Source organism: Cryptomeria japonica, chromosome 3 (assembly GCF_030272615.1).
Source record: "Cryptomeria japonica chromosome 3, Sugi_1.0, whole genome shotgun sequence".
Lineage (NCBI taxonomy): Eukaryota > Viridiplantae > Streptophyta > Pinopsida > Cupressales > Cupressaceae > Cryptomeria > Cryptomeria japonica.
Window position 1 is genome coordinate 487,878,767 of NC_081407.1, and position 144,179 is coordinate 488,022,945.

The window sequence follows — 144,179 nt, forward strand, 5'->3', positions numbered from 1 at the left end:
CATTCTTATGACTAATATTTATGTCAATTTTAGTTTCATATTCACTAGTTTTCTGTAATGTCCCTTATTGAGATTTACCATAATTTAGTCCTGACACAATAATTCTAACTTAAGTGAGAGTTGTGATATGTTATTAAATATAACTTTATCAAAAATGAATACATTTCATTATAACATTTAATTTAAACCTGAATTAGATTAGCAGATGTCTTTGAAGAGCAGATGGACTATACAAACAAAGGATTATTGCATATAAAGGTGATTAAAGACTTCTATAATATTCCACGATTTATAATGACTTGAATGTTAAAGAGCAAATCTCCTAAAATGGGCAACAGATTAATAATAAAAAAATTCTTTAGTTGTAATAATGCCAAATATGATCAGCTGCAAATGCTTATATTATGGACTTAATAGATGAAATAATGAAAAATTTTGTTGTTATAATAGGCGCTTTGTCTGGCTGTAACTCTCTTCCATGCGCGGTAAAGTATGTTAAGTTTATCGATTGACTACTGTCAACCTTGGCTGCCTTACTTGAATCCTTCTTATTCTAAGATGCCTTGTAATAAATGGATTGTTTCCTCAAATCTGATTTCGATGTCATATATACCAGAAAATATGGATTATTATGCCTGATTGGATTTGTCTGAATGTATTCCTTATATACGTGAATTTACCTTGATGCTGTCCCTGTTTACTATACTGTATGCTTATGCATCCATGGTCCCTGTATCGCAATGACTCTTCTAAGCACTACCGTTGGAATCAAAAATCAAGAATGCATGTTCTTTTTTTGTTCCTTTTCCTATCCTCCCTCTCGATGCTTTATAAGAGTAAGGGAGGGTAGCGACTCAAGGAAGAGTCACCGCTATTCAAAGGGGGCTGACTTATCCAAGGAGTTGCTGCCTTTAGGATTATGTGGGACCCTTTGGAGATAAGTGACCCATGCTTTTTTTTTTATAATATTAATTTATTTCATCAAAACATTTCATGAATATCATTAGTTAATAAATATTAATTAATTAATAGTAATTGCTATATTTATTTCATTTGCACACAATGAATATAAAAATCAAACATTAAATTAATAAATAAACAATTAACAATATTTTAATTACTATATTTAGATTATATTCCTTGATTAGGAAAAAATATGATGATCAAAGAAGGGGCATGACATTTTCCTAGTACTAACAATTTGATGGGTGTTGTAAAACACTGTGGAGGACTAAGAACAACCAATAGAATGCTACAGAGTAAACATCAAACAAGCATTAACAACATTGAAATGGAAAGTTTTCCAACACAAGATAGGAACAGAAAGTTTTCCAGAAACAAAATCAGTTCTCGAAGGGTAGTCACAAAAATTTGCTTAAAATATATAAGGTTTTACATCATCTACAACCCAGACATCCCCAAGGTTTGTCTGCATAAATCTTCTATCTATGGACCAAAGTTGGACCAGAAGTATCCAGCAGATAAGGGAGCCTAAAGGTTTAACAATAACATAAATCTGCCTCAAAATAGGGGTGATTTTCATGCAAAATTAGAAGTGTTTGATATTAGTGTGACAATGGTCATAAATTAGACTGCAATACATTATGCTACTCATCATGATTACCTAATACTGCTACTTCAAATTCGAAAATACAGAAATGATGATATTTTTTTCATTTAAGAATGTTATAGAAAAAATCAACATATCAGTCAACCTGAGTTGTATAAGACATAACCCCAAGGATGACAATGGTATTACATTTCAACCAATGGCTTGGATAAGCATTCCCAAGCCACTCCATGAATTATATCATATACCTGATAACAAGTTTGAATCTTCTATGCTACTCAAAGATTTTCACCAGGTGGTAATTCAGGAAGCTTCGCTGGCATTCCAAGGACACGCTCCATGTCAAATCGAACTTCAATATTTCGAATGCTGTAACCAACCACCATCAGCCAATAAAGCAACCTAGCAAGCTCTGGGGCAGTTGTCTCTGTTGGTGTTCTCTGCACAAAATTAAATGTGTGAGAAAAAAAAAGTTAAACTGATAACCTACAGGTGAAGTTCCCTGTGCTATCAAAGCTCTAATGCAATACCACTTGGGTATACACATTGGGAAAATAGGACAACCTCAAGTTCTTTTCTCCACTATCGAATCTATCAGCTATTGATCTTAAGAATACCAGAGAGCAACAGTCGTTTAAACTCTGTTTAGCTGGTACATCTAAAGGTATGTACACTAGTTTTACTCCACATATTCTTCCAATTGGCCTTCGTACTACTTTGGACTTGGGAAGCCCCACCCAGATACCCCACCCAGCACTTACACAGCGAGGTGGCCCAAGGTTCACACCAGAAACCCCACTTGGCACCTAGACTGCAGCCCAAGGGGGGCACCAGAAGCCCTACCCGGGAAACCCCACCCAGCACTAAGACAACAAGGCGGTCCAAGGTTCACACCAGAAACCTCACTTAGCACCTGGACAAAATGAGAATGCGGCCTAAGGGGCACACTGGAAACACCACTTCAGACTTGAGAGAACACATCGGGGCAAAGGGAAACCCCAACCCCACTCAGCACTTGGTCAAAAAGAACGCGGCCCAATATCGAAATCGTGAAGATTGACACTAAAATTGATTAAACACAACAAAATAATTTCTATTTGAAAATATTAATTCATTTTTATTCTTCTCAATAAATTTGTATTAAGATTTGAATTTGTAATTACACTGAAAGGTTGAGTTTATTTATATTATTAGGGCCATCCATATGCATTTTATATAAACCCTCTCAGGTTAATTTGGGGTTAAGAGTAGTAAGGAAAAGTTCTCCAGTGATGGTGTAATGTACAGTACAATGGAAACAACAAAATAGTGGAGCTTTAATATTCCACCATCTACTTTAGACTTCTATACAACAATAAAATTGGCCTTCCAAACATCTCTTAACCTTCAGGCAACATTTCTACAACAATAAAGAATATTGTTTTTTTTGTGTTTAAAATTGGTTCCACTACTTTTCAAGACTGTCAAATATTTTATTTTTGTTTTTTGTTTTTGCCCCAGTTCAGCACTTCATCATTCAATAATATGGTTACCTTTACCTTCTTTCCTGGTACGTCCCATTGTTCATGACCTAGTTATGTATTCATCAGCCTTCAAAAATACCCAACCAATCATATTTGTTTCCTTCATTTGTTGTCCATATAATTTGAATTTTGAACCATTCAATGCGTATGCATTCCATCCAACTTCCTGCTCCATTTCCAAAACATAAAAAAGTTATTGTATCCTGAATGGTCCAAGGCTTAAGCCACAATACCAAAAATATATCAAGCTTTATTTCTCTTTTTCAACTATGTTTTGAACCCGGTTCTGCAGGCTTAAAAATTCATTCTTAGATGCTTGTCATGTGAATATTTACTCCTCTACATGACTTCGGTTGCCCATCATGCCATTATATGACTGTACTTGGAAGGCTTGGACTTGCTGCAGACTTGGCAAATACAAAAAAACATGAAATATAGAAATTTTTAAGTATTTAAAATTTGTATCATGCACCCTTCAATAAATAAACTTTAAAGACACATTTTACCTAATCAGATATAAGCTACTTTGATCACATATGCAAGTATACATCAATCACGAGCATAAAAAGTGAATTTTAGTTTAAGGAAACAACATTTTTAGATAGATAAACAGTGTCAAGTGTTTAAGGTGTACAAAACACATGGATTAAGATATTGATGGCATCAAAAACAAAAATCACAAAATTTAGTAATGAACTGTGGTAGAAAGGAGCTTGCATCACTCAGCCTAAAATTACTAGCTCTATGTGGAGTCGTGCTCGTATCTCAGACAAATCTGCAATTGCTGCTACAGCCTTAGGAGCATTACTTGGGATAGGGTTTGATTTGGAAAACTAGAAGTATATATGCAATTTAATTTCTAAGAAATTAATTCAGAAAAAGTGGGAAAAAAAAGTTGCTATTCCATCCAACATGGCCTACAAAGATTCAGTTTTATTTTCAAAAAACTAAAGCAGGGATTTAGGAGTATCGCTCCCAGTAGGGTAAAGAGGTAGTATCCTTTGTGGGGTTTTAGGGGCAACCAATGAGGTTGAGCAGCGTCAAATCCTGCAAATGTTGTGAAAGTAAATTTGAGTTTGATTCACAATTGAAATTGTATTTGGATTTTTCCATAGCACCACATTTGAGGAATTGCATATTTTATATTTATTTATCATAATTTTATGAATTAGTGCATAGCTGATATTAACATCTGCAGGATCTGATCTAGGTGCCACCAAAAGAATCAATCCTATCACTGGTTTTTATAGCACCTCCTTCTAAGGTTTACAGACCTTATTTGCTGGGATTTTATGAAATATTGTAGAGTTGCCATTGCTGTAGAGTGTGCAGTTACAATGGTTTTATGAAATATTTTATTGTAGAGTGTGCAGGCTATCTAGAGCTGCTGGAAGGAGAATCATCCAGACATTGCTGTTGAAAACCCAAGTTCATTGCTAATACCTGATACATACTCATCGCTGATCCATATTTGCAACAGCAACGCAGAACGTTGTGGTTGTAGGTTTGCTGCACCCCATCCACACCTACTTGGAGGCAAAGGAGATCCAATCACAACAACACAGCTCAAAATTGCATAATATCCAATCCCTTGTTTAAAATACTGTTAAGTGCAGATTCAGATTTGTCATAAGGACAGCAGCCTATATTGGTAACAAGAAAGCATTAAATCAGAATTTTTTTAGGGATATCAAATTGGTATTAAAGCAGTGTTTTTCTGTCATTCTGTGGGTCAGTTGTAATGCAGATTCATGCAAGGGAGTGATAGGAAAATCAGATATCAGTGAAACAAAAAAACAGAGGAATGGGTGACTGAAGTGAAGAAATAAACATTCAGGAAATCATAAAAAATCAAAACAAGGAGCTGGCCAGGGAATTTCAGTCTTCCATGAGTGATTCCATGGCAAAAATAGCTCAGAGTTTGAAAGGAAAAAATCAAGAACGGAATGCTGACAGACCCAGTCAAAATTTTGCAGAAGGTAAGCTACTCAGCTAATGATAGAACTTGAATTAATCCTCCTGTGAAGACATTTCAAGCTATTTTTTTGCAAAGAGAAGAAGAGGATCAATTTGCAGAAGAGCAGCAATTACCACCAAAACAGAAGGCTGAGGTGGCAAGGTATCATGCTAAGTATAATGCTCTAAGTCTAGCAATCCTTTGTGGCATGCCTTTCATTGAATACTATGAAATGAAAACAAAGAATGGGCAAAAAAGGGGAAGGAGAAATCATCAAGATCCATCCTGAAGAGACATACAACAGTGATTGGGGAAGATCACTATACCTACTTATGATGGATCAAATAGTGGTACAGCTAGAGCATGACTACAGGAGTTTGATACCTACTTCTCATTGAACCCCGAGTATGAGGAGGAAGCAATTAATTTTGTCACCTTACACCTAGAAGTTGTAGCTCATGAATGGCGGTATCATGGCATACTGTCTCACAGGCATGGTCCTATGACTACTCTAGAAGAGTTTAACCAAAAATTGATAGATTGGCTTGATATGAAGGATCCGAAGATTCATTTCAGAGAGTTAGCATAGTTGAGGCAGGAGGGCGGTTGAGCAATATGTAGCAGAGTTTAAAAGGCTATTAGTGATGGTTCCAGACATAGTTGCACCACTCGCCGAGTTTTTTTGCCTAGCGAGTAAATACCACTTTTACTCGCAGGCAAAACTCGCCGAGTTTTTCACAAAAACTCGGCAAGTCTGAGTTAAAAACTCGGCCGCCTGTGCATAAAGGGGAAAAACAGGCAGAATTGAAGTTTATATGTCATTTTTCGTGTTCTATTTTGTTGAGAGGGGGAAAAAAACTCTTCCAAACACTTGACTACTGATTTCCATCGATTTGAAGCAGATTTGAGGCAGATTTCAAGCTGATTTGAAGTGGTTTTTGAAGAAAAATCAGATTCCCAGGTAGGTTTTCTGATTTTTTTCTATGCTTTTTTAAAACATTTTATTTATTTTTTGTTATATCTAGATGAATAGAAAACCATTCCTAAGTAGTCAAAAATGTTTTTGAGTCATTGGAACAAGATTTAACACTATTTTTGACAAGTTTTGTTGAATTTTTCACTTATTTTTTGAAGAATCTCTAGTTTTTCAAAAAAATCAAACCCTAATAGTTTTTTGTTTTTTTCAACTTTGAATGATGTCTAAAATTATTTAACTAATTTAGATAGTTTGCTAAATTGTTTAACTAAAATATTAACTTTGCCTTTTCACTTTGTATGTGTAGGTTAACTGTTAACCATTAATTTAGTATGGCAAATTCTGATTGGCCACTAGAAGCATGCCCATCTGGATATGTAGGCACCCGTCCTAAAGGTGCTAGAGATAGGACTTGGAGGTATGCCTATGAAGGACCAGAACCTGGGACAGTGATTTGCATAAAATGTGAAAATATAATTCATGGAGCCATAAATTGCCTCAAATACCACTTTGCAAGCATCGAGAAGCATGATGCTAGAGTATGTCTTGGGGCCATCGAAGAAATAAAAAGAGACATTAATGCCTTACTTTCAGCTAAGGAAGAGAAGAAATTGCAAAGGGAGAGGGCAAAACTAGCCATGAGAGTAGCCATAGCCGAATCTCAAGGTGCTTCAGTTAACATTGAAGAAGAAGAAGAAGAAGAAGCACTTCCAAGGCATAGTGGGCTCTCGTCGTGGCCCACGTATCCACAAACCCAACACCACCTCGGCCACCACTTCTACTTCCTCTAGTAGAGTACCTGGCACTGCTGCATCACCATCAAGGACATAGTCTATAGGTAGTTATTTGGTGCCCAGGAACATACCTGGAGCACAACCATCATTAGAGGCCACTGGATGGAATAGGGAGGCACATGAGAAAACTAACATTGCAGCTATTGATTTTTGGTACTTCAACATCTCGTTCAATGTGGCAGACAGTCCTTATTGGCTGAATTTGGTGACTGCAATGACAATTTCAGGAAAAGGGTACAAGGCCCCTTCTCGCAGGAATTTGAGTAGGCGGTTAGTAAATAGTCCACTTGATTTCATTTTTAATTGTTTTTCTTGTTTATTAAATCAAAATTGAGTACTAAGACCTAATTTCACTTTGTTCTTGTAGGTTGCTCACAAATGCAATTGATAGGGCAAAAGAAGTGGTGGACGACCAAAGAAATGAATGGAGAAAATATGGCTGCACCATTCTTTCTGATGGGTGGACAGATGCCTAAAACTGCACCATTATTAATTTTTTGGTTGCTTGCAAGGACAATGTGGTGTTCTTGAAATCGGCTGATGTCTCCAATAAGGTGAAAAATGCAGAAACATTGCTTGGAATGTTGAAGCACGTTGTCATGGAGGTGGGAGTAGAGAATGTGGAGCAAGTAATCATAGATAATGCAGTAGGTAGAATCCTTTTGAATTATCACCTTTACCAATATTTTCATTTGTTGTGGCTTTGTTTTCCTTGGTTGTATTTTTCTTAAGAATAACTTCTTCTTTTGCAGGTAGAATCCTCCAAGATAGGCAACCCACTCTTTTTTGGACACCTTGTGCAACACATGTCCTTGACCTTCTTTTGGAGGACATAGGAAAACTTGATTGGGTGACTCCAATTGTAGAAGATGCAAGGAGGATCACGAAATATATTTACAATCACCCTTGGGTTCTACATTTGATGAGAGAGCACACCCAAGGGAGAGATTTGGTGAGAGCCGATGTCACAAGGTTTACAACGATTTTCTTGGCGTTGCAAAGCATTCTTGGTGCATTGACTTCTTTGAAACAAATGTTTGTGAGTCAAGCATGGCTAGACTCGCCTTATTCAAGAAGGTTGAAGGAGAGGGTGTTGCATGCATAGTCTTCGACAACCAATTTGCACAAAAGGTTGCAGAGATTGTGAAGGTAACTTCAAAACTTGAATTTTTAATTATTATTGATTCAAGTCTCTCATTATTAATTTGTAACTTCATTAATTAATCTGTTTGTAATTTGTATTTTTCAATTGTAGGTGTTAGATCCCTTGGTTATAGTTCTTCGCTTGGTAGATGTGGAAAAAACCCCAATGGGATATATTTATGAGGCCATGGATAGGGCCAAGGAGTCTATCAAAAATTACTGCAAGGGAAATAGACTCAAATTTGCTCCCATTTGGGAAATTATTGATAAGAGGTGGAACAATCAGCTCCACCAACCCATTCATGTAGCAAGATACTTCCTCAACCCTCGTTTTAAGTTTGGGGGTTCTTACTCTGATCCTAATGGAGAGGTCATGGAGAGTCTCACTACATGCATTTAGAGGATGATACCCAAGGTTGAGGTGAGAGACCTCATTGTGGCCGAACTCCAAAATTATGAGGAAGCAAGGGGTAAGTTGTTCTCTTCAAAGCTGGCCAAGAGAGGAAGAACCACTCAAACCCCAAGTATAACATTTGCCATTTGGATTTTGGGGTCTAAAGTGATTGATAAATTATGTTTTCGCTTTTCTCTTTGCTTTCTAACTTTTCAATATTTTTTTATTTTGCAGATGCTTGGTGGCAAAGTTGGGGTGGAAATGCCCCAAATCTCAAAAAATTTGCCCTCAGAATCTTATGTCAGCCTTCTAATTCATCCAGTTGTGAACGCAATTGGAGCTTGTTTGAAGCCATCCACACGAAGAAGAGGAGCAAGTTAGCGCAAAAATGCCTCAATGATCTTGTCTTTGTGCAATATAATCTTCGGTTGCGCATAAGGAAGGTAGAGGAAGCACCAGCTGGACCAATTGATTTGGATGATATAGATCCTTACAATGATTGGACATCACAAGAGCAGCCTCCATTGTTTACAGAGGATGACATCACTGATTTGGAGAGGCAGGCTATGGAGGAGGGGGGTGGATTTGGTTTCACGCTGGATGACATTGAGGAGGATGAGGATGAGGAGTCATTGCCAATGCCAAGAGTAGGTAGAGACATAGCTTCATCCAGGATGGAGGACAAGCCACGGCCTGAGCCAGACATACCGAGTGAGGACGCACAGTCACACTCATGAGTCATGCCACGCCCACAGCAGACTTCTAGGACTAGACCCTCTAGTTCTACCTCTCCCCCAATTTATACTAGAGCTAGGAAGAGGAAGATGTAATTGTAATGATGTATTTACTTTTAGTTTTACAAAAGCTATTTACTATTTTGCTTCCACCCATCAGTATTCCTCATGAGGATGCGATTTTGTACCCACTTTGCATTTAAATATATCTAGACTCAACTTGTTTCTTTTGTGTTCTCATTTATTGACTCATTGGATGCATCTTCTCATTGAATTTTGCAAAAAAAAAAAAGGCATTTCTAATTAAATTTAACAATTTTTTAAGTTGTTGAGTTTTTGCTGAGTACTGGCCTAGTTTTTCCCGAGTTTTTTTTTCAGGCCTTGGCGAGTTTTAACTAATGGTGAGTAGTTCAACTATGGTTTTGTTGTGACGTTTTCACACATCGCCCCATTGCAAATGGGGACCCACTACTTTTTAGGCCCACTTGGTCTTTTGTTTTGGTTTTTGGGGTCTTTTGGTAGCATTCTCGTCAGTCTCTCTGCTTTGCAAGTGTTTGGGGGTCATATTGATTAAGTTTGCTTGTCGTTTGAGTGAATTTGGTGAAGTCTAGGGCCTATTTCGTCAATTTTAGGGTTTCTGTCTTTAGTCCTAGATTTTAGGGGTTTTTGTTAGGGTTTTGGAAAAACTGAACATATCACTGGAATCGGGACCCCTCAAGGAACCTCCCAGTAAAATTTGAGCGAAAACGGATTTACAAAATTCCTATTTTTTAGGGATTTTACTGAGCCCTGGAATGTCTTCATTTTACCAAAAATCAAACTTACTATTTTTAGTAAGTTTCTATTTATAGTAAGCCATTCATGTGTCTTGTTTTGGGGTCTAACGCTGACGTTCTAAAAGTTTCTATTTTTGGAAAATTTTATTTCTGACAAGACCATTCAAGCAGGCAATGAAGATCAAACATTCACAACTATTTCTAAATCCGGAAGAGTCAGAAGGCAAGTGTGATCAAAGTTTGGCTAAGTATGGGAGCCAATCCAAGAATGGAAAGCTCAAAAAATCATCTAAGTACGGGAAATCACCTCAAATCCATATACAGTAGCCTGATCCGAAAGAAGCTCAGAAATTCAGCTAAGCCGGGAAGAAGAAAGGAAATCATGAATTCCTCCACACATGGAAAAATCCGCCCTATTCCTCAAGAGGGCGCCAAAGTGGAGTGGTCAGGGAAGGATAGAAAAGTTGTAAATTCCTTGGCTTAGGTAGATTTGCGCCCTACCAACTAGGAGGGCGCCAAAACAAGGGAGACAAGGAAAAGATTGCAAAACAAGTGAATTCCTTCCCCAGTCACAAATGTCGCCTAGGAATGATGGAGGGCGCCAAACAGGAGTGGTCAGAGAAGAATTGAAAGAATCATGAATTCCTCCACCTATGTAAAAATCTGCCCATGAGTGAGTTAAGGCGCCCAAATGAAGAATGCATGGAAAGTGTGAAAGATGGTGAATTCCTCCACCTATGCAAAATTCCGCCCTAGCATTGTGGAAGGCGCCAAATCCAAGGGGTGAAGGAAAGTCCAACAAATCATGAATTCCTTCCTCCTAGCAAAATTCCGCCCTAAGACAAGGGAGGGCGCTAAAATCAGTAAGTCATGGAGAATCCAAAAACCAGTGAAATTCCTTCCTCGTGTGAAAATTCCGCCCTAAGACAAGGAAGGGCACTAAACTCACATCCCCATGGAGAAATGGAAGAAGTACAAGATTCCAAGACTAAGGCAAAATTCCGCCCTAGGCCTAGGAGAGGCGCCAAAATGAAGAATGCATGGAGAGATGAAAAATCATGAATTCCTCCTTGTCAAAATCTGCCCCAAGCCAAGGTAAGGCGCCCAAATGGAATGCTCTTGGAATGATGAAGAAAAGGAGAAATTTCTCCTTCCTTGGAAAATAGCGCCCATGAAGTAGAAGGGGCACCAAAATGTAGTATGCATGGAGGGATAGAAAAAATGTGAATTCCTTGGCCTAGGTAAAATTCCACCCTAGCACTGTGGAGGGCGCCAAAATTCAAGTAGCAAGGAAAATTTGGAAGTAATTGAATTCCTTGACCAAAGGAAAATAGCACCCTAGGGAAGGAGGCGCCAAAAGGGAGGTAATGAAGGAGAGTTACAAAATCATGAATTCCTCCCTTAATGCAAAATACCGCCCAAAGTGTCAAAAGGGCATGAAAATCCAAAAGTCAAGGATAGAGAAGAAAGAAAAATCCCCTCAAGAAAGAAAATCAAAAACATTCCTTCATCGCATGAATTCTACGCCCAGGATGAATTGAAGATGAAAATTCCAAGGCACGGAAGGAATCAAAGATGAATAGAACGAGAAAATTCCCCTCGAGAAAAATTTTGAAAAATCCCATTTCAGGCATCAAAATTCATCCAAATTTCTTTTTTTTTTCAAATTTGGATTTGTGAGATAATTTTCTCTCCTCGACCGTGGAACCCTAATTTGAAAATTTTCCTAAAAATAGGAAATGTGCAAAATTGATGAAAAATCTTCTCCAAGGCAAGGAAAATTCAAAATCTTAAGAAAATTCTTCCCAGATAAAGTTTTCTCTCTCCAAGGGTTTCTCGCCATGTGACAGCCAGTCAATGCATGATGAATTAATGGAGCATCTTTTCCATGCAGCTGTCACATTTAAGGCATTATGGCAGATTCCTTTTGCATGCAACTGCCGCATGTGGAGGTGATGGTGCATTTATGACATGATGGGGCAATTTTTGCATGGAGGAATATTTAATGCATGTGGGCAAATTTAGTGAGTGGCGCATTTAATGCATTCTGGTTACCAATTGTAATGGGTTGGAATTAATTGTATATGGGCATAATGGGTTATTAATTGTTGATTCCCACCTTGTTGCATCATGTGTGGGGAATCTTTTAGGGAAAACCCTAATTAGAGTTTGCATGTAGCCAAGGCCAAAAGCCTATATAAAGGGGTGACCCCCCTCATTTGTAAAGGGGGGAAACTTGAATGAAATTGTTGCGATAAGTTTTGAGATAATAACAGTGAAACATTGTTCTTTCATGGTGTCCACTTAAGTTATTTTTTCAAAGCTTGCATGGTTTCACCTTCCTCAATTAGAGTAGAATTTTATTTTCTCAATTGTTAGATTAAGCGCTTGATTTCAATGGAGAATGTAATGGTGTTTGATGAATTTCCATGGTTCATACTTGTTGCATCTTGCTGATTGTAAGTTGCAGTGTAAAGTTAGCCTGAGCCACTAAACTTGTGCTAAGTTCAATTGTGGACAGTTGTTTGGATTGCATCGTTTTGGGTATTCATATGCACTTTCTCGATTTGAAAATCCTTCAACATCCTCAAAAGATTGCACTAGTTCTTGCGGAGTTGTAGTTAAACTTGGCAAAGCAGAGCTGGGTCTATTTGGACTTTGTCCACCAAAGCATTAACTATTGATATCACTGCCCTTTGGAGTAGATTTAGATCCTTCTAAACCCTTTCCCCTTTTAATTTCAGTTCACTTTAGTTCATTCGAAGCAGAAGCATCACAAAATCGCTATATCCAATGATGGAGTTCCAGCCACAGTAAAGAAGTGAAAGAACAATCCAAACGTAAGGCCCCTTGGATTACCAGCAATCACATCCACCAACTGAGTCACGTTCATTGCATGAAGGAACCTAGCAGTTAGCCGTTTGAACTTTCCGCAATCTTAGCATACGGTTAAACTTTGATCAAGAGAGAGTGAAGTGACCATTGATAACTTTATTCTGTGTTCAACCCTGTCATAAAAACACGTCAACAGGTTCCAGATGTGACAAAGAGGAGGCTCATAGTACTACTCGTAGAGGGTCTAACCAAATCACTCAAGGGTTGCTAAGGGCATTTGATCCAAGTTCCTTGTAGGAGGCCATAAGAAAGGTTGAAGAATCCAAGAACAAAATTGAAAGGAAAAAATTATGCTTTTCTTCCAAGAGTATAGGGTAAGGATTGCATTTTTGTGTAGTGGATAGACTCGCTAAGTAGTAAGTGCACTCATTTTTATACTATAACTTCGTAATATAAGGCTCCACAAGTGACTCACTAAGTTCATTAGTTTGTTTTGGCAAGAAATTTTTTGATTGATAAGTACAGGACTCCAAGCACTAGTTATCACCCTCAAGCAAATAGACAAACCAAAATTGTGAATAAATCGATCAAAGGGTACTTGAGGAACTATGTCATAGGGAAGCAAACAATATAGACTAAGTTGGGGAGCATTGCTACAACTCCACTTATCATATGTCTATGACTATAGGTATGACTCCTTTCAAGTCGCTATATGGTTTTAACTTATGACGCATTATCATTCATGGATTTTGATTCTTTCAGATAGCAGAGTTCCTAGAGAGATTTGGTACAACAAAGTCAAGATGTTTTGAATACACTCAAAGAGAACCTCCAACAGACCTAAAATCAGCAAAAGATGTATGCAGATTGCCACAGTTTGAAGAGAAATTTCAAGGTAGGACACATGGTTTTCCTGAGGTTACAACCATATAAGTAATCTCCCCTCAAGAGTAGTGATGTGAAAAAGTTTAAGCCATGATTTTGTGAGCCCCATAAGATCGTATGGAGGATAGAAGAGGTTGCATACGAGTTGGGACTACTGGAGTACAACAGAATTCACATTTTTTTCATGTTTCATGGCTTGAGAATGCTCTTGGACGATATGTTACACTTTCCTTGGAGCTGCCACCAGTTATGATGAAAGAAAACTGACACTGGGGCTGGAGGCTACGTTGATATGAAAGAGAACACTAAGAAACAAGATCATTTCAAAGTACTTGGTGAAATGGAGAATCTTCCACTCAAAGACACATGGGAAGGAGTGGTGATTTTTTATCATCCAAATTTGAAATCACTTAAGTGCAAGCAATTTTGAGAAGGGATAACTCTCACGTTCCCTTTCTCCCACTAATGATTTGCTATTATTAATCAACAAAAGTAATTCTTTACACTAATAGTATATTATATAATATAAAATAATAGAAATGTAATAATTAAATATAATATAATAAAGTTTTTAAAAAAAGCAAATGCAATTATGGCACCAAAATTAGAGTCATGGTTTCTAAACAAAAAGGGTATAAATACAAAGTTTCACTAACTCATTTGGAGGATCCAAATTTTCATTTTTGCAATTTGATTTTTCTGACTTGACCATCCAATCTTTCAACAATGCTACCCTTGATAGCTAGTTTAGAGGGACATATGTGCGCTAGGTAAAGGAAAAACCAAACCACATCAATCAGCACTCAAGATTAAAGTCTTAGCACTAGCCATCATTGGAGTGTTATGCCCTAAATTTAGGGATATCTCATTGCAAAGCAACCACCATTTTTTGAGTAGTGCCATTAAATTTGGGCACCTCTCACTCCAGATCAGTCATCCAACAAAGTGTGCAGGTCATCTGGAGCTGCTGGAAGGAGAATCATTTAGACATTGCTGTTGAAAAGTAAAGTTCATTGCTCTTACCTAGTACATACTCATCACTGATCCATATTTGCAACAGCAATCAAGATCAATGTGGTTGTAGGTCTGCTACACCCCATCCACGCCTATTTGGAGGCAAACGAGATCCAGATCACTACTACATGGCCCAATTTGCCTATTCAATCTCTTGTTTTATATATTGTAACTGCATATTCATATTTGCCATAATGACAACAGCCTAGATTGGTAACCAAAAAGCATTAAATCACAAATTGTTTAGAGCTATCAGAATAAACCAAGTGTATTATAAGCTATAAATATGTTGTGATAATTCTAACATCATTGGCAAGCTGATGATGTTTTGTGACACTTTTGTCCATATACTCAGTGTAAACCAACTAGTTTTTTTCCCAATCTTCTCCACTAGTATTTGTCGAAACTTGGTGATTTAATGCAAAAAACTCAACATTGGGTCATGACATGATTTTGATGCAGGTCAAACACAATTTTGACATGGGTCAGACGTGATTTTGACTCAGATATGATGCAATTTTTTACTTTTAAAAAAAAATGATTTTTGCTCTATAAAACCTTCATTTGCCCTTCCACACCACACACAACAGCAAGCAAGCATTCTGTAGTGAATTGGGAAGATTTTTTAGGCGATTCTCAAGTTAGTTAAATTTCTTTTATTCCATTTTTTTTCTTTAATTTCAAAAAACAATTCCTAAGCCTAAACACGCATCATACAAACACAATTAGCTGCTTTATCAGAGCTGGAAGAAATAAATGTGAGGTCACATACCAACACTGAATTGATTCAATTTGCTAAATTTGTGAATTGATTAAAAATTTAATTGATTTACACTAATTTCAATCAACTTATTTGAATTTTTTTAATTTATTTTGAAAATAAGAAATAAGGTTTACGTTTTAGGGTCAAAAAATTATTTAGCTAGAGTTTGATGCCATTCACATGATGAAGTGAACTAAAATGACTCAACACACCTTAAAGATCTCATATTTGTGCAATACAACCTTTGGCTTCACACAAGAAAGGTGGACGAATTAGAGTAGCATATTGATTTGGGTGAGATTGATCGCTATAGTGACTGAACCGTGCAAGATTATGAGACCTCCTTGTTTACAAAGGATGAGATTGTTGATTTTGAGAGGCAAGCTATAGAGGATGCAGTTACAGTAAAAGCCGGGTAAATTGGATGACATTGATATGGCAAAGGAGTCTTTTCCATCTAGCAGCAGGGTGGAGCAAAGCAGAGAGCCACAACCAAGTGCAAGGGCCATACCCTTATCGCCTAATTTTTCACTAGAACAAGGAATGGGAAATTGTAAAAACTAGTAAATTTTTTACTTTCCTAGATATGCAACTTATGAAAATGATTTTTAGAAACAATCATCACAAATTCATATTGGTTATCAATTACTAGCTACCTTGTCTCTGGCTTTGCATGCTGATGCAATTTTGTAATTCATATATATTTAAGAACTAAATCTAATATAAAATACTTTCTCATGGGTTTTTAGACTCATTTGATACATTTATAATTTTATTTTACAAAAAAAAATGTGTTTTTTAAGAGATTTAAGAATTTTCTTAGTTGTCGAGTTGGAAATTTTGGGCTTGCCAACTACTCTTTGAGTCCCAAGGACCCAAACTATGGTCTGTGTCTTCCCAAACTATGGTCTGTGTCTTCCTCGCCTATTTAATATCATCAATCAAGCAAACAATGTCATTTTTTCCCCCTTTCATAACCAAACATTACCAGCCAATCTGGTGATGTCTATTTATAGATATCCATTTCCAAACATCACCAGCCAAGTTTTTTGGACCCATATTTATAGATTACTATTCCATTTCCAAAGTAGATATCCATGATATGCCATGTCTGTGTGAGTTTCTACCCTTCAGATATTAGGGAAAGAAATACTCGTTGTTCAACAAATCATGCTCAGAATTGAAGGTTTTAATAGTCGTACATACCTACAGCATACCCATATTTATAGATTACTATTCCATTTCCAAAGTAGATATCCATGATATGCTATGCCTATGTGAGATTCTACCCTTCGAGGATTAGGGGAAGAAATACTAATTGTTGATGTTCAACAAATCATAGTCAGAATTGAAGGTTTTCTTGGATGTGCAGCATACTGTATAGCCTAAGAAGGGTGATGTGTAGCTTCCAAAGGCTACAGCACCTCAGCAACGCTTGGCACCATAAACCAAAGCTGATCTACAACAACCATACCACTTTTTTCTACTACACTTAACCTGCAGGCAGTCCCATAATTGCTGCAGCTAGGATATTGGACTTATCAGTATCATACAACACCTTTATCAGCTGTCATTTGACATAATGATTGCCAACCACCATCATTTCATTCATACTGCAGTTCATATAATCTAACAGCAGTCTGATTTTGTTCCAACCATAGAAACGAGACTCGAACTCGGCACGGACTCAGCAAGGCTGACCTGAATCAGGACTCGGCAAAAAACCAGTTTCTAGTGAGTCTCACCTAGAGCGAGTTCCTGAAGAGTCCCGAATCACTGAGACTCATCTAGGATCACTTGGCTCGGGACTCGCCAGGACTCTCAGTTTCTAGTGAGTCTCACCTAGAGCGAGTTCCTGGAGAGTCCCGAATCCCAAGACTCGGCTAGGGTCACTCGGCTTGGGACTCGGAGAGTCCTGGCAAGTCCTGGAACTATGGTTCCAACAGCCACCAATCTTCCAAATATGCACAACATACAGCAGTACGACAGCCTGTAGATAGGCATTTATCATTACAAATTCTAAAAATTGCTTTCCAATTCAGTATATTAGATTATTGTAATTTTTCAGCAGTTACAATTAATGTAAAATAGATCTAAGGGTTTCATCATTCAATCTCAAGTTGGTATTTGATATCTTGTTTATACCCTATTATGCACGAATTGGATTTATAAAAATTGCATGTTTGAAAGTGAAAGTTTGAAAAGACATTATAATGGCATCAGAGATTTGATATTGCCAGCCTGCAAGGTTAGATCTAACATTTAAATACAGTCCAGTAAAAAGGAAATTAGATTTTATCAAAGGGAATGAAGAAATTCACAGACCAAGTGAAGAAACAGAAAAAGTTACAGAGGGCAAAGAAAGGAGAATACATATAGATAAAGTGAATTTTTTGCATGAAACCATCATATCAAGGGCACAGAGAATTGACAAGGGCAATGAGAGAGTCCATGGCAAAGTTAGTGCAAGCCTTGCAGAATGTGAATCGAGCAATATGTGATGAAATGACTTTTCGAGAGCTTTGTGATCTAAGGATGAAAAATGGATCAAGGAGTGGAAGGAGATTCCAACAACATCAGCAGCACCACAAAGACATACAGCACTAGTTGGGTAGATTACAATTCCTACATATAATGAATCCAACAAATATTCTGCCAAATCTTGGTGCAAAAGCTAGACACCTACTTTATGAAGAAGAGGCAATAAAGTTCACTAACCTCCACTTAGAAGGATTAGCACACAAGTGGTGGTATAACGGTATGATCACCCAAGGACAACTTCATTTTCACATTGGAAAAATTTAACCAAAGACTAACAGAAAGGTTTGACAGAAAAGATCCAAAGATTCAATTCAAGGAGTTGGCTTAGCTTAAGGAATATGGAACAAGGGACAGCTATGTTGCAGAATTTCAAAGATTATCAATAACAGTTCCTAATGTTTTGTAAAAAAGATTCAATGTTCTACTTGTGGAAGGATTAACTGACCCTCTCAAAAGTTTGGAAAAATCCTTTGATCCTCCATCTTTACAGAAAGCCATCGAGAGAGCTTTAAATTTTGTGAACTTAAATATCCAAGAACAAATTTTACTCAAAAACACTACCTTTGGATCAGCCAAAGAAAACTTTCTAGAAAGATCTCACAAACAGATTCAAAAGAGCAGGATACTAAGAACGAGCACAAGAGGAAGAAATTGTTTCTCTTGCCTAGTCACAAATGTATTGGAAAGGGTCAAATGCACTAAATTATGATAGTTTCTAATGAGGAAGAACCAGATAAACCTGGGCCAAAGAGGGTGGTAAAGGAACAAGAGCCCCTACATATCATCCTTACAAATTTCAGGGAATGCCATTCACAATACTCAATAATAGTAGAGTTACTCACAACTTCATTGATGAGGACTTGGTAATCAAGAGGGGACTCAATGCCAAAGAATTTGAAGGATTCATTGTCATAAAAGCCGAGAAATTCACCATCCCCCATACCAAGAAAACTAGGCAATTCAACATAATCGTGGGAGAACATAAGGTATGTGATGATTTTTATGTTGTGATCTTAGAAGAAACAAACATAGTTTTGGGTGATCTTACACTTCCTTGGAGAATTTCAACAACAAGAAGAAGCTTACAGCCAAGGACAAATCAAGGTACAGTTATGTATTGATCAGATTTTACATCTTCAGCTGAAATTCCAGTATAAGTTGGTACAAAATGATGAAGGTTTCAAAGCAAAACTAGATGATTTTTGAAATATTGCTGAGCAAGAAAGTTTGGCAGAAGTTCAAGATCTTTTGGTAGCTTTCCAACAACGGTGATAACATATTTATCTGTTGATAATATCAGATCTTGATGATATACATAAAAGAAATTATAGTAAATCCCTGCTTGTTGCGTGGAGAATTCAAGAAGATTATTTGAAGGTCTCAGAAATTGTTCTTCCCGTGTCTATTCATTCAATATCAAATTGTAGCCTTCAAGTAAATTAGAGCTTTATAAGAAAAAAAGTCTAACAAAAAAATTCATAGTTGCAAGCGTATCATCTAGTGCATATTTTTCAACTTCCTATTAAATCAAATGCATCATAGAGACATGTACCCCCCCAACCCCTTGTTTCTAGGACGGGACATCCCAAGGATATGGGGACTTTGAGAGGGTATCACCTTTTTAGCCCCACAACTACCACCCAAGACTCGAGGATATTACTAGGACATCCTACTCATTTGGAGATGGATTGGAAAATCCAAGACAAACTGAACACATCTAGGGGACTTATGGGAGTCTCTTAACCATACTAAGGAATTTTAGGTATCCTTGCGACAAAACGAAGGAAAGTTTTCTAAATCAACAAAAAATGCCCTATGGGCCCCACCCAAACCCTAAATACTCACAAAAGGCTTATAAATAGGTATCTAAACCTCAATTCCAAATCACTCCCAAGTTTCAAAAACAAAGTTGGAAATTGCAACAGTAAGTTGCAAAAGCGAGAAAGATTGCAAGTAAGGACATTAGGATTGAGGAATAGTGGGAGGAAGAGCAAGTGTGAAGAGTGACATCAATCCACCATTGAATAAAAAACATCGAAGTATCATTCAAGCCTCAAGGTAAGCTTTCTTCATGTCTTTTTCTTTCATCGTTCAATTTAGTAATTAATCACTAGTTTTAGCTAACAAATTTAGTAGTTATTTTAGGAAAAATTAAATTTATAACAGCAATATTTTATTATTTAGGTGTTCATATTTATTTGTCAAATTATTTATAAATGTTTCCTTTACAAATTTACATAAATTTTTTATTAGAAATCTAAAAATTAAAATTTACAAGTCAAATTCAGATTTCATCTTGTGTATCCTTTGTTTTTGTGCTCGATGGACCCTAAAGCAAGAAAAACACAAGCCGAATCCTTGTTCGATGAAGGCTGAAAAACAAGGATTCATATTTTTTATAAAAAAATCCTTGTGTCTCGGGCCTATGCATAATTTATAATATATATTTATTACATTATGACATGTATTGTAACCAAAAATATTGTTTCTTGCAATGTCATTATGAGTTGTTCTTACAGGATGAGTGATCAAATGGAACACAATGTGCGTTTGGGAGTTGAATTAGACTCCAAATATAGATGTGGGGCACGAGGGTAGTCATGGGCAAGGAAAATAGTTCTATTAACAATACACATTTTAAGTGTCCTTCCAAATTATTAGAGGATTTTGCCAAGGGCTCTCTAGATAGGAAATCACCTTTAAAACAATAATCCACTAAATCGCAAGCAAAACCTAGTTCATTGATGGGGGAGCACTAGGCTATGGAAATGCCATTTTTTATTGACTTGAATTTCAAAGCAGCATCACAAGAGTTAATACACCTTTATATCACCCAAAGGTGTAGGAAAAAAAATCAAGTAAATAATTTGTAAGCTTATGCCAATGACCAAAGTCTTGTACCTACCAATTTGCCATTGAGGGCAAATTGAGGGCTCCTACTCCTCCTCCTAGTAGTACTAGGAGTACCCCAAATCCATAAGTTTGAACTCGTTCTACTTTTTCTATTCCATCTAGTTCAAGGATAGCCACATTGGAGCCTAAGAGAAAAGGTAGAATAACCACTAGTGATGTTGCAAACACAATATTTAATGTGTTGCGTACCATGTGGCTTGCTCTCCTTATTATATAGAGGTTGTGGAAAAAGTAATACAGAAACTGAAAGCCACTTGGGTCGCTAGTGGACTTAACATAATCATGGATAGGTAGATGTCATCGAGCATCATCAACTTGTCAATATCATAGTCACATGAACAAAGGGCCCTTATTTCCTTAGGACTATTAATTGTTGAGGGTATCTCAAGAATGTTAATTTTTAATTCCAAATCTTTAGATATGCTATTGAGGAGATTGGGCTAGAGAATGTGGTGCAAGTAGTGACAGATGTAGCATATGTGTGCAAAGATCTAAGTTACTGGTTTAGGTTCGAGAGCAGGTTCGACGACGCGAACATGGTTCATGGGCTCAGGTGAAAAAAAAATTGCCTTTAGGTTCGTGGTTGGGTTTGTCCGTCCATATATATAGAAAGGCAAAAAAAACTAAATTTTTAATGTTTTAAAGTCACTTTGATGTGACTTAACCCAGCTGATCACTTGGGTTCGCCCGGGTTCGCACCTGGGTTCACCCAGGTTCGGCCAAGGTTCACCCCAGGGTCCCTGGGGCGAACCCAACACAGACACGATCCGTTTTAGGAGGCCAAAAGCCACGAACCCGACAACTTAGGCAAAGATATATGGAATAGATTGAGGTAGCCTACATGCATAATTAGTGGATTCCTCATTGTGTGCATACCATGAATAATGCACTTAAGGATATGGGAAAAATTAGATGGACAAAGATGTGATTAATGATACCAAAAGTGTGCAATTGTTTATTTGCAACCACCATACTAACATGCACTCTTTAGGACCTTCTTTAAGAAATAATTTTTGAAACCTATGGAGACTAGATAGGCATCATACTTCATTCTCTTGAAGAGGATGTTTGAGTTGCAAGAGGAATTGCAACTAATGATCAAGATAGTAGGAGTAGAATTGGTGGCCCGAATCTAAGTTTGAACAAAGGGAGGAGGGAGAAGGAGGTGGTGAAGAGAGATACTTTTTGGGCTGATGCAAAATACATTCTTACCATCATTACTCCAATTTTCAGAGTTATACGATATGGGTTTGCAAATGCACCTAACCTTGGAGAGTTGTGTGAATGTATTGACACCATGCTTGGCCAAATGAAAGCCATTGTAAAAGAGAAATACCCCACGTTAGCATTCTATATGAGCACATTCAGCCAATCATTCATCACCAATAAGAGAAGCTCAACACTGCACATGGTTACAAAGGTCGAGCAAAATACTTCTATACAAGATGTTGCAATGAAAGCATGGTGAATTCATGAGGACCATTCAGAAAATGTATGATTCTACATAGGCCAGTTCGTACTAAGTGGAAATTTGTCTCTTAAAGGATATTTAGAAGAAGCCAAGATTCAAAAAAGACTAGCATAGGAGGATCCAATTCTATGGTGGACTATTTATGGACCTAATTCTTTGACTACCACACTAGCCATTTTTCTATAGTCGTAGGTTTCTAGCTATTTTGCTATTGAAAAGAATCGGTCTACTTAAAGTTTCAACTTTCACCCACTCTATTAAGAGGAACCGACTTACCTTGAGGAGAGTAGAAAAGCTTCTAGTTGTACATAGCACCTTTTGTCTCACTGACCACGACATGCTTGTGTACAAGGATAGTCCAATAGCCTGATAAGATGTAGAGCCAAAGGTGCCAACACAGATTGATGAAGATGTAGCACAATCTTGAGCTTGAGGAACCTAGCATTTCAAGTGATGGGCAGTTCAACAAAAACTTTGTTTATTTGTGATGATTTGAAGCATCGAGGAATTGTATTTTTGAATGTAATCATAATATTGATTGTAGTATAAATAAATGGATATTCCAGATTTTCATCATTCATTCAATGCGATATCAAATATGTTTTGATTATTTCAAAGATTTATATGTTATTCCTTGTATTTTTTTTATACCATTTTTTTAAGTACTATTTATATTTGCCTCACCATTCCCCTATCATTCCTACACTATCCCCAAATCTAGGTCTTTGGTCCCTGAAACCCATTCCCCCATCCCAAGGCTCCATGGAACTATGGTTATATTAGTGTAGTGCAAGGAAAACATCTGATATAAATCTGGAGATAGTCTATTACTGCTAAATAAAGATTAGATCGGTTAGTTATGGGAACTCAATTCTGATGTATAATCTTTATGTTCATTCCTATGCTCTATATTGTTTCAAATCTGTGTGAAGCATTGAACAAACAAATTATATCAGATAGTTTGAACAGCAGGATTGAAAACTTGTTTATGTTGAGAGAGGTGGTAGTTTCAGGTTGGGGTCTTGCTAATGTGTTTTTTCATGAACCTCAAACACAGAATAAAATACCAAAGTATCTTATACTCTCTTGAACAAAATCTTCCCAAATGCTAAACTACGTGATCAATTGGAAACCTCCAAGGTTCCGAAATGTCAGGTCTTGACGTGTGGATAAGCTCAATGGTTTGATGCGATATTGTTGGAATCACAAAGGGGACTTATGTTGCATACAAATGCTTGAATGTTTGAACATTCTTGGAACTTAATCATCTGATATTGCAATCTTGTGATACTTTCTCTCCTAAACTAACTTGAATTGGAAAAAAAGGACAAAAGGGGAAGGGTTTAGGAAGACTAATCTACTCCTAGTAATGTAGGATTTAGTGAATGACTTGATGAAACTCTACTAGACTTCGCTTTGACATCAATGAACAACTCCACAAAGCTAGTGCGCTCTTCTAAGGTAAATATATGATGTTCAAATTACCACCAACAACATAGACACCATAAGGCAATGCATATCAATGTGTGAATAGCAACTGGAGTTAAGCTTGAATATGGATTTCAGTTGACCATGCAACCATTACATTGGCCAATAAGAGATGAGAATAGGTAAGATAAATAATATTTGACGTGGCGCCATGTGTCACTTATTCCATCCTTGAATGAATGCTGACTTGGAACCCTTTGATTGTACGAATGGCGACTGGGATGCCACCTCAACTTGCCTTATAGATTTAATCAATTTTCCTTGAACATTCTTCATAATGTTTAAATTCCTTGAACTATTTCCTCCTTAACATTCTTTGACTTTAAGATCCCTCTATGATGTAGTTCCTACTTCATAATGTGGAATCCCTAGCACTCATGTCTTCGATTTGTCTTTCCTTCACTTGTTCACCATCATGGTGAAGTTTTCTTCATGTTTGAGCTAGTCCACACCTTTGCTTTTTGAAATCCTCTTCCCATCCTTGAAATGTTGATCTTTCTCATTCGTATTTGTGATGTTGTCCCTACAATATGCTTGTAGAGTTATCTTGGAGCTGATCCTTCGTCATTTGTTGCTTCGAAGTGTTGAGCCCATGGTATCCTTGTAAGTTGCATCCTCTTTCACCTCAAGCCTTGATCATCATGCTTCCCTTCCTTGTAGCAGACCTGCAAAACAAACAAATATTGAATCAAACACTATGGGATAAACTTTGTTTCAACCTTGGTGGGAAATCGATCCTTGTAGGGACTAATTCAGTCCTTGAAATTTATCACTGTCTTCATAATCATTTTCTCATGACGGAAATTCAAAGGTCATAGGGACTCCTTGCTCTTAGCAAATTTTACTTAATTTTGCTGCCTTACCCTTGGAGTGGAGATTTGATCTCCATAGGGACTCCTCATTCCTCATGACTTATGCTCTTCCTTTGTAATTCTGCCCTCAAGTAGAAATCCGACCTCATCAAGACTCATTGTCCTTGAAAATTTTGTGTTAATTTGATCACCATTTGATTGGATTGGAAATTTGAACTCCATCAGGACACCTCAATGTTCCTTACTTTGCCCTCCTCATTCCTAAGGGAAAAAGTTGAATGTCATTCCTGAGTGGAAAATCGAACCTCATAGGGACCTTTTGTTCCCAACTTGTGATAGGTAATTTGAACAATTAATTTTCCAAAATTAACTTAGGTTCTGATTTCAATTGATTTTCAGAGTTATTAGCTCTCTAAAATCAGAAATTCGAAATTATGTAACATAATTCTGGAAAATGCAAATGATTTGATCAAAACCTGGAAATTTCGCCTTAAGGAAACCTGATTTTTAGACTTAAGAAAGGTCTGATTTTAATTAGTAAGTCTGAAAATATCCTTCAAACTCAGAAAATTGAATCATGTTGCAACCTAGTTCACCGTCCAAGTCTGATTTTTTAGTATAAAAGTCTGAAAATGTCTCAGAAATCTGAAATTACTTCCTTAGCTCTAAAAGTGGAATGATAAATCTGCAAAGCTCAGTTACCGGGGTCTAATTTCTGAGTGTAGAGGTCTGAAAATCGTATTTCATCAGCTGAAAGTCATCTTTTTCATGGTGCAATTCATGTGGTTGACATAATATGTGTTTATTGTGGCTGGAAACAATATGTTACCTTGAAATGATGGCTGGTAATGCTGTTCTCAGCCAGCAATGGCGTCTTCAACTGGGCTCAAAACATCTTCAATGGTGGCGCTATTAATGCCTTAGGCAAAAATCACACCTCTTCCTCCTTAGGTGATCTTCAATCCTCCTCTCTTCCAGCTCACTTGGAGTCAAATCATCAACTTAATGATATAATATTGCTTGCTGGCCTGTGTTCTTATTTAGCATTTCACCTTTCACTTTCACCACACAGCAAATGTGGGATAAAAAAAATGTTACCTTCAGCAAGGTGGAAAATCAATATGCATTAGGACACTTTAACTTGGCTTGATTTCCCCTTTATTTCATCCACCAAATGGAATGGTGGAGAACTGCTCCTCATCAGGACAGATTTGTCCTTAAAATTCTCATGTTATGTTGATTTCCAGCCCCTTGGTGGAAAATCAATGTCCATTGAGAGTTTTGAGACACTTCAGTCCTTATAAAAAAAATTGCTTGATTTGTCCTTGAGTGGAGATTCGGTGGTCATAGGGACTAATCAATACTTGTATTACCTTCACTCATTCACCCACGTGCAGCTTTATTCACTTTTCTTCCGCTTCCTACAACATCATGATGCATGTGGGACAAAATATTGCTTGAAGTGGAAAATTGAAGTCCATAGGGACTTTTTGCATTAAAGGTGGAAATTCCCTGGTCATCAAGACTCTCCACATTCCATTCACTTTACCTCCTTGCAAGCTAAGTCCCTAGAGTGGAAATCCGACCTCCATCAAGACTCTTGTCCTTATAAACTTGTTGCTCTGGAGACTGTCTTGAGTGGAAAATCCAAGGTCATCGGGACTTTCCATCCGGACATCTTCATTCCTTTATTAACTAAGTCCCAGGAGTGGAAAAACATGGGTCATCGGAACTAATGTATTTTTTGCCTTGTAAACTTTCTTTCCAAGTGGAAAATGACCCTCATTAAGACTAAACATTCCAAACATATGTCCCAAACTCAAAATAGGTAATTTGATGCTCAAAATGAAGGGGAAAAACGACCTCCATCGGGACTGATTGATTTTACCTTAACTTCTCAGTGGAAATATGTCTCCCATCAGGACAAAACAAATTTTCATGACTTCCATTGCCCAAACTTGATTTTGTTCATTCATTTGTGTAGTGGAAAATCCCATTCCATCAGGACTAATGGATTTTAACTCTTCGCACAGTGGAAAAATGATCTCCATCGGGACTAATGGATTTTTAACTTTGTTTTGCATTGTTTTGAGTCCCCAAGAGTGGAAAATCATAGTCCATGTGGACTTTCACAAAAATCACATCAATTTGCAATAATTTTATCATTTTTGCTCAAAATTTCTAAAGGCAAAGTGGAAAATTGACCTCAGGAGGGCAAACTGACACATTAAAGTGACTTGACACTTAGGATCATTTTCTTACAATTTAACAACCTTTCAACCCTCTCATAAGCAAAGGCTAAAACTAAGAGACTACTGCTACACCAAGACAACCAAAGCAAAACAACTGCCCTAAAAAGAAAAAAAGTGGGGGTCCCCATTTGCAATGGGGCGATGTGTGAAAACGTCACAATAGGTCTTCACAGTTTTCCTGGCCGTACACACCTACATTCTATCATACGACCTAAGAAGAGTGTCGTGTGACTTCCAAAAGCGAATGCACCTCAACAAATCCCAATGTCATCAGCCAAAACTAATCTACAGCAGTCATACCATTTCTAGAGGCCGCCATACCACTTTCTTCTGCCGCACTCAATCTTCAAACAATCTCATTTCTGCTGCAATCACCATATCAAACAAGCTGCTTCCGTACAACATTTTTTACAGCAGTCCTACAGTCTGATCACTGTCCAACTGCCATCATTTGATTCATATTGCAATCCATTGGTCTAACAGCATTCTGATTTTGTTCCAACAATTGCCAATCTTCCAGAACTGAAAACTGTATAACAATACGGCAGCTTGTGAATTGGTAATTTGTCATTATGAATTCTGAAAATTGTTTTCTAGTATAGCATATCAGTTATGAGATTAATGAAATTTTCCAGCAGTTATAATTAATGAAAAATTAAATCTGAGGGTTTCATCATTCAATTTCATGTTGTTGCTATCCGATATTTTGCTATCATGCATGAATTAAAAACAACATCAAAATTGCATGTCTGAAAATAAAAATTTGAAAAGAGACCTTACATCTTAGCATTAAATCATGAATCCACCTATCCTGAATTTTGTTTCAAATGCAAAGTCAGTAAACACAAGCTTTCAAGCCTGAAAGGGCTCTTTGATCAGCTAATCAGTTAGTAATCTGAAGGAGTTAGAGTTTTAACTTTAACCATAGCATTTGACATGATTCTCTGATTGGAGAGAGGGATCCTATCCTCTTTTTCACTGAATGTTTATACTCTTTTGTTCTATTTGTGTATGTGTGGAGACCTTCAGAATAGTCTAGAGTTAGACTGGTCATATTGGTTTCTTCAATGAGCTCTATCAAAAGAATCTGCTGTTCTCTTATTGAATCTGTCTGCAGAGGTTGTGGATAGTAAAGAGGCAAGAAAGTTGTTAAATAGTTGTGCCCACTTAGTGGTTCATACTTCAAGTTCATATAGTGCAAGCTTGATGAAGCCTCTAAGAGCAATTTAAGTAGTGCAGTGGTACAGATAACAAAAGCATCTCCATTAGCACCTTCTCTTCTGACCTTGGGTTGAACACTAACAATTATACAGAAAAGGTGAGTCTTGCAAAAGGCCTATATATAACCTGATCTTTGGTTTTGAAAAGGTTTTGAAAAAGCTCTCTTTTTTAAAGACTAGAAAATTAATATTCAGCTTATACAATCAGTGCTGGGGGATTGGGTTATCCAGGTTCACGAGATTGTCAAAGTAAATGCATACTTTCTCACATATTATTTTCCTAGACTCCCACAAAATGATTTCTCCAGACTCTCACTGAAGAATGTTAACTGTAAGGAAGCAAGTTCATTGTCGTTGCAAATCTTTTCTTAGGATGTGACAATAAATATAAAGTTCTTAGAGAGATTACCCTGCCAAAATTGCATACCATGGAAAACATAATGAGGTTTTAAAAAAAGAATTTTGAGTTCTTAGAAAGAAACAATGGCAGGTCACAGTGAATACATAAAGAATCTCCAAATATTTTCAGATGGATTCATGAATCACATTCAGTTATGGTGATCTCCTAGAAACTACCTAGTGATCTCTGCATCCCATTACGCATGTCATCAGCCAAATAAAGATCAAATGCTCAATATTGGAATGCTAGCACAAAGGCCCAAGTGGAAGCTGATTGGATGGATCTAGATCACCCCATGTAAGAACAAGAGATCAAAAAACATAGCAAAAGGATGCTGAACCAGCAGTAATTAGAGTCAACTACATAGTGTCCAATCAACCTGTTTGTCAGCATTCAAGTTTGATATGTTGTCCTCTTAGTTTTGCAAGTAGCAATACTATTACTGATTGCTTTTAGCCATAGCCTTTCTACAAATTTAGGCCTATAGCCGATAAGAAATGTTACACCCCATTTTATGAAATTGACAATATTTTTCACTTTCATGTTATGGTGTGGTAGATATGCATGTGAAAATTAGATTACATCAGATGGATGTTTGAAATTTGGATATCTGATGTTTAACATTAATGCATAACGATATATGACTGCCGCTTTTCTTTCAATATTTATGATGAAATAAATGAAATGGGCTGACTACTGTTGTGGTTGCTAGAAAGGATGCAGGACGATCCATCCTGGCCCAGAAGGTGGGCATCACTGGAGAGAGGGATATAGACCTGGTGAACAAGCAAGCCATGCCATCTGAATTTCCACACACACGTAGGTTCAAGTTGTTATTGTTTTGTGATCAAGTTATTGATTGGAGCACCTTGCGTCTCTTCAAGTATAGTGTCAGTTTGAAACTATGTCGACACTATGTTGTCAAGACCTAGCTCTATGCATTGGTTGGTTAAAACCTAGATGTAGTTTGTTGTTTTCTTGGTTTATTATTTATCTATTATTGATGTTTATATTACTATAGTCTCATCATATATAAATATATGTATAGTTACGTGTAAAAATATATATGCGTATGAAAATATACATATAAGTACATGTATATAAATGTATACGAATTTATACATATAAATACATATGTAAAGATGAGTAATAAAGACGAAGATTTATTTATACAAACATATTGTATTGTGGGATTAAATTCCATGTGGCTACATTGCCAGACTTAATAGCCTATGAAGTTGTGATATCATGTCAAAGATAAGCCGATTATATACAGCTTCATAAAGCCTTGCATCGAATCACATATGTGTTTTTGAAATGTGTTTTCCTTGGCCGATATTGGCACCTTGGTATTGATATGTTAATGATTATATCGAAGTGTGTAACCGAGTGGATAATGATCCAGAGTGGCTTAAAGAAATGAGCTTATTATTGTTGCATTCTAAATATGTTTAGAGAGTTTTTGTTGCAATATATACATTATGGAAGACGCAATATATGGCACAAAGAGAAGGAATATCAGGCTCTTAACCATTTCTTATAGCATTTTGGCCTTTGCTTATGAAAGCTCGATAGGATTGCTATTGGCTTATTCTTCTTGATATGAGAACTGTTTCCTTGTCACAAGGTCAAGGGAAATAAATAAAATTTGGAGTTTGATTCAAAGTAAGGAAGCATCTTCTTGAAACCGTTTTCATTATTCACTTTGGATACTTTTATTTTCATCGTGGGAAAAGACAGGTTTATTATTGAGGAAAGTAATTTGGGAGCTTGAAAAAGGAGAAAAGAGGAGAGATTGTTTACTTTCTCTGTTAGCCATACGGCTGTGAGAGACTTGTTATCTTCATGCTAGACGGAGAGTAGTTAGTGTGCAAGATTTCTGTAGATTTCAAAAGCTGATATTCCTTTCTTATGTTGGGAGAGCGAATAAGTTAGAAGTGATTACAAATGTTTTCTCCAAGATTAATCTGGCTGAGTCGAGGATTAAGTTGAAGTGTTCTTTTCTTGAGCCTTTATTAGCAGCTGTGTAAGGGTTAGTTTGACTCTTAGAGCTTAAGTATAAAAAGAAGAAGAGAGTATTGTTCGAGGGAGGGAAATTCCACTCTAAAGGGAACTCGCAGCTTCAAATCTCTTATCAACTCTGCATCCTAATCTCCAGGCATGTGTTCTTTCTTATTCTTAGGCTTTTCTTTAAGCGAATTGTAAAGTTCGAAAGACTCCTACTGCACTCAATAGTATGAAACTAGAAGTGAAATGAGCTACAATATTATTATTAAATTCCAATTTATGGAACATAGTTTGAATTGCTTATGCATACGTATTGAGTTAAGCAAGGGTTTGTCAATTGTTGTGTATATAAGCATTATCTTTATTTGAAAGAAGAATACAGTTTAATTGTTCTCGGAAGATGATACTAAGAGTATATACTCATGCTTGCATATACAGGTAATGTACATGCATGCATGAGTATATGAACTCTTCCATATATGCTATTTTATTGTGAGATAGACCTGTCTGGTTTGTGAGTAAGTTCTATTAAGAACAACAGTATAGTCTTTATTGTTTTATCACTCAGTCTTTTGAAGATGAGAAATGAATATATCCTACCATGCTATGAGAATAGAAAACACATAGTTTCTCATAAGCCCATATGTATACATATAAGTGCAAGGAATGTACTTTATGTACACATTCGAGTATATGGAATTCTATGAATTCTTACTAGTGTAATTATGAATGGAGAAACAATGAAAACTGAATTAAGAACCATTAGGGCAGCAAGTAAGTTGTACCTTATTCAAGACTCTTTCTTAACAAAGAACTATAAACGTAGTAAATGTAATGTCCCCTTCCTAAGATAGTTGAGTTCTTGCCGGATTAGCCTATTGATAGGAGTCCCTGTAGGCTAATACAGTGGACGAGGGGGGACTTATATAGTGAGACAGGTGCCTTTCGGGAAGTGTTTGAGGCATTTTGGGAGCTTCAGGCCAGTTTCCTATTTTTTAGGAAGGGCCCCTATTTTTTAGGGAATGACTGTCAGTTCACCCAGAATGTGGGGAAAGATAGCAGGAGTCACTACGAGCCTCCTCAGTTGTTTTGGAGGTGCCTCCAAAATTTTAGGGAGGTTCCTATTTTTTAGGAGCAAACTGGCAGTGACTAGTGGACCCACCAAGATGTCGGGAGGATTGACAGGAGGCCAGTGGTGTGAGTTTCTGTGTTCAGGCATGATTCCTTAGCCTTGGAGGAGGATTCCTAGATTTTAGGGGAAACCGGCAGTTAGAGTTCTATGCCCAGTCATCATTCTGGGGACCAGTGGCACCCTCAGTTTCAGTTTGGAGGTGATTGGATGTGTTTTCAAGGAATAAATCGGATTTTTGAATAAGGACTTAAATATGTCCATTTATTTAAATAAGTTATTAAATAAGCTTACTTTAATATTAATAATAAAAGGGAAGTGGACCCCCTTGCAAGTAATGATGCCTAGAGACATAACTTTGTCTCCTAAAAACAACTTAATCATTAATCACAAAGGCTTTCCTAAGAGGTTTGATTTCCTTCATGAGAGGGAATATGCCATAGAATCAACCTAAGAATATGCCAAAAGATGCCTTTTGGAGGGAATTTGATCCAAGAGGAGAATAAAGTGACTTTTGGGAGGGAAATTTGCTAGCTTACCGGGTTTGCCTCCCCCCCTCCCTGGTTTGGGCCCGGTACAGTCCGGGTCCCTGGTTCGGGTCTGGTCCAGCCTTGGTTCGACCAGGGTTCGAATTTCCCAAAGGGGGTTCGACCTGGTACGAACTCGGGTGGACCAAGATCGAACCAAGTCAAACCCGAGCGGACCCAAGTCGAATCCAAACGGCTAGGCGGCCCAAAACGCATTTTTTTATGCAAAATTTTAGTTTTTTTTAAAATCCGCCATGTAAAAAGTGAAACTTATACCCTAAAAGTGACTTCTAAACATTATATTCACTCATTTCACCTCATTTGTGTTGCAAACAAAAGTTTTATGAGAGCAAGTTGAAGAAAGGGTGAACAAAATTTGGCTTCCAAGATCAAATAGGAGTTGAAGACTGATTTTTGAAGCTTCAACAAGTGCTGCAGCATCATTTTCATACATTTGCAAGCTCCCATTGCCTACAAGAGGTAGATTTTTTAACATTTTTTTCCAACTATTTTTGTTTCCCAAATTTTCAAACATCAAACATTAATTGTTTTTCATTATTTTGTTTTTGTTTTTGAATATGTTTATGTTATTTCTTTCCATAGGAACTAAAATGACATCTACCTCTTCCTCCGTTGGCAATGAACAAACAATTACAAAACAAAGAAATGATCCGAATTCTCTCTTATGGAAGTATGTTGACATTTTAAACCCACTTCCAGGAGGTGGGGGATTCCGTTGGAGATGCCAAGGATGTGGTATTGAACGTAATAGTTCATATTATCGGGTAGTAGGCCATTTGTGTGGAATAAAAGGAAGAGGCATCAAAAAATGCCCTGGAAAAGATGGTAACCCTATACCAAATGAGATAGTGATGAAATATTTTAAGGAGCATGAGGAGGCAGAAGAGAGAGAAGCCCATAGATTGACTCAAACCTCTGCAAAGAAAACAAGGGGAATGCAAGCACCATCTCATCCCGATGTTGTAGTACAAGACCACCCCTTCTTTTCCACAAATGAACCTGAAAATGAACTACCCTTGACACGCAAAAGAACAAAGGGGCCTTTAGAAACCGCATTTCAAAATGAGAGTAGAGACATTGCTGACCAAGATATAGAAAGGTGCATTTCTGCAAATGGGTTGGCTTTCAATGCAGTTCGCTCCCCATATTGGAAGCAAATGATAAAAAGTGTTAATGAAGCTCCAAGAGGGTATAAGGGCCCCGGTTATGAGAAGGTGCATGGAACATTATTGGACAAAGAGGTGAAGAGGGTTGAAGATGCATTGAAACCCATAAGGGATTCATGGGCATAGACAGGTGTAACAATTGTTTCAGATGGGTGCAAAGATGCTAAAAATTGTCCCTTGATCAATGTCATAGCGGTGTCCCCTAAAGGGGCAATGTTTTTGAAAGCTGTGGATTGTGAGGGCCAAGTAAAAGATGGCCAATTTATTGCAGAAATTCTCATCTCCGCCATTGAGTCAGTGGGACCCCGCAATGTTGTCCAAGTCATAACGGACAATGCAAGAAATTGTAGAGCTGCTGGTTTGTTGGTTAAGGAACGCTATGATCACATCTTTTGGACACCTTGTGTGGTCCATTCACTCAATCTTATGCTACAAAGGATTGGGACAAAAATAAAATGGATCAGAGATGTGTATGCAGAGGCTAAGGACATCCAGATGTTCATCACAAACCACCACATGTCTCAAGGGATTTTTAGATACTTTTCGAATTTGGAGCTATTGAAGGTAAGTGAAATAGTAATTTAATTTTACATTTTCTGATTTTTTTAATTTCAATGTTCATAATATCATTGTGTAAGCTATATTGTGTATTCTTCTTTAAAGTTTGGCTTTATTTTTTAATCATTTTGGCATTAATTTGTGTTATAGGTTGCTGAGACCCGTTTTGCATCAAACACAATCGTCTTAAGACGACTTGTGAAAGTTAGAGTGGCACTATACAATATGGTGATCAGCAACAATTGGACTGTATGGAAGCAGAGTAGCAGTGAGAGGGCAGAAAAAATTAGGGAGAGAATATTGAATGAGAAATGGTGGGATCTTGTTACAATCTCCTAAGTATCACTGAGCCCATTATGAGTATGATTCGCTATACCGACATGGATAGGCCTTGCATTGGTGAGATTTATGATGGCATTGACTCAATACTTGAAAAAATAAAGTTCACTATAAATGCAAAAGAGAATGACCCCGAGGAGCAATTCTTCAAAGAAGTGAAAGCAATTATTGTAGAAAGGTGGAATAAGATGACCACTCCTTTGCATCTTCTTGCCTATGCATTGACACCAAAGTACTATAGCAATCAGTTTCTTGATAAACCAGGAAGGATTCCACCATGGAGAGATCTAGAAGTATCTGATGGGTACAAGGCAGCATTTCTTAGACTATATCCTGATGATGATTTGCGAGATATTGTTTCAAATGAGTTCATTGAATTCGCAAATGGGAATGGTCTAAGTGTTGAGGCACTTCGTCATAGATCCAAGAAGGATGCTCATAACTGGTGGTACTTCCATGGTGCATGCTTCCAACACCTACAACCCCTCGCTGTAAAAGTTTTATCACAAGTAAGTTTAATTAATTAAAATTATCACAAGTTTATTTATAGTTTACTTTGTCTTCATAGGTTGCTAGTAATTTTTAATTTTAATTTTATTAATGTATAACTTCAATTGTTTACTTTGTCTTCATAGGTTGCTAGTTCATCTGCTTCAGAAAGAAATTGGAGCACATACTCTTTCATCCACTCAGTAAAGCGCAATAGGTTGCTATCAAAAAGAGCGGAGAATTTAGTATATGTGCATTCCAACCTACGTCTTCTTTCACACAAACAACGTGACTACACACAAGGGGAAACGAAGATGTGGGATATAGAGCTAGAGCATACTGATTTGGATGCTCCCGCTTCTCAGCTTCTTGCATTGACACTTGATGACTTGGAGGGTGAGCAAACTTATAGTGCAAGTGCAAGTGGCGTTGGCTCATCTAATGTCAATGTCAATGATGAGGAGGATGAGGAGGAGGAGGAGGATGAATTAGCTGATCCATTTGATGATTAAACTTTATATTGTTGAAAGTTGAAACAATGATACTTGAATATTTTGTCATTTTGATATTAAACTTGATGTATATGATGCTATTATGGTATGATCATGATGCTATGATTACAAGTTTATGTTTGTTATGTTGTTTATAATATATATGATGCTATGTGACATACTAATCTTAATTCATGCTTATAGGCTGCACAAATATTAAAATATATATATATATAAAAATAATTTACATGTTTTTCAGTTTTTGTAATAACGAACCCAAACCCCTTTTCAAAATTTTGCCGTACCGGCGTACCGGTTCTTCGAACCCAAACCGGTGCCCGAACCCGAACCGGCAAGCTAGGAAATTTGGCACTCTTTAACTCATTTTTACAGCAGCATTTGGGTTTTGAGCTCTGAGCAGGAGTTTGTGCAGCAGATCAGGCCTTTTGAGAACGAAATCTCTCAGAAGAGTTGATGCCTACAGGTGTGTAAGATCATCCAAGGGTATCTTAGCAAAGAAATTCATCATTTCCAGCATTTGTGAGGGAAAGAAATAGTGGATCAGACTGATAGGAGGGCAGTTTTAGGGTAGTTAATTGCAGATCTAAGTAAATTGGAAGCCCCACAGTAGCCTACAGCAGTCTACAACAACAAATCAACCCAGCCATATCATTTATGACTATTATTGAGCCATTCAGCTGGAGTTGGGGTTTTGAGGATACATTTCAGTTCAAAAAGCAGTGAATTTAAGTGCTGATGTAAAAATCAGACTGTGTATGTGTAGTTGTGTGTATGTGACTGTGCATGTGTAAAAATCAGATTTCGAGAATTTGAGCAGCTGTGCACGGGTATGTTTTAGAAGATTGAAGTTAATAAAAATCAGCCAATTAATTTTAATAGTACTTTCCTTAAATTCTGAATTCTATGTAGTTGTAAAGTTTCATGAATTTTCATATTCTATTGCAAGCATCAGCAAAATCCCAAAAACTTCTTTATTGCATTCATTTCTTTGCAAAACATCAAAAAACCAAAAAAATTAGAAAAAAACAGAAACCAAAGACTTTTTCCAAAAATCAGAGTTTGCAAATCAGCAGTTGGGGTGGTGTATTACAGTAAACCCTTGGTTTCTAAATGATTATGAACTTTGTATGAGTCATATGGGTCATTAAGCTGAAATTAAGCCATAGACTAGTTGAATATCAGTCAAAGAGAACATTAGAGAAATTGTTTGGTATAAACCGTAAGTCTTCTATCCTCATTGAGTGCATTACAACTCACGAAGTCACGAGTATGTGAAGGGTGCTAGTTCTTTCACGTTCTTGACCAGATTGCAAGTTAAGTTGAATTGACTTGAGACTCTCTCTTTTAAAATATTTGTTTTCTTTTTGTTCATGAGAACTAGTGGCAATTCCCAAAGTCAATGGATGTGAGTACGCTTCACTAGAGGTCCCATGTCAACTCTTGATTGTTTTGAGTCATATGAGTTTGAACTGTAGGTAGAAGGACATCTATAGTTGTATGGTCAATTGGAACTATGTAGGACACCACGCTAGCCTCAAATGGCATACCTTGACCAATTCCCTTGTCTATACCCTCGTGAAGGATAGGACCACTTCCAATCTGTGGTTGAAGGAAAAGCACTTGGATGATGCTCTCCCTCTTGCATATACATGCCGAGGCTTGAGATACAGATCACGTCTTGCGATAATTTGTTTTCAATGAAACGTAAGTTCCTGGCTTGTAACGCCTCTGCCATATCTTCTCGCCTTCGCAAATATCTATTACTGCGGCCTCTATTGCCAGAAGTTAATCTAGTCTGTACGTTTTCAATTTGTTTCAGTTACTTTCTCTAAAACCCTGCGATTTCTGCATTATTCTTTTCAAAATATATATCTCCACGTGATTATCTTTCACTGCTCTTTGTTTCAGCTTTCAACATTGAACTTTAGTTTCCTAACCTGAGTTAAAAAATTCTAAAAATCTTTGTTCTGCAACAGACGTTTTAATTAAAGTTTTCAAAAAAAGAGATCTCTCTTGTTTTAAATATCACATTCCAACTTGCATGAGTTTTTTTTGTTTTTTTTAAACAAATTTTGTTAAATTTTTTTAACTTCATACGTATATTAAAAGGCTTCTTTAAAAATTTATAAAGTTTTAATATATATAAAACCTTTAAAAAGCTTAAAAGTTTTATTAAAAAAGTTAATGATTTTTTTTTTTTTTTAAATTTTAATATATGAAGTATTTTAATAAAGTTTGTTTATAAATAGTTTTAATATATTATTATTAAATATTTCAATGTTTTTTTATAAAGTTTATTTAAATAAAATTAAATTTTTTTATAAAAAAACTTTAAATTTGTTATTAAAGATTTTCAAATAATATTTTTGATAAATATTTTTTTTAAATTATTGAATTTTGGTTCAATTTTAATCAAGGAGGGTTTTTTTTTCGTTTTTTAATTAAAGGGGGTATTTTTCTTCCAAAGCAAATAAAATTGAATTGGTATGCTATGTCAAGATTATAAAATTGAATTTTGTAGACATATGTGTCATATAATTGATCCAAAGCATATAAAATCATTGCTAATGCTCAATTATAATTTGTTCAAGTATTATTAGTTTACTCACAATTTTGCCTTGTGAGTTTTATTATTGATTTCAATGATTAGCATAATGCTATCAATTTTGCCTTGTTGCAAAATTTCTCATATGATTTTATACCATCTCTTTGTATGCACTTAATGCATGTTTCGTAAGATGTGTAGGGAGCCCTTTCTATAAGGTTAATCATGAAGGGCAACTCAGTTGCACCTCATTCATAGTAACCTTTTGGGACCCACGGAGATTATCTCCATCCAGATTATGGTATGCACTTACATTTATTGATGATTATGAACTTGGAACTCTATTTTTCATAGTAACAATCATGTTCTTGAAATCATCATGCTAAATTTCATATCTATTGAAAGGCAATCTAGTTTTAAACTCATAATTCTTGGAACTGATTATTATAAGGCATATCTCAATTATTGTTTCAATGGTTTTTTAAAATAATTTGGTGTTGATCATGGGCTATCTACTCCCTATACACACCTCAACACATTGGTGTAATGGAAAGGAAGCATTTGGTGTTGGTTTAGTTTATTGATTCATCTCTAAACCTCATCAATCTCATTTTGAGTGACAAAGAAAATTTTAAAATTTGTTAAAGGTACTCTTCATGTTGGTTTATTTTATTATACAACTTGTGGATTTATTTTAAAAGGATATTATGATTCAATTCTAAGGGGAGATCCCAATGATGGGAGATCCACTTGTGGTTTTTTGTTTCTTTGTAGCATCAAGTTCAATCTCATCGACTTGTAAGCAATATCAATCTACTTCTCTTGGATCTAACGAAGTTGAATATAAAAGTTGTAAAAATTAATTGAAAGAGATTCCATAGTTAAGAAGATTACTTTAAGACTTGCCTACTACCTCATTTCTCTTCATTACAAATCAAATTTGAAGACAAACAAGTTTCACTTCTATATTGCAAGGGCAAACATCAAGTTGCAGATATTCTATCAAAACCACTTTGTAAAGAGAAGTTCCAATTTCATTGCAAAATCTTGGTTTGCAACCCATTGAAGGGTTTGATGTAAATTCCCCAAGTAAAGCTTAAGTGAGGGTGTTAGAATATTTAATCTTTACTTGGCTTAGGTTTCTTTATTTGTATTTAGTTTGGGATATTCCTTTGGAATCCCTACATATAATTTGTCCTCTTGTACATATGTGAGGAGAAGTCATTTTTTTTATTTTCCTTTATTAAGGAATATTAGATTTCCTCCTTAAGAGGATTGTGACACATTGCACACACATATTATGAATGGTGGCATTCATAGAGTTGGGAGTTACAAAATAACTCCTCTCCTCATCTCTACTTAAGAGATGCTTCTCCTCTCTTTTCTTCTATGGAAGCATTTCTATGTTAAACTCATTCTCTATTTCTCTCATTGTATTTTCTTAGGCTTTATGCCATCTTCATGATCATGGGGTTTTTTCTTTGCTTTTTCCCCTTACAAATCTTGTGTCTCCTTCTTGGATTATGGTGTGCTTACTCTTGGTTTTGGCTTCTCATTTTTATGGTAAGACTCTACCTTCAAACAATTGCTCATTCTGATTAGTTCTTTCTTGGTACTTCATGTTATTTTCCTTTCACTCTAAACTCTTTCACTTGCTATGTTATTTCATTTGCTTAAATTGAAAGTATGATATTAATTGAAAGGAAAATAATCTGTTCAATTCTTGATGAGAAATTCATAGCTATTTCAATGTTCCTTATGCAATACAATGAATCGTATTGATGTATGTTTCAAAAGGAAATATTAAAAGTTAGAAATTTTTCATATGGGTAATTTCAATCACATTTTTACTTTTCCATACCTTGAAATTCAGTTAATTTTCTATGTTAAGTAGAGTGAGATGTTAAAAGTAAACTAGATCTTTTTATGATGTGTGTCTTGGTGAAATGTTATTAGGCAGGTACTTGGCAGTCCTTGTTTAACTACGATTATTTAATATAACATTTTCATGGTGGCCTTATCTATTAGTTTTCGACATGGATCCCAATATCAACCACTACCAATCAAAAAGAACAAAAGAAAATAGCTTGTTGGACTTTAATTTTCAAGGCATCCGTTTCTATTGCACTTCACATTCTTGCAAATGGCTTTGCTTCAATTTAAGAACATAATTCTCATTCATTTTAACAATGTGTTGCACTAAATTGCATGCCATATAAAGATTCTACTAGAAAAATAATATTTTAAAAATAGATAGAAACTTAAAGCAGAACTCGTAATAGAATAAGGAAACCTAGAATGGAGAAAAATGTAAAATAAGTGAACATAAACCTTAAGTTGTGCTGGGTCAGAAACACCAAGCAAACGCTGAACAAATGTGTTCATTGCATCCAATGCATCCTCTCCTGCACTGCTAGTCAGTTCCTGCATAAAGAAATCAATTAGTCTGTACTTCATGCAGAAATGCAGCCAATATATACCTTCTTATCTACTAAGTACTATTATAAATATCTTAAATAAATGTATCTAAAAATTTCCGAGAGGTATCAATTTGAAGTTATTTTATTTACTTAAATACTATATTGTTTTACTCTGGAACTATTTTATTTACTACATGCATGGACACATTAATTTCTTTGTATCTAAATTGTTTACTTTCATTTCTTTTCTTTTTTGTAATACACTTGTTTCAATTCTGTATTTAACTTTTATTTTACTTTCACAAAAGCCACTAATTCTAATATTTTTAAATCATTTATTTTCATCTATTTTTTAATATTTAGATTTTTTAAAATTATTATTTATAAAAAGTTCTAAAATATTTTTAATAAAAGGGATCAATTTTACTTAACATCTACAGTTAATTTTTTTAAATATTTTGATAAATTTAATCATGAAATAGTAGATTAATTTTATGATTTATTTTTGTTTAAGTTCTATATTTTGAGTAACTTATTTTATTTTTGAATAATAAATAGTATTTATATATCTATCTTAAAATTATAGTACTATTAAATTTTTATTTATGTTTGTTTATTTAATTATTTAATTATAATTAACAAATCAATTTCAAATTTAAAAATAAGAATATTTTCATAACATTTCTTTTATTGATAAGAAATTTTATCTCAAATTAACAAATCAAAATCTGTGCCACTCTAACAAAATTTTAAAATAACATTCTCAAAGATTTAGCCAAATATGATGGGGAAGTGGATAGTGTTGAAAAGACCATATCTTTGATTTTATAGGCTTCTTATTTTAGAAAGATTATGTTAACACACTCACACCATTACACTCCACCCTTGCTGCAATTGTAAAATGCCTCTCAGCATTTAAAAAAACAAAAAGTGCATGGAAATCTAACAATCAGAACATTTCCGATTGATGGTTGAAAATCGATCATTGTAATACAAGCAGACAGTTCTACAAAAAATAACAGATAAATCTTTCATACCAATAATGCCCAATAAAGTATGGTTGTCATTTCGATATAATGAATTTGAATCTGTACTGTTTAATAATAAGTGAATAACATTATTCGTGCCTTAAAAGTTGTTATGTAACGTGTTAAATAAGAGTTGACTGCTATAAGTACATATAATAACCCACTAGTGGTTATATGCCTGACATTAGATGATATATGATTTCTAGAATCAAACCTCAATAACATGACTCAATTCTGTTTCACCATTTTAGTTTTACAATGTCAATATTTTAGAATGCGTGTTTCATTGTTCCCATTATGGTATTCCAAGGTGCTCTGTAGGGTTGAGGTTTGAGTTCAGGATCGAACATCGGGAGATAGAGCCGAAGGTTTGGACATATGTGGAGGAGAGAATGCACGTTCGGAGTCAAAGATAAGTCACAATTTATATTCTTGTATTGCTGAAGTTGCTTTTTTTTTTTTTTTAAGTATTTCAAATTTGTGAATTTGTTTACGGAGGACTTTAATTTTTTGCATGAAAAAATTAATGCAAAAAATTATCGAGAGATCGCCTAAGGCTTAGACATATGTGGAGGAGAGAATGCATGTTTGGAGTCAAAGATAAATCACGGTTTATATTCTTTTATTGCCGAAGTTCCTTTTTAATTCAAGTATTTCAAATTTGTGACAATAATTTTTTACATGAAAAACTGAGAAACTTCAAATGAGAAGTATTTTAAAATGCAAGGTAAAAATTTTAGCAATACAATGTAATGTTGGATTTGAATAATTTTATGAAAGATGAACATTATCTATGGTACTCAAATATATAATCAGAGGAACATTAAAAAGAGCTTTGTACAATATCATTTGAAGGAGTTTGCAGCCATTTCTTGACAGACATCGGAGAACGAGTTAGGAAAGCAACATCAGACCCACAAATTACCTTAACACTATTGATATAACCAATCTGAAGTCCTGTACCGGAAGGCTAAATGTGAATTGATGCACACTCAAATGGAAGGACTGCAGTGTTCGTTGATTAGTTTCTAAGAGTCCTGACAGTTGCCAAGATACACATAGATCTGTCACAAAGGATGTCATGTCCTCAAAATACAAGAGATTGCAGGCCTTAACTCACAAGCTAGGTGTTGAAATAAGATGGTGATGACTCCATAAAAGGAATTAATTGAGATTAAACAAAAGAATAACATGGCCAGCAATCAATAAAAGCATGTAAATTAAATTAAATTAAGAAAGTCATTGGTAGTGATTACTTAAGGAATGTAATTAAAACATAAAGGATTAAAACCACTGATTAATTATGAATTTATGAATGCTTGCAACTTTTTCAAAGGGCAGAAATTATAAAAGGTTGTGACCCCCTAAATAACAAGATATGAAGGGGAGATCATTTCTTGGGAAAAGGAGATATCAAGGAAGGATTAATGAAGGGAGAATCATCAATTCAGGAATTCATAATCAAATAACAATTCATTCAGCTATATCCATAAATCCATTCAAGAATCAATCTATAAAATCATCACATGACAATATATCAAATCAGCATTCCTTCAATCATCAATCATTCAACAGCAACCAACAATCAATCAATTATATGATCCTCAATCATTCAAATATCCATCATTCAGGCATCAATTCATTCAAAAAACATTTAAGCATCTTGTTGATGTGTTTTTTATGCACATGCGAACACAGAATAAAATACCTCAAGTATCTTATCCTCTCTTGAACAAAATCTCTCAGATGCTGAAGATTAGCTTAAGGATCACTCGAGAAGACTCCAAGGTTCATGAATGTAGGGTCACAACGTGTGGATAAGCATAGTTGGTTGATGTGATTGCTGGTACCACAAGGGGACTTATGTTTGAATGCCTGAATGCTTGATTTGCTGGAACTTAGATCATCTGATGTTGCTATATGATGATGCTCTTTGTCCTAAACTAGCTTGATTTTGAAAAAATGGCAAAAGATGAAGGGTTAAAAGAGTCTATTCTAAAGCCTAGAATATGAGAAGATGGATGAATGATTAGATGGAATCCTACCGAGCGAGGTCTCACCATCAAACTGAACAATTTGACACAAGCTCAATGCAGTCTTCTAAGGACATTTCAAAGATGTTCAAATCATTACCATTAAACATTGATTACCATTCAAGTTAATGCATAAACAATGAACGCATAACAATTTGAAGTTAAGCTCATATCATTCCAGTTGACCACGCAAGGCACAGTTACAATCAGCAAGAGGCTAGTGGTATGGACAAAACGAATTCCACACAAATTCATTTAACAATTTCTTCCATTCAATCTAATCAACACGAAAATAAATTGAGAAGCAAAGACCATGCGAGTTGTTGAAATAACAAATCAAATTCACCATAACTTAGATGAAATCAATTGTTCTTTACAACAAGGATTTGACAACAATCTTTGCCTTCTCCTAATCTAACTTCTATTATAATTGCTATTCTATCTTCTGTTATATTCTCCTCCTGCTACTAACTATTAACTATTAACCTTTACAAATGAAGAGATTGAGCTTATATAGAGAGCTCGTTTACAATGAATGGCCAGGATTGATTCTCCATCAATGGCCAAGATTTTACAATGAAACCCTAATTAGGGTTTGTTACAACAAACTCTCCTTAGCCAATGAAAAAATTACATTCAATGAGCATGGACCAATAGATATCAGGATAGGTACATCGGAGTTTGTGCATACATGGGTGAGCTTGGTTCATTGAATCAAGATGCGTTGATGTGGACCTCTTTGATTGGTGGAGTAGCGACTGGGATGCCACCTCAATCTTCCACTTTGTAGACTTGATTTGATTCATCACCATGAAGGGATGTTGAGAGATATCTCTTGACGCTCAACATTATCCATTTTGCTTAAAGTGATGATGATGGTGAGAAGCAAACTTTGATTAACTCTTCTGAAATTATCTGCTTCTTTGATCATGTTTGATATAGGTCATGTGATGACTTTGGTTGATCCTCCTCTTGCTCATGATATGCTTGATGAATGATGCAACTGGTTGAATGTAGCTCTTCAAGGTACTGACTTCGATTCTTGGATTCCCGAAGGGAATGCAAGATTGTAAAACATTCTTCCATCATGTAAGTTATCCTTCCTTTATGCTCTAGTGCCTTGAAGTATTTGGATGATCTCTTCTTTGCAGCCTTTGATATCCTCATGCTTCCATGATGTGGTGAGAGCCTTCAAACACTTTGAGATCTTCTCCTCCTTGATGTTCTTGTGTTTGCTGATGAAGTCTCCTCTTGATCCTGCATAGTGGTGATAGGAAGTACTTGCCATGGTCAAGTCATTCCTTCATCATTTGATTGCTCATCTTGCCTCGAAGTAGTATCATCTTCCTTACATATCAGCAAAACAAAGCAAGTATAGTATCAAATACATAACATATGATCTTCACACACATCTTGTTTTAAATTGACCTCTCACTCTTATTTTATGTGGTTTTTCACTAAATCTGATCAAGAGGAGGCTAATAATAATCAATGAATTCACTGTGTGGAAGACAGACTGAATGTCTACGGGTAAATCTGGGCTGTCTAATGATGAAGTCCACTAGTTGATAGGCTTCTTTGCTGGGCAAATTCGCTGCTTCTTGATGCTTAAATGATGAATTCGCCTGCTCCAAAAGATCAGACTTGGAACTTTAATGATAAAATCGCCCTTTATACTGATTGAGAATCGCTGATACTTGATGAAGTTCGCTGTTCAATTGGAGTAATTTGCTGACCTGCTGACAAAATCCGCTTTTAGAGAGGAATTGCATTTTGAATTGATGCTAAAATGATCCTTTTGACTTCTCTTATATATGCGATTTAGGGTAGAGTCATGACTCTTGGATATAAGGCCGACATGGTTTAATAAAAACAAAAAAACAAATTGCTTCTTTCATGCCAGCCGACTTGGTCCTCTCCTTTTTAGAATTTGAAATTTGAAATGGAATTTTCGCGCCAAAATGCTTGCCTTTGAGGAATTCGCTCCCAGCCGACTTGGTCCTCTCCTTTTTAGAATTTGAAATTTGAAATGGAATTTTCGCGCCAAAATGCTTGCCTTTGAGGAATTCGCTCCAAGACCTTGGCAAGGTACATGAAATGATAAGAATTTGCTCTTGTACCTTTGCAAGGTACGTCACCTTAATCAAAAATTCGCTCTATGTCCTTAGGAAGGACATGACTTGGAGAAATTTTCGCTCTAGGACCTTTGGAAGGACATGACCTTGGTGAAATTTTTGCTCTAGGACCTTTGGAAGGACATGACCTTGGTGAAATTTTCGCTCTAGGACCTCTCCAAGGACATGATCTTGATAAAAAAATTTGCTCTAAGACCTCTCAAGACTTCAAAAATTTCACTCTCGATCTTCACTTGGACAAATTCGCTCTTGATCTTCACTTGGACAAATTCGCTCTTGATCTTCACTTGGACAAATTCGCTCTATGTCCTTTGCAAGGTACATCATTTGGAGAAGGATTCGCTCTGGACCCTTAGCAAGGACATGACTTGGAATTCGTTCTAGGACCTCTCCAAGGACATAACTTGAAATTCGCTCTAGGACCTCTAGAAGGACAAAACTCAAAATTCACTCTAGGACCTTGGGAAGGACAAAACTCAAAATTCGCCCTGGATCCTTGACAAGGTACATGCCTTCATGAAAAAGTTCGCTCTATGTCCTTTCCAAGGTACATGATCTCCCCAAATTCGCTCTTGACCCTTGGCAAAGTACGGGAGCTAAATGCAAAAATTTGCTCTGGAATCTCTCCAAGGTACAGGATCTCCCCAAATTCGCTCTTGACCCTTGGCAAGGTACGAGAGCTAAATGCAAAAATTTGCTCTGGAACCTCTCCAAGGTACAGGGTCAAGGTGAGAAATTTGCTCCAAGACCTTAGCAAGGTACAAGGTCAAGGTGATAAATTCGCTCTAGGACCTTAGCAAGGTACATAATTTGGAAAGTTCGCTCTCAAGCATCTGCAAGGTACATGATTTCAAAAATTCGCTCTTGACCCTTGGCAAGGTACGGGAGCTAAATGCACAAATTCGCTCTGGGACCTCTCCAAGGTACATTACTTCATTATTCGCTCTAAATCTTGAGTAAGGTACAAGACGGAGTCCAAGGCAAGTTTTCTCCATACATACCCTACTCCATTAACTTCCATTCTGGAAACGTCTCTTATAGCCTTCCTCCATCAATGTAAAGACATGATTCTCCCAAAGGTCACACATGTTTAGGGAAACGTGTCTGATGTTATCAATGATTGGTAAGGAACAAACAGCAGTGATTTGTCTTAATTAATATCTAAGGTTAAGCACGTCCAAGCACACTCCTTCCCTTAACACATTTGTTAATGCTAATCATTACTAATTTCTAACTGATCAGGTAATATGACTTTTCCAAATATATTTTTAATTAAATACCATCATAAATAAGCAACTAAATATTATAAATAAACAAATAAATATTATTAATGATTAAATATAATATAATTAAATATCATCATGGAGCAAACACTTTTATTATTGAACACATATTACAGATCAGTCTGCTATGCTCCCATAGGCAATGAAATCGATGATCTTGCTGACTTAATCAATACGGGGTCATGACTGCATCCTTGTTCTTGGTGGCATGCACGGGGATGCGCTTAATATATGAAGCCTGATAATGTTCTTATGCAGAATTTAATAGTAATATCAATATAGACCGCACTTATGTATGACAGACATACTTAATGAAAGACTAATAGGAGTCTTGAATTAATTATTGATATTCACATTTAATTATAAGCAACCAATAATGATTGCAAATTAAGGGTATCGCTGCCTAAGGGAGGACAATCAGATCAAAGAATGATTAGTTAAGTTAATGATAAGATCCTTAAAACAAAAGATCAATGATGATTGACATGGCTAAGCAATATAGATAAAGGGAAAGGCAGTGACCTTTCAAAGGGGTCACTGCCACTGAAAAAGTCACGACCATTGATTGGTAGCCTTCCACCACAGAGGGAGGGGAATAAATAGCCTCCAATCATTTGAAGAAAGAAACAGAGAAGGAATCTGCACTCAAGCCTGAGGGGATAAGAATCGAAGAAGGGAAGATACACCCAGCCAATCCAAGAACAATCTTGGAAGAAGAGAACAGAAAAAGAGATCGAATCTGTAACTACTGTTAAGGAAAGACGATATTCTGGTGTGAAGTTTTGTGCATAATTCTGTTAATATTATCTGCATACTATTATTGGTAGCAGATTGTCTTTATGACTATTCACTGCATGTTATCTCCTTATTTCCAGCTCATACTGTGTGATCTACTATGGTTAATATGATGTAATATGATGTGTTACATATATACGTGATATATCTGATTATTGATATCAACCGTGGTTATAAAGAATTCCAATAGGGAGAATGGCTGATATGGCACCCTATCAATATGGCTTGATTAAGAGAGAACGGCTGATAAGGCACCCTATCAAAGTGGCTTGATTGAAGGAGAACAGTTGATAAGACACCCTACCAAGTGTGGCTTGATTGAGGGAGAACGGTTGATAAGACACCCTATCAAGTGTGGCTTGGTTAAGGGAGAGCGGTTGATAAGACACCCTATCAAGCGTGGCTTGGTTAAGGGAGAATGGTTGTTAAGACACCCTATCAAGTTACCCATCCTAGTTTACAATGATTGGGATTCCTTTAGTTATGACCTATGACTCTGATCTCTACATTGACAATTGTTTGTAATTGTAAATTGCCTTATGTTTCATCATAATCAGTCATTCATTACTGTAAGCATCATCATAGTTAGTTGTTTGTAATTATTATATAATTTGTAGGTTAATTTCCTAACTTGTTTGCAGGGTTTTCTATTAAAGAGATAAAGGTATTCCCTCTCTAACCCACCCTTATTGACTAAGAATAGTAAACTAGGGCACTCACAAAAAGGGACATTACACTCACCTAGGTAAACCCCAAGCCATCCAAGCTGCAAACCAGGACTACACCATATTTCCTAGGTACAGTGAACTTTCTAAGAGGACCTGTTAACATAGCATAAAATAACAAATGACAAACCAATGCAAACAAGCCTTTAATGAAAAGCCTAATAAATGCACATTCCCTTATTTATAACTTTTATTTTCATATTGTGGGGTTCATTTCCTATGTCGATATATTTTGATGATGTTAGTAAAACAAATGACTTCAATTTATGACTTCCATTAAATGTTCTAACATCATTCCTTAATGATCAAATATATAAAGATGAATATGCTCTTCCTCAACTTAATAAACTTTTCAACAGAAAAAGGTATTGCAAACATATATGCCACTTGCTCCTAAGTTGGACAATAGATCAACTTAAGTACTCTTTTCTTGACCAACAAACTTAAATTTGACCAATGAACTTAAATTTCTCACCAGTTCGGAAGACACAAGTTATCACAAACTATACATTAAAGGTAATCCCAATGTCATTGCAAATCAGTCAAGATCCTCCTCTCTGCCAAATCATGTTGCATGCAACTAAACAATTTTTACTTTGCTTTTGTCAAGAGCCAAGCAAGAGTCTTTATTCCTTGCTTACCCAATATGTTGCACATGTTCAAATATTTGTTATGCATCTAGGAATATGATTCTATGGGATGAAGGTATGCCTAAATGTGGCACACAAACCATTAGTTAATAATATTGGTTCATACATGTAACTCACATTTGATAATTAGTCCTCTTAATCTGGGACTAGTGATTTACAGTTCATCTATTATTAATGGAATATTCATGAGGTGAATATGAATGTGAAGCATAGAAGAGAGAATTCTATTACATTGGGATCCCAAGTTGGAGATATTGCATGGAGTGGCTTCTTTCTTAAGGAGTATCGTTTCCTGTTGCAATACCTTAAGGGTAATTATTTTATTTCTGAACATACCAAATATTAGGGCATCCTCACCCAAGAATCTTCATCTTGTGGCTTAGCCTCAACCCCTATGGAATTTCTTACCCCTTGACCATTCTTACCAAGCCCTTGGAAATTTTAATTAAGTTTTCCATCAACTTAGACCCAAATCCTTAGTGGAAGTTTCAAAACTACAAAGGGGCTCCTATAATGCTTCATTGAAAAAAAAGCATATCATAAGATTCTTCACATGCTTACATTTATCATCCTTAGTGAAAATTTCAAGCTTCCAATGCTTCACTGAAAGAAAGAGCATATCACAAGATTCTTTGCATGCTTACGTTTATCATGTTCAGCCATCTTGTGTAGCAGCTAGCCTCCTTTGTTTGGTGACTCTCCTTTGCTCTTCACTTCTTCACAATCTTCTTGAAGTTTTGCAGCATTTTTTGAAAACCTCAGTGTGAGGTAAATCAATATAGTAACTCCTAGCTCTCTATCTCCAAGTGTCAAACCATTTTCAATAGCACTTGATTCTGCTATTGGAGTTGCCCATTGAAATCTTAGAATCTTCAGATTTCTTTTGCCTTGAGATTTATCACATGTTTAAATTATGCAGCTAGACATGACCTACAATTTTCTGCCAAATAAATGTGATGTGGTAGCAAATGCACACAAACCTTTAGTGTATTTCACAAAACCCTACACAAGCCACAAGGACAAACCACCATAGAGTCCTCAGTAAGGCAGTGCATGTTGCAAATACTTTAGGATTTCCTAATGGGACGCAGATTAGGATTGTGTTATAAATCTGTAGTCTCAATAAACAAGCTCAAGAAGCAAGTGCACATCTCAAAATCATTTCCATAGGATAAAGGACATTTGCAATTAAAACCCAAAGCTATGTTTAGCATTCAAGAGAATGCAGATAAGGAACGAAACGTCGAAATCAATTTTCAAGCATTCACAAAATTGAAACCAACTGAACATATAAGACATTACTTGGATGGGTTAATCTAATTGTTAGAATTAAATTGCCCCCAATTAGTTTGTCTACATATCACACAAAATTTAGTCAGGACCCCATTTGGATGGAAGGCTTACTTTTAAGGAAAATCTCATGTGCACGGCAATGATTGATCAATGATCCATCAAGAACATATCTGCATTGAGACCACATTTGCATGGTTGAAAACATTGGCCAATTTTATCTTTTCTAGCCTAAAACAAATCATATGAATTTCGATCAAATTTGTTGTCATGACCCGATCCCAGCATTAGATCAAACAACAGATCAAACAATGAAATTGTCTTACGCCAGTAAGACTTCACAATTTCATGGTCATAAGGCATTCTATAGTCAGTTGTAATCAGCAATCTGTAGAACAAAGGTAATGAGGCTTGCTCAATGAATCAACAACATTTGATTACTCTTTCCCCCTCTAAGCAGCAGCAATTCCCTCTAGACAGAATGAAGAATTAGTTAGGAAAAAACAACAACGGTTAGAGGGGCGTGTAAGCATAAAGAGACACTGAGTTCATAAAGGGACACACCTCACCCCACGGGTCATAACTTTAGAAGAGAGTCACAACCCTCCAGCCAATGAAAGGATAAGAAGATCACACCCAGCAGACAGATGGGGGATCATGAAATGTGAACACAATCAGTCTCAGATATCCACAGCCTGATTCAGCATAGAAGGACATCAATACCTGCAATTTGATAAGGATAATAGTGCATAATGTTTGTATATTGCAGATAAGGATATTAATGCATAATGTTTGTATATTGTGGATAAAGATGGTAATGCATAACCTTTATATGTTTTATTGATGCTTTCCAATCATGGTTGAGGTATAAAGGATTACAAGGAGGGGAACAGCGATGGGGTACTCTTCTAGGTATGCCACCTCATGGTGGTGACTGAATGGTCCCATGAGGCCAAGGGGGTACGAGGGGTACTGCCTTTGGGCTTAGAAGGGATGGACTTCCAGGCCACCCTATTGTGAATACACCTCACCCCTCTATCATGGCAAATCAATATACCACATGAAATGTCCAATCATAGGAAGTGGGAAATGGATGGCAAGATGAAGGGGAACGGTTATAGGACACCTCACTAGGTACAGCACCTCATATGGATGAAACGGACCATGTGGAGCAAAGAGGGATGGTACATCCACTCTTGGGCCTAGGGTAGAGGATGTCTAAGGCACCTTATCAAGTCATCTTATCCTAGCTTCCCTATGGTTGAATTTCCCCAATAAATTAGAATAATCTTATCATTAAGTTTATGTTCCTAACCTGAGAAGGAACGTTACTTGGAATTGTGACTTTAGGGCATTTACAAAAAGGGGACATTACAATGGTATCAAAGCATGATCCTGCCAGCCTCCAGGGTAAAGATAGGTAAATTATGCATTCTAGTCAAGAGGGATGGTATATCCACTCTTGGGCCTAGGGTAGAGGATGTCTAAGGCACCTTATCGAGTCACCTTATCCTAGCTTCCCTATGGTTGAATTTCCCCAATAAATTAGAATAATCTTATCATTAAGTTTATGTTCCTAACCCGAGAAGGAACGTTACTTGGAATTGTGATTTTAGGGCATTTACAAAAAGGGGACATTACAATGGTATCAAAGCATGATCCTGCCAGCCTCCAGGGTAAAGATAGGTAAATTATGCATTCTAGTCAATGAGAAGGGAGACACACATATGTGTATTAGCGTGTATACTTCGTGTTTGCATATATTCATGTGTATGCTCCATGTTTGGCATGTCTACTCCATGAATATCTATGATTACTATAAACGTGTTTCTATCATCATGAGATTTCTATTTTTGGTCGATCTAGAATACGATGTGTGTAAATGTGTGTCATGCTTCTCAACATATGGGAAGTTTGCCCTTGCTTTGTCTTGGAGAGATGTCCATAGGAACAACCAATTAGAGTAAAATTGATGAGAGAAAACTTGTCTTAAGATTACAAGTCTTCAAGGGTTAGTTAGGGATCCTCGCATTGAGAAGATTTAGTTAAAACGATCATTGCTCGAGGACAAGCAATTTTGGGAAGGGCAGACTGTCATGACCCGATACCAGCATTAGATGAAACAATAGATCAAACTATGAAATTGTCTTATGCCAAAAAGACTTCACAATTTCATGGTCATAAGGCATTCTGCAATCGGTTGTAATCAGCAATCTATAGAACAAAGGTAATGAGGCTTGCTCAATGAATCCACAACATTTGATTACTCTTTCCCCCTCTACACAGCAGCAATTCCCTCTTGACAGAATGAAAGATTAGTTAGGAATAAACAACAATTGTTAGAGCGGCATGTAAGCATAAAGAGACATCGAGTTCATGAAGGGACACACCTCACCCCACGGGTCATAACTCTAGAAGAGAGTCACAACCCTCCAGCCAATGAAAGGATATAAGAAGATCACACCCAGTTAACAGAAGGGGGATCATGAAATGTGAAGACGATCAGTCTTAGACATCCACAGCCTGATTCAACATCGAAGGATATCAATACCTACGAATTTATAAGGATAATAATGCATAATGTTTGTGTATTGCAGATAAGGATAGTAATGCATAATATTTGTATATTGTGGATAAAGATAGTAATGCATAACCTTTATATGTTTGATTGATGCTTTCCAATCATGATTGAGGTATAAGGGATTACAAGGAGGGGAACAGCGATAGGGTACTCTTCTAGGTATGCCACCTCATGGTGGTGACCGAGTGCTCCCATGAGGCCAAGGGGGTACAAGGGCTATTACCTTTGGGCTTAGAAGGGTTGGACTTCCGAGGCACCTTATTGTGAATACACCTCATCCCTCTATCATGGCAAATTAATATACCAAGAAGTCCAATCATAGGAAGTGGGAAGTGGATGGCAAGATTAAGGGGAACGGTTACAGGACACCTCACTAGGTACACCACATGATATGGATGGCATGGGCCACATGGGGCCAAGTGGGATGGTATATCCGCTCTTGGGCCTAGGGTAGAGGATCTCTAAGGCATCTTATCGAGTCACCTTATCCTAGCTTCCCTACGGTTGAAGTTCCCCAATAAATTAGAAATACCTTATGATTAAGTTTACGTTCCTAACCCTAGTAGGAAAGTTACTTGGAATTGTGATTTTAGGGCAAAAACTAGGGCATTTATAAAAAGGGCACATTACATTTGTTGTAAAGGCAAGTAGGTAGTGAAAGATTACCCTTATGATTGGTGTGTTTCCACCTTTGAAGAAGGATAGAAGATAACATACTTTACACATTGATAATACATTGTTGTTCATTGCTAGCAATTTAATTCTATTTATATTATTTATTATTTATTATTTAATATTTATATATTGCAATTTTGTTAAATACTTTCTCTTGTAATTCTATACTTATATTCAAGAGGCGCATTACACAAACAACAAATCCTACCAAGGTGTATCATTAAGCTAAGTTGTCAATTCAAGTACAGGTGTGGGTACGGGAAATAGAATTGGGTACGTGAGTACAGCAAATTTTTCACTTGGGTACAAGTATAGGTACGAGTATATATATATATATATATAATATATTATATATTATATATTATAATATTATATTAATCTAATATATAGTATAGAATAATATATATACCAATGATTTTTTAAAAATATATATATTAAAAATATATATTATATTTAATAAATATACATAATATATCAATATATATATATACATACATACACATATATAAATATACATACATACATATATATATATATATCAATGATTTAAAAAGAAATTGTTGCATGGGTACGCGAACCCAACCCCCTAGGATGCGAACCGGAGATTGGTACGTGTCTCCCGCACTGGAGACCCATTGAGAGACGTCTCTACACATAGGAGACTCCACATCAACGAACCCTCCCATCTCCACCCTAAAAAAAACGCACAAAAGTCAAAAAGTTTGATGCGATGCATGGGTAGAAGCAAAAACCGCTGACGCGAGCTCCATTTTCAAACATTTGTATGACATTTTGATTTGACTCATTTCACATTTGTGTACTTAAACTTCAAAGTTAATGTTGATTCTTGTTTTAAAAGTTCAATGTCATTATATTTTCAGATTTTCTATAAATTGTCAAATTATATTTTAAAAACAATTTGGCGTCTCCAAGTACACCCGTCTCCTATTTTGAAAAAACAGCCGTACCAGTACCGGTACCGGTCTCCGGCGTCTCCAAGTACCCCCGTACCCATGCAACCTTGTTTTTAAATTAAAAAATAAATAAACAACATATATTAATAAGCATTATTAAATATATATAAACACTCACACTCAACAATATTGCACTAAACAATTATTATACTCACCGCACACGAATGTCAATAGATACTAAACAAACACAAGGAAAAAATAGAAATAGACATACTAAGATGCGCAGGGGAAAAATCATTAAAAAAACACCAGTTTTATTAGAGCCGGCAGCAAACCCAGGGCTGCACCCGACTCAGTCCAGACCCAGCTCGAACCTGTACCGGCACCCAGGCTTGCGATGTCGTTTCCGATATCAAAGTCAATAAGAATATGACCAAAGGCTAACACACAAACACAACCAAATGCCTTACAGCCCATTCATCTATGAACTCTCAAGTACACCTACTTAACAGAACTGCAAACCACACAATTAGTGTCTAATTTAATTTAATTCAAATGATGGTCATAGAATGCTAACTTGAATTGTTACAATAGAAATAAGATAAGCACTTCCAAAATCAAAACAACAATGAGAAACAAGCAAAAAAGTGTTTGACATGCAAAATTTTACCAAGCAGGAGAAGCCAACTAATACATAGCTTCATGAGTTTTCTTATGTCAATGGTCAGATACAAAGAGTATGTATAACAGTCACAACATCAACACATTACTGTCTGCTTCTACAGTCACTCCTACTTTTTCGCTTCTACAGTCAACTTCACTCTTCAATCATTTTGAAGACTCTTCTAAACTCTAATGTCTTCAAATGCAAATTAGCCTACTTAAAGTGCCCAGAAAGTGTCTTTACATGCACTAAAGGACTCCCAAACATTCTAGAAATTAAGAGATGTCAATGCTCTTCCATTTCTCAATTCTGGAGTTGTAGGATGTGTGCAGCTATCTTGACTCTTGAGTAGAGAAACAAGTTTTCAGAGAAAGAAAGATGTAGGAAAGCATTGTAGTAAGGTAGTAACACTGTAGAAGTCCCCCAGTGCCCTTGGAAGCTTCACCAAAGCAATTGATTTGTTAATATTGCAATGATGATGATGGAGATAAGGAGGCACAACCCCTCTTTTGGAGTTTTCCTATATTAAGTTTTTCCAGAGTAAAATCTAGTTTAATTCCTCCTTTCATTTGTTGTTCTGATTCTTTAATTGCTTAATATTTATTGTTCATTGTATGCAGCTGCTTGGTCAGTTTTCCACATTAAGCATAGCTCTTAGAGGACAAAAGGAATAAATTAGTTATATAAGATTTTCAGTTGTTAGGATTCCTGTTGATGAATAAGGAATGGGATAACTATACTAATTACACATCACATACTACTATGAACCTATTGAAGATCATACACTTACTCATATAAGACAAATTAAACACAATAATGTAAGATTTAAACATCCCATCATGGCCATCAACATTGAACTTCCCTAAAAAGACAGGTCAAACACAAACATGAACAAAACTTCAACTTTATTTTAATTTTATATCACATGTCAGCATGCCAGCCAAATCTTCAACTGTTTCAGGGAACATCTTCCTAATGTATCACCTCATGCCAGTTTCACATATCCTAATATTAACCTTTTCCCCAAAAGACCTGATGACATAGAGACAAAGCAATGCATATCTACGATATGTCTCGACAATAGAGATACTCAAATTTCAGGGCACATCACATGGAAAGTTAATTTTGAGGAACAGACACCTGAGAACACAATGACATGGGGATGCATATTGGTGACAAGCTGATCCAAGCACAATTGTGCAAACCTTGAGAACCTTGCAAAAGCTACAACAATTCGTGCCAGTCCACAAGTCTCTTTCCCCCTCCACATCACTGCACAAGCGTCTGCAACATCATGTGTTGTAGCACTTAACTCTTGCAGTGCATGCACAATTTGGCAATCACCCACAATCAACAGCCTCATATGCATGGCATTTCCAAAATGTTTCATTTGTAGACCAGGAAACTGGAACATCAACAATTGACATTAGCAAATTTAACCAACACGAGTTATGGTATATGTATCATTCTATAACTTTTTCATAACACCTTGTAACCATATTGTACATATAGCTATTTGATTCTTCACATTGAGGATCAAATCACAGAGAAGAATCTAAGAAAACCTGTTTAATGCATTTACCCCTCCTGGTCATAGGAATTTCAATTTCCATCCTTGCTATCTGCAACATCCACTGTAACCTATTTGTTTCTAAAAAGTCTACGATGCTGATTTCTAGGATATAGGAGACCCGTCTTCATCAAAAGGTATAGAAAATAACAAGATCATTTGAACATTTTTTAAAGTTTTATGAATCATTAATCCTAAATTTTTAATAAAAGCAACAACATGATGTGCACTGCTCAATGCAAGAATCCTTGCTGGAAGAGTGGAGATAAAAAAGGGTACCCAAGTTCTATGCTAGCTAATTCTACAACTTCTCTAGCCAAAAAAAAATTTCAAAGTAAAATATATTCTATTTTCCAGGTTTTTCCTGTAATATCACAGTCAGAGGGTCCTACACACTTGATAACTGCCAAAACACTCTATTCATAAGATGTTATTTAATGGTATAAGAAATCTGCTCCAAATTCGTTGTATTAACATATGAGATATCGGTAGCCTTAGGATTAGACAAGGTTATATGGTCTTCACAAGGATGGGACCCCTGCTAAAGTGAAAAGTGAAAAATAAGAGTTTTCTATTATTTGGTTAGGGTCTGGGGATGCCCACAAGTACTTGAGTTTGTAGTTTCTTTCCAGTAATTCTCAAAAGTGCAGATGCTTCTGGTGGGGCCTTAGGAAAATATGAACATTTAAATTAAAGGGTAAAGCTGCCAAACCCCTAATGAAACATCACATTCCTCCTTACTTTCAGTTTTTGATTGATGCACAATATTGTCATCTGTAAGTATTTCCTATTTGTTCTTAATACATATAAGAAACAAATAAAATTACACTTTTAACATTTACTACCTGCAAGTTCTGGGGTTCAAGTGACTTAAGATACTCCAATATTTCATTCTGTCCAATGGATGCCTTTCTCCTTTCCAGTTGACGTTGCAGTTCATCAATTTCACCTTCTAAGAGTTCTATGTATTTTAGAGCATCAATTTTCTCTGGCCCAGAATCATTATGCCACCTGATTACTTCACCGCTTACTTTTTTCTGTGTGCCTGGCGCATATTCTGGATTTGACTGCAGAGTGATAATACAAAAATATAATAAAAACTGATTAGACAAATTTGCCAACTAAACCAACAATGATTAGGTAGTAAAACTTCAAGATAAAGACAGCATATAGAAAACCTATACACTAAGCACTAAAGCCACTCCAGAAAAAGGGCATTTTTTGATGAAATTGTGCCAAAACCCAGTTAGATCTTAAGAAATACATTGCACAGAAAAATTATGAGAAGCGTGGTCTGAACCACTTGTAGATACTAGGAACTCCTCAAACTAAAAGATAACTTTTAGTGTACCATCCAATACAGGAAGGAAGGAGTTAAGGAACTATTTGAAATGCCCAAACTTCCAAGCAAAATACTATCACATGTACCTTCTATATGTATGGTGTGGATGCATGTGACCATCTGTGACTGTGTGCATGTGTATTTTATATCATACAAACTCAAAGCATGTTGTGCACATGGAGGTTACAAAATTAAAGTTGCTGTAGCATTCCAGCCTAAGCAAATGCATATAGTATCATACAATTATAACTCGTGAAAGGTAAAAAATCAGAATGCAATTAACAAACTAAAGGGTTGTCATGTTCCCTTCCTAAGGCAGTAGTGCTCTAGCAGGATTAGCCAATTGACAGGAGTCCCCATAGGCTAATACAGTGGAAAAGGGACTCACACAATGGCACAGGAGGTTTTTGGGAGGCATATGAATCATTTTTGGAGTCTTGAGCCAGTTTCCTATGTTTTAGGAAGGGCTCCTATTTTTCAGGGAGTGACTGTTAGTTCACCCGGAGCTTGGGGAAGCATAGCAGGAGACACTGGGAGCATTCCTAGTTGTTCAGGAACTCTCCTAAATTTTAGAGAGGTTCCTATTTTTTAGGAGCAGACTGGTAGTCACCAATGGACCTACCAGGGTGTTGGGAGAATTATCAGGGAGCCAGTGGAGTGAATTTCCGTGATTAGGGGCAGTTCCTTAGTATTTGACGAGGATCCCTAATTTTTAGGAGAGACTGGCTGTTGGAGCATTACGCCCAGTCATCATTACAGGTACCAGTGGCACCATCAGGTTTCAGTTTGGGGGTGATTGGGTGTGATTTCAGGGAATAAATCTGAATATTTAAATAATCATAAAAAAGTATTGATTTAATAAAATTACTTTCTATTATTTTAATAAAGTAACTAATAAGGGGACCACCATGGGTCATGATGCCTAGGGAGGCTCAAATAAGTTGTTTTAAAAACAACTTAATAAAAATAAAAGGGGCTTGAGAAAGTTCAATCAGCAAGGAGGGAAAATAAAGTGAGTTTTGGAGGGAGAAATAAAGTGAATCTTTGGAAGGAGAATAAATGTAACTTTTGAGGGTTGATTTCATTCATTCTTGAAGTCTGATTTTGGAGAACAGCAGCAGCTTGGGGAAGTTTCTTCTCAAATCTGTTGTGGAGGACGAAATCCCTTCACAATTCAGTGAACTATAGAGGTGAAAGATCCTCCAAGGGTTACAATTATTCAGTTTTTGCAGGCATTCAGCATCAAGGTGTTCATTTGCAGGCCTTACAAGAGTTACAATCGGAATTATTATTGCAGATTTGGATATATTATAGCAGATCCAGCAGTGTAGCAGCATACAGGCAGGCTGTACCTCTTCCAAGACAGCTGTACTAGGCCAGAGACACGTGGGAGTCTTGTTCAGACTATAAGAAGACAGTTCAGACCTTGGGACTCAGTCTGATTTGCAGATCTGGCCTCAGGGGAGGCAATGCATGGAGATTTTCCAAGCTTTAGATGTCAAATTTGTTGTCTCGGTAAATTATATCAGATCTGTATGGGTATGTCATTTGTTCATTAGATGCAATAAACATTATTTAATTCTTCCATTGCCGCATTTAGTATTTGTTTCAGTACCAGCACTTTCCTTTTGTTGCATGCATTGTAATTTAAGTCAAATCAGAAGAAACTCAGAAAAAAAAAATCAGAAAACCTCCCAAAACAAAATAAAGAAACAAAAAAATCAGACCTAAAATCAGACTTGCTTCCGTGACCCGGGGTGGGTCACTACAGTGGTATCAAAGCAAAGTTTTCCTGCCATCCTGTACAGGTTATGACAAAGATTGGATAGATGGATACTTCCAGTAAGGCAATTACTGAGTTGATAGAAGGACTCACCACGCTTATGAGGGACCCAGATATCCAGGGGTTCTATAGGACTATGATGAGGTCCAAGCATGAGGTTAAGACTGGAAATGAAAAGGCAATCATTCAGGAAGAGCATGATACAGACATGCAGGTTAGCACTGATGAAGCTGATTTAATTCCTGAGGAAATCAGACTTATCTTCACATGAGGCTGATTTTGAGCATAATTGGATCCACAGAACACCACTGAAAGTGATGATGAGGATGCACAAGAGAGTTGGGACAGCTATGGGATCAGTGTTGACAGGTATTATAATTCTGATTTAGATCTGGACCATAGCAGCAGTTCACTATCTAGTCTACACTATATCAGAATTGGATAACCTCCAATAACCCGTTGTTTGAGATGGGAGTTGGGAGACGTATGACAATTGACTGTATAAATTTGAAGATGGAACATCACTTAGCTTTAGCAATACATTTGGTGAACATAGCACAATGTGGGATCCGGAAGATGATGCAGGGCATGAGTTGGAACGTAATCTCCAACTAGAGGGTGATCTCATCTCACATCATGAGATGACTGGTTACTCTCCTGGGAGACCACCAGATATGAGATATGCAAGTGAGGGGATAGATAAAGGGTGCATAGGGCATGTTATGGCACTTGGGAATGGGGTATCTTCATGTGATGTATTGGTCCTTGGGGATCAATCTTGGTTGGGTATCCATGCTTGGGACTCTCAACTAGAATTAATGGAGGTTGTTGGGAGTCATACGAGTGATGCTTGGAGGTATAAGGATGAAAGTTTCAGACCTAAAGGTGCTGCTCTTCTTCCTACCAGCTACTATGTGACCCCATCGCTTCATCTACAGGTGGATTGGGGTGAGATCCTACATAGAGATTGGAGCATTGATCAGATTGGTACACCTGAGATTGTTCCTTGGCGAAGAAAGGCCCATATTTTCACTTGTGAGCTTGTGGTTGGTTGCAGTCCAGTCACATTACTTCATGGTTTGCCCTTACTCTAGAGAGTTGGCACGTTCTTCTTGGTCAAGGCAGTGAGAGTTCACAGTTTCAGATTTCGTGGAGGTTTTTTCCAACTACTTCTAAGGCATGTTTGAGCATTGCAATGCTCAAAATTCATGCTAAGACTTGGAGACTCCATTGGGGCAGCTATTACACTTGTATTACACCTTGGAGTTAGATAGAAGTGAAAAACTCATCAGCTTTTGAGATATTTGAGGATGGCATGATGAGACATAACAACAGGTCTGTTATTCTGATTTATGACAGCAGTCCTTTTCCTTCATTCATAGCAGTCATTGCACCAGAGGAGGAGGTAGGGAAATCCTACAAGTTTAGCACCTGGGGTTTGGTGTCATCATGTCAAAAGGGGACTTTTTCAGTTGTTGGTATCCCTTGGGAAGATAAGAATGAGACCTTAATTGTGTATCCAAGGCACGAAAGGATTAAGTTAGTGCAGTATGTGGCCAGGCAATTCAAGCAATCAGGTTTGAAGTATGATTTGGAATTCTTTGTGGGTTCACATGACTTGCTTTATGTGGATTCGGTGCCACCTCTAGTGGAGAGTTATATGAAAATACACTACATGAACTTGGTTAGTGTCATGGAGCACTTAATAGCTACATCATGCCAAGTGCACTCTAGCATTGAAGGCTTCAGAGGCAGCAAAAGGAAAGGTACAGTCAGTCCTGAATCTCTGATTAAGGACAGCAGCACAATATCTCTCTATATTCAAGAGTTAGCTGCCCATGCTCATGAAAAAATAAATAACATCGCCTCTCCATTTAATGGTGTACAAGGAGTGAGGGTTAGACATAATGTTTTGGATAAAACTTCTTGTGAGAAGACCAAATTTGTGCACCTTGGGACAGCAGCTTCAAATCAGTCCCAAAGAATGAAAGAGAGTCGACTTGTGAAGGCAAGTAATGCCAAGTTGTTGGCTCAACAAGCCGAGCTCCATCTTCAGTACATCCATGGTATACACCACACTATAGATGATGATAAGCAAGGGTTGATTAGTTCTGGAAACACAGTTGTTGTTGATCATTTACTTGTGGGTGGTACTGATTTGGTTGATGACACACATAGTGGAGCACTCAAGAGTTGTCTTTGATGGGTGTTACATACAACCATAATTCATCCTTGTCACCACTCTCTTATGATATAGCAGCCATCTATTGGTTAGCTGGTGGCTTCATCGTCATCGAATGGTCATGGGCTAGTAGTTGTCCTACTGGGATTCACATTGCACCTCCTGATTGTTCATGGTCTACATCAACTATTCAATTGCTTGGGAGTGTGTGGAGGTATGTCTATTGGATAAACATTGAGTATGAGGTGGATTTCTTTGGGTGGCTACACTTGTGTGAGTACTGCTACAATACCACTTACCACATGTCTATTTAGATGTCACCCTTTATGGCACTTTATAGGTATGATGCACCCAGCTTTTTGGATTTGTTGTTTAGAGATAGTAGGGTGCCTAGTGCCAAGGATCTACTTCAGTAGAGTCAGGACATCATGAGATCTCTTAAGGATAATATACAGAGGGCACAGAATCAGCAGAAATAGTATGCAGATCAGAAGAGGATTGAGCAATCTTTTCAGGTGGGTGTCATGGTATACTTGATGCTGCAGCCTTACCGTCAGTCCACTCTTAGGAAGAGTGGAGCAAAGAAGCTCAAACCATGATATTATGGACCCTTCAGAGTAATCAAACGTATCGGGGAGGTGGCTTATGAGTTAGATTTGCCAGCCGATAGGTGAGTGCATAATGTCTTCCATGTGTCTCGCCTCAAGAAGGCAATTGGTCATAATGTGATTCACTCTACTACACTACCACCCTTAGAGGAGGAGGGGAAGTTGATCCTTGTTCCTGAGGCCATCATTGATACCAAAGAGAGAAGATTGAGGAAAAGGGTCATTACAGAGTATTTGGTGAAGTGGAAGGATCTGCCAGTCGAGGATGCCACATGGGAGAACGAGTGAATCTTACGGCACCTAGAGTTGGGGTTGCTTGAGAAAAAGCAATCTCAGGGAGGGCAGACTGTCATGTTCCCTTCCTAAGGCAGTATTGCTCTAGCAAGATTAACCTATTGACAGGAGTCCCTGTAGGCTAATACAGTGGACAGGGGACTCACATAGTGGCACAGGAGGTTTTTGGGAGGCATATGAGTCATTTTTGGAGTCTTGAGCCAATTTCCTATGTTTTAGGAAGGGCTCCTATATTTTAGGGAGTAACTGTTAGTTCACCCAGAGCTTGGAGAAGCATAGCAGGACACACTGGGAGCATCCCCAGTTGTTCGGGAACTGTCTCCTAAATTTCAGGGAGGTTCCTATTTTTTAGGAGCAAACTGGTAGTCACCAGTGGACCCAACAGGTTGTCAGGGAGCCAGTGGAGTGAATTTCAACGATTAGGGGCAATTCCTTAGTAGTTGAGGAGGATCCCTAATTTTAAGGAGAGACTAGCAGTTGGAGCATTACACCCAATCATTATTCCAGGTACCAGTGGCACCATCAAGTTTCAGTTTGGGGGTGATTGGGCGTGATTTCAGGGAATAAATCTGAATATTTAAATAATCATAAACAGTATTGATTTAATAAAGTTAGTTTATATTATTTTAATAAAGTAACTAATAAGGGGACCACCATGGGTCATGATGCCTAGGGAGGCTCAAATAAGTTGTTTCAAAAACAACATAAAAATTAAAGGGGACTTGAGAAAGTTCGATCAGCAAGGAGGGAAAAAAAAGTGAGTTTTGGAGGGAGAAATAAAGTGAGTCTTTGGAGGGAGAATAAAAGTAACTTTTGAGGGTTCATTTCATTCATTCTTGAAGTCTGATTTTGGAGAACAGCAGCAGCTTGGAGAAATTTCTTCTCAGATCTGTTGTGGAGGATGAAATCCCTTCACAATTCAGTGGCCTACAGAGGTGAAAGATCCTCCAAGAGTCAGAACTATTCAGTTTTTTGCAGGCATTCAGCATCAAGGTGTTCATTTGCAGGCCTTGCAAGAGTTACTATCAGAATTATTATTGCAGATTTGGATACATTATTGCAGATCCAGCAGCGTAGCAGCATATAGGCAGGCCGTACCTCTTCCAAGACAGCCATACTAGGCCAGAGACCCACGTGAGAGTCTTGTGCAGCCATTGTTTAGTGTTTTCAGACTATAAGAAGACAATTCAGACCTTGGGACTCAGTCTGATTTGCAGATCTGGCCTCAGGGGAGGCAATGCATGGTGATTTTCCAAGCTTAAGATGTCAAATTTGTTGTCTCAGAAAATTATATCAGATCTGTATGGGTATGTCATTTGTTCATTAGATGCAATAAACATTATTTAATTGTTCCCTTGCTGCATTTAGTATTTGTTTCACTACCAGCAATTTCCTTTTGTTGCATGCATTGTAATTTGAGTCAAATCAGAAGAAACTCAGAAAAAAAATCAGAAAACCTCCCAAAACAAAATAAAGAAACAAAAAAATCAGACTTGCTTCCGTGACCCGGGGTGGGTCACTACAAGGGTTCTGACCACCACCACCACAGAAAGTCTCAGAAACTTGATGTCTTACAAGCACAAATAGAATATGGTTAGAACATGGTGCCTTCATTGAGAAGAAACATGCACAGCCTCACCTGCATTGGTTTGAAATTATTATTCATTTCCAACACACAAATGTTGTCAGTTTTAAAATATAATTGCTTTACAAAAGAAACAAAGTCAAAAGTTTCAGTCCTGTCAACTGCAATGAATAACCAATGTTGCATTTGAACATGAAATCGGACCAAACACCGAAACTACCGCAACAAAGAATGCAAAAAAAGGCACAGTACAATGAAACGGAAATTTTAGCTGCCATAATCTCTAAACTGCAAAAACTGCATCTTCTGATTAATGATTAGACTTACAGAATCATTTTGTGACAGATTGGGACTAAACTCAGCAGAGAATGACAATAGAACAAAGGCTCTATAAATTTGAAAAGTGTTCTTCTGCTCCTTTATCATACCCTAATATTTTGTCCATCAGTAAGTGCCACTTGTTCTAGGCTTTGCTGCAACTCAAGACGATATTGTGCATTCTTGAACATATACCCAGTCATCATCACACTATACATAAGCTGTGCCAGATTCTCAGCTACCTGGACAAACATATTATAGATTATCATGACCTTTTCAAATACACGCAAGAAGCCAGCAATAAAACTTTAGTTGCGCCAATAATTTTCTGAAGAGGAAAAAGCAGTTGAAGTTCCAGTCCTAACCCCCATAATACAAATTCACCACTATAACACTTACAGTTGTTACAGTTATGGCAAAGAATTGTGGCGGTAGTGTCCCTATCATGTTTGTTACAGTTTGACGCATTGCTTCCACAACCTGCAATCATCCATCTCTTAAGCAGGCCTAAAAACTTATCTACACTTTCAACAAAATGCATCTTACTCTGCATCCATCTTTCAAAAAGTACAATAAAGAAGACCCTGGCATGTTCTCACATTGCACAAATGAGCTAAGTTACAGTATTTCAAATTCTGCAAAATATTGGTAGAAGTAAAACTCTTAAAACATGAGAGCAAAAGGAAATGGAAATCACAGAGGATAATAATCAGACCTGTGGTGGTGCTCTTTTCACAAACAATTCCAAAAATTCTGGTTGCACATTTCTTACATACTCCAAAAGAATCTCCCTTCTGCTCTTGGACTGGAACAGCCATTGCAAACATAAATATTATCATATTCTTTCTTAAAAACGCCAGAAAAAAGCAGAATTAACACCTGAGAATAAAATACACAAAAAGAAAAGCAAGAAAGCTACAACTGCTGTTGAAGTTGTAACAAATATCAGGAATATAAAACATTCTTTTTGGAGATATGAAACCATCTAATAAGACAACCGTGCATTCAAATTTATGAGATGAGTATAAAAACTAAAATCAGTCAAAACTGAAAAAAAGCACTTCCCATTTAAATCATTCTAGAACCCTGTGCTTCTCAAATAGTTCCATCTTGATTCAAGATAGTTCAAGAACCATCCCCAGATTTAACTTCCTAGATATAATAAATTTTGAGGATCAGCTTCTATAACATGTCTAACTTTTTGTGAATGATCTTTCTGAAAATGTTTACACAGAACTGCATTCCAAAAAGTCGCTTAAGTCTACTTGTGTCATTCATGCTAATGGCAGGCATGGCCTATGTTTTCACAACAAGTTGCTCCAACCAATCATATACCTCTCCATCTGCTAACTCTTGCATAGAAGGAATCACTCATATAGGAAAGTCAAATTTCCTCATTTCACCCATCAATCTGCACCACATGAGGCATTGAAGGTTCTTCAATGCATCATTCTTCAAGTGAGTTATTTGTATGTCTCTGCTCTTCTCTAATGCTTGAAAAAATTTCAACCCTTCTTGGCCATCCATGCAGGTGTCTTCAGCTGATTCCTCCAATATATCATTGTGCACATCCCTCAAGACATTGTCCACAGTGACACACCATAGTGCTGAGACTAGATTCAGTAAAAACTCAGCAAGCTGATTTTGGAATTGGAATCGAATTTGAACTTTGATTCTCACTCAATCTCAAAACTCCACAAATTTAAGAAATCGTTAAGATTTTGTAAATCCTATAAAAAAAAGCTTATTATATTGCATCTCTAAGTTGCTGAATCAAAATTGGGTACTAATACAGAAACGTGAGTATGGTATACCAGTACAGAAGAAATTTTTTAGGGGAGCTACATATGTTCTAGGTATGCCCATACAAAATAATATAAAAATCATAAATATATACATATTTGCAGCCTAAAAACAAGAATTAAGTTTAAAATACCACACTAAACAAAACTATCATAAATATCTCAAATTTGAAACTCAATATCAATTTATCAAACTTGACTGCAATGTAATGTCTCTTCCATTTGCAATTTTAAGATGTGGATATCTCAGCATGTTCTGACCGTGTTTCTAGAGATGCTGTGCGTGTGTTTTTCTCGAGTGCTTGTACTATGTTTTGCTTCAGTGCATGTTTGATGCCTTCAAGATTTATGATGCATATGGACCACCGTATGTTTGAGATGAAGATCCCTTAACATGCCAATCGTTGTGGTGTTGTTGCATGGAGATGCGTGCATGTACCTTTGTGCCTTAGTCCTTGTGAGGACTTGATGTATTCTCTGCTGATGATATTTCATGGGATTAATGTGATATGGTGTTTACCTGAGTTTATTATGTTAAAATTAATGATGTTGGTATATTGGTTAAATGGGAATTAAATGTGACTTTGGCATTAAATCTAATGTCCCCTACTAGGATGCTGCCAATTTCCTAATAATCAACACCCATTACTTAATATTACCATTGCCTTAAATCAATTTATTAAACTAGATAACCATATTTATTACAATTGATAGCGGCTATATTCAAGCCCCAATTCTTACTTCCTTTCTAATCCTCAACCCTGGATGGGGATTTACTTGTCTAGGGTGCGCTGACACCATCTCCATAATTGGACCCAGGTTTCACAAACATCCATCCAGACCACCCTTGGGGCTCACCTAATTTGGGATGGATTTACTCCACCTCTCCCTAACAACACCACGCGGGCAACAGAAATGATTAAGTAATTGGGCTATGAGTACACTAACTTCTCATGTATTATGAATATATATGTAAACAATTAAGCAATTTGTTATATAAATTTAATTAACAAATATAGATCTTATTACTACTGTTATATGTGTAAGTAACAGCTATACTATGGGCCATATATCTACCCTTATTCATATTCATATTCAGACATAATATTTATGAAATAAGCATGTTGTTCTTGGGATAGATACAGCATACCCAGCTGCTTTCACCCCAGTAATTGTCAGTAATATAATAATGATCTGCCAGTATAGTGATATATTCCATTCCTTCGATCTGCTGATAGATTAACATTTTTATGATTTGCTAATTGAAGATTCTCAAGTGCGATTCCATGATTGGGTGCTGTTCCTGACCTTCTATCTTTGAATATATGCAACCCGATTTGGCCTTTGAAGGCTAGTGCTCAACTGAGCAATCCAATAATGGGTACAAAATGCAATTAAGTGACAAGTTCCATGATTCTTTAAGTTGATGTTTGAGACTCCCTTTATACCTTGATCTCGTACAGGTCATTCCTCTTGGAATAACGATTTCTTGAAGAGTCGTGTCTTTTCCTTCAGTGATTGCTGTTTATTAACATAACAAATTGTCTTAATTAACGACATTGCACCTCTTGGTAGTAATTCAGAGATATCATTGAATCACACCTCTTAAGTAATCATCTCTTAACAACATAATTAGTATTTAATTAGTGTCTCTTGTTTATGGAGGGGCCTACATAATACTCTGATGCCCTTTCCCAGAAATAATTGCTGATTCCCAATAAGGGAGTTGCGTTTATGGTGAAACTAATCTCTGACCCATACTTTTGTATCTTTTGCCTTTGCCTGCTAAGTATAATCACTGTGTATCCATTGACCAGAATCAGATCTTGGCGACAATAGAAAATATTTCTTTGGTTGCTTTGAGACTAGTTAGAGTATCAGTGTGATTTCATTGATGTACATTCTGATCAACTTAGTGACCACTGCTTACATTATCTTGATTGAATCACCTTTGTCTATCACTAGGCATTCAATTTAATCGCAGGAGATATTGATCTTATTTTCTTCAAGCATATCTCACTCTTTGTATTGGCTTTGAAGGTTGTTGTCATTTATAAAGATACTACAAGGAGTTTTCTCATGTCATCAACACGATACTTATAAAGTCTTGTTTTGTATTCGAATTTGGATGCTTGCTTCTTCTGTCTTATTTTATTCATGATAAAAGCCTCTTTTGAGATGGGGATATGACATTAAAATGCATGTCGAGATAAAACAATAATGTGATTTCAATTTACTATGGTTGAGATACTAATATTGATATTGAAATGTAATGTTAACAAGATTTAGTTATTAAAATGCAAAAAAGTTATATTTTGTGATATTTTAGCCTGGTTGGGAAATTGTATGCCTATCATATATATATGCACAAGTACCCTTCATGTTTGTTGAGTGATGCAAATATTGGATATCGACTCCACCTAGCTCCACCAGTCTAATCATACCCTGATAGTGCTTACTAGAAGATATCAAACTAGCCAAATTATCACTATACCTTACCCGTTGTACTTAATCAAGTACGATTCCCCATTTGTTTAACAATATATACCCCGGCTACCATAGTTGGTAATGTTCAAAAAACCCTAAATCCCTCTTGTGGTCGACCAATAAAGAGTGTGTGTAATTATGTTTAAGTGCATTTTGCATTCAATTTTAAATATGGAAATGGATTTTACTAGTTTTATTGCAATTTAATATTTTTGAATTAAAAATGTGTCTTGTGTGTATTCGATATAAAGTGCATTGCATGATTAGGGCACATAGGTGAAATTGAGGATTACAAATATGGTTTATTTTTTTATTAGTTTCAAAAAGTGAAAAGGCTAATGAGGTTTTACGGGAAATTAGTTCATTTTCAAGTTTCAACACTAAGTCTATTTTGGAGAGTTGAGTTCTCAAAACCCTCCTATGGTTGGATTTTTCAAAAGAAGATTTGGGGAGGGAATTGTTGGAGAATTTTTATGGGGATTTTTGCATTACATTAGGATTGCATCCCAGATATTGCTGCTACGTGGATTCGTTTTGAGCATTTGGAGATTTTCAAATTTTCATTTTAGTGCCAATTTGAGGTAGGAATCTCATATCTTTCCATTTTGTCAATCTTTCCAATTCTAGTTGCTTGATTTTGAATCAACGCATTAAAAGAAACATTTTCCTTATGCAAATCATTTCATTTCATTCTATATTAAAATCATTGTGAGAAAATTTGAGAAAACTCCATTTTTTAAATGTTAACATGCCAAAAATTTTATTTAATGAGAAAATCGAGTATGTTATTGTGAAAATTGGGTATTGGATGCGAAAAATTCAAAAGGGTGTTATTACAATTTTGAGATTTAAACTTTGAAATTTTTGTGTTCTTCCAGCCATTTTCATGGTGGAAACATTATTCACTAGTTTTTTTAAAAGCTTGAAAAAAGAGGAATTTTTAATATTTGATGATAAATTATGAAGTGGAATGATGGAAAATATGTATAGAATTTTGAATTTGGATCGTTTCAGATCCTATACCATATTGTTATTAAGAATTGAGTAATTGTGACTATGTTGTGAATAGTAACATTTTGAATAAGATTTTTGCTTTGCCTTTGCATTGTGAATTTTGGTTTTTTATTTCCTCATTTGTGGAGAATGGGATGAGCCTTAGGATTAGATACTAGAGTGGGTTGAGAGAGTGGCTCCCGACATGTCCCCGGCCCAAAGTGGCATGTTGGCAATCACGGTGTGGGAAGTCGTTAGTCAAATGATAACTAATTAAAACATGGGTAATAAACTAATCAAGATAATTGGATGCCCCTTGTATGCCTTGAGCACTTGAATAGGCTAAGGATGATTTGGGAAGACCTGCCCACTCGTGGAGTGTCGAATCAATTAAGATCAAGTGTGTCTTGTACATATGAGAGAGTACTAGGATTCCACATGGAGCCATCCCTTCATGCTCACGTGATAACACTTCCCTTCTGCAACTCTAGCTTCTAAGTCCTAGTAGTTTGAGTAGCACCCAGGAGATGTTGCTTTCTTTCTCATTTTGGTGTTTTCTCCCTGATGTTGTGCCTCTTTCTATTTTGATGTTTACTCTATGATCTTGTTTGATGTGTATACTTTGTGTACGGCGTGTGTGTAAACCTATCTCTCCCTTGCATATTCATCGTTTGAGTATTTGGGCCATGTGATTGTCTCCATGAGAATGGTGGGGTGGACCTACGCGTTCCACATGGTCGGGTGGCTTCTATAGTCATTGTTAGGGACCGGAGATCTTGCCATTGGTTTCAGCATCGAGTTCATTCCACTCTTCTTTCTTCTTATGCTTTTAGATTCTTTTCAATTCATGTAAATGTAACTTATGGATATTTGAATCTAAGCAATGTGATGATGTATATTGTATATTAAACCTTCTTCGAAAAGGATATTATGATCTAATGTAATGATGATGATATGGATTAGGATAGTTTTGTGTGTGCCAATGTTGGTTTCAGGCACAAGTTGATATGCATTTTTTCCTTCCTTTTGTATGATGCATTATATTTATGACCAGGAATCTTTCCTTTGGGTTTAAAATGAACTTTAGTGTGTTTGTGTCATCTTGGAGAGTATTGTAGTCCTCTCCTGGGGTTGTCGTACCTCTTCATAGTATTTTGAGTAGTTTCAAGTCATTCCGGGTTGGTTTGAGGGCTTTCGAGACGTTTTGTAAAATCTTGCAAACGTGAAAAGTGTTGCAATTCCATGTTCTTGCATGTTTAGCTTAGGGCGGGAATTTAGGGTGTTGGTGAGGTGGTTATCTACCTCCCATCCTATCCTTTGACGCATCGATGGTGCCTAGTGTTCAAGGGAATTGTTTTGTATACTTCATCCTCAAGCCTTTGTATACTTCATCCTAATGCACTTGTGTCTTGTCTGAGCATCCCTAATCTGTGGGTGCCATAGTCTAGTGTTGGTTGTCGACAAGCTTTTTGAGGCCCCAAAGGGGCAATTCTAGGTGTCTGAAGTTGCTCCTCGGGGCTTGGCGAGTCAAGGGACCTCTGAGGTGGTCCAAGTGTGTTGTCGAAGTGTTTTTGTGGTGTCGAATGCATCAGTTTGAGTGTATGTGTCTATAGGAAGCCAATCATCACACCTAGGACCGAGAACAAAGCCTAGTTTGCTAAGTGAAGTCTTGTACGGTTGGAAATCCTTGTGGATCGTCCTTAAGGTGTCCTAAGCCTCCCCTTATGATTGGTCAGCATTATGTTCACAATTGAGCTAAGTAGACTCCTACAGATGTGGTTAAGTGTTTGGGGCTTAAGTTGGCTGGCCTAGAGTTATGTGGATTGATGGTTGATGATTCCCGCATCCCATCTCGAGGTCTTTTGTGAGAGGATGCAATCGTAGTATGTGTCGATTGCCATTGAGGAGTCTTCCTCTCTCTATTTTGTCATTTCTTCGTGGTGAGTGGTTTCATTGTTAGTCTTTCGTTGTTGACACCTTGCTTGTGCAATGATGAGGTCTTATTTAGGTGATCCTATGTTGTAATCTCCCTTGCAACACTTGTGTGCATGTTGTTGTGCAAGTGTGACATGTTGTATTGTATCTTTGGTGTTACAGTTGTTAAGTTTATCTGGAATGTTTCAAAAAGAAAAATATTCCAAGTTTTCTTAGTTTGTTTCCTCGAGGGTTCCTTGGCAAAGCATTACACGTGATGATAAATATTCATTGATTAATATTAAAATGATACTATTACTAATCATCATCATATGGGTCTTCATGAAGACTAACATCATCATCATCATCATCATCATCATCATCATCATCATTGACATTAGATGATACATGTAGATTAGAATAACCACATGCAACCCAACTACCACTCACAATAAAAGTGTGTTGACAATCCAACTCCAAATCAGTTTGTTTTGGGTCTACATCCCACAACTTTGTTTCTCCTTGTACTTATTTTGTTTGTAAGTAAGAAGACACAAGTTGGAATGCACATAAACAAGCTCCTGTGTTGTAGTGACTGTCCATCCATTGTGTTTAACTCAATGGATGGAGTATGTCCTCCAATTTCACTCAAATAAAGAGGAACTAGCAACCAATTGAGGTAAAGCGAGGGTTACAGTTATAAAATTGTAAACCAAACTTCAAATATGAAAATAACAATTGTAAAATGAAAAAGATTCAAACTTAGCGAGTGTAATAAATAATAAAAAGCTTACAATAAAATTACGATTGCAAGAGTCTAGATGTGTGGCAACATTATGGCCTTTGAAGTGCAACCAAGCATGGTGTGGTCATCCTCCTTGTACTTGTCATGGAGAGAGGAAACATGTTGACCATTGGAGGCTACAAAATCAGCAAACGCGTTCCTAACTAAATCCTCCATGTTAGATCATACAAGAGTTTAGCAAGTGCTTTCTTGTACACTTCACTAACTTCTGCATCTTTCTATAGTGGAATTCTTAACACATACTAAAGATCTCATCACTATTAAATTTGGGAGTCAATGCAAAAGCAATAAGTTGTAGTGAGGTGGTCATTTCGTTCCACCAATTATGTCATGCCTCTGCCCAAAAATCGCAGCCTCTATAAATAATTTTCCTAGGCAATAAGCATAGAATCATTAAGAGCCAACTAGCGTACCTATCTTTAGAGGAATATAGGTAAAGTACACCAAAAGATATCATATTTGTTCATTAATCCACTTTAAAATTTCTTATATTATTATATTATAATTAATATTAAATTACTGCAAAAAAGCCGAAGCTTCTACTTTTTCTCGCAGCTATGCCTATGACGCCTACTCCTATCTCTTCTCAGCTGCTACCTACAGCTCCTCTGTTAGGCACATCTAGGGTTTGTTTGCATTATGTCGAAGGCTTGGATGTTGCTCCTGCTCACTTCGACCAAGTTTGTTTTGCTGCTGTTTATGGAGATGGTGCCCTAGGTCCTAACTATGGCTCTCATGACAATGGAAAGGATTCCCCTGTTGGATCAGGCAGTTGTGCAGCTCTAATATATAATTCACAGGCTTCTCTTGCAATGGAGTTGGGACACCCTGATGGGAAAATCTCTAATCCAAAAGAATTTGTTTGCAAGGGTTTGGCCGTAGGCTTGGGCAAGCAGCCTAGTGATATCTACAGCACGAGATGAACTCGGGCCTCGAAGGGGAATGGTGGCAATGGCATAAAGGATCAGCTTCTACACAAGCTGTCTAGTATGAAATTTAAGTCAGATTGTATGGAGATCATACTATCACCAACGCAAGCCTCTGAACTCCCAAGGGAGTCTCTGGCTCTTTGTCCCACAGATTCGCCTTTGAATATCGACCTAGGAGAGGATATATTGATGGAGGTGGCTGAGAATGTTGATTATTTTTTAAGACATGGTTTGATTGGGAGATTTCACAGATTTTGGCCAAGTATGGTTGTGCTACACCAATGGATCTCAGATACTTGGGGTCCCATTCTGCTAGGTGATCTCCATATGTATCCCTGTGCACGAGGTTTTTTTGTCGTGGTCTTTGATAATATTCAGGACTGTCGCACAGTACTCTGTGATCATCAATGGGACTGCGAACAACACTTTCTCATGTTGAAACCCTAGCATTCTTCTTTCCATCCAAGTTCTGAATCCTTCTCTGCTATTCCTCTTTAGGTAAGGCTTCCAAATCTACCTTTTTTTAATTTGGTTTGACTCATGTTTTGAAGCTATTGACAATTCACTAGGAAAACTCTTGGGAGTTGATGAAGGATCTGAGAATTTCTTCCATACCACCTATGCCCGTATTTTGGTGGAGATCGACATCAACAAAGATCTACCTACAGAGATTTCTCTCAATTCTAAACATGGCTGTTGGAATCAGTCTTTAGATTATGAAGGCATTCCCTTCCTGTGCCATAGATGTTTTTGCACTGGACATGTTGCTGCCCAATGTGGTAGACAGAGGAAAGACAATCAAGCTTCGTGGTGGAAAGATGTCTCCCTACACCACTACTCAATAGAAAAGAAAGATTCAAATCAAGATGGTGAGACCATTGATGAACCTCAGAAACTAAATGAGGTTGGTCCTCACAAGGCTTCACCATGCAAGGCTCAGCGCGCTTCACAGATGATGGATGGTGCCCCTATTAATGGGAGAGAAAATATTAAGGAAGATGTGCCTTCCTTGGTGATGGCCAAACCAGGTGAGGTCTCAGATCTTCAAAATCCAACTGATCCCTCAAAGAATCACAACTCACATCAACATCTTCTATGGGCTCTCCTCCTATTGGGAGGGTCAATATTAAGACTGCTTCTCCTTCTATGGTGGGGTTGATTGTGGTTGAAGAGAATTCTAGTCCATCCCCTCCTAGAGGCTGAAAATTTTCTTTAGGGAATGTGAGGAGTTAATTGGTAATAAGGCCCAAGAAGGCACTTGGATAGTTGTGCAAAGTAAAAGGAAGAAAAATGAGGCAATTTTCAACATGCAGCTTCACTCCCATACCAAAGGGCAGCGGTTTGATGCTTAATCATGATGTAATAATGTCTCTATTTAGGAGTTATGGGTTTGTGGTACAGCTTGTCAATAGGCTGGATTTTATTTTTTTGTATGAGGGTGGATAGTTTTATGGTCCGGACTTGATATGTTCCTGGATGGGAAGCGAAGTCAGATGTAAACTCTTTGTTTGAATTTTATTAATGGGTGCAACCCCTAGCTGCTATTAATCTAACCAAAACAAAAATTAAAATTATTATATTATGATATTGCAATTAATATTAAATTATTATTAAAATGTTTATATTATTATGTTTTAATATATTATTAGTTTTGTATTTTTATATTTCCATTAAACTCTTTACAAAAAGTAAAAAAGCTTTTAATATCAAATTATTATTATTATATTTTTATTTTATATTCTTTTTATCCTTGAAAAAAAAATGGATTTTATGTAGGGACAATTTTAAACCCCCATAATTAAAAATATTAGATTGAGATAATTACAAAGTTAATTGATTGCATGATGGAGATAGACAAAATTGATTGATCAATTAAACTCAGAGCGAGTGGCAATTGATCGATGGAAGTGAAGATATAATTAGCATTAAATAATTAAAAATTATTTAATTGAGTGCATGAAAGGAGAAAATAAATTAAATTAAATTAAAAATAATAATAAAATATTTTTTTGCCTTTCATGCATTTTAAGTGTCATGAAAACGTCAAATTAAATGCTTCTAATTTTTATTGATAGACATTTTTGCATCCATATGTGAGTATAATACACCTTCGGCATAATAAATATATAGATGCAATCGTTATACTTTGCAGAACTTAAATAATTGATAATAGTAAGTAATGTAATTGCATTTCCTTTTAACAAGTATTTAATAGCCAATTCATATAGCTAATCAATTTTGAATTCATCAAAAACAAATTGCAAATAGGAAGGATATCCAACCTTTCAAATTCACGATAGGTGAAGTCTCGACCTATCCTTCATCAAGCATGCCACCCTGAGATGGAGCACTCGTGGACCAAGAGGCATCTGAGTGCTTCCAAGCTTGGTGAGGAAAGCAATCTTTGTTATCTTATCAAGCACGCCACCCTGAAATGTTTCACTCATGAGCCAAGAGGCGTATGAGTGTTCTTGAACTTGATCAAGGAGGATGGAGTGGACCAAGATCTCGCCATATTTATGGGCCGAGAGGCAAATGAGTGCTCCTAGGCTTGAGGGTCTTCTCAAGTATGAGATGGTTGGTCATTGGTCGAGAATCCACCCATGCTCTCGCAATACAAGGACAACCATCCTTGAAATTGCAGTTTGCAAATGTTTCTAACGAATTCCTATTACAATTACTATAGGAATATGCCTTGGAATAATTATTAATGCTATTTTGGATTTAAATATAAACGATGTTTATATGGATGTATATGAAGAGCACACGGTTATACTTGTGGTGGGGGGGGGGGGGGGGGGTGAATTAGTATAACAACCAATTTTAACTTCAATCACAAGTATATAACTTATCTCATTAGCATATTCATTGCATACCAACATTCATATGTGATCTAACTAATATGAACACAAGTAGAACACAAGATATATACATGGAAACCCTTACGGGAGAAAAACACGACAAATCAATGCTTTTATATGAATATCTTCTTTTACATTGTTCATAGGCACCAAACCCTATGTTCGTGAGCACCAACTCCCACTTCAGAATTTGTGAGCACCAAACCACTTCACATAAATCTGAATTTCCACCTTGACAATGTTGCTATAACAATGGATGATGGATACTATTTTTCTTCACAAATCTGAATATATTTCCTTCTCCAATCTGCTATGATTATGACAATGTGTTGGTAAACAGATTTGTCACTGCGGTCGTTTATCTGAAACTGACCTTGTTTGCCCGATGAGCAGTGACAAACGTCCCAACAATTGGAGTAAAACCACAATCTTCCTCTACGTTTGAGAGGGGCAGCTCCCTCGTATGATAGGGGTATTTAGGATTTTTGTGTACTTTTAACCTGAAAGTACATAAAGGAGAAAACATAGAACTTAAACAAGATTACTAACAGAAACCCTACTAGAAGACATATGAACACCAAGTAGGATTCCATAAATGATAACAATCACAAAACGGGTTACCACCAAAAAGGTTAGTCATGCAACAATGATGAAAGAAGTACAATAAACCTTGACACACGAAGAGATAGGTTGTACTAGCACATGCAAGTCAAGATACCATGAAATGATGTGTTTCATCAATGGATTTCACCAATACATAAAGGGATTACTAATTCAACATACCAGAAATTAGTAACAATAACTCATGAATACTTTCAAGACACACGAACTCAATGCATTCTTCATTATTCTTTTTGAAAATATACAAGTTCAAAAACCCCTTAGTACAAAGGTATGAACATCAAAAGATCTCACTTAGTTTCTCTACAAAATTCTGCAAAGTTTTCCCCCTTTGTTCGAGTCCCCCCTTTACATTACAAATAGCCTTGCCTTTATAGGCTTCCTAGAATAACCACCTTAGTAACTAACTTTGGATAGGTTAATAACTAACTCATTCTTATGCAAAAAGAGCTTAGTTAGAAACTACTTCACTTTTGCGTGAATAAGGTCTACTTTCTAACCTTTAGTTACAATGAGTAGCATAGCCACTTCTTCAAAAGAACATCTTGAAACTTTCAAGTTAGGATCATGGCAAGGTGCTTATCCATCTTTGTTTGCACTATGGAGTGTAGCTGCATACTGAAACATCTATGCCTTTGGAACCAATGCATTAATGAAGTTCAGTCATATTGGCTTCTCACTAAAGTTTTGGATCTAATCATGCTTCAAATTAAGCTCACCAACACAATCTCTTGAAAATTCATTAGGTGTCACAACTTCCACTTACATTGTAGTTTCTAGTGACTTTGAGCTTGTCCTTCTCATTCTTTTCTTGAAAGCGCCATAATTTACAAGTTGGAATGCTAGTACATCGAAATTTGCATCATGATATGACTCATCTATAAGGATAATCTTTAACCATCATAAAAGAGTTTGGAGATAACCAAATTTTCTCACACTCACACCCTTAAATAGTGAGTTGTGGTCAATCAAACTTGCTAAGCCTTCCAAGAATAAATACAAAGTGATTTTCAATTCAACTAGATGAAGTCAAACTTTAGTTACTCGAAAGATTTACATGCTTAACTATCTCTTGTGCATTCCCACCATCTTGACAAAGAGACATTCATTCACCAATAAATTTTGAGAGTTTCCTTGTGCGATCCATTCTGTGCACATTCTTCAATCCTTTTGTTTCATTAGTACTTCCACGTTTTGCGTGTGCAGTGACAATGGCAGCAATGCCATTAAATCTATTTTGTGCATGTTCTCTGCAAATATTGCATTAGCTAAGAGAACGTTTCTTTGAGGCATGTTATGGGATGTTGATTACATATTTGTCCTTCCACTATTTGCATTCTATCAAGCATGGCATGTCGTGAGATGACATTTATCTGAGGCATTCTTTATAACAGTTATCGTGCCTTGCTCTGCAGTTCACGGTTTCCACATACTGCAGTTCAAAAACACACCTTCCTGTCAAACACTTCACGGATGTACTATGCCTCCACGATCTGCATTCATGTCTACAGAGAAGTTGCACCTTTGTTATGGGTTACTGACCAACTGAATCTGCTCCTTAATATTAATGCTCTACAACTTTTCCGGTGGATTAACAAATACTCTCGGCCCCACTGTAATCATTCTAAACGAGGATTTCTGTACTGGTCAATTTTAGAGTGGAAAGGTGGCGTATCAGTTAGACAGTCAAGCAATTAACGACTTTATCATGCATACATGTCTATCAGAGCAGTTGCAACGACAACATCTGACGAAATTCCTCTATCTTTTATGCTTTGATGAATGTCCATACCTTGTTGAAAGTTCACACTGAAATATCGTGGAATTCGATCTTACAATTGCATTGATCATTTCTTTAATGTGTGCGATCTGCATTGCAAAATGTTATTTATTCAATGCATTTTGTCAAACAAGTATCATATATGCATTATGTCAAACAGTTCACGTGCATTGTCTATAGTTCACCAATCTGCTTTCTCCATACTTCCACGATTTGCCTGTGCATTTTCTCAAACAAGTATCATGTACAGTGTCTGTTGGTTGTAATTAGGGCTGGCGGATTCCAATTGCCCTAGGCAACATTGGAATCCGCCCCCTTAATATAGAGCTAGACCTATTACCTCACGGCACTAAGGATTGCACGCCACACTCAAACTAAACTCGCCTCCTTGATAGGGCCGACCCTATCAAAGTAAATTAAAAGGGAAATCAATAAGTATTATGGATTAAAATATAAAGGAGGCCGACATGTTTGGGAAACATATGTCTCCTATAAATGCAACATTTTCCTCTCATTAGCACAATCAAGTTCTTCAAGTTGATGAAATAATCTTCGGTGAAAAGCGAATCTCATACTTATGCATTTAGCAATATCAAATCTTCTATTTGGTGGCAGCGAACTTCATAAGGATTGCAGTAGATCCCAAACAGCAAACAGCGAACCTCATATGTTGCAGCAGATCCAAAATAGGAGAGTGTGAACTTGACAGTAGATCCCAAACAGCGAACAGTGAACCTCATATGTAGCAGCAAATCCAAAATAGGAGAGTGCGAACTTGATCAATTGGCAGCAGACTTCAAATTGAGGGCAGCGAACCCCTTCAGAGACTGCAGATCATCATCATAATATCGAAGACTCCATTAAAGGATTGTGATCAGATAAGGAGAACTGTAAACTAACTATTCCTTCCTCATAGTCGCTGCAACTCCAGATAAGTGTGTAATGCTCAATTGAATTCTAAATCATAAATCAGATCTGAGGATCCTTTGGCTGGGTTTTTCCTCCTAGGAGGTTTTCCCAGGGTAACTGTGCATTGTCTTTAGCATTTCATTTCCTTCATTATGCTTAAAGTCTGGAAAACTATAAATTAATTAACCTAATTCTAATTTTCTGAGTTTTATTCAATCTGAAAGTACTAAAAATAACATGGTATCAGAGCTAATTGGTTAGATCAATCTTCAAATTTAAAATTCAGTACACTTTCATTTTCAGATTGCTGTAGCTTTTGCAGATCAGGTCAATGGGGCTGAAAGTTGAAGATAGGCTTGATGGAAATCTAAATTTTACTGCATAGAAAGTTCGAATCAAGTTAGCTCTTGAGGAAGAAGATCTCCTCCAATTCATAGAAGTGAAAGAGCTAATTGAACCTTCGGATGCAGCTGAGTTGAAACAATTCAAAAAGGATGCTATCAAGGCCAGGAAGATTCTCATTGATTCAGTCAAAGACCACCTCGTCACCTCTATTGCCTCATTCACCACTGCGAGGGAAATGTTCAGCCATCTACAAGGTACATATGAAGTTAATAATCTTAGTAGGGCAATTACGTTAAGACAACAACTACTCAATATAAAAATGGCTAAAGAAGATTCTATTATTTCCTACTTCATGAAAATTTTAGAACTAAAGAATCAGCTAGGTTTAATTGGCCATAACATGGAAGACAAAGATCTCGTCATGATTGCCCTTAATGGTCTACCTCACTCATGGGAGTCATTTATCCAAACCATAAGTGGTCGGTCTGAGTTACCTTCACTTGATCGCCTTAAGAATGATTGCATCCCAGAAGAGTCTCGCCTTATCACAAGGAGTCAATCCAAGAGCCCCCATGTAGATGACCATCACATGCTTGCAGCTCAATGCAAGAAAAGGGGAAATTGGAAGCAACCCTATCCTAAAAGAAATAGGGAATCCAGATCTTTTTCCCAACACCCTTGGAAGAAACCAAGAGATACTTTGCGTGTGCGATGCTTTAGATGTGACAAATTTGGTCACTATGCTAAGGAATGTCAGTTTAACCCTAACCAAAGTGAAGCAAACCTAAATGAAGTCTCAGAACAAAATGATGACTTCTTATTTATCTCCGCTCTATCTAGCAGTGTTCCCTCATATAGCAATACATGGTTGATTGACAGTGGTGCCTCCAGACACATCACAGGTTACTGTGATCATCTTTCAAGCCTAGTAGAAAAGGATTTCAGCCTTCACGTGGTAATTGGTGATGACGCTCGTTATTCGGTAAGAGGTTCTGGCTCTACTTCTCTAAAATTAGATTCTGGTATTTCCTTACATCTCAGTGACATATTGTTTGTTCCTGGAATTAAAAGAAACCTAATTTCCATTTCTGCTCTAGAAGATAAAGGTTATCAAATTGCATTTTCTGAAGGAAAAGTCCTTGCTTGGCCTAAGAAAGATAGTTTTAAATCTGCTCGTATAATTGGACATAGATATGATAGTCTTTACAAGCTCTCCACTAACCCTATTCAAGCCCTCATTAATGAGGCTCTGGAATCCTGTGAGTTATGGCATAGAAGACTTGGTCATCTACATTATCAAGCCCTTCCATCTCTTGAAAGGTTAATTAAAGGTATGCCTAAACTCAGTCAAATTCATGATAACTCTTGTAAAGGTTGTGCTATTGGTAAAAATGTTAAGTGTCCATTTCAAAAAAGTGAAAATAGAGCTAAAGACAAACTAGAACTTGTTCACTCTGATTTATGTGGTCCTATGTCTATAGCATCTCCTAGTGGATTCCTTTATTATGTAATCTTCATAGATGATTTCTCTAGGAAAACTTGGATCTACTTCTTGAAATCTAAAGAATCTGATGAAGTCTTAAGTAAATTTAAGGAGTTTAAAGCATTAACTGAAAACTTGTCTGGTAAAATAATCAAATGTTTAAGATCTGACAATGGAGGTGAATACACCTCCGGTAGCTTTCATGATTTTTGTGTTGAGTCAGGAATTAAGAGGGAGTTTTGTGTTCCATACAATCCTCAACAAAATGGTGTTGCTGAAAGAAAGAATAGGACCATTGTGGAGGCTGCAAAGGCTATGATCCATGATTAGGACTTGCAGACCTTCCTATGGGCTGAGGCTTCTAGAACAGCAGTATACATCCAAAACAGATGTCCTCACCGTGCTCTAAAGAACATGACCCCGGAAGAAGCCTTCACAAGATCCAAACCAGACATTAGCCACCTCAAAATCTTTGGAAGTCCCATCTATGTTCATGTGCCCAAGGAAAAACGATCAAAGTTGGAACCCTCCAGAAAGAAAGGCATGCTAGTCGGATACAGTGAATCCTCCAAGGCATTCAGGATTTACATCCCAGGTCAAAGGTACGTTGAGGTAAGTAGGGATGTTAAATTTGAAGAAGACATTGCTTTTAAGAAATCGAAAGGTTCTTGTGTTATTGATGAATCTAATGATAATCAAAATATAGACGTTGATACTAACCCTGAGTTTCAGAGGGAGCAAGTTGAACCTCCACCTCAAGATGATGATCCTCCAGAACCCATGAATCCCACTGATATTCCTAGTGACATTGTTGTTACCAAAAAGAGGCCACTCTGGGTAAGAAACACCATTCAAGAAGCTGAGAGATTTGCTGCTCCAAGTGGCACCTTTAGTGAAACTAAGAGACCTCAGGTATTTTCCAACTACGTTTCTTTAATGTGTAATCTCATTGAAACTGAACCTTGCAATGTTGAAGAAGCCTTAAATCATCATGCCTGGAAGCTTGCTATGGATGAAGAATATCAGTCAATCATCAAAAATGATGTGTGGGACCTTGTGCCCAGACCCAAAGGTAAATCTGTTGTTTCATCTAAATGGTTATTTAAAATTAAACATAATGCTGATGGTAGTATTGAAAAATATAAGGCTAGATTTGTAGCGCGTGGCTTTTCCCAAAAGGAAGGCATAGACTATGAAGAAACTTTTGCTCCTGTTGCTAGATATACTTCCATTAGAACAATAATTGTTATTGCTGCCTCTAAGGGTTGGAAACTACATCAGATGGATGTTAAGACTGCTTTTCTCAATGGTGTCATTGAGGAAGAAGTCTATATTGAGCAACCTGAGGGATATGAGATTCAGGATAGATTAACCCATGTGTGCAGATTAAAGAAAGCTCTGTATGGTCTTAAACAAGCTCCTCGTGCTTGGTATGAAAGAATTGATAAATATTTGCTAAGTCTAGGTTTTTGTAAAAATGATGCTGACCCTAAAATTTACTTTAAAGTAGCCAATAATGAAATGCTAATTCTAGTTCTTTATGTGGATGACTTATTTCTTACTGGTAAAGATGAACTTATTATTAGATGCAAGAAAGAACTAGCTTCAGAATTTGAAATGAAAGATTTAGGTCTAATGCATTATTTCCTAGGTCTAGAAGTATGGCAAAGATCTAAAGAAATCTTTCTAAGTCAAGGGAAGTATACTATTGACATTTTGAAAAGATTTAGAATGATGGATTGTAAACCAATGTCTACTCCTATGGAATCTAACTTAAAGAAGTTAAGTGTTTCTGCAGCTAACTCTGAATTTGCAGATCCATCCGAGTACCGACAGTTGATTGGATCACTGATGTATCTAGTTAACACTAGACCAAACATATGTTTTGCTGTAAATGCTCTCAGTCAGTTCATGAGCTTGCCCAAGCATGTTCACCTTGTTGCAGCCAAGCATATCCTAAGATACTTGCGGGGCACAATTGGTTTTGGGCTGAAGTATCCACTTAACACTCCAATAACCTTGGAAGGTTATTCTGATGCAGACTGGGCTGGAAGCGTCAAAAACAGGAAAAGCACCTCTGGGATTTGTTTTAGCTTGGGTTCTGCAGTGATCTCTTGGGCTTGCAGAAAACAATCCTGAGTGGCATTGAGTGCTGCTGAAGCTGAGTATATTGCAGCAAGTGTTGCATCCAGAGAAGCAGTGTGGCTTCGTAAGCTTCTTGCTGGGCTGTTTGGTCAGCCATGGGATCCTACAGTTATTCACTGTGATAATCAGAGTTGTATTAAAATGTCTATCAATCCAGTGTTTCATGACAAGTCAAAACATGTGGAAACCCATTATCATTTTATTCAGGACATGGTGCAAAGAGGTGCTATTCAACTGAAGTATGTCAGCACTGATGAGCAGGTTGCAGATATCCTCACCAAGCCTCTATCCAAAGTGAAGTTTGTGTACTTCAGGGATAGGCTTGGTATTGTGGAAAATGAAACTCCAATTGAGAGGTGTTGGATTTTGCCAAGATCAAGAGGTCAATGAAATGTACAAGAAAGAGACATAATATGGGATAAGAATAAACTGTATTCTCATCAATAAAAAATGATCAATAATTGTTGTTACATACAATGTAGAAGAGCCTGCTTATATAGGCAAGGCTAGGGATATGTATGAGCACACAAATATGACATGTGGCTCAATAAGAAACAAGGGTAGGTAGGAGAAATAGTATAATATTCCACATGAGGTGGATCACCCACCGAAGGTGGAATTATCACTCCACAATAAGTGGATATGATAGTGTAATAACAAGATCAACACCATAAGAGGTGGAATTTCTCCTACACACACTATCCCAATGTGGTACAAACACCCAAGTGTCTCATATCCAAACTATTATGAAATGCATTATCCTAAGTAAACTTAAGTAAGTGTAATAATATCCATGATGAATAATTATTTACACCAACACCCCCCCTTAAGTGCAACTTCGAGGAATGCACTTAAGTCTACAATGCAACTAAGCTATGCAAGATGGGTCCCGGCTACGAGGCCATGTTAGGTACCCATGCACAAATGCAAATGCATGCAAACCAATGCAATGAAATCTCTCACAAAGTGGGGAAAGAGAGAAAAACCCAATGGGAAAAAACCCTCCCTCAAAAGAGAGATGAAAGCTATACAAGAGAACTCTCATAGAAGTATGTGAGGAACAAAACCCCATGTGAGGAAAAAGTCCCCCCCATATGAGAGAAGAAGAGAAGTCAAACTGTGATCATCCCTCAATGAAAAATCTGCACCAATGATAGAAGCTCGATGTATGAAGAAACTGCTCCATGAACGTCGAACAACATTCCTCCCCTTAGGAAGAAACAAAACCAAAGGTGTATCCATGAAGTCTCCCCAATCATGAAGGGAAGATGTATGAAGAAAACTCATGATGAAAGGAATCTCTGAAAACTGCTCAAGTGTCCCCATGTCGATGCTGAAAGATACCCCTTCCAAAGGTGGTGAACTGCTCCACACTACTGAAAAAGGAACTCCAACATCTAGTGAAGATGAATGTAGAACAATGTCCAAAGACTCATGTGTCTCCTCAAAGAATAAAGAGACCTCCTCCAACTGCTGTACATAAGTATCCACAATCATGTCAACCTCGAAAGAATGATCATGTAGAGAATGAACAAGAGGGTCAGAGTGTGCCCTCGCAACAATCGAAGAAGGATCACCTTCATCAAAGAGAAGATGAATGTCATCAATGATGTCTCCCAAATCTGCAATGTAGGATTCCACAAACAAACCTGCAATATCTGTCATGTAATCATCCCATGAATCTGAAGCTGGAAGACAATGTATATCCTGCTGCACTGAATCACATGAAGGCAAAACTGTCGCACTATCTGCATAATCAGGTGCAATAGGTGATGTGATATCAATATGAGAAGATGAAATACAAGACTCAAGAACGGGGTTACATGTGAGAATCCCCATGTTCAAGTGTCCAAAGTTCTCCTCAAAATCTGAATCATCACAATAAGTGTGATCATCATGTGTAGAATCATCAAATGTGAAATCATCATCAACAAAATCTGAAAAGGAGTATAACCGAGATGCATGATCAACCACCCCAGTTGCAATGATAGCTCTAGTCTCCATGTCTCTAATAAAAACTGAGTCAGGTGTGAACTCCACAACTCTCTTAGTTGCGCCATGTGTGATTTGATAGATAGAAAGGAGATTGTTTGTCAAGTGGGGTACACACAACACATCATTGAAGGAGTTATCCCCAATGTCAATAGATCCTTTCCCAATCACATCCATGTATGTATGATTGCCCATCAAAATCTGTGGCATGGTGCAAGGCTCAAATGTAGAGAACATAGACTGTGAAGATGCCATATGATGAGAAGCCCCTGAATCTAGAAGCCATCTCTCTGAAGTATGATTTGTTGTAGCACATAGAGCTTTTCCTTTTCTTGTTCCAAAAGAGTGAGTCTTTCCACTTGTAGAAGCCATGAATGCTTGCCCTTTTCCTTTTGAATGTGAGGAAGTGGAAGTTGATGAATCATCCTTCTTGGAGACTTTAGGCAAATCAATGTTATGCTTTTTGATGATATGTGTGAGCTCATCAATCTTCTTAGTATGGCAACGATGTTCCTCATGACCAATCTTTTTACAATAAGCACAAGTAGGTCTCTCTCTCTTTGGTGAATTATCTCTCTTGGAAGAGGATGAATCTCCTTGTTGTGGAGAAGATGATGCTTTTTCCTTAGGCTTTGATTGCCATTTCTTCTTGTTTGAGTTGTCCTTTCCTTGATTTCCTTTGTTCCCTTGATTTGCCACTAATGCTTGAGACTTAGAAGAAGCCTTAAGAATGCCCATGCTTATCAACTTAGTTTGTTCCAGCATCAACATTTCATTGAAAGCATCAAATGTAGGCATTTTGTAGCTTGAACCCATTGTCATCCTATGAGTTTGGAAACTAGAAACAAATGCTGCATATTCTTGTGGAAGCTTGCCTATCAAGTTGAATATCAATTGAGTATCCTTCTTATCAATGCCACAATCTTTGAGTTGTGCCCTTAACTCATTTGCCTTAGTGACATAATCTTGTATAGTATCAAAGTTCTTGGGATCTAACATGGTGAGATCACTATCAATTTGATATCCCCTAATCTCATCAACTTGACCATACAAGTCTTGAAACTTTTGCCAAGCATCCTTGATTAGAGTGCATTTCTCAATATGAAAAATGAGATCCTTTGATACATACTTTCTTAAGGTACCAATTGCCATGATATTTTTAGTGAGCCAATCTAAGTGACCAACTGGATCAGCCTTAGGATCAGCTGAAGCAACAATAGTTCCATCAATGTAATGAGTGAGTCCTTTTTCCATAAGTTTACTCCATGCATCAATTTTCCAAGTAGCATAGTTATGTGGAGTTAAGAGAGGAAACTTAGAAGAACCCATAGCAGCAAAAAGGAAAGAACACAAGAGCACAAGAGCACAAGAGACACCCCCCAAATTCAATCAATCAAAGTACCCCCCCTAAAGTGATGATTTTGGCACTTTATACTTAGTGCGATTACAATGAGCCACTTGCAAAACAAGGCAAAGTGGGCTTATGATGCAAATTTTACAACTTCTCAAATGAGATACAAGAGACTTCAATCAATAGTGCAATGAATCTAACTGAGATTCAAGCAAATATACAAGTACCAAAATAGCCAAAAATGGCCAAGATCTGAAAGTACAATTTCTACTTACAATGACATCAATCTGATAGCATCATGTGAAAGTAGACGAAAAAATACGCACTTTCAAAAAAAACGGCACCTAAAAAGGAGGTCGGATGACCCCAAACGAAGCCTCTGAAGTTGCAAAAACTGGGATTACTCAGGGACAGTCACCAAAAACTGCATTTTCTGAAAAATCCGTGCATCAAAATCAAAAAATTCTTTCACCACTACGGAGAGCACGAAATTCTAGCCCATTTCAAAAAAAATTGCACCCAAAAAGGAGCAAAAATGAGCAAGTTATGGCCATTTGAAGTTGAACTGCAAAATCAAAAAAGCAAATGACAGGGGGTCAAAAAAATTTCAAACCCTGCTGATGTGGCGCTGACGTCAGCAAAACACTGTGTTAAATTTGACGGCCGTATGACCGTCGCCAAAACTTCGCTGCCTGGCTGACTGGGCGTCCGTACCGTACGGACAGACTGTGTGGCAAGCTGACTGTACGTTCCGTACTGTACGGAATTGCTGACTGTGCAGGTGATGTGGCTGTCCGTACTGCTGACTGTGCGTACGGTGATCCACGTGGCTCTGTACGGAAAATCCGACGTGTCTGTACGGAGGGTACCCGCGGGCCAGTGGCCGCCTGCCACGTGGCGGGCGCGGTATTCGTCGGTTTGTGTCCGCGTGGCGGTGCCCGAAGGCTGAGCGGACGGGCTGAGCCGCTGGTGGAGGAGGCGCTAGGATCCGAGGAGTCTGAGACGAGTGGCGTGGAGGCGGCTCGCAGGAGGAGCCGGCGGAGGAGGGAGCCTCGGGCGCTGGCGGAGCGGCGGGCGCGGGAGCCGCCAGCGGGGAGGACGCGGGAGGCGCTGATTGTCTTCGGCACGGCGAGAACTCGGCGGGAAGGAAGCTGCGGCCGGAGCGGAGTGCAGAGGGGAGAGCCGAAGCGGAGGGTGGTGGAACTCGGCGTTGTCGCGGGTACGAGCAGCGGGAGCCGACGGGAAATAAAGCGGCCGGAAAGGACAGTCTGCAGGTGTACGCGGGTGCAGAGTATGGCAGGCGCGCTGTCAAACTTGCAACCTGCAGGTCACGGGCGTACGGGGGGGGTCTGCGGACCCCCCAAAAACCAAAGTTTTTTTTTTTTATTTTTTTTGCTTTGCTTTTCAATTTTTTTTCGATTTTTTCAAAAAAATTTCAATTTTTTTTTTTATTTTTTCGATTTTTCAAACAATTTGCAGAAAAATGAAAATATTTTTTTTTTAAAAAAATTATATGAATATTCGAAAAATCCGTACGATAAGCAAAATTGGAGAAAAAAATTTTCCTCACCAAAATAGGCCAACTTTATAAACAAAATTCATGGAAACGGCCTTCCGGACGCAATGGCGAGGTCGGATCTGGTCTAGGACGCCTCCAAATGACGATGCTCCTCAGATATGCCTCTTGACGTCACAATAATGCCTCTTCAAGACGAATCAATGAGACTCCAATAGCTCTGATACCATGTTGGATTTTGCCAAGATCAAGAGGTCAATGAAATGTACAAGAAAGAGACATAATATGGGATAAGAATAAACTGTATTCTCATCAATAGAAAATTATCAATAATTGTTGTTACATACAATGTAGAAGAGCCTGCTTATATAGGCAAGGCTAGGGATATGTATGAGCACACAAATATGACATGTGGCTCAATAAGAAACAAGGGTAGGTAGGAGAAATAGTATAATATTCCACATGAGGTGGATCACCCACCGAAGGTGGAATTATCACTCCACAATAAGTGGATATGATAGTGTAATAACAAGATCAACACCATAAGAGGTGGAATTTCTCCTACACACACTATCCCAATGTGGTACAAACACCCAAGTGTCTCATATCCAAACTACTATGAAATGCATTATCCTAAGTAAACTTAAGTAAGTGTAATAATATCCATGATGAATAATTATTTACACCAACAAGAGGGAGTCTCAATTTCAGTGATACTTTGTATTGTAAAACCACCCTCTGCGGGCAATGTAAGGTGGTATTGTAAAAGTATAATTCTTAACCATCCTCTGCGGGCAATGTAAGATGGTATTGTTAACCACCCTCTACGAGCAATGTAAGGTGGTATTGTAAACTTCTCAGAGAGAAGTGTAATTGTTAAACCATCCTCTGCGGGCAATGTAAGATGGTATTGTAACCTTTTGACCATCCTCTGCGGGCAATGTAAGATGGTAGTAAAGGATCCTCTCCACCCTCTGTGAGCAATACAAGGTGGATCCAGTCTATGCTTGTGTGCAAGCTGGAAGATTATGATTATGATTCTATTCCCTAATTAAGAGGGAGTGTTGGTTGTAATTAGGGCTGGCGGATTCCAATTGCCCTGGGCAACATTGGAATCCGCCCCCTTAATATAGAGCTAGACCTATTACCTCACGGCACTAAGGATTGCACGCCACACTCAAACTAAACTCGCCTCCTTGATAGGGCCGACCCTATCAAAGTAAATTAAAAGGGAAATCAATAAGTAATATGGATTAAAATATAAAGGAGGCCGACATGTTTGGGAAACATATGTCTCCTATAAATGCAACATTTTCCTCTCATTAGCACAATCAAGTTCTTCAAGTTGATGAAATAATCTTCGGTGAAAAGCGAATCTCATACTTATGCATTTAGCAATATCAAATCTTCTATTTGGTGGCAACGAACTTCATAAGGATTGCAGTAGATCCCAAACAGCAAACAGCGAACCTCATATGTTGCAGCAGATCCAAAATAGGAGAGTGCGAACTTGACAGTAGATCCCAAACAGCGAACAGTGAACCTCATATGTAGCAGCAGATCCAAAATAGGAGAGTGCGAACTTGATCAATTGGCAGCAGACTTCAAATTGAGGGCAGCGAACCCCTTTAGAGACTGCAGATCATCATCATAATATCGAAGACTCCATTAAAGGATTGTGATCAGATAAGGAGAACTGTAAACTAACTATTCCTTCCTCATAGTCGCTGCAACTCCAGATAAGTGTGTAATGCTCAATTGAATTCTAAATCATAAATCAGATCTGAGGATCCTTTGGCTGGGTTTTTCCTCCTAGGAGGTTTTCCCAAGGTAACTGTGCATTGTCTTTAGCATTTCATTTCCTTCATTATGCTTAAAGTCTGGAAAACTATAAATTAATTAACCTAATTCTAATTTTCTGAGTTTTATTCAATCTGAAAGTACTAAAAATAACAGTGTCGATGCTCTTTATCATACCTCCCACATCCACGACATGCATATCAACCTGACAAAGTATTAACGGCATGGAAGTTGGTTTTACATCCGCCAATTGCAGCATATATATCTTTGCAAGTAAATCTCACGATAGGCGATATTCTCAGGTTTGGTAGTCACCTCTTCCAAAGCAATTGCAGCTACAACATCCGATGAAGTCACTTCCTCTTCAATACATTTGATGAACATTCATAACCTCGTATTCTAAGCTTCATCTTTTTTCTTTTTTTTTTAAAACTCCTATGGAAGATGTTAAGAATGCTCCAGAACGGAGCATTTCTAACCTTCTTGACAAAAAGTGGGCCCACAAGGTTAGGAAATAAGGTTAGAGATGCTCCATTTTGGAGCATTCCTAACCTTTTTGTGAGAGGTTATAAATATGGGTTAAGAATGCTCGAAAACGGAGCATTCTTAACCATCTTTTTCTCAAAGGTTATGATTACGGGTTAAAAATGCTCAAAAATGGAGCATCTTTAACCATTTCTTTCAAAGACTATAACCTTGACCTCCAGAAACCATCGACCACAGAGGAGAATAAAGGAGAAATGAAAATGACATTTTTAGACAACTTTTTCCCTCAAATGACCAAAATATTAAACTATTTATTTGAAAAATAATTTAAATATTTTAAATTTAATGCTCAGGCTTGAGAAAAATGACCATATCTTCCAAACGGTAGGGAGTTAAATCCTGAAATTAGAAACACGCGTTGATGGTAGGGAAACGAGCCAACAACATTATTTACTCCTCATGATGAATCATAAAATGAGAGATTTTAATCATTTCTAGGCGATGGACACCAAAATTTGAAGGTTTAATATATAGCAAAATATGAACTGGGTTCAAGCGAAAATTGGCCACATGACACAAAATTATGCTAAGGACATGTCTATCAAATTATTTCCCTCAATTCTTGGTAATTTCCAAAATTCATCCATTTTTCATATTTTGATTGGCAACGACCTTGGATCACGTGCTCACTGCTTACGCAAAAACACCTATTGGATCTTCATTCAACATTGGGATCAATTTGCAATTCAAATTTTAGGTATGCCAAATATGGGGGCAACACAATGAACATGTCACAATTAACTGATTACAATCTTCTCTTAAGACTCTTGCAAATCTGCCATACTAATTCTTCACAACCTTTGCTTCAATATACTTCATGATACTGCTCCAAAGTCTGCTTTATCTCTGCCATGAAGTGTTCAAAAATCTTCATATGTATCTGATATAAACTTCTCATATACTGCACACACTTGCATCTCAAGGATCTTCTTTTTATTCCACACTTTACCACACAACGTAACACATTCACTTCACAACTTTAAATAATCTTGGCTTTATATTTTTTCCATCCAAGAGTCATACTCTTTGGATTGGATCCTTCTTAGAAGAGACATGTCTATCTATAGATTAATCGCTGCCTCATATCATTAATTATTTTTGCTTATTCTTTAGTACACCAATCATACCTTTTCAAGCAATTGTTTTCTTAAACAAAATACACTTTTTGTTTGTTAGATTGATGACTTGTCAAACTAACCATTCATTGCATTGTTTAAATATATTTAACCGTTGACTAATATAGACTATTTCTGATTGCTTCTTTTGTTTAGAGAAACGGGAATCACCGAGTTTGGGCGATTTCTGCGTCAAGTCATGCTCGCCGAGTCCAATGGGCTCGGACTCGGACTCAGACTCGAACTCATCTGGGTCAAAAAATCGCCCAAAATCACCGAGTTTGGCAAGTCCTGACTCCCAAACTCGACCAGCGGCTTGTAACTTTAAGTTAAAAAAAAAAAAACACAACTAATATGTTTCAAATTGATTTTTTTTGGTTTATATTATGCTTTGAGCCTAAAAGTGAACTTCATTTCATTCATTTGGCAAAATAGGAGGAAAAAGGTGAGTTGTGAGGAGAAACAATAGAAAAATAACACCCGACACCTGTATAAAATAATAAGTCTTTTGGCCTCACAGGGCACAGCCCCTCGACCCCGCCTTGTATCGCAATAGGGAGTACGCCAGGGGCGCTGCCCCTGGACCCCGCAAGGGGCGTTACCCCTTGACCCCAACTTTGGGGCGCTGCCCCCAAACCCCTGTCATAAAATTAGGGAGAAAATTGCACCGATAAAAGTAGGGAAATTTTAACCTCCGACTCTGATTAGGCTCCAATTCCATATATCAACATATACTTTCATTTGGTGCATCAAGAGTTGGAAAGGAAGAGTTTGCATCTCATTTGATCATATGATGACATGGATTTTTTATTCCATGAGTTTTGTAATATTGTATACATTTGACAATATTTATATATCTATGTTTGTTATTTCCTTCAGCTACAATTTGCGTTTATGCTTATGTGATTGATGTATACTTGTGTATGTAATCAAATTAGCTTCTATTTAATGATGTTATTGTGTCTTTAAGGTGTATTTAATAAAGGGTGCATGAAACAAGTTCTAAATCTTTAAAAATCTCTAAATTTCTTGAGTTTTTCACTTTGCCGAGTCCAGCTGAGTTTTAGCCGAGTTTTGACTCCCGAGTCGAGTCGGCCTCACCGAGTCCGAGCCAAGTCCAAGTCCCATTTCTTTGGTTTAGACGCTGCCTTGATGGGAATCACCATCTCTATTTATTCGACCATCACACTAACAAACTGCCGCCTTCAAGATCATTATCTTCAAACAAATTTGTCTTAATAATTAGATCGCATCAAAATGTGAGGCTTTTGTTCACTTTTGATTATCATATCATTCAACATTTGATTTTGTCTTCATCGGTCAACATATGGATCGCTCCTTAATTTTGGTTTCTTATTAGAATACCTCTGCAATCAATTACTCGCTGACTTATTGGGTCTTACAAACCACTGTGTACTATGAGTCCTCGTTCATATTTTTACTATGTGGTATAGCCTTTATAATAATTTATGTTTGCTTCTGAATAATAATCAAATCGCTGCATGCGTATTTGGACATGCTATCAAAGTCTGTTGCACACGTATTAGTGAAGTCGACTGTAGTGTAAGAAACTTGCCAGTATGGAAATTGGCCAGATATTAACAATTATGAGTCGCTGCCATTCATAATCACTTCATGAATAATCACGATTCCACCTTTAATATGTATTCATCATATTGTATTATTTTCTTGATACATATCATATCATAGTAATTTTTGTTCACTGCAGATATAAACTTATTATTAATTCTGTTTGTCAACATCGTGGTCTATAATGACTTTTAACACTATGAATTTAAGCGCCGCCTTCTCATATCAAATCGCTGCCTCAATAGGACATTCCAACGTTGTTTGAAACATGAATAAAAAACATGATCGATGTCTTCAACGTATTGCTCCTTGCGTTCCTTATTTGTTTGACTTGTCGTAACAAATCTTTGTTCCTTTATGTAGTCGGCCCATTTTATTCTCTTCATTGCATAACCCATATTCTTAATGAAATCGTTGCCCTTATATAATCGCTGTATTATGGATATTTATTTTAATACTAAATATAGGAGATCATTCTTAACAGATCGCTGTGCTATTCCAATCACTGCATATTCGTATAATCACTTTAGTTATTTGAACATTAACAATTCTGTTCTTATAACAATCGCTGTTATCATTTGTCATAAGGAGGATCTCTTGGTGGATCGCTAACGTCTGAGAGTTACTGCTGCTTTGCAGTTGATGCTTCACCATATTTTCTTCAGTCGGGCACATTGTTGATTATTTCAATTGCTGCATAGTCTTCATATTGTTGATCATTGTTTGTAGACTGTTTCTCTTCAAACTGCAAGATCAGTGCCCAGCATTATGGATTAATAAGGAAGTCGACCGTATTCATGATGAAGTTGCTACTTTCATATTGGTATTGTCTTGTCTTTCCACACTCCGTGTAAATCATTCCTTAATAAGATCGCTGCCTTACTGATCTTCACAAAGTCAATTGCTATCATTGCTTATCATTGACGTCTAATTGATTGTTGTTTGTATTTGATCAGACTGTTGGTCTTTAATATTGATCGCTATTCCAATTTAATTGATGCTCTTCAAAATTACATCTCCATACCAGTGTGAATTCGTTGTATACCAAAGTGTGTTTGAAGCCTTCGAGTATCATTCATTATCTTCTAATTGTTTCATATGTATGCCTTTGTCTTTGGCACAAAACAAGTGAGTCTTCTTGTGTATTCTTTGGCCATCATGTTTTTTCAACCAATTCTTGGCATCAATGATGAAACCTAACAAACACAACTGAGTGTTCAGTTGTCTTGACATCAATGACAATATTTCCAACAGTATATGTTGACATGAAATCTTGATATTTGTGTTAATGCTTTGTAAAATTAGATTTTATCATATGTTCTTACTCCCTAAATGATTGTCAATATTATTGTAGAATCTAAACCAGGATTAACTTAAATAATGTATTACATTTGGCAATATTTTATTAAAGTTATGTTTGTAAATGAATTAACTTCTTAGACTTAAGTAGAAATTGTTATTCTAGGGCAAAAATCAGGAAGATCCCAACTTCGAAGAACGTTTTTATAGGATCTTGTTCTTCTTCATTTATATTAGAGTTTATCTTCTCAATATTAAATTGATGCCATCTTATACCTCTCTCAAACATAATTTATCCATGTAATAGAGTGGATCATGCTCATGATGGGCTTGATGAAACTAAGAAGATATTCCATGCAATCCCACCAAGTGTCATCTAGAATCATCTACTTTACATTTGTTGCCCTCTCATTGTTCAATTGCCTCCATAGGGACCAATTTTGGTCAATGGCCATGCTAGAGAACAACTCTTGCACCTTCACAAGTTGTCTCAAAACATTGGATTAGATGCAAATTAGGCCTCAGCAGCCAATTCAAAAATTACAAATTAAAAACAAAGAAGAAAGCATACTTAACTTTTAAAAAATAAATTATTAATTATTAGAGAGAAACATAAAACTTAAAATTGTAATGTTTCAATTACCTTCAACATCCAATTGCAAGAATGATTTTAAAATGGCCTATAAAATGTGGTAGTTTGTGATGAACATTTTGATCTCTTTAGCCTCAGCATAGGCTTGTTTGATCCAATATATTTTATTGCCCCTTTTTTGTAGCATGAAGTTGAGTGAGTGTACAATACAAGGTGACCAAAATATATGTGAAAACTGTGTCTCAACAAACATACCAGCTGCTCTACAATTCTTTGCAGTATCTATCATGGATTGGACAACATTTTGAGGACCTACTTCCTCAATGCAATGTATAAGGATTTTAATACTGATTTTTGGTAGGATTTTCCTAGAGTTATTTGACACTTTTCCAACCTTTCCATTTGTATTATCTTATGACTATTTCCAAGCAAGGGTGATCTCAAAGTAAATTGTTTCCCTCGTACATCTTTGCAATAAGCACATTTGTCAGGACAGGATTTATGAACAACTCCATAGATTGGTCCTTCAATCTACTGTAATTCCACATCTATTAACCCCATAAATCCAACCATCAACAAAAAAAATTGTGGCCATCAACCAATTCAGGAATCAAAGAAAGCATGAGCAGAGATAGCACCATCAATACACCTAGGTCTTACGCTTTTCCAACCAATCCTTTAGAAATTTGCATAAGGCTGACTTGTTAGTTTTCCTTGCATGCCCAATGTGAAATAGGTTCACCACCTGTATGTCGGAAGGCAGATTGCTTCATTCGCAAGCAATTTATCTAGTCAATTCTCCCATCATAGTTGAAAAACTCGAAATCGGCAACTACCTGACAGGCCCAAAAATAAAAAAATCTGTGACTCAGCAATAACTCAGCAACTTTATCGAACATTTGAAAATACATAAATTTTTTAAATATTCTTGAAAAACACACATATGACTGAATTTGTAAAACATATTACTGACCCCGTCCCGCATCTCTCCCTTACAGTTTTCACCTTTCTGACCTATCCTTCAAAAGATTGCAGGCCAAGTCTACTTGTCAGTATTCCTTGCCTACAGTGAGGAAGGAACCATCCCAGAAACCTCATACTATAAGAGTTAAACCTACTTCACTACCCTGTCTCCCTAGTTGATATCATGGTAGCAAAAATCTTTTAGGGAAAAAATCGGCAAACCAAAAGTATAAGATTTTTTGAAAAAATGGGGAAAAAATCAGATTTAAAAAAAAAAACATAAAAAATTGAAGAAGAAGAGACAAAAACTATTTTTTTAAATAACTTCAGGACATTTCCATGGCATGGAGATATAAAGAGCAAATAAAATAGAGTTTAACCTATGAATTGTAGAAAATAATTTTTTGTTGTTTATATTCATATTACTGATTACATAGGCAAATAATCAGTTAACTTTTTAAGAGGGCAGTCACCAAATACACCAAATAGTTATCTAAGTCGGATCAAATATTAACTAAGTCTATGAAGTAACTGAGATCAAAAGTTAACAGACAAATAGTAAAAGTAAAAGCCATTTTGAAGTGATCCAAGAATTTCATTGTGATTGAGGCAAGGAGTTTTGTGGGGTTAATTCAATATTTTAGAAAGCTTATCAAATCATATTCCACAATTGCAATGCTTTTTATCATAGTAACAAAAATCCTTTGGGGAAAAAATTGGCAAACCAAAAGTATAAGATTTTTTGAAAAAATGGGTAAGAAATTGGATTTTAAAAAATCATAAAAATTTGTAGAAAAATAGACACAAACTACTTTTTTTTAAACAAACTTAAGGGCATTTCCATAGCATAGAGATATAGAGAGTAAATAAAATAGAGTTTAAACCATGAATTGTAGAAAATGGATTTTGTTGTTTAAATTCATGTTGCTGATTACATAGGCAAATATTCATTTAACTTTAAGGGCAGTCACCAAATACACCAAATAGTTGTCTAAGTCCGAGATCAAAGATTAGCTAAGTCTATGTAGTAGCTAAGATCAAAATTTATCAGACTAAGATCCAACGATTGTTAGGAATTTAGTAAAAGTGGAAGCCATTTTGAAGTGACCCAAGACTTTCATTGTGATTGAGGCAAGGAGTTTTCTAGGGGTAGTTCTATATTTGAGAAAGCTTATCAAATCATATTCCATAGTTGCAATGCTTTATATTCCCTGATGGCAATTGGTAAGTCTTTTATATGGGGTAGAATTCAACAAAAGGCATTTGTTTAGCTGAAGTAAAAAATTAGCAAGCCACCGGTTTTGGCAATACCTAGCTTGCAACTACTATTTTAGGTAGAGAAAAATTTTAATGATTGTGTGTTGGAGGCTCTTTTATTACAACTGTGTAAGCTTGTTTGCTGTCATTCAGATTATTTCGTGGAGCTCTTTAGATTTATTGCTCACATAATGAATTGCATGTCTTTGTTTGAGAAAAAATTAACTATATCAATTATAAATTAAAAATCATATATCTATATCTACATATATGAAATATGTCTTTGAATGTTTAGTGTTGTGGTAGAAAAACTCCATTGGTGAGGTAGCCACCAAGGTTCAAACCTCTACTAGGCCATTGAGCCCATGGGCTTTCTGCCTTTGTTGGGTCGTTGAGCTCGTGGGTTTGAACAAGTGTGGGGAATGATGAACCCCCCGAAAATGGACAAAATAACAAACTTTTTCAACGTTGATTCCACAATGACTCTGATTTTGTCTCAGACCAGCCCTATTTCTAAGCAATTCAGTAATTTCACGTGTTTTTTTAGGGTTTTGCAAGTTTTTACAATGATTTTTTTCACTTTTTTGCCATTTTGGGGGTTTTTAACATGATTTAAATGCAAAAAATCTTTGAATATTGGGTCAACGCTTGGTCAACAATTTTTTTATAAATTGAGATTTTTTGGGGGAATAAATCAGCTAGCTCCAGAATTCAGGATTAATCGGGTATAATCGCGATTTTTTGCAGACTATTGCTTCATTGGTTGATATAATTGATCATAGTGACCAAATCCTACCCACATCTGGCCTATCCTATTGGATATGGGTTTTGTCAACTTTCAGAATTGGTCAAGTCTGATCCTCACATTTTTTATTCATTTTTTTTAAGTTTTTGTATATGGAATTTCATTTCTCCACAAACCCATGCCCCACGGTAGACTTGCATTACTTGGCCCAACAACTAAAGCTTTACATGCATCTATACTATATAATATTTTTAAGCATATGTCTGAATATTTTTAGTTTTCTGAACCAGAATATTCAAATTTCCTCTGGAATTCAGCACTTTCAGATTTTTCCCCCCTCATATACGAATTTGGATTTCTAAAATTGATATTTATGCATCTGATCCAATAATCCTTAAAGAAGGAATCATTCCAGGAAACTTCTGGCTACTACAGTTAGTCTACTACACTACTCCATCCCCCTAACATCATACAGTAATCCATAATATTATAAGGTCTAAACTTAATACATTGGGGATAAGGAAAACCCATGACCCCACACATTATGTTTTATCAACATATGGCCTATAAATTTAACCATAAGTTACCCACTAATTCTAACTAAACATAATATACACCATGTGTTGGCTAGTCCATAATCTCCATAGATACCATTACACCATGCGCCTGACTGTATAACAATCTATAACCATTATTTTCTAACAAAATCCCTCAGTTGAATTTCTTTGTGTTAATGGAAAGCGACTGAGACTCCAAGGTTAAACCTTCCTTGTGCACACACGTGGTGCAAACCCATCTGGATTTCAAATCTGACATGCTTACAAGAAGACATTTGCCATTTTATCAACCTCTACAATCTAAAGTACAGCCTAGTGAATGTACAAGCATTCTTCAATTTCATAATGTGAAGTCTGTTTTCCATCATGATTGTGAATGATTGTGAGATTTGGGTTGCTTTTGTCTACTTTGGGCTATGGAAGTGCTTATTAATAAATTCAACCTCCTTGACAAAGAAGATTCTTGAATCAATTCAGTAGATAGTCTCAAAAAAAAATTATATTTTTGGATATCATCTCAGCCTTGTGGGCAAATCCTTTTAAAACTTAGCATTGAGTATTGTGTGAGCCGTATAAAACTGGTCACTCTTCAGAAAATATGTAATTAACTATCAAATAAAAAGTAGGAGGTATTTTCCCAGTGTAACAAATTATTTTATTTTATCATAGACTTCATAAATAGTGATTCACACAAAACCATCTCTCGTGAAGATGAACGGTCCACTTAGGAAAAATAAACTATCAGTGCCAAATGCACAGATGAAAAGTACCCTCTCAGTGTGATTTGGAAATTTTGACAAATAGTCTTAGGCACAGGCCTGCGAAGGGGACTGCAGCTCCTAGTTTTAGTGTACACTGTACAAGTGATCTAACGCACTTTTTGATAAAAGATTCAAGTTTCTTCAAAAGTCGGAGGCCTGCCTATTTAAGATGGTAGTTTCCGCGGCTGCTCGAGAGGGGTCGGAGATTACCAGTACTTTTAACAATATCTGAGAAGATCTTTTGCCAAGTTGCTATTTTAGTTTGCCATTTCTCCAAAAAAAGCCTCTACAGATAATAAGGAACGAAAACTCCAAATCCTTAAAACCTATTTGTAAAAGTTCAAAAAGTCATGGTTCATGGTACCTATTTGTTGGAACCGGAATTATTTGTGCAACACCTCAATGGGACCGTTGCCTTAACACAGTAACACGCCCCCAAAAAAATGGTTGAATAGATATCATAATACATGGAAAATGCAAAGCCATAAATGACAATGACAGCCTGGCGACAATAACCATAGCATAAGCCACAAATCCCGTCACAATAATCACGATAATAAACACACAGAGCATAATATTTTAATCAAAACTAAATCTTTGTGAAGATATTACATCACGCTGCAATTACTGCTATTGTAATTTCCTTGAAGAGGGGTTTTACAGGACACAAAAAGTCTAAATTAAAAATATGATTCAGTTGTATCCTAGATTCGTAATATCATTGTGTGACTTAATGTTTGAAAAGATTATATTACGCTGCACACGACTAATCTGGTAATTCCCTTCCAGGAGGGAATCGTGAACAAAACTCTAACTTTTAAATTAGTGGTGTTCAAAATACATGATATCATCATGTGGCGTTAATATTAAAAAATAGGAGCAAACAAAAAAAGAAGCATACTAAAACAGGAGCTGCTGGTCCTTCTCCTTGGCTGAAGTTGGAGAAGCCATTATGATTATGATTATGATTAGGCCCTGCGTCTGCGTCGCCCCCTGCACACCACCTCCTTGTCTGTCTTCTGCTGCTTCTGAAACTCAAATACCCTCGCCCTCCTCTGTTCCACGAGTAGCGCTCAGCATTCAACACTAATTTAGTGTCGGTTGATAAAGACAATGAGAAACAAGGAACCGGACGGAGAAACATAGCCAGTGCTATTTGCTGAAAGAGAATATTGGATTTCAACACAGGGATTGCTACTTCCTCCGCATACAAACTCGTTTCTGGAGAATAATTGTCCTATAATAAAAACGTAATGCTTTTCATGGTTCATCTTCAATTTTACAGCTCTAATAAACGTAACCTGCTGTTTAGGTGTTATAACGAAAATATAATTCGGAATCACTTTCTTACTAAGTTTTTAAAAAAATGGGTTCTTTTCTTGGGAAGGGATTAAATTACCCTCATATAGATGGTCTTAGTTTAATTATGATGATAATATTATTATTAGGGATAATGGGTTGGATTTCAAAACATTAAATATGGGAAAAATAAATGTAGAAGTTAAAATAAGTAAATGTGGTATGTAGCTTAAAATTTGATGGTCAATGTATGTTGTGTTAATGTTAAAAATTGATTTGTAAAGGTATTCAAATTTTAGGGTTTATTTGTATGGAGATATCAAATTTGTACAAAGTAACGATTTATGTTCAAATTCACTTACAAGAAGTGTGAAACTAATCTTCATATGTGAGGATATAAAGTAATGTGCAAACTTAAATTATAACTCCTAATTTGAATAAGCAGTATGTGGATTGTTAAAACTCACTCACCTTCGTTTATGATATTTGAGTTAAATTAATGACTGATAGTGTTTAGGATCACCTTTTGGGGGTAGTGTTCTCCTCAATTATAGTCTTAATTAGATTAGATTTACAACTTGTAGGTATATTAGGGGCACTACACAACAAGCAAGTGTGCAATGGAACAATAATAGGATCACCTTTTGGGGGTTGTGTTCTCCACAACTTATAGTCTTAGTTAGATTAGATTTACAACTTGTAGGTATATTAGGGGTACTACACAACAAGCAAGTGTGCAACGGACCTAGAATGAGTAAAATTGGGTAATCAAGCACATTATAGGTATATGAGGGGCACTACACACTTCAGCATTCAATACACCAAGAAATTCAAAGATAATGGACTACGCCAACTCAAATTGGGCAAGTGTTGTTAACTTGTAGAAATCCACTTTTGAGTTTGTTTTTTGCCCTAGTTGTGGTCTAATTGCTTGGTCTTGCAAGAAGAAAAATGTTGGTGTATTATCATCCGTTGAGGGTGAGTGTTGAGGTGTAGTTCTTGCTAGAAAATAGGTTTTGTAGCTTACATAGATTATGGTAGAGATCATATTAGCTCCTACCAATCCTAGACACTTTTTTAGTGTGATAACCAAAGTGTCCTTCACATTGCATGCAACCGAGTTAAGCATCAAAGGCATATTAGAATATACATGCATTTCATTTGATAGCTCATCTGTGAAGGTTATTGCTCCTTAGAGTATTTACCTTCTGAACATATTCATTAAACATTTGGCACCAACTATCTTTAATCATGATCAATGCTTGGGGTGAATAGTTGTCCTTTATGGGTCTACTTGAGTCCTCCTTCCTTCACAATTTTACATCTCTTTTTTAAGAATTTTTTTTTCCCATGAGGTTTTCTCCTTTTCTTTATTTGTAAGAGATTTTTTTCATCTATGCATGGGTACCTCATCAATCATTTTTGTCATGGCCCTTTTTTTGTCTTTAATGCATTGATTTAGCTTTTACCAAAGTTTCACTTGATTGGGGGTGTTAAGAGTAAAAAGGTAATTACCTAATTAATTGACTAATTATGAAGCCCCTTTTTCCATAGCATACTCAAGCGTACTTAGGTCATGTGTTTTTTGTCTCAAATCATAGGACTAGGATGCATGTCATGATCTAATTTAATCTTCACCTAATGAGTCATCTAGGATTTCTTTAGCCTTTTCAAGGATAATTTATAGTTTTTGTATTGTTCATTTTTTTTTTATCGATAATATTTGTTATGTATTATATTAAAATATCTATAAAAATATACATATAGAGTTCAATAACAACAAAAATGTCTTCTTCCTCCCCAGCAACCCCTTGCATAAATACCTGAAATTACCATAATAGTGAGCACAGACTCCCCAATTTTAAAATGAGAAACATGCTTCATTCTATGTATGATTTTGTACCCCCACCTCATACAAACAAACTAAAACTAGACTTATTTAAAATAGGGTTCCTTAACAAACCTCGATTTAAAATTTACACCAAGAAACCTGCAAGCATGGTCATGCCTTGTCATTTACTCCTCCTATTTACCCATCGGACCACAAAGCTCCAAGAGCGCATGTCCATTTTAGGTCTTTCAGCCATGCATGTTCTCTTGCTCCACCTGCAATGTCTTTGACTCTAGCTCTTGAGCATTCAGGTATTCTTTCAATGACACCTAGCCCATCTGGTCTTCTGCCCAACATTCATCCTTGTTTCTGAAAACACTCCAAACTAAAAAGGGTTGCACTGGGGTCTTCACGTACCCAAATTGCCTCCAGTCTCCATGGTGCACCCACAAACCAACACCAAGCTCCACCATTGCCAAAATGACCAACATACCACCACACCAAGTTTTGACTTCACACATTCATGCATTGCTCTCAGGACCTCCTCTTTAGACTTCAGTTCCAAGCCCTAGGCCATAAAGGTCGAGACAATGTCGATGTTGGAGTGATATCGATGCTTTGCCTTCAAGAATTCCTCTCCCAAAATCCACTCCACAATTTGCCAGAACACTGGGTCATCCATCTTGAACATACTATGCATCCTCCTCTCTGTAATATTGCCATGAAAACACTATTGTTGTCTAACAAAGACAAATGTAAAATTCACCTCCATGGCACCTATAACATGCTCTCTCTTCAAGGCATCAATCCACACAACAAAAATGACACATTACCGTAGGGGTTATTAAGGGATTCTCTCACCACCTATGTCATACCATTAAATGATGGTACGGGTCGTTGTCACCAGACTTTCCAAATCTTAATTGCATATCCCCCTAAAATCTTCAAAAATCTCTAGGCCATTTAATGTTAATGATGACGCAACAGCCTTAGACAACGTGTCTGCCACTTGATTTCTACTCTGTTTCACACGAGTAATTTTGAAAACTTCAAATGTAGAGAGGGCTAGCAAAATTAGTTTAATAAATTTAAACAAACTCCAAACAATCGCTCCCCCTTTAACTAAAGCATTTATCACCAATAATGAATCCCCCTCCAAATGCAATTAAGTAACATTCAATTTTTTGCCATTTGAATGGCTTCCCAGGCAACCTTTACCTCTACCTCATTATCGGTCCCATCAACAAGTCATTTCACATCAATAGCCAACAAGTTCCCCTGAGAGTCTTGTCATGAACCCTGCACCCGACGACCAAGGGTTTCCCTTGGAAGCCCCATCGAAATTTGATTTCGTTCACCCCAAATCAAGTCGTTCTCAATACTCCTTCAAATCAGATTCCTCAAGATTAACCCAAGATGGCTCGTGAGCAGGCCATGTATCATTCATTTTTTAGATCAATAAAATTCTTGGGATTAAAGTCATGTAGTTTCCACTGTCCATGTAGATGTGTGGCAGATTTTTGGCTTAAACTATGTGCATTTTTTTTATCAATATTTTGGATCATACTACATGATCCATCATTAAGATGAAACATAAAGAATAGTATAGAGAGAAAAGTGAAGAGATAAACAGCAGACCGCCAAGACTAAAAAGATAGAGGGAGAGGTTTATAGAACCTACAAAGGAAGGAGAAGAAGAAAAGACTAGAGAATAAAATTAAAAATAAAAATAAAAAAGTAAATAAATAAATTAAACATATCAATTAATAAGGATGTTAACAAAAATTGAATTCTTGAGGAAAAAAAAAAAAAAGGAGAAAACTCATATCATGAAAAAACTAGCAAAACAAACCAACAATTATCCACCATTGCTTCACCATTTGTAACAAATAATAACCTTCCAAAAAACATCAAGCATACAAACAATTTATTTGTCTCCTGAAAAACATTAAAAAAAAAAAAAAGACCAGGAAGAAAATAACAAATAGTGGATGCAACCTAACGGTCAATTAGAAATTCAATTGTTAGAAGACAATGTCCAACTACTACTTGTATACACCTAAAAATGGCTATGATTTATTAAATAAATATTTATTATTTATTTAATGATTATTCTTCTATTAAATAAATAAATTGAGAAGTTTATTTAATGAATTCATTTATTCTATTCTTCTATTTTCAATTTAATTAATTAAATATTCATTATTTAATTAATTACCCTTATTAATCTTCTAAAGGTCTTCTTGATTAAATAATTCAAAATTATTTAATTATTCAACTTTTTCACCTCATTCAATTTCCACATCATCTTATCATGCGCCAACTCATTCTTCGTGTGACTAAATATTACTTTTTCCTAATTATTAATAGTTACATTATCTCCAACTCCCACTTCCTATATTCTCTCCACTACTCTTACATCTTTGGAGGAGGTTGTGTCTACCTCATCCTGGTCAAACTCCACTTGTTTTGCATTCCCTAGATTGTCTCTGGCTATCCTATATTCTTGGAGTTCTTAACTGTGGTCAACCCTAGCAAGATGCCACTTGGATCTTTCTTAAACCTTTTCCTCTATCATGCATGTGTAGGAGGAACATCTTCCACATTTTTCTCTCACATCCTAACCAATTAGATCATAGCCATCAACCTATCAAGATTTACTCTCAACCGTTGATCTTTGTCTCATGGGATTTTTATCATACAAATTTTATAAAAGGTGCATTTTTTCAGTAATTTGAGACTAATTGTAATTTTGCACTCAAGTCATTTTGGAGCAATTAGAGCATTTGAGCATTTTTCACAATGTGCCTTTGGCTTAGCTTAGATATCATATAGCTTTATAATATCATTTTACATATTTAGTTTGCATTCAACAATAAAGGACTACTGTCTATTCATCTTTGTCATCTTGAAGACCATTACTAGTGCAATCTAAGAGCAATCAAATCATTTGATTCAAGAGGAGAAAGATGATAAGACACAATGAGACATCAAAGGGAAATTTGGTTCTTTTGAATTTATTTCTTGCATTTGTTTCATTGGTAATCTAGGAGCTTGCAAATTTTCTATTTTATTTTCTAGGTTACACATTTTGGCGCCCACTGTGGGGCTCTTGCCTCGCTTTTTCTGATTTTTCTTGTTCATGCATGCAGGTTTAAGTTTTGCAAAGTTGTGGCTTTGTTCCAGATTCACTCTTGTTTAGTAGTTTGGCATTTTGCTCAAAGTTTGAGCGCCTTCATTCATTTATTTAGTGCTTTTATTAATTGTAGCAATGTTTTTGTTGATTAGGTTAGCGCTTCTGCATATCATTATAGTGCCTTCATAGGCTTTTAGCACTTTTGTGACTCTTTGTAGCGCATTTATTATACAGAATAGCGCATTTATCAATCAAAATAGTGTTTTTGCATAATAGGTTAGCGCATTTGTTAGTTTAGCGCATTTGCACAAGTTAGCATAGTTGTAGTTTTCTTGACTCACAAATTTGTAATAGGTACTTTCGACCGTCCACGACTAAAAACAGAAAACTACTAACTTAAGGTTTTGCAAGTGTTTTTACATGCATTTAGGAATCTAGATTAAGTAGGGGTTGTAATTTAATTATTTTGTTTCACATAGTTTAATTAGGTAGTTAATTTACAACACATAGAAAAGAAAAAAAAATTGCATCTCTTGTTTTCTTAGATTAGTTGCACTTAGAATAATTTAGGAGGTTAATAAATTAGTGTCTGATGTGTTTGCAAAGGTGATAGGTGATTATGCTTTCCCCTTAATTGGGTTATCAGAAAGCCAGACTCACTTGGTAGGTTGTGTAACCCATTAGAGGGCCTACCTCCCAAGTAGCCCATAAGGCCAAGTGAGAGGGAATGACTCAAGTGGCAATGGACTAAAACCAAGTCCTTCCAAGCCACTATAATAAAATGCACTTGTGAGGAAACTCATAATTGACGAGTGTTACATGTTGTCATAACAACGTCATGTCTTCCTTAGTGTCTATGTGACACGTAAAAATCTGTAGAGCGTAACCTTTGCAGACTGGGAGGCCTCCTTTAACGGAGTGGAAAACATTGTTGATTATGACCACTCGAATGGATGCACAAACTAGAAACCTTTGTGAGTAGAAGCCAAAAACCTTTTATCTATTGACACAGGAGGTCGGACCTCTGATGCGGCCCACATTTTCACGATTTGTAGTAGAGATAGCAGTTCCTTGGGAAGTGATGACCTAAGGAATCCAGAACTTGGTATGCCCAAGAAGTGAGTGTGTTGTAGGGGGGAGCCAGTGCTACCAAGTTCTTAGGTTGTCTGTTATAAATAGGCGTGGCTGGATTAATGTTTGTGTGGGATTCAACACATATTGTCTAGCCCAGCCACTAGGATTTGTGCTTGTCTTTTAATTTTTCACCTTCAAAACATTGTGTCTACAATGTCTTTTGTGTGTTTCAATCAAGATAGATAAAAATCATCCCAAACAACATTAGACAACAACTGAGAAATTTTTCAACACTAGAAAATTAGAATTTTGACAGAAAACACAAAATTGCGCCTTTACAATGCAGTTTAACGCATTTGCAACCCATTTTAGCACCTTTGTGAAATATAATAGCGCATTTACAAAATAGTTTAGCACTTTTGTCTTAAACTATAGTGTTTTGCCCAATATTTTAGCGCTTCCATAAAACACTAGCGCATTAGACCACAAAACAGTACCTTTGAAAAACAACATAGCGCTTTTATTGATTATAATAGCACATTTGTTTTAGTGCTTATGCGACAGTACATATTTCTCGTTCTCTAAGGAAATTTTTTAAAACTGATCAAGATACCCATTTTTGAGAAAATTATAGTTTGATCAATACAGAACCAACTCTTGCCAAACTAAGAGAATATTTGAACATTGATCATATTAGACCACTTTACAAACACAAATCAAGATTTACTAGGAGTGTCTTTAAAGATCTACATCATACATTGGTTGATTTAGTCCTACAATTAGGATTCCATCATCCTTTCAACTCAAGAACTATAATCAAATCTTGGCAAAGTGAGTTATTATTGTCTAGGGGTCTATCATCTCCTAATTTTGACTTACTTTGATATCATTATTCCTTAATAGTCTATGTCATGACCCAACTTAGACCCTAGTTAGATTTACTTTACTATGCCAAATACTTATACTATTTACATTTTGCATGTAATTATTTGATTAGCTTTTTAATGATGTTAGATGGTATTTTGTGGTTTAATGATATTAATAATGGTTAGTTATTTTATAATATCATTATTTAATGATGATGAATTATTATTTTCAATTATGATCATTAATGATATTAATGCTTTAGTTAGATTTTAAACCTGATAATATGAATAATGCATTTTATTATCGTGATCTGATGACCTTTTGTTGAGTTGGAGTAAGTTGCAAGTTAATTGTTGAAGGCAGACATATGATCGAGGAGGGGTTTTTCTAGCTCGCCAGTAGCAACCTAAGTATTGGAACCTTGTGCAAAGTACCCAATTAGATAAGCAATTAGTAAATTAAATTAGGGAGTTTAATATAAAATGATAAAATAAAATTATTAAAATAAAAATAAAATAATAATAAGGATAAATTATTAAATATACAAGTATTTAATATTACAATCAAGCTAGAAATTAATTATAATATAATTATTTAAAAGTAAGTAATTAAAAAATATAAGTTATTTGATAATTAAATTATAAAATAAATAAAAGCTATTTAAAGAGATAACATCTTGTAAATAATTAGAGGACTAAAAAAAAAAAAAGGGATTAATTCAAGGAATTTATTAAAATATTAATTAATAAAATAATTAAATATATATGTATAATCAAGATTATAAATTATATTTTCGACATGCAAGATACAATGCATGAGTAAATAGTAAGATACGAAATTTAGGGAAAATTATGTGCTAAAAATATAGACGACATGCAAGGCATGATGAAAAATAAAATAATTAAATTAGAAGATTATTTTCTTTAAAACTAAATCTTTAAAATCATGCTAACAAATTTGTGATTTAATTTAAGAATTATTTTGTGAGTTCTAATCATGCATTTTATAATTAAAATTTTGGTTTTATTTTTAGAACTTAATCATGCAATCAGTTAAATTTTATTTTTAGAGAATTTAATATTTATAAATATAGGGATAAATCTCTTATTTGATCATTCCAATTCTTTTTGAGCTTCTTGATTCGTGTGATTGCTATGAAGTCGACAAGGTAGATTGAAGAGATTGTCTGAAATTTGGGAAACACCTGGGATTCTTCTTTCTCACAACCAGGTTCATTTATTTTACATATTTTATTTGAGTCTTAATTTGATCTTTTCCTTTAAAAATTGTCCCTTTTGTCATAATTTCTGATTAAAAATTTAAGTACAGGGAATAAATTTGTTAGAGGTAGGTTTTTAATCTCTTCTTTACCACAAGACTTCTATCTATGAAATCGATTGACTGGTATTGTTTTGTTGCTGAGAGTAATTGGATATTGTCTGGATTTAATGCTAGTTTGTTTGATGTGTCAGTTGTGTTATCAACGCCTTCTTCTTAATGTATCTTAAAAAGTAGAAACTGGGTTTTAAAGGAAATTTACTGGTTTTTTGCGCTTCAAATATTTCTAACTACTATGAAAATTTCAGAGAAATTGGGATCTGGGTTTTTAAGAAACGACTGAAACATTATGACTGTATTTGGAAAGTCTTGATAGTGGTAAATTCTAACTTCAAGATTCATTTAAGAATTTTTAAGAAAAGAATAAAAGCAATAAAAATATTTAATAAATATATATTAGGAATTGATTTTAAATATTATATTAACTTAAATAGAGATTCTTAATTTAGAATTATTGAAAATATTAAAATTTAATTTTGATTTGAGGAATTTATATTATAAAGGGAAAATTTATAAAAATTTATAAAGAAAACATATAATAATATTATTCTGACATTAATCCACGGAGGGTTAATTATTTTCCTGTCTATAAGGGATGATTATGGAACGAGAGTGCTTGTTTATGGGTTAACCAGGGAAGGGTGATTTTCTTCACCTCCCCAATAGGGTAATGATGGCCATCATATTTATTTATTTATTTATCTCCTTGCCATAACACATGTAGTTAGTTCAACTAGGATGGGTTGTTAGTTCTACATGATTGCACAGGATTCCTTTACTACCAGTTGGTACCGACTTGCTAGGATACTCCGTCGTGAGGGACGGGAGCTTATCAAGAGCACCGGGAAGCTTATGCTTCATTTGGTTGGGCGGATAAAATGCCTGGGTCATATGTCTATCATCCAGTTTGCGAGAGGAGGTTATCTAGGTCAAACGGAGGCGACACATCCGGAGACAGAGAAAGTCAGAGATTTCAGATAAAATTTTATGTAATAATCATATGATGTATATTTTATCTCAGTGAAAAGACCAGGATGGTCACATGAAAAGTTATGTAAAAGACTTATAAGGTCACATCATGTAAAGCGACAAGAAGTCGTCATGCAATGTAACTAACAAAGAAAAGAAGAGAAAAAGCTACTAACATACTAAACCACTAACATGCATGATTTACTTTCTTAGATTGGTTTTCATTTATGCATGCATGCATGGTCATATTTAATTATCTGGTAGATTATTTAATTATGAGTTTTTGCATGTTAATTTAATTTGTAATAATTTCATGCATACGATTTACGCTACACATGCGCATACATAACTCGACATCTTAACTAATTATGGTTTGCATTCTATTCGGTCCTCATGTGTAATTTTAGTTTGTTATTTTTCGCATGCACATTTAATTTCTACATGTTATTTATGAGTTGCATGGTTGTTCAGTTACTTATCTATTACTTTCATGTTGATAATCATTTCTTTTTCATGCGTAATAATGGTTAATTTAATTTTTAATTAAAACAGTGAGTTTAAGTTTGGTTTAACTAGGGTTAGGACAAGCGGGTCCTTACAGTCTAAGATTTCCAAATTTGACAAACTAAGATCAATATTGCATACTATTAATCTTGATATAAAATCTTTCATTGGTCTAAACACTAAAGAAGTTTAGAATTCCCAACTTAACATAGGGTGGGAGTGTTCTCATATGGTTGTGTAGCATAGAAATTAGGATTCATCAAAACAAGTATATCAATCAAAACACTAGACATGATAGCTCAATCATAAGAATACTCATTGAAATGAACCTAATTCCAAAGCACATTCAATGGAGGTATGAAAATGAAGCATTCAAAAGAAAACATTATGCAAACCAGATTCAAGATTGAATACTCCTTCCATGCGGCTCCATTGTTGTTCTTTCCTCTTCAATAGTTTTGTGGATCTCACCTACAAGTGCTCACACAATTGAAAGCAAAAAGCTCAAGAGTACTAGAACGAAAATTCAGTAGTTTGATAGCAATTTGGAATTCATGAAGTGATTGAAGGGATTAAGGATCCAAGGGTTATTAAGGGTCAAGGGATTCGAAGGATTTGATTGAAGAAATTCATCCAATTTATAGACAAATTGGAGAAAAAGACAAGATTAGCATGATGAGATTCGAATGGAAATTCAAATCAAGAATAGAAAAATTATGACATGTCTATGACAAATTGCTATGCAAGGCTTATGACAATTCATGACAAATTTCTATGTCAAGAATTTATGACATTTTTATGACATTTTATGACAAATCCTATGACACATTTCTATGTCAAGAATTTTATGACAATTTATGACATTTTATGACAAATTTCTATGTCATTGCCATAAATTTAGGAAAGAAATAGGAGAAAATTGAATTTAAGAATTAAGAAAATTAGGAAATTAGAGAATAATGAAAATAGGAAATTAGAAATTGAAAGAAATTAGAAATTAGGATTTAGTGAATTAATTAATAATTTTTCATTTATTAATCAATTCACAAAGAGGAATAATTAGACAATTAAATGAAGATTTAATTGTAATAAGGAAACTTAGGATAAATAAGTAATTTATTTAATCCTAAAGGAAGAAATGACAAATTAGGTTAAATGATTGAATCATGAAACCCTAGAAGACGAATTAGAAATGCGAGGATGATAATTAGGTCTATAATTGACTTGATCATGATTTGATTTGATAAATGACCAATGCAACAAAATGATTTGATTGATAGATGCGCCAATTGACGAGGAACAATGACAAATTGATCCAAATTGACATAATCGAGACAGATAACGATCGATGACAAATCGGTTGAAAAATGACAAAATTGACAAAATAGATTGCAAGATGACAAGATTAGACATGACCACGATTGATGACAAATCGATCGCAAGATGACAAGATTGAAGGATTGATGATAAATCGACAAGATTGATAAACCGATCACCAAATGATAAGATTGAAAATAGGACAAAACCCTAATTAGGATTGACGATGTCCAAAATGATAAGATTGATGATAAAATTGATAAGATTGACAAGAGGACAACGATCGCAAGATTGACAGGATTGATAAGAGGACAAAACCCTAATTAGGATTGACGATGTCCAAATTGATGCGAAATTAGCACGCACATTGATGCAATAAGATAAAATCGATCAAAATCATGACTAGATTATGTTGTCGACAAGACCAAATTTGAGGACGAGATGACTGAAGAACTGTAGAAGAATGACTCGATGTTCGCAAATGATAAAAATCAAGTGCGTGACATAGGAGAAATGTTAATGCGACGCAAAAACCTAAAATGAGGCAATGCGCAAATGTTAAAGTATGACCTCGCAAGCGTTGACCATTTTTGAGTGTCTACAGGTTGAAACAAGAAGTCAAAGAGCAAGTAAAGACACAATGTCGTACTATGGTAGAGGCAGGAACACGAGTGATTCTACAAATTTCTTTGGACAAAACTCAAATCCATTGTTTGACAATGATAGTGATAGTGGTTTGGATGAACAAAAAGTCCTTGACGCATCACAAGATCCTAAATTTCAAAAACTCATGGAAAAGGTTATGGAGAAGGAAAAAGAGAAATATTTTCTTCACCTTGCATATCAGGGTTTAAAACTTCCATCTGATTTTGATGTATCCAAGCTTAAGGAAAATAGCGGGAATAATGACGATACCAATACCAACACAAATGATGGAACCAATCAAGTTGAATTACATAAAAACAAAAAGGATAAAAGTACTTTTGTGAATCCTTTGAGCACTCTTGTTCAACAAATACAAAATTTACAAACCCAAGTGGCCAAAATGAAATCAGTTTCATCCACTAAACAATACTCACTTGAGGATATATCTCCTTATAAATTTGACAAAAAATTGGTTATGCTACCATTTCCTCCAAATTTTGAAATTCCCAAGTTTGATAAGTATAAGGGGAAAGGTGACATCAATGACAACACAACCAAATCTAGCATATTTCCAACAACTTCCTCAACATTCTTCTTCTTCTTCCTCTTCCATAGAAGCTTAACCGCTTGAGGAGATCTGATGGCAACTGCATCTGGTTCTACATTCAATCCCTATCGGAAGGAGAGTCCTATATTTGATGGTATAAATTACAAGATATGGAAGGAGTGAATGAAGATTCATCTCAGATAGTCTTGGAGCTAAATTTTAGGAGATAGTGGAGAAAGGGTATATACCTCATGATCCTAATTGTGGAACATCGACGCCTGTTGATGAGCAAAAGAACGCTGAAAGTGATTTCATAGCTAAAGAAGCATTGTTAAGCGCCCTATCTGATGAAAAGTTATTGAATGCCATAGAGTTGGAGAATGCAAAGTTGATCTGGAAAAAGCTTGAAACTCTTTATGAAGGCGAACAGGCTATGAAAATTGCAAAAATTGAAGGTTTCCGGGTAGGGTATGAAACTTTGAATATGGAAGAAGATGAGAAGATAAGTTCTTTCATGGATAAAGTAAATGAGATTGTTATGGGAATCAAATGTTGTGGTGGATCGGTTAGTGAGGATGAGATAGTGTCAAAGGTTATGAGAGTTCTACCTCTGACTTATAAGATGAAGGCTACTACAATCAATGAGCTCTGAACAATGTTAAGTACCCCTGTTACCAGAGATACACTGCTTAGGAAATTGATTGTTTTTGAGCTTGAGGAACTTGGAGATCGGAGTGCTACAAAGACTAAGACTGCATTTAAAGCATCTACCTCCAGTAAGCAAAAGATAGATTGGAAGCAGATGTATGCTAAAGATATGGAGGACATTGAAAGAGAACTTGAAGAGATGGAAGCCCTGATTACTAGAAGAATTCCTAAAGGACCAGCTGGAAGTAAGTATGAAGGAAAAGTCCCTTTCAAATGTTTTTCATGCAATAAGATTGGTCATTTTGCTTCTAGATGCCCTGAAAGTGCTGCTAGGAATCATGAAAGATTTGTGAAGAGTTATAAGCATAATTCGGAATATCAAAACAGACCTAGATTCAGAAGGAATAAGGATAAATCATGCTATTATGCTCGTGATGTTGGTTTTGGTATTACCGATGATGATGATGATGATGATGATGATGATGATGATGATGATGATGATGATGATGAAAATTGGTAATGGAGCTGCCTCTGGTAAAGACTGGGTTTTTATTGCTATCAAGGACGATTCTCTGGAACCTATCATTGAAGCAACTCATACTGAGGAAAAGGCTTTAGTTGCTAAAATTGAAGAAAAGGATAAATGGGTTATAGATAGTGGATGCTCACATCACATGACTGGTGACAAGAGAAATTTTATATCACTACAAGAATTTGATGGCAGATTAGTCAGATTTGGAGACAACAAGTCATGTAGGATCAAAGGCAAGGGAACAATATCATTGGATGGTAAGACTAATACTGATAATGTTTATTATGTTGAAGCCTTAAAGTATAATCTTTTAAGTGTAGATTAGATGGTGGATAGAGGATTTCATTTACAATTCAAGGATGGAAAATGTAAGATCATCAATAGATCTGGATTGGAAATTGCTTCTGGAACTCAGACCAATGGAAACATATTTCATTTGAACTCTGGTGAGAAATCTTGCTTGATTGCTTAGATTGATGGAAGTTGGTTATGGCATAAGAGGATGTGTCATGTAAATTTTGATTGCATAGTGAAGATCAGTTCAACACAGGCAGTACGAGATTTGCCCAAAATTGTCAAACCTCATAATCTGGTATGTAGAGAATGTCAAATGGGTAAGAAAGTCATAACTTCTTTTAGAAGCATACATGATAAATCTAATGAATTTCTTGATCTTATTCATATTGATTTGTGTGGATTGGCAAGGACTAAAAGTTTCCAAGGTGATAGATACTTTATGTTACTTATTGATGATTATTCTAGAATGATGTGGGTAGCATTTTTGAAAGAAAAATCTAAAGCTTTTGAGAAATTCAAAATCTTTAAAGTTATGGTTGAGACCGAGACAAGACTGAAGATAAAGTGTTTGAGATCAGATCAAGGCGATGAGTTTACATCCCGTGAATTCAACAACTTTTTTGAGAAGAATGGAATCAGAAGACAACTTTATGCACCTAGGACTCCACAATAGAATGGATTGGTAGAAAGGAAGAACATAACCATATTGGATGCGACAAGGACTATGATGAGAAAAGCTAAATTGTTTGATATTTATTGGAGGGAAGCTACCAATACAGTTGTGTACACTTTCAATAGAGTACACATAAAAGGTGATACCAGTAAGACTCCTTATGAATCATGTTTTGGTCATACTCCTTGTTAGCACATATTTTTGCAAAATATTTTGTGCTATTTATTGATGTTTTATATGTATATTCCTATCATAAGAGCATTTACTGTTGGATTGCATGTGCAGGAGATATGTTGTTGTGTCAGAGAAATCCAATTGTAGCCTGAATCTATTTGAACAAGTATCACCTGGGCATATTAAGGGATGGCATTAAGTATGGTGGCATTTTGATAACCTTCATCATGACAGTCTTTGCATTGCAAAATAAAATTTTAGGGTTCATCACAGAAGCAGGGTCATGAGTGCATTCAAAGATATTTTCAGTGCCTTAGAAGTCCATTAGCATGGTTGTGGAAAGTTACATTTGTGAAAGAAAGCCTTCTCTTCATAAAATATAAAATTATATTTATCGGCATAAGTCACCCCGATAAGATTTCCTAAGGAGAAAAGGGTGCATGTTGATCGACAAAACTCATGCCGATGAGTCCGATGGCGTTTTATGAGGGTGCATTGACATGAATAAGTTTGGTGAGTTAGTAATCCACCAGGAAGAGCTACACTGATAGCATAACAAGAAGGTGGAGTCATCGGCATAGCGTTCACTATCAAAAGCACGAAGAAAACGTTACCTCGATACCCGATGAGGTTATCGACAAAACTTATGCCGATGTCGGATGGAGCAGAACACTTGTTGGCAATGTCATTGGATCATCAGAAAGTGTCATCTTACGTTACCCCGATACCCGATGGACTAGGTGGCGAAGGCAGTGTTATCGGTCGGACCTACTCCGATGAGGTGATACCAAAAGGAGAAGAATATTGAGTCATTAGGGTAACTTAAGCCATCGGGGAGAGGTGTTTCAAGCTATGTCAATACCCGATAAGGAAGACAAGTCAGGCACAGAGAAGGAGACTTGATCGGGATAAGTTACACCGATCGAAGTCGAAGTCGAAGTCATCGGGATATCATCGGGTCATCGAGAGGAGACATTTTTCATTACACTGATACCCGATGAGAAAGCAGAGATGGGTGCGAGCAAGGAGATCTCATCGGGGAAACGTATGTCGATAGATCAGAGAAGTAAAAAGATACACAAGTATGAGGTTGATGTCATTAGGTCATCGGAGAAACATAAAATGAGTTGTTCCGATACCTGATAATGACCTGATGTAACAAATGAGATGTAGACTACAAAGGAGGACTCATCAGAGTAATTTCTAACCATCGGAGGAACATATTTGGAGCTATGCCAATACCGGATGGGCATAATGCCATAGAGGAATAGAAGGAGGGTACATGGGAATGGCCTACGCCGATATGACATAAAGGTGAAAGTAAAACCTAGCCAGAAGGCGGAGCCATCGGGGAAGCTATAACCATCGAAATGAGGGAAAATGAGCTACGTCGATGCCCGATGGAGTGATCGGGGAGACCTATGCCGATCAAAAAGATGGGTGGTGCCAAGTGATTGAATCATCAAGAGGAGTTGTGCCGACTAGCCGTTGCAAAATCTGATTTTAACGAATCCACCTGCCATTATTAAATGCAGGCAACAGATAGGTATGTGTTTGCATGAGGTAAATCATAGCACGATTTCAATTGAGTAAATGCTCCTAATGTATTAAATCTATATATGGAAGTTTGTATAAGGAATTTGCATAATAGCTTGAAGCAAACAAAGAGACTGAAACGAAATTAAACTATAGAAAATTGAATTTCAGAAAGCTTGAAGGATTCAAATATGGAGGGTTCTAGTTCCAAAGGCAAGAGGAAGGTCACCGAAGTTTCTAATAGTGCCTCAAAGAAGTCTAAAGGTGGAGAAAGTGCACATAAGTGGAAGTTAAATCATTACATGATTGACCAGATGAGCTCACCAGTAGCCAAGTCCCGAAGGTCTAAGGTTAATTTGTCTATCCGTGACTAGCTAGAAGATGATTTTAAGAAAATTGGTGATGTCTGGACTAGGGTTAGAGGCCATAAATTGTTCTTATATCATTACTCACGAAGGAGCAAGCCGACCCCAGTCTCAAACCCATGGACGACTGGATTGGGTAAGCTAGTGGTCCCTAATGTCTTTGTAAATATTCAATTGTTGAAAATCTTGGTTAGGGCTTATAATTCCACGAAAAAATGTATCCAATTACCAAATGGCGATGCATTCATCCATCTTTCAGTAGCTACCATTCATGAGGTTTTTGGTCTTGGTTTCGAGTCCAATGTGCCTCTGTCTTTTGAGAAGCTAGAAGAAGAATATACAAAGATGGATACTATATACAACGGGTGGAACTTGGCCATCCATAAGACTGAGAAAGGGAAGTTGATAGATGAGGATGGGCTCCCGTTCGACATCATTGCAGACAGTATTTACAGTATACGCACATGGCATGCAGTCAAGTGGGAGGAGTTGAGGTTCCAGATGTGGCTCGAATAGGACCTTTAGTACTTGCTGCAGATACACAAATGCATGAGCCAAGACAATTTGATTATGTTACCTAAATTGTGGAAAAAATGCATGAGGGTTTCTTAAATCTTCAGAATAACCCTGATAAATCTTTTAAATTTTACTCGTTATTGATGCATATTATCTTGTTTTACGGATGACCTAGGGGGTTGTGGCCTGAAGAATTGAAATTAAATGTTCATGGTAAAGATGGGCAAGCACAACCAATACAATTGTGGGTATCACTGTGGGATTCTCTATTCATGAGATCCCGTTATGTCAAATTTCAAGAGCTTTTTGTTCAACCACTAAATAGAGCTTTTGGGGTTTCTTGTGATGGATCATTCTCAGAAGAAAATAAAAGATTTCTTAGACCCCATGAGCATGGAGATACAAGGGTGAATCATAATTGGGGTGATTGGTACATATGCCAAGATTTCTCATATGTTAGGGTTTTTGGATTCGAAGGTGCTCCCTATGTGCTACCAAAGCTTGTGCCAGACTGAATTGCTTACTTGGAGATTGTGAGACAAATGAGTGTCTCCAATGCACATCACTTTGGAGGTGCCCACAAGCAAGTCTTCTTACTTGGAACTCTACATTTTGGTGATTTCACCTTTGTATCAACAAAGGCTTATGATGTTATTGATAGAAAGTTAATAGAGGATTATAATCTGTATGAGCACACAAGCAGGAAAAATTATGACCCGGAGGGCTATATACACCAGTGCAAAAAAAGAAGAATCTTGGTGATTACTTGCATGAGCATATTGAAGCTTTGGATATCTTCAGAAACAAGGAGTCTGAAGAAGCTATGCAAAATTTTCAGGATTTGAATCAGAAATTAGAAGAAAAAAGACAGAGACTGCAGGAAATGGAGGAAGTAGAAGAAGTTGAAAGTGAATCATGTGAAAATGAGGTTGTCTCAAGATTTAAAATGCCTAAAAGAGAAGAGGAACCTGAAGGACAGGATCAAATTATTTCAAGGATGAATATTGATGTTGATGCCAGATTGGAGGAGCATAACACCTTCTGTGTCTGATGATGTTTTTTGTTAAGTCTAAGGAGTTTAGAACCTTTTTGTATCAATTCAAAGGTAAGAGATTGAGGGATGCAATCCCTGATATCACCCCAGATAATGAGGTAGAGTTAGCAAGGAGGCTGAAAGCTGAGATTGATGCGGAGATGGCTGTGATGACCCCTCAAAGAGGGAGACAATTGCTTTTAGAGGCGGGGCTTATTCTTTTTCCTGGTTGGGATTTGAGTGCCTCATAAATTTTTGATAGTTTGTTAAATTCAGAAAATAAAGAATTCAAATTGGATATTCAGGGAGTTTATGATATTTTCATTGGGTCAAGGTATGACCAAGATGAGGAAGCTATGTTGTCATGGGCTCTTTATCCTCCAAGCAAAAGGCCAAAGATAATTGATGTTGATAAATCTTTCGGCCACATGATGAAGCTAAAAGTTGGTGAAGTGGATCCAATGGTCACATCAGATATGGGGATTGATATTTCCAAATTGAATAAGGCACAGATGAAGATGTTAGCAAAAGAAGCAGGGAAATACAAGTCACTGTATGAAGAGCTCTTGAGAAGTAGAGGTTAGCCTGTACCCCAAGTAACAGATGAATCAAAATTGAAGAAGAAGCGTGAGGAATTGCATAAAGAAAATAAGAAGTTGAAAGAGAAAATGCAAAACATAAGGGCAGACACATCATGTGTCTTATTGTTAAAAAGATTTGAAAAGTTAAATGGAGTTCTTGAAGACTTCTGGACAATCTACCAGAAGAATATGGATAATAGTATGTCACATAAAAGAATCTCTGACAGATTACATATGCTCTTGCAGGATAAGAAAGCTAGTCAGACAGATAGTGCAATTATTGAGAAAATCTAGAGATTGATAAAAAAAAGCATGAGAAGTTTGATGCAGACTTAAAGGTTGAATATGATGATTGTTAGGGAATTGTGCGACATGGTATTCCAGAAGTGATAGATGAAATAGACCAAATTAGGGACATGAATGTGTGGATTATAGAATGTTAATCATCACTTAATGCTTCCCTAGGTATTGCACGGGCTGACACCTTGGACATGGTAGAGACAGTGGACCAGTTGGAAATTTTTTTGTAACTATAGAGATGACAGTGCGGGATATCATCTTCAACGCCAGCACTTACAAGGATGAGGCCTACCTACGACATATTCAGAAATGTGGCTTGGTTCTGGATGGCCAAAGTTGATTTGTGTCAATTATAATATGTTTTGTAATATTGTTAGTTATTATAGCAGTTATGGAGTTATTAGTTAGGTTTTTGTCAGTTTTTAGTTTATACTAATGAAAGGGTGTGTCCTTTCATTTGTGTCCTTTTAGTCACATATGTATAGGGAGTCATTTTTTTATACAAGGGGGGTTCACAAAGGACGAGCTCCTATCTTTCAGATTGTTTGTTGGGACTAGTAGTGTTATGTAAAGCAAGTCTATAGAAATGAAAAGTCATATTTGTGCAAGCAAGAATATCATGAAGCACCTATGAGTCCGTAGCTTTTGTATATATTTTTATTCCAAAAATTTATATATAAGATTAGATGTCTTTATCTTCAGATCATTTTATGTTACATGGTGTTTATGAATCAAGTTCTTTGGATAAATCTAATTAAGATTTGTTTCAATATGCCATCACATGATGTTGTGTAGGAAACATAATTATTTTTATTATTCTTGCAACACATAATGAAGCCATTGCATTGTTAGTCTTGCATATTTGTGAGTTTTTCAAACTATCTCCAAAGTTGATTACAAATATTCATCCACTAAGTAACATATAAATTGTCAGATAAGGCATTGGTCTATTGTTAGTTTTTTGTGAGTAAATTTGATGTGCATAAGGTCCTCATTAAGGAAAATTACTTCTTATTCCTATCAGTATTGTTTTTTCATGATTACTTAAGGTTCCAACAAAATTATTTTATAAGCATTCAATCACTATTAATTACATTCAAGTTTTGAGATTAAAGCAAGTTAAAAGCACATAATAAAGCACAGTTGCAGGAAACATTTTGCCATTCTTGCAAACAGCTAATTTGAGAAGTTTAAATTCACTATAAAGAAGTCTCTTTGAGCTTTGGAGATTAAGGTATACCCACCTAGGTCTAGTGGAGCCTAAAGTGCAAAGGAATTTGGTGTTTGACCATTCTTGTTCGTTGGCCAAGGCTGATTGAGAGATCAGTAGGAGATTTGGCAATGCTCTAGGATTTCCAATCTGTGGTTTTGGGAACCAACAGATTGGTGATTATGCTGGGGAATTATCATTGGAAGTGTTCAAAATCTTTGGTGGTTTGTTTCAGACTCTACTGGAGGAAGGAGCCCAGAAGATTAATAAAAAATTATTGTTCCTCTTATGAGGTGGTGACTCTACGTCTAGTACATGAATAATGACTAGTATTTTGAGAAAGTAAGAGAAACCCCTAAGAATTTATCAATAAGATTAATGCAGGGGAGAAGGTCTCTACACAAGGGACACGATAATCTTGTTCAGTTGAGTCCAAAGAAGAGATACAAAGAAAAGAAATCAACACCAAGTATGGCATTTGGGGCTTATAAGAAGTTCCCTAGTAGAGAGGATCGTTCTTCATCTGGTTATAAATCTTATGAAAATGTGGAGGAAAATCCTTTCTATACCATAAATGTAGAAGATAATAAGGACAACCATGATAAAACCCTAACAACTGAGGAATGAGAGGAAAGGCAGTGGGATGCAGTCATACTTAAAATGGCTAACTTAAATGGAGATGAATCCAAAATGGCAAAGGCTCTTAAGAGACAACCAGACTAGGTATTGTAGAAGCTCGGATTAAAAAGAGATACCATTCAAATCCCTAAGTCAAACGGGGTTGAAGAAGAGAAAGGAAGAGGTGAGGGAAGTAGACCAGCAACCCCTAGGTATAGTCCCCCTCACATGAGAAACATGGAACAATCGTTTAGGATTTTTAATAATCCATTAACTGACATTTTGGATAGTGATTATAAAAAAAGAAATAAATGGAAAAATATACCTTACAATGAGAATAAAAACCAATATAATAATAGACAATGCAATAATCACAATAGTGAAGGAAGAATTAGTAGTGGGGGAATTACCGGTAACTGGAATAATAGCAATAGGACCAACAATGTAAATAATAATAGAGGTATCAATGGTAATAATGGAAATTATGGCAACAATGGTAATGAAAACAATGGAAATGGAAATAACAATAATCAAAATGGTGGTGGAGGCAACAATGGAAACAATGGTAACAATAGAGGAAATGGAAACTACCAAAATAACAACTATGGTTGCAGACCACCTATGACCATTGAAAGGTATAAACAGTTGGATTTCAGTGGGATAGTTGGATATCTGAATCAGATTTTAAAAGATTTAAGGTCAACCATCTCTAAGTTCACAAGAAATGGAACTGATTTTGCATAACAACATGTAATAAATGTTCAAAATACCATTGAAGAATTTGAAGCCCCTTATGAATGTGTTTTTATGAAACTGTTTGTTTAGTCTCTAATAGAGGATGCAAGAGAGTGGTACAAAAATCTTCCCAATAGGTGCATTGGTAGCTGGTAGGAGTTTGTGACACAATTCTTGGAAGAGTTTGGAGACCATAATGATACTTCATTTGCATCTCATGAGTTGACAAGCATAAAGAAGAATCAAAATGAATTAGTCTCTGAATTTAATAAGAGGTTTAATAAAGTGCTTAATAGAATACCAAGGGATATTAGACCTGTTGATTCATTTTTGATTGACTTTTATTTGAGTGCTTTTGACAACAAGACTCACTATGAGATTCTATCTCATAAGCCTACCACTTTGCAACAAGCATTTAAGACAACCACTACCATTGAAAATAACAAAAAAACTGCTGGGAGAATTGGCAAGAGAGATGATCCAAAATTATATAATCCCAGAGCAACAAAAAAGGATGAGTTTATCCAAATCATGGACATGCTGAAAGATATGAAGGGTAAATAAAATCACAATGAGAAGCCTCCCCCATATAGAAGCAACAAGCCAATGAATTACAATAGGCCAAGATTGCACGACATGCCATATAACACAAACTAGAAAGATGGTAAGCCAGTGAATGCCAATATAAACAAAGAAGCTCTTGATCCATTGAAGAAAGTAAACAATTTTGTGGAGGAATATCCATGGTGTGAAGTCTGCAATTTACCCCATGTTGCAAAACAATGTATGATTGCTCAAGGTTTTATAGAAGAAAAGGACCATGAGGATGAGTATGACCCCATAGTGAATGTTCTTTCATTAGATCCATTTTGGGTAGGGATGAGGATTCATCTGAGGATGAACAGTCATCAGATGTATAATGGAGGAGAGAGAGCCAACAGTACAATGTACATCAAGTTTTCACTGATGATGATGTGGACACCCCAGCCTTGAGGAGATTGTTCCATGAGAAAGAGTCAGTGCATTCCTTGAGAAACTTAACAGATGAAGAAAAGAAAGCTTATACTGTGGCAGCAATAGCATAGGCAAAAAACAATTATTAGCTAAGGAACAGAACGGTGAACCCAGATCAAGGTAAGCCATCCGGGATATTTGCAAAAGTTCCTAAAGCTAGTGGAAATAAAGACACCATCGCCAATGAAGAAAAGGAAGGTGCAGCAGAAAAGGTCAAACAAACAAAACCTCCTAAATTGACAAAGCCGATTAAAAGGAAACAAATTAATAAGCCACTTTCAAATTGTGGATCATTTATGTCTCAGGCTTTATCACAGGTGAAAGTATCTTTGCCCTTGCTTGAAGTAATGAAATTTCCTGATTACAAAAATGAAACAATCAAGATTTTGTCTAATGTTGGTGAAGTTCATAAAGAGGATCATAGGCCAAGAGCTGAAGATCCACCTGTTGTCTATTTGGGAACTTCTATCACTAAGAATCTTACCCAGGTTAATCCTTTTTATCTAACCTTGTTGATTAACAATAAAATGGTTAGGAATTGTATGATAGATTCAGGTGCAGCCGTGAACATAATGCCAGAAGATGTCATGAAGGAACTTGGGATGCATGTAGACACTCCCTATGGGAAATGTTATGCTATGGATAATAGATCAGTCCCAGATGTTGGAATTATGAAGGATGTGGAGTTTTGATTTCCAGCATGCCCAGATGCGTCATATAAAATAGACATCACAATTGTTCAAGTGCCTCCAGATTATGGGATGTTACTATCAAGGCAATGGTCAAATTTGGTAGGGGGATACGTTCAGTTATATCTGTCATATGCAACCATCCTGGTAAAAGGAACAAATGTAAGGATTGATAGAGAGCCAAGATCATCCTACCTGATAGAAGAAGTTGATCCAAATGAAACAACATGTTATCTCCAAACAGATATGGATAACTTTCAGGTAAGTATTTCTAAACCCATTCAATGCAAAACTAATAAGCTTGAAGATACTATTGAAGCACATGAGGATAAAATTTGGGAAATGTACTTTGATGGTGCTTGCAGTAAAGAAGGAAATGGAGCTGGTGTGGTTTTTATTTCTCCTGATGGGAAATCATTCAAATATTCTTTCTTGTTAGCCTTTGAATGTACAAACAATGTTGTTGAGTATGAAGCACTCTTGTTAGGTCTTAGAATAACAAATAAACATGGTATCAAACTACTAATAGTTTATGGTGATTCAGAGTTGGTTGTGTATATGGTGAAAATGGATAACAATAATAATGATATTGAAAGGCTAAATGAATTCAACCACAAAACCCTAGCCTAACAACAACAAAGATCCACCATAACATATGAAGATTACCTAAGACAATGCAAATCAAACGAAATCACAAAGATTATACCATCACATGTCCAATAGGGTTTGGATCTCCATTCTTCCTATCTCCATTGATCTTGCTTGATATATTTGCTCTCAGATTTTATGTGCACAAGAGCTCAACAAAGAACGAAATGTGGTTGCAAGTAGGATCATAGTGTAGTCAAGTGCATAAAATTCATTAGAATGCATAGAACGATTAGGGTTGATAATGAAGGAAGCATCTCCTTATATAGAAGACACTATATGAAATGGAGGGATAAGATTGAGAGGTGTAAAAGGAGGTCGGCTATGATTAGAGGGTAGGTAAAATAAATAATAAAATAATGAAAGGGGTAGGTAGTGTATGAATTAAGAGATGAATGACATGTGTCATGGGTAGAAAAGGTTAATGAATTAATTAAATAAATAAAGATTTATTTAATTAATAGAGGAAGTGGGATAATTAAATAAATAAGACATTTATTTAATTTTAGGAAAAAGGATAATTTAAATAAATAAATGTATTTATTTAAATGAGAAATAAGGCTAGAAGAGGATAAATGAATTAATTAAATAAATAAAGATTTATTTAATTAATAGAAGAATTAGGCTTAGATAATTAAATAAATAAAATATTTATTTAATTAGACTGGACAATTTTGGGTGTCTACATTTTGCCCCTCTTTGAGACAATGCGGCTTGTCGCGTTGTTTCAAAGAAGATAATATGAACTGATACAGAGTTGCCCCAAGATGGGAATGATATGCCCCCTCGAGAGATTGGATGAAAATGTCTGAAAAGATTGCAAACAATCTCTCGATAAGAAAGAAAGGCTAGAATGGACTGACCAGATAAAGTGACAAAGTCACGGGATAAAGAAGACTGACTCGGGAGACGAGGGCTAGGGCTAGGGTAGTCTATAAGATAGACCATGAGGGAAAATACATCCTCATTATCATCCACACATCCACGAAAGTAGAGTGCAGAGCGAAATAGAGTAGCAGCAGTCAGCAGCGATGGCCTTTGTTCATAGATTCGACCGCGTTCGCCGATTCCAGAGGCCAGCAGAGGCAGGAGAGCCGGTAAGTACCACAAAACCTCCTTGTACTTTGATGCATTTATTGTTGTCATTAATGCATGGTAGATAGGGTAATAAATGCACTTTAGGTTAGGGTCCAAAAATGTCAAAAAACATCCAGGTGCGTCTGCGTTGGTGCCGGGCGTGTCTATGTTGAAAAACGCGTCTGTGCCAAATGCGGCCGTGTCTATGATGTGTAGGCGTGTCTATGCCAAAAAGGCACGTCTGTGTTGCCCAGGCGCATCTGTGTAGAGCATAGGCACATCTGTGTGTTTCAGGCGCGTCTGTGTAAAACAGGCACGTTTATGCAGTCTTCAAGCGCGTTTATGTCAGGTAAGAGCGTTTGTGTCCAAAAAAATGTGAATTTGGGTCTTCTAGGTCAAATCGGCAGTTCTGTGATGAACATACGCTGTCGATTGGATAAGCTGCTGAGAGGATACACTCAAGCAGGTCCTCTAGGGAAGACTAGGATAGCAAATAGGGCTAGGATTGACAATTCTGTGGTAGAACTTACGTTGTCAATTAGGAAACTACTCAAGAGGATTCACTCAAGCATAGGCCCTAGGATAAGATAGATCAAGGCACTTTGTGATGAACAGTGAGTGCAAATGTGAGCAACACTTTGTGATGAACAGTGAGTGCAAATGTGAGCAGCACTTTGTGATAAATAGTGAGTGCAACATATGTAGTACTTTGTGATGAACAGTGAGTACTACTAGGATAAATAGCAACACTTTGTGATGAACAGTGAGTGTCACTAGGATAGAGTACCATATGGACTTAGATAAAAAGTAGCATTTTGTGATGAACATTGAATGCCACGATGACTGACATGATTGATTTGCTTGACTGCAGGAGTATTTGCCTATGCTGGAGTCACGGGAGAGATTCCCATCGACTCAAAGGTTGTGACCTGAGTTGACAGCCGAGGACCGAGCTGTGATTAAGGCTATGGGATTGAGACATATTCTGTATGTGCCTGAGTTTCGGGCGAACATGGGATTGCTGACTGCACTAGCGGAGAGGTGGCACTCCGAGACTTGTACATTTCATTTACCGATGGGGGAGATGACAGTCACCCTTGAGGATGTATACAGGATCCTGAGGATACCGATCGATGGGGAGCTGATTCCCTACGATCGAGATGGAGACAGGGAGGCCTTGAGACGAGTGTTCTAGGACCCAGGACTGGAGATGAGGGCTGGACATGTGGCTTGGGACACCATGACTACTACAGGATTGACGCTACCAGCAGTGATAGGAGGAGCGATCAGTGGGTTCTTGTGTCCTGATAGAGCGATACGAGGGTTGGCTGTGGGCTGGGGAGGTGCACTGGAGACACTAGTGACATAGCATACCAGATATGCTTGGGGACCGTGTGTGCTAGCACACCTGTATTATGAGTTGCATCAGTTCGTGTACCACAGGTCAGTGGGATTGGGCTGCGGGGTGACATTGTTACAGGTGTGGGCCTATGAGCATCTACCAGTGACAAGACCGATACATTTCAGGGGCAGAGGTCACGGACGCAGTTTTGTACACTTATATGACATGATCACTTCGCAGCCACGGATTAGCAGGTTAGAGCACTGGCGGCGGGTGATTGATGATATTGACATGGTCATATGGAGGCCATACCTGGGATGTGAGCAGTGGGAGGACGATGTTGTAGAGCTTCCCTACACCTTTCGGAGAAGGTACCTGATTGGGTGGATGCCCTATGTGCTGGAGAGGCAGCTAGTGGACAGGGTGGGCAGGCAGTTCGACAGGATTCTGCGGATGCTACGGGGTTCAGGCATGTATGCACAGACCGTCAGGCATCAGGTGCAGTTTGGGCCCCTATTATCATATGATCAGGCTGTGACACCGCTAGTAGAGATGATGCCCCTACCCTAGGACATGTGGCCAGAGATTGAGGATGTCGGCATGGATGCCGAGTACACAACATACTAGGCCGAGCATCCATTCCCATGCCTGACGGATCCCGGAGAGCTACTAGATGGAGATGGTGGTGGGGATGGGGATGATGATGGAGATGATGGGGGCAGAGACCGACGGAGGAGGAGGGGGGTAGTTGGAGAGAGGAGGGTGGCACCGTAGAGGGAGGGTGGAGAGGACAGGCAGGCTCGGGTGGTGAGGGGTCACGGTGGATTACCGCTACAGGTGCCAGCAGCACAGGGTCCCAGACAGGTGCAGGTACAGGGACAGGTACTAGTACAGGCACAGGCACAGGGGTAGGCACCCGTACAAGGGGAGCCACAGGAGGCTGAGGCAGAGGAGGATGAGCTGACGGAGCTGAGGGAGATCTGCCAGGGACAGGCAGATGAGATCCAGGAGTTGGAGAGAGAGAGGGATAGGCTCAGGAGGCGGCTCGAAGATACTGAGCGGGAGCGGGATCAGGCCATTCAGCGCTACACAGAGGCTGAGATAGCATTGAGGGCTAGGAGGCAAGTAGCAAAGGACACAGGGGCCGGATATGCCTATGTTTTATGGGCAGGGGAGGAGATCGATTACTGGCGGGATCTCTATTATGGTGCAGTGCCAGCTGATCAGCAGGCGAGGAGCTTCCATAGACCATCGCAGACAGTGACAGCTACGGGAGGGAGCTGGAGGAGACAGGCATTTAGTGTTGGGGTTATGGGTCCTCCACCACCACCAGATAGAGGGGACAGGAGAGATGATCCTGGGGTGGGTCCTTCGGGGGCTCAGATTCCGTCGAGGCCAGGCAACTCTGAAGGAGGGAGTTCATCATAGCCGTAGAAGGGCTCCCTATGTATCAGTATTGTACCATTTTGTATGATGATGTAAACACCTGCGGGTGATTGTAGCCATATGATTTTGACATCATTGTATCATGACACTTTATATATATATATATATGAGATGATTCATCTTTGCGGTAGCTATATGCATGTGTACCTATGTGATGAGATGTTTCATGATGTTATGGATGCAAATATGTATATGATGCAATGCAATATTTCTGTCTTTTATGTTTTTATATGTTATGCTAATGCAAATGTGAATGCATGAAATGCAGATGGATATGAAAATGCAAATAACTATTTACATGATGAGAATATAAAATGTTCTAACATGTGTTGTGTGCAGGATGTGATGTAGTTGTGATATTTGTATGTATGTATGAAATGCTTATATGTGGTAATGCAGGTGCAACTACATGAAATGGAAATGTTTTTGGTGTGTCATTATATTCAGTCATGTGATAGCAGGCTACGCGGACTCGAGAAGGATGATGGAAGTCAATCAAGAAAGGGGGATGGAAGATAGAAGATATGAAAGTGAAAGAGCTTCTTGTGCGTTATCATCATTGAGATTTATTATGGCAAGCAGGTTATGACAATCGAGGCATATGTTCGACCCAGAAAGTCATTGTACCTGTTTGCATGGAGATAAGACAGTCACAAACAAAGAATGCCCCAATTCATACTAGACTCACAATGTCCTCATATCCTTGGACAAGTCATAGCATTACTAAGAGACAATCCACAGACAGCAAATAAAAATAGGTGACGATACCCCATCCTCGCCTTTCTAGTCAAAGACATCCTGGAGATAGAATCTCTAGTCAGAGACATCCTGGAAAAGCTAAAAGACATGTCACCAAAAGATAAAAATCAAAAGAAAACCAAGACTCGACACCAACATTCACTGTAGTCCTCAAGTTTAGTGTCTCTTGTCACTTGTATAAGTCTTATTTGATTGTGGTCACAATGTTTATTTTCACAAAAAGGATAGATAGCACTGAACCATAATGTTGTCTAAGTCTGTTGAAAGTTTTGATTTGTTGAAATCCATTGTTGCTGCTGTGTCTCATCTGAAACTGATCGAATCCATGAAACTGATACTTTATTGTGGAGAAGACAGAACTTTATTGCGGATTGGCGATGCAAATGCCGCTTTATTGCAGATTGTGCGCGGATAAACTGAAGAAAGCTGGAAGAAACTATACTCCTCGAAACATGTGATGTTCTCAGTTCCACACCCATCACTAGACGTAGGATTTGCCTTAGCCACAGATAGGATCTGATTTATTATGGATGGAAAGGGAAGCGAAAAGGGAGGTTTATTATGAATGGCTAACCAATCTTGGGTAGATCAATAACAAGCCATGATGGGAATGGGTAAGTTTATTATGAACGAATAGGTTGTGAGTGTGTGCAAAGTGAAAGGATGAAAGTGAATCCTGAAGGAGGGAGGAGCAATGTCTCTGTGGAGTAGAAATTAGGAATCATCAAAACATAAGTAGATCAATCAAAACACAAGATATGATAGCTTAATCAAAGAAATACTCATGGAAATGAACCTAATTCTAAAGCACATTCAATGAAGGTATGAAAATGAAGCATTCAAAAGAAAACATTATGCAAACCAGATTCAAGATTGAATACTCCTTCCATGCGGCTCCATTGTTGTTCTTTCCTCTTCAATAGTTTTGTGGATCTCACCTACAAGTGCTCTCACAATTGAAAGCAAAAAGCTCAAGAGTACTAGAACGAAAATTCAGTAGTTTGATAGCAATTCGGAGTTCATGAAGTAATTGAAGGGGATGATTGAAGAAAAATTATCCAATTTATAGAGAAATTGGAGAAATCACAAAATTGGCATGATGCAATTCAAATGGAAATTGCAAATCAATATGACAAATTATGACAAATTATGCACTTTCCATGCACAATTTGATTGATTGACAATTTGATGACAAATTATGACACATTCTATGTCAAAATTGATTGATTATCAATTATGACAATTTCATGACAAATTGACATGCCATTCCCATGGAATTAGGAGATGAAATAGGAGGGAAAAGAAATTAGAAATTTGAGAATTTAGAAAATTGAAATTGATGAAAATTAGGAAATTGGAATTAGAAATTGAAAGAAATTAGAAATTAGGATTTAGTGAATCAATTAATAATTTTTCATTTATTAATCAATTCACAAAGAGGAATAATTAGCCAATTAAATAGAGATTTAATTGTAATGAGAAGACTTAGGATTAATAAATAATTTAGTAATCCTGGAGGAAGAAATGGCAAATTAGGTTAAATGACTAAATCATAAAACCCTAGAAGACGAATTAGAAATGCGAAAATGACAATTAGGTCCTGATTGAAGATCATTAATGTCATGATTTGATTTTGATAAATGACCAATGCGACAAAATGATTTGATTCGAGAAAATGCGCCAATTGACGAGGAACAATAACAAATTGATCCAAATTGACATAATTGAGATAGATAACGATCGATGACAAATCGGTCGCAAAATGACAAAATTGACAAGATAGATTGCAAGATGACAAGATTAGACATGACCACGATCAATGACAAATTGATCGTAAAACGACAAGATTGAAGGATTGATGATAAATCGACAAGATTGATAAGAGGACAACGATCGATGACAAATTGATCGTAAGATTGACAGGATCGATAAGAGGACAAAACCCTAATTAGGATTGACGATGTCCAAAATGATGAGATTGATGATAAGATTGATAAGATTGACAGGAGGACAAAACCCTAATTAGGATTGACGATGTCCAAAATGATGACAAATAAGCATGCATATTGATGTGACAAAGTAAAATCGATCAAAATCATGACTGGATAATGTTGTCGACAAGACCAAATTCGAAGACGAGATGATTGAAGAATGTAGAAGAATGACTCAATGTTCGCAAATGATAAAAATCAAGTGCGTGACATAGGAGAAATGTTAATGCGACGCAAAAACCTAAAATGAGGCAATGCGCAAATGTTAAAGTATGACCTCGCAAGCGTTGACCATTTTTGGGTGTCTACATTTTGCCCCTCTTTGAGACAATGCGATTCTGAGCGTTGTTTCAAAGAACAATAACAAAAATGCCCCAGACAATGATAATGACATATGCATGCCCCCTCGAGGAATTGGCCGGAAACATGCGGAAAAGAGACCAATTGATCGATAAAAATGACAGGATCGAACGGACTGACAATCGGAGATCGGATGCATGAAGGACAAACAATTTAAGGTGCACAAGACCGCGACCAACATAAGATGGAGAGGATGCACGTCCATCTATGCAATGACAAAGAGCTATAAATGGGACCAAGAGGGTGAAAATGACTCATTTGCAGTAGCGAAAGAGGAGGATTTGTTGCTCTGGACAAGGACACTTGCAAACAGATGGCGAACATTCCAACGACGGATCACCTTGGAGAACGTGTACGCACATTCAGACGACCAGAGGATGCAGGAGCAGCGATATGTATCTCGAAAACCCATGTTTTTGATTTCATGAATTTTGATGGCTTACGGGACATTGCGGGGCCCATAGAGGATACCAAAATGAACTCCTGCACTTGTGTGGTATAAACCTGCGCTTGTGTAAGGAGTTCTGCGCTTGTGTATGAATACACAAGCGCAATTCATCTAACACAGGCGCAAGTTTCTTTAACACAGGCGCAAGTTGTCATAAAAACCCTAGTTTTGAGGTGAAATTGCATGCAAATGACCTGACAGGGGGGGGGAAAGGTAGGATAGGGTAATGTGGATGAAAAACACCCTGATTTGATCATGAAAATGAAGACATGCAACTGACAAAATGATGCCCCGATTGTGATGCAGAGTCGACAATATCCATTGATCGCACGGGAGAATCAACCGGACTGTTTCATGCGACGACATAGACTCAGGAGCACAGAGAGAGACACATTAGCTGGACTGGGATTGGCGAGGAGAGACTATACTGGAGGACACTATATGAGGGTGCAGTTCCACCGGAGCAGAGAGCACCTTCATATCGGGCACGATCGAGGACAGAGAGCAGGTCACGCTCTCGGAGGACATTGAGCAGCGTAGGAGTGAGTGGATCGATGAGACCACCACAACTAGGACCAGGAGGGACATCATCTGCGAGACATGGCAGGGATGAGGAGGACAGAGGGAGCACCCAGTGACAGAGGCACGCGCTCCATATGACAGACAGTGGACATCATGTAGTTTGCCATTATGCAGTCAGCCTGCGGGTCATACTTAGGACAAACAGTCCGATTTTGTACTCCGACATTATGATGATATGTGATATGATAGGCATCGATATGATGGATGCAATATGTTATGACTGATGTAGTGATTTTGCTATGTATGGATGACTTATGTACTGGTTTATGAACATGTATGAATGCATTGTATGTACTTTGGATGTATTTATAATATGAAATGTATAAAATGCGTGATGTAATATGTAATGGAATGCAAATGTATTGACCAAATGTATGCAGGACACAATATGGTTTTGGATATCGGAGCACTAGATCGAACTGACTATCCGACTGGACGGAAGAAGTGTTAGTAAGAAGAAATAAGACAGAGGACAATTAGAGATGATGAAAATTTGCTTTCAGTAATGCACTTTGTAGGTGAGAACCTTTATTTTGATTTAGCAAAATGGATGCGTAGCATCATGGCATTGAAGGCCAGAGCTGAAATGCGACCCGATTTGCGTAAGACAGACACAGCATAAACAAACGACAATCACAATCAAAAAAAAAAAAAGGATCATGAGCCATCCCGGTCACTCTAAATCACTCAGTGACATCATCGAGCAACATAGGAACATGATCGAAGATAAATCAATAAAAAGATAAGATGCGCAAATTCAAACAAACAAACAAACATCTTGATCTTCATTGTCAAAAGTTGAACGTGCTGATAGGACGATCATGCTGTCTGGTTTCAGGAAATGCGGTACCCCGTATAAGACAGGACACAGTCTGGTTTCGAGTATACCACACCCTGTATAAGACCCATGATAATGTGACAAGGACAAATGATTTTCGATGCTGATATTCGATTGATATGACAATTTTGATCAGGTTGGAATGTCTGAGTTGATTGAAAAGGTTCATCTGGTTAAAGCATGATTTCATTAAAGCACAGTGTTTGATTGCAAGTGTCATTGGAGGAATGCTCAGTGATCTGTCGATGCACAAAAGGGATAATTATTGCAAAAATGCATGTTTTTGGTTTTTTGGAGTTTTACAATTTTTTTTTTGAAATTTTTTTCAGGACTTTATTTGATTTTTAGAGATTTTTTCAGGACATTTTTCAATTTTTAATGATTTATTTCAGGACATTTTTTAATTTTTTATGAATTTATTTCAGGACATTATTCAATTTTTTATGGATTTATTTCAGGACATTTTTCAATTTTTAGGAATTTTTTTTCAGGACATTTTTCAAATTTTTATGGATTTATTTCAGGACATTTTTCAATTTTTTTTGGAATTTTTCAAGAGATTTTTGCTCCCAGTGTCTAGCAAGGAAAGGAATATGATAGGTGAATAAATAGGCTTGCTGAAATGATGGTGGATAGAGGGAAGACAAAGGCCTTTTAGCATGGAGACAATGCATATGCAATTTTCAAGGGCTGTGGCATGATGGGACAAGAGACTGGATATGACAATGTAAAGCAGTGACATGGCATGAGGGACATGTCAAGAGGTTTTTGAAACCATGTTTACATTTTGCATCCTTATGTCAGATCAAGATCAAGGAATGATAAAGAGTGTCTGGATAGTGATAAGATATGGATAGGATAAGCAAGACCAAGAATGGATAAAGGACATGGACTGAGGGTCGGGGTAGGCTAAGGGATAGTGGCAGAAAGTTGCAATAAGCCAGGGAATATGGATGAAAAGTTGTAATAAGCAAATGGATAAATGACCAAAAGCTATGATAGACTGAAAGCTGCAAACAAGATGCATGATGCTCATGAAGATCGTCAGCCTTGTCAAGATCAAAGGTGGAAAAGGGGATATGGACAGGAGAGACAATAGGATAATGGAGGGTAATGACATGGTATGATAGGATAATGAAGGGCAATAGGATATGAAGGAGGAAACCTGCCCCCAAGTATGGTGTGCAAGAAGTTCATAAATTACGCATGACGCCTGTTTGCCAGGTTTTCATCATGGTACTTGCCCAAGGCGCCTGTTTGCCAGGTTTTCACCAGTGAACGAATTATTTTTCTTTACTTTTTTCTTCTTTTTCTCACTTTTTTGTCTCTTTTTTTTTTTTTGTATTTTTTTGTATTTTGACTTTTTCAATAGAAGATGGACACATGATAGGGGATGGAAGAAGGACTCAAGCATCTTTTTATTTGGATAGTAGCCTTGAAAAGAATGGACCATGACCTTTAAAAGTATGCTCAAAGACGTTGGTAGGATAAGGACATGGACAATGAGATGAAACTAAGGCAAGGATTTACGCAAAGGATTGGATGGAAGGATGGAAAATATGCATTGGATAATGGATAGGGTATTGGAAGAATTGGGCTTGAGTGGGTGGAAATGTAGGCAAGATCGACATTGGCACACACCTTGAGAGGTGATGGACTGATGGAGGACAAATGGATCTCAGATTGTGAGATTTGTATGGAGGAATAGGTTGGGATTTTGGGACATAAGGGCCCAAAATGGATGAAGAAGGTGATGGAGGAACAAATTTGAGAGGTTTGGATGGAGGAATAGCAATTTTGGATGCCAAGTTTGATGTTTCTCTTTGTGCTTCAAGGAGCTTCTTGGGAATCCACATGGTTTTTGATGTTTCATGCTTTTGTGGTTCCTTGGAGTGCATTGCTTGCACAAGGGATTTAGGAACCCATATATATTTTGACTTTGCTTTATTTTTCTCAGTGGGCCTTTGTGGCCTTTTGTATTTTTCTTTTTCTTTATAGATCATATTGTTCTTTGTTTTGACATGTCGATTAGATTGGACATGTTGATCCTTGAATACATGTGGATTGCTAGACTTATGATGCTCATACTTGGCATTCAAATTGCTTGGAAGAGGGAATGAATGTTGGTGTGGACGGGAATGATATGGAGGCATGTGGGATGGATGGAAGGTTCTCCAAGATGTGTGCCTTTGTTGATGTTGCATAGGAGATGGAGGGATATAGGGACCTAGAATGGATGGAAGGGATGATGGGGAAGGTGGACATTTGGATTTTGACTTTGAAGGGATACCAACGCCTTGAGTGTGAGTTCTGTGGACATGACCATTAGTATATTCTTTGATATGGAGAGATTCTTGCTCATGAAGGTCTACCCCTTTGCCTTTATCAATATTTTGACTAATAGGATACTCTTTTCCTTGGGAAGAAGACGCGAGTCCATTATGAGGTGGATCGGATTGCACCAAAGTGGAAGAACCCATTATGCATGTCGAGGGTTCATGAACATCTTGCACTAACACGTTAGAATCATGAGGGGGATTAGGATCATGAGGGGGACTAGGATTGTGTAGTGGACATGGTTCAATGACAGGCTCTTCAAGAGATGGAATGGGAGAAATAATGGGATCGTCAAAAGAAATGCAATCTTGGAGTGGATATGCGGGATTAGGATGTGGAGATGGAGGGACAAGTGGATCTTGTGGAGGATCTGAAGGAATGATTTGATCTTGACAAGGAGGAAGATCATTGGAATCTTCTTTAAAGGTGCTTTGCTCTTGACTTTCAATGGGATCATCGGAAAGGATGGAAGGGATATCTTGATCTTTCTGAGGAAGTGGAATGTCAATGGGATTTGAAAGGACATTTTGCTCATAAAATGGAATGGGATCCTTTGGGATCGAATGGACTGGGATATCTTGATCTTGCTCGGGGAATGGAGTGCCAATAGGACTTTGGATAGGATGTACAAGAATAGGGGAATCATCGTGAGGGTCTCGGAAGATGGGATCCTGGTCAACAATTGGATGGGATGATAAGGTTTCGGGATCTTGATCTTGATCTTCTTTAGGACTCATTTCTTTGCACTCTAAGTTACCCTCTTGACATGGGGTTGGACTTTGAATATGCATGGGGGATTTTGGAAAGGGATTAATGCTTTGGCATGAAGGAAAGGCAATTTGAACATTTGTAAGATCAGACATTCCAATCGTAAAGCTTTCTTGCATCTTTGATTTGGATCCACTTTTTGGTATTCGAGGAATCACTTCTTGTTGAGGGACACCTGTCATCAACATTTGTGTGGCCTTCATTTGATCTGGTGTTAAAGGTGTTGCATTAAACAATGGATTGTTTATTGTTTTGAATGTGGAATTTTGAGGAATAGTCACTGTCAATGCCTTTGAAGCACGTTTACTCATCAAGGTGGGTTGGGTTTCTTGTTGCACATGTTCTTCATTTGGATGCGGAGAGAAACCTAACAACTCACCACCTTGTTGTTTTTGCACATTAATTTGCTTACTTGAGGAGGTCACATTACTCATCATGTCAAGATATTTTTGTGGGAACCTCTTAAAGAGCTTATTCAAGAATTTATCCATCTTTTTTGTCAACTTTGGATCCTTAAGGTACATAACAACATCATCACAGACATCGAAATCTGATGAAGAATCTGGTAAAATATTTGGATTTGTTTCTTGGTGAATGCCTTGATCTGAACCAAATCCTTGAGATAGAGTTGGTTCTTCATACAATGTTTGTATTTCCTGTTGCAAGCTGGACTGATTCCAATCGAAAGGTGCATTTCCTCTTGGAGTTGGTGGAACACTCCCATGTCCTGGTTTCATAGGTACAAATAGTGGTCCATACAATGGTGGTGGTCCAAGTTGAAACATTCCATATGGTGGTAGAGATGTGTTTGATGAACCTTCAACTTGCATTGTTTGACTAGTTTGAAACTGCGAATTTGTTATGTTATCCATGGGTTGATACATTGGTTCACTCATCTTCTTAGATCTTGATCTTGTCTCAACTGGCATGTCACTTATGCAAATGCAATATTTTTGGAATTTTTCAAGGGTAATATATGATATGCAACTAAATGCAAACTAAATATATGAAAATGCAATCTATGTTTTTGGTTGTTTTTGAAGATTTTGACAAACTTTTGAATGCAAATCTAAAAGAGACCCTTAGGAAATTGAAATGATACCTAGACCTCAAAGGACAAAAGGACCAAGTGACAAAAGGACAAATTGACAATGTCTCACCTATATGCTTGGATACTAAGCTAGGTTTGACGAAATGATATTGATGACAAAAAGGACAAAAGTTTGATAATGTCTAGACTTCCCAACAATGACTTAGGGTTTATCAAAGATTTGGATTACTCAAGTATGACAAGATCTAGGTTTGACACTATATGCAAAAGGATAATTAATATGCAAATGATCTTAATATGATATGATAATGACTTAGGTTTAATGAAGAGACTTGGGATATGCAAATGCAAATGTATGACAATGTCAACCTAAGATGAAACCTAAGGTTTAATTATGAAATGATATTACTCTTATGCAAGAGGACATATGCAAATGGATGACCCTTATTGATATGCAAAGGAGTATGACTTAGGTGAAACTTAACCTTGATACTTGACAATGACTTTGCAACATGCAACCTAGGATGAACCTAAATGTAAGTGACATAAGAGTTGAGACAAGTTTTTGACCAATGTTGGATAACCATGCTTGAAGGATGATCTTTGAATCTTGTTGAATGTTTGTTGGATGAATGTCTCTTGTGTTTGATCTTATGTTATATTAATGTGCTTGTTCTTGAAATGGTATTCAACTTTTGACAATCAAAGAATACAAGATGTTATAACTTAGACTCAAGACAATCATGCTCATTTCCACATTCCCTAGGGTAGGCAAAGACATTAGGTACTTGAGAGGTAGACTCATTATGGGATTCAAGGAGAATACATAGATGCTTGACCCCACGGGCTCCCCTCCACGACACTCACTTCTCAGGGCAGCCAAGCATCAGTCCCCATGGAATCTCCCCATGGCGAACTTAGTATTTCTTCCAAGTATCCGAATTTGTCCTTCTCAAGCAACTAGAAGGGTTTTTTGGCCTCTAAAAACAAGGTATGTAGTAAGGATTTCTGTTAAGCATTACTCCTTGATGTCATGCAAGCATGATTGAGACATTAAGCCCATCAAGATACCAACAAATTTAGTCACGCAAGCGCGATTTAGACCAAGAGGCCCTACTTAGATGTTGATATGAGAAAGAGTTTCAAGGGGCATCACTTCCCAAGTAACTACAATTCCCACGTAACACTTCCTTCAAAGCTTTCGCTCATCAGGTATTTGTTTATAGTGAGTTAGAATGCCCAGGAATTCTAGCCATACTCACTTTGGGTCGTTCCCTTCTCACGATTATCACTTGCTTGCTAAGGCAAAGTGGTCGGGAAGGCAGGCCCTCTAATGGAGACAAACAATCAACAAGACAAGCATGGTATTGAAGATCTGGATTTCTGATCACCCTATAAAGGATGAGAGCATACTCTCCTACTCCAATGTCATACTTAGAAAACAAAGCAAACAAGGGTTCATTTCCAACCTATTTAAAAAAATCACTAAGTGCCTAATTAGGAAACTCAAACACACAATTTGGTTGTTTCTCCAAGGCAACCTGCAAAACACATGTCAGAAGTTTGATTTGTTGTCTTTGACCATCGAATCTGCATAACACATGTTAGTAGTTTGATTTTTAGTCTTTTCCATGCGTATGCCAAGATCCTGCACAAATAATTAGTACCAAAATCCAAAGCATACATGATCTGATTTATCAAAATTATAAAAAAAAACTAAAAATTTCAGTCCACTTTGAGAAGGCATAACTTTCTCATCCTAGCTCCAAATTACAAACCGTTTGATGCGTTGGAAAGGTATTCAAATAATCTAGAACCAAATTTCGGAAACATCAATGATGTCTCGTCATGTTTACGGGCACCATATTTGTCCAAAAATGCACCAAAGACCCTCAAAATTGCAATTTACTAAAACATAGAAAATTTTTCAAGCAAAAACTGCATTTTTCACCTCTGATCTAGACTTTACATAGGCGCAGAAGATAGAACACAAGCGCAGGATGTATAACACAAGCGCAAAATGCTTTAACACAGGCGCAAGATGCTTCACACAGGCGCAGGATGTGTCCAGAATGCACTGCACGGCCCTGTTTTTGAGTTTTGACCTGCAAATCAGTTTAGAAGCACTCCAAAACACAGTAAGATGGTTAGAAGGTTAGTATTCACGTCGGGTTCACCATTTAATGTGGAGTAGAAATTAGGAATCATCAAAACATAAGTAGATCAATCAAAACACAAGATATGATAGCTTAATCAAAGAAATACTCATGGAAATGAACCTAATTCTAAAGCACATTCAATGAAGGTATGAAAATGAAGCATTCAAAAGAAAACATTATGCAAACCAGATTCAAGATTGAATACTCCTTCCATGCGGCTCCATTGTTGTTCTTTCCTCTTCAATAGTTTTGTGGATCTCACCTACAAGTGCTCTCACAATTGAAAGCAAAAAGCTCAAGAGTACTAGAACGAAAATTCAGTAGTTTGATAGCAATTCGGAGTTCATGAAGTAATTGAAGGGGATGATTGAAGAAAAATTATCCAATTTATAGAGAAATTGGAGAAATCACAAAATTGGCATGATGCAATTCAAATGGAAATTGCAAATCAATATGACAAATTATGACAAATTATGCACTTTCCATGCACAATTTGATTGATTGACAATTTGATGACAAATTATGACACATTCTATGTCAAAATTGATTGATTATCAATTATGACAATTTCATGACAAATTGACATGCCATTCCCATGGAATTAGGAGATGAAATAGGAGGGAAAAGAAATTAGAAATTTGAGAATTTAGAAAATTGAAATTGATGAAAATTAGGAAATTGGAATTAGAAATTGAAAGAAATTAGAAATTAGGATTTAGTGAATCAATTAATAATTTTTCATTTATTAATCAATTCACAAAGAGGAATAATTAGCCAATTAAATAGAGATTTAATTGTAATGAGAAGACTTAGGATTAATAAATAATTTAGTAATCCTGGAGGAAGAAATGGCAAATTAGGTTAAATGACTAAATCATAAAACCCTAGAAGACGAATTAGAAATGCGAAAATGACAATTAGGTCCTGATTGAAGATCATTAATGTCATGATTTGATTTTGATAAATGACCAATGCGACAAAATGATTTGATTCGAGAAAATGCGCCAATTGACGAGGAACAATAACAAATTGATCCAAATTGACATAATTGAGATAGATAACGATCGATGACAAATCGGTCGCAAAATGACAAAATTGACAAGATAGATTGCAAGATGACAAGATTAGACATGACCACGATCAATGACAAATTGATCGTAAAACGACAAGATTGAAGGATTGATGATAAATCGACAAGATTGATAAGAGGACAACGATCGATGACAAATTGATCGTAAGATTGACAGGATCGATAAGAGGACAAAACCCTAATTAGGATTGACGATGTCCAAAATGATGAGATTGATGATAAGATTGATAAGATTGACAGGAGGACAAAACCCTAATTAGGATTGACGATGTCCAAAATGATGACAAATAAGCATGCATATTGATGTGACAAAGTAAAATCGATCAAAATCATGACTGGATAATGTTGTCGACAAGACCAAATTCGAAGACGAGATGATTGAAGAATGTAGAAGAATGACTCAATGTTCACAAATGATAAAAATCAAGTGCGTGACATAGGAGAAATGTTAATGCGACGCAAAAACTTAAAATGAGGCAATGCGCAAATGTTAAAGTATGACCTCGCAAGCGTTGACCATTTTTGGGTGTCTACAGTCTCTACGCATGGCGCTGGTGACCCAGTTTTCGCCATGGTACTTGCCCAGGGTGGCACTGAAGTGGTTTTCACTGTTGGACGAAATCATTTCTCTTTACTTTTTTTTCGATTTTTCAATGTTTTTTGTGTCACAAGGCACCTGTTTGCCAGGTTTTCACCAAGTAACGATTTTTTACGTTTTATGATTTTTTTTGTATTTTTTAATTTTTTTAATTTTTTTGTATTTTTAAATTAGGATACTCTGAAGAGCTATATGTAAAACCTGTGAAGGTGCATGTTGTTGATAGGATCCTCCAAAGGTTCACCTTCTGTAGTTGAGAGCGGATATGCCCCAGATCCATATGTTGCTGTGATGATGTAAGGACCAAGCCAATTTGGTTCAAACTTGCCCTTCTTCTCTCTATCTTACTGATTTTTGGGGTTTTCTCTGAGAACCAATTCACCTACCTCAAATGTGCGAGGCTTGACCTTGTGATTTTAGCTGCGACTCATTCGTTGTTGGTAAGCCTTGAGATGATTAAAAGCAATTTGTCTTCTTTCATCCAGTAGTTCTAGTTCTTGTAAGCGAGAGACCCTATAGTCTTCATCACTGATAATGTTTTGCAAAGAGACTCATAAAGAGGGTAGCTCGACCTCAACAAGAAAGATGGCTTTAGCACCGTAGACAAGTGAATAGGGTGTAGCTCCTGTAGGTGTGCGAACACTTGTGTGATATGCCCAAAGTGCAGGATTAAGTTGGATATGCCAATTATGGCCAGCATCATTGACTGTCTTTTTTAGGATTTTAAGGATTGTCTTATTAGACACCTCAGCTTGACCATTACCTTGGGGATAATATGGCGTGGAGAAATGATGGGAAATATGGAAGCGATCACAGAGTTCACGAACATCCTGATTTTTGAAGGGGCGCCCGTTATCAGTGATAATGGAAACAGGAATACCGTATCGGCAAATGATATAGTTGAGAATGAACGTAGCAATCTGTTTTCTAGTGACTTGTGTGAGAGGCACGACTTCAATCCATTTTGTGAAATACTCAATGGTAGTGATAATGAATTTATGACCATTGGAAGAAGGAGGATGAATCTTGCCTATGAGATCGAGTCCCCACTGACAAAAGGGCCAAGGAGACGCAATTGGTTGAAGTTCTTGTGCTGGCGCATGTATGAGGTCTCCATGAATTTGACATTGCTTACATTTCTTGACAAACTGATATGAGTCCTTTTCCATATTGGGCCAGTAATATCCAGTCCTGATGAGTTTCTTGGCCAAGGTAGGACCACTAGCATGTGGACCACATATCCCTTCATGTACTTCACGTAACGCAATCTGAGCTTCGTCACTTTCTAAACATCCAAGAAGAGTGCCATCTAGACCTTGTCGGTATAGGATATCAACTAGAATGACATATCGAGAGGATTGGCGAATGAAAGTGCGACGTTGGTTATTTGATAGATCAGGAGGTAAGGTATTGTCACAAAGGTATGTGAAAATGGAACCATATAACTGGGACTCAGGACCGACAACACATATCATCTCAGTAGGAATGATTTCATATGAAGGAACCAAAAGGTTATCCACCAAGAACTCATAACGGGTCTCACTTGGAGGTAGATCGATCAATGAAGCAATTGTAGCCATGGCATCTGCGGCGCGATTATGCTCTCTTGGTATCTACTCAAAATCTATCTTGGTGAAGTGTTGTTTCAGGTCATCCACAATTTGTTTGTAAGGCATTAATTTTTCATCTTTTGTTTGGTAATCATCAGTTGCTTGATGGATTACAAGTTGGGAGTCCCCAAAAACACGAAGTTCCTGGATCTTCCACTGAACTGCAATCCGTAATCCAGTTGTTAATGCCTCATATTCCGCTATATTATTAGTGCAAGGAAATGATAAGTGATATGATTTTGGTATAGAATCCCCTTGAGGAGTTATAAAGAGGATGCTAGCTCTTGCCCCATGCTATGTGTATGAGCCATCGAAGTACAGTTGCCATGGCTTTGCATGTGACATTGTTAAAATGGATTCATCTGGAAATTCTGAACTTAGAGGAACATCATCTATCATGGGAGCATCTGCTAATTGATCTACGATGGCTTGTCCTTTTATTGCTTTTTTTTCCACACACTCGATGTCGAATTCACTTAGGATCATTACCCATTTGGCTAGTCGCCCAGTAAGTGTTGCTTTATTGAGAAGGTATTTTAGTGGATCGATTCTTGCAACCAACTTAGTCTTATGAGTGAGCATGTAATGTCGTAATTTCTGTGAAGCAAAGACCACATCGAGACATGCATGTTCAATTGGTGTGTAGTTTAGCTCATATCCCACCAATGTGCGACTGATATAGTATACTGCTTTTTCCTTGCCCTCCGCAATTTGTTGTGCTAAGAGTGCCCCTAGTGCTGTTGGAGTAGCTGATATGTATATTAACAGAGGCTGATCTGGAACTGGTGGCATCAAAACTGGCGGATTCAGAAGATAATCTTTGAGCGTTTGGAAAGCCTG

The 144,179-nt window shown here is 36.9% G+C and overlaps 1 protein-coding gene across 2 annotated transcripts; it reads right to left on the reverse strand.

The window, feature by feature from the left end:
* Positions 1-1,651: 1,651 nt before the first annotated feature.
* LOC131044513 (uncharacterized) lies at positions 1,652-101,074 on the reverse strand. 2 transcript variants are annotated; one of them, XM_057977859.2, is made up of 7 exons: positions 100,689-101,071; positions 65,345-65,434; positions 65,029-65,109; positions 64,740-64,871; positions 57,363-57,584; positions 40,086-40,178; positions 1,652-2,010 (listed from the first exon to the last, which is right to left on the reverse strand). In XM_057977859.2, exons 1-7 carry the CDS (start codon positions 100,929-100,931, stop codon positions 1,849-1,851), a joined length of 1,023 nt encoding a protein of 340 aa, XP_057833842.1. In that variant the 5' UTR covers positions 100,932-101,071; the 3' UTR covers positions 1,652-1,848. The 2 variants fall into 2 exon arrangements, with proteins under 2 accessions (XP_057833842.1, XP_057833847.1); XM_057977864.2 differs by lacking the exon at positions 1,652-2,010 and adding an exon at positions 3,109-3,259 and having other exon boundaries at positions 100,689-101,074.
* Between the last annotated feature and the right edge of the window lie 43,105 nt (positions 101,075-144,179).

What these genes read in the sequence shown, in the direction of transcription:
- LOC131044513 (XM_057977859.2), bottom strand. Translation starts at nt 100,931, where the DNA reads ATGTTTCTCCGTCCGGTTCCTTGTTTCTCATTGTCTTTATCAACCGAC. An exon ending in TTGCCATAACTGTAACAACT is followed by an intron (nt 64,872 to 65,028) that starts GTAAGTGTTATA and finishes ATGTTTGTCCAG; the next exon opens with GTAGCTGAGAATCTGGCACA. An exon ending in CTGATGGACAAAATATTAGG is followed by an intron (nt 57,585 to 64,739) that starts GTATGATAAAGG and finishes ATCACTCTGCAG; the next exon opens with TCAAATCCAGAATATGCGCC.